The sequence below is a fragment of the Lissotriton vulgaris genome, chromosome 5, assembly GCF_964263255.1.
Source record: "Lissotriton vulgaris chromosome 5, aLisVul1.2, whole genome shotgun sequence".
Lineage (NCBI taxonomy): Eukaryota > Metazoa > Chordata > Amphibia > Caudata > Salamandridae > Lissotriton > Lissotriton vulgaris.
The window spans coordinates 629,992,808-630,136,986 of NC_141693.1; positions in this window are offsets into that span (position 1 = coordinate 629,992,808).

Genomic DNA, 144,179 nt, shown 5'->3' on the forward strand with positions numbered 1-144,179 from the left:
TCAATTCACAGTGCATTACATTAATCCACTATGAAGTCAAAAAGCACAGGGAGTCAATAACACATTACATCACTGTATCACACGTTGTTCTGACATTGACTATTTCAAATGATTCAAAAGTTGGCGGAGAAGACAGCCTACATGGAAGCATGCCACCTTGTAGGTTATGCCACTACTCATGAACCATTTAGCTTAGTTTGTCTGTGCAATGAGTGATGCAGCTGAAAATCACATTGGACACATATTGCAGTTTTCATGCACAACCATTTTTAAAATTGTGGCTCATGTCCCAACATTTACCCTGAGTAAGCATGAAGTTCAACAGACGTTACATGAAGCTACACTCATATCCCCTTGCATAATGCTTTTACCACATGTGCTGCATTGTGCAGCACATATAGCAAGATTACAATGAAAACACAGTTTTATCATGAGCTGGAGGGTGTACCTACACACACTCACACCAAGGTTGACTACAATGCAGACATCATTCCAACATTGTGCATGCTTGTAAGCATTGACACCGTAACGTGAAATTATTTTAAATTTAGTAAGCTCATGTGGACCTGTGGGAGAGTCACCATGTGTGACTGGTCAAGGTCAGAATATTTTTTGTGTTAATGGATGGAATTTATATGATCTGTATGTGAGAACATGTATGTAGCTTGGGCAAGGGCAGAAAGCTGTGTAAGTACCAAACCCAAACCTACTTTAAATTACCAAATGCTTCCATAGGGTCACCTGTAGCAGGGTGCTGAGCAGATTATTGTGAATCTTGCTGTCTGAGTGTAGACTGACTATCAAGGCAATGTCTGCTCAGTTAGAACGTCCACCAGAAAATGTAGTAAGATTTGGATTTGGAGCATTAGCTCTAATATCATGATGTTAGGAACAATCTGAACATTCATCCCTTGTCATGATCTGTCAGTGCACTGCCAGTGCACTGTATATGGGTTTCCAGGAAAGCTTTGTTACAAATTTTAGCAATATCACATGTGAGCAAGTGCAAATGGTGAGGATTATGATCTGGTACATCCTGCAAATCTCTAATGTTTGGGTGATGTGACATTGTACCAATTATTCATTCCCGACAGCAAAAAATATGCCAAATACGAATAGTACACCACACATATCTGTGAATGCCCATCAGTCGTGTAGCATGCCATGGTCTGATCATTGTGCATTTTTTAGTACAAATTCAAATTGTGTATTGCTGCCGTCAATGTACATCTGAGTTACCTACACTGCCTTCAGAGTCCTGCCTGGGTGTAAATGGAATTGTCAATAACAAGTGATTGGATGGTGCATTTGTCGTAATTTGACGATGGCTGGGTTAGCGCTTAGCTTTGCTACACGTTATTTTCCCTAACTTGGCCTTGTTCGAAAACGCCATTTTGTATGTTACGGCGGCCATTTTAGGGAATGAGCGGCCTTGTGGTCAGCATGCCCTTTAGTCCTTTGCCCGTGCCGCTGACCACTCGAGTTTGCCCAGCAACAGGCTATTTTTAGTAACGGTCAAGCCTGTACATGCGCAGTTCAACTGACAAGTCACCCCTTAGGAATGTTCTGCCAAACTGACCAGTGGAGTTGTAACCCCTCCCATGAGTTGGCTGTGCTCCAAAAATGACCATATATGTACCTAAACTCTGTAACCTGGTACCGCCTACCTTTTTATTGTCTGTAAATTATATAAAAGAAGGAACTCGCACCAACGTTTGGTGTGATACTTCTTGCATTGCCGAAGGGTGCTGTAGGAATGTACCACCACCCCATGGGGTCTTAATAAACTTGTCTTTTGTACTTTTCAGTTTCCGTGCCAACAGTTCTTTTGGTGTAAGTGGGTATTCTGCGGAGCATGTAGGCCTTGGGAACCCAATACCACAAATTGGCGACCACGAAGGGACTCATCGGCGACTCGGATGCCCGAAGGAGAGGTCGTGACGAAGGATTGGAAACTTGCCATGGACGCGTATGCTGCCACTGAGTGACCCGAGTCTTGGCACCCACGGTGTTTTCTTCCCTTCCTTCTGATCTGACCTTCCAGGTGGCGCCGGTCTCCGACTGAGATCCTGATCGTCTGCGTTGCTGTACAGTGCCCGTTTGGCTGATTCGATCAAAGACCTTGGCAGTTGGAATCGGGATATTTGAGATTGGGTAAGATTCGTGATCGGTAAGGTAGTCTACGGACGCTTACTGGAGTTCTATGATTGTGACTACGATTTGAGTTAGCTAACATTTTGATTTTGTGAACTTTGAATATATATGTGTAGTGCACTTCACATAGGCAGGCATGTAGAGATGTTTCTCTAACTTTGTTCTTGCTTTGAGCGGCACATTTGTGTGAAGTACTGTAAGTGCCATTTTTATGGTATCACGCTTTCGTGGTACTTTTTGAACATGCCTGTTTTAAGCACACTCCGAGGGATGTGCTGTCTTGGAAATGGTACCACGTATAGGTTAGCAGAATCCCAGCCGGCTCCCCCAGAGGGAACACCTAATCGTGAGATGTATGTGAAATTCGGCCTTCCCCCTATACCGTATAGTAAATTATGGCATAAATACACTAGAACTGATCCCGAGTTGCAATGGCCACTACATGGGTCGTTTGATTTGCGAAAGGTTCAGTTTGTGGAGCAATGTTTGTTTCAGCGCAGGTCTAGACAGGACATGTTTGATTGTGTGCGAATGTGGGAGAAAGCGGTGCGTGAACGAATGAAGCGTGAGGTTGCCTTGGCGGACAAAGAGCAGTGCAAGGCTGCTCGAGATAAAGCTTTACAGCTTGAGGAGAAGGAGGCGCAGAAGAAGAAAGAGAGGGAGGCACGGGAACGTAATCTGCAAACGACTGGTCAATTTCCTATTCGACGTCCGCTTTATCCTGTCCTTAATAATGAAATTGATGATTTTTCGTTATTAGATCGATCTCCGCCTCCGTACGTTCAGCCTACGGCCCCGACTGAGGATTCGGGCGATGAAGAACGGGATAAGTCGGATCAGACGGATAAGTCGAGTGTCAGGTTATCTGCTCAGAGAGCTGCGGATTTGCGTAGTTTTGCTAGAAAGCTAAATCTGAATCAGATAACTGTGTCAGAAGTTGTAACTGAAAAGAATAAGTGGACAGAACGAGAATTGATGTGTTTTTTGAATACTCGTGCAGAAGAAGTTATTACTCGATTTCGTAAACATTCACAGACACTAGAACCTAAGGATATGTCAGTCCATCGTGAGAATTTGGATAAAGGTGTATTTGTTCTAACAGATGCAGATGACTTTTTCACGCGACTGCTCCAGCTACGGGATGAGGCGTCCAGATTGCGGGAAGAAGGGAAAAAAGCTAAGGAGTCCGTGCCGGGGTCGACGGTGCAGTCCAAAGAGTGTTCTCTCCGGGGCTCAGATAAGAATTCTAAAGTGCATGTTATGCCTATGCGTGAAGCTGCACCTTTGTATGTTCCCCCTAAAGGGGACGGTACAGATGATGATAAAACATCGGCAAATTCAAAGGGGTATTTTGTATATAATTGGGTGTATACGCCTTGGAATAGAGCAGATGTTATGGCATTGAAAAACACTTTACCTGATCTCCGTAAGAATCCGGCCGCATTCTATGAAGGGGTGGAGGGGGCCATTTCCTCTTGTGTTATGACTCTTGTTGATATAGATCTTTTCTTTGGATTAATTCTTCCGCCCGATATGTGGAGGTCGATTCGTAAGACTAATGATCAAACGATGTTTGGGGCGACTTGGAAAGAGATAAGCCAGGCTGACTTAGACAGGGAACCAGCATGCAAACCATGTGATTTAATTTTAGAACTCCCAGCGGCTATTTTGACCAAACTAAAAACGCTTGTTCCTCCTAAAAAGATCGATTGGACTATGCTAGCTTCGTGCAAACAGAAGCCAGACGAATCGGTATCTGATTTCTTTACACGTTTCGAAGAAGCGTTTCATGATTACAGTGGTCAATCGTTAACAGATGATACAGGTAGGCATCTGTTTGTTGATAAGTATGTGGCTAATCTCCTACTGGAGATTGCGAAGCGGTTAAAAACTAGTGAAAGTTCCTGGACCATGGCGACCCCTGCATCTTTGTTAACTATGGCTCAGTATTACGAGCGGCAGGAGTTAGAGGCTAAAGAAAGTGTTGATAAGAAAACAAAGGAATTGAAAATGAAGGTGATGTTGGCACAGGTTCGCGGTGCGCAATTTAGAGGGAATGATAGAGGCAGGCGAGGAGGGGGTAATGCGTCGTACGGTCGTACCGACATTGCTGAGGACCAATGCGCATATTGTAACGAGTTTGGGCATTGGGCTGAAGATTGTCCGGTACTTCGTGAGCAACGTAGCCAGCGTGGTCGAGGAGGTGGAAGGTCGAGGAATAGTTATTCAGGAGCGAGAGGTGGCGGAAGTGATCGTGGTAGGTTTGAAGCGAGGGGTCGTGGTCAGGATGAACGAAATACCTTTGATAGACGGAATCAATATCAGATATCGGAGGGTGAGAATGGGGAGCATCAGGATTATGTGCATGCATAGGATTGCGTAGGATGGGGTACGGAATCAGTTGAAGTGCCAGTAGATCAAAGAGGTCCATATGTATCAGCGGGCATTTTGGGTTCTACTGATCAGTTTTTAGTTGACACAGGGGCTACTCGTAGTGCTTTGTCCAAAAACTTGGTTCCAAGGGCTCCCCTGTCTGGCGAAATGATAACATGTATAGGGTTTGATGGCACACCCTCTCCTAGCCCATTATCACAACCTCTTGCACTTTGTATTGACACATTTTTCAGCTTTTGCCCATTTTTGTTGTCACCTCACACTCCAGATAACATTATGGGCATTGATTTGCTCAAATATTTTCGAGCAACGATACGCTGCGCTCCTGAAGGAGTGCGGGTTATTTTGAATGACAATTACCCTGATTCAGACAGATTTTGTACAATGAAAGAAATTGAAGCGTTGGCCTCTCTCCCGCACACGTTATGGGCGACCTCGGATACGGATGTGGGACAGATGCTTATTCCACCTATTCGAATTACTGTCAAGGAGGGAGCACTTTTGCCACGAGTACCACAGTACAAGATTTCTAGGGAAGGTGAAATTGCCCTTGATCATGGCAGGAGTAGTGGAGGAGGTTCCTTACAATGTCTGTAACAGCCCTATTCTTCCGATCCTTAAGAAAGATACTGATGACAAAGTCTATCGCTTTATTATTGATTTGAGAGAAATTAACAAAATTGTCGTTCCCCAATACCCAGTGGTGTCTGACATCACGACATTGCTTGCATTGGTCCCCCCAACAGCAACGACCTTCTCTGTTGTTGACCTTAAAAACGCATTCTTTTCCATTCCCATTCATCCTGACAGCAGATACCTATTTGGCTTTACGTTAAATAATAAGTCGTATAGATTTTGTCGTGTTCCCCAAGGTTACACTGAGAGTCCCAGCATCTATAGCCAGGCTTTGAAAAGACAGCTTGGCTCTTTTGAATTACAATCCGGAGTAGCCCTTATACAGTATGTTGATGATCTTTTGTTGGCAGCGGACACCTATGCACAATGCGAGGAGAGTACACTTGCTTTGCTTTCCTTTCTGGCTCAGAACAATCATAAAGTCTCTAAGAAAAAGTTACAATACTGTAGACCCAAGGTGACCTACCTCGGTCATCTTTTGTCTAAGGAGGGGCGTGCATTAACATCAGATCGAATTCAAGCAATTTTAGATACGCCGGTCCCCCGCACTCAGAGAGATGTACGCGCCTTCATAGGACTAACGTCCTTCTGTAGACAGTGGATCATGGGGTTTTCACACATTATCAAGCCTTTGTTAGCGTTACTGTCCAAAATTACACCAATGCCCCATGAATGGACAGAAGAATGTCAAAATGCCTTTGAACAATTGAGACAGGCCCTTTGCTCTGCACCCGTGTTAGGTACACCGGATTACACAAAGATTTTCACATTGTACGTGCATGAGAAAGATGGGTGCACGTTATCAGTGTTAGTGCAGACACACGGGGATAAGCAGAGGCCATGTGCGTACTTCTCAGCCATTCTTGATCCTGTAGCACGAGGGTTGCCTGGGTGTTTCCGAGCAGTTGCAGCAACAGCAGTAGCTATACGGCAGAGTGAGGGAATAGTTTTATCGCATAAACTGTTGGTGCTAGTTCCCCATGCAGTAGATGCCCTGTTAAATCAAACAAAGACTCAGTATCTTACGAGCGCACGTTTAACAGGATATGAGCTCACACTCCTGGCGCCACATATCACACTGAAAAGATGTGCTACCCTGAACCCTGCCACTTTATTGCCTTATCCGGTTGAAAAGGGCCAGGAGGAAAAACACCATGATTGTGTTTTCCTGACCGAAGAACAAACAAAGGGTCGTGTCGACTTACAGGATATGCCACTTCCAGATGTGGATGGGGAACTGTGGGTTGATGGATCGTGTTTGAGGCTGCCAGATGGCACGACTTCTGCAGCATATGCGATCACGACGCTTAAGACAGTGGTAGAAACAGCACGAATACCCCAGAAATCAGCCCAAGCAGCGGAGCTGATAGCCTTGACAAGAGCCTGCGAACTGAGTGCTGGCTTATGTGTGAACATCTACACAGACAGCCGGTACGCCTTCGGAGTAGCGCATGACTTCGGCCTACTCTGGAGAGAGCGTGGGTTTTTGACCTCTCATGGAGTACACATTATGCACGGAGAACTAGTGCGTAATCTCCAAAACGCATTGCTTTGTCCAAAGAAAGTAGCGATAATGAAATGCAGTGCACATAAAAAGGTCACTGACAAAGTGGGACAAGGCAATGCCTTTGCAGACAGTATAGCAAGACAAACAGCTATGTCTTGAAATGACTCCCCCATGTATGTAGTGAAGTCGCAGGCCTAGGATTGGCATGATGCTAGAGCAGAGATACTGGACATCCAAAAATCAGCGACTGAAGCAGAACTTGTAGCATGGGCAGCAGAAGGGGTACTGGACGACGAGGGTTGTTGGAGGAGCAAGGACATGGAGAGATGGAAATTGCCTGCAGCTTACTTGCAAGCGATGGTCCAGATGACACATGGATTGGCACATGTGGGGGCTCTTGCAATCACTCGACTGTTAACACGAGTTTGGGAGCATCCCGAGATTGCCAATACTGCTAAGAGAGTAGTGCAGACCTGTTTGATATGTTTACAGCACAATCTTGCAAAAGGGACGCACATTCCGAAAGGAGGGTTCGTTCCACCTTCTGCACCATTCGAGGTACTACAAATGGATTACATCCAGCTTGAGCGTTGCAATAACCTTAAGTATGTCTTAGTGGTGGTGTGTGCTTTCAGCAAATGGGTTGAGGCCTTCCCCACGAAAGATAATACAGCTTTGACAACAGCTAAGGTTCTGCTCAAAGAGTACTTCCCTCGATTTGGAGTTTGCAAGTTTTTGTGGAGCGATAATGGTCCTCATTGTGTTGGGAAAATTGTGGAGTATGTGCTAAAGGGACTGGGGATCCAGCAAAAGTTTAATGCTGTGTTCCACCCTCAGTCAGCAGGTCTTGTCGAGCGGTACAATGCCACGTTGAAACTAAAACTGGCTAAGATTGTGGCGTCCACGTCATTGAAGTGGCCGGACGCCTTGCCGCTAGCATTACTCTCTCTTAGATCAGTGCCCCACTCTCGAACTGGCCTCACACCGTATGAAGTGGTGTTTGGAAGGCCTATGAATTTATGGGGAGTTCCGAAGCCGCGATTGTTACATGATGTGCCTTGTATAATGATGAACGATTATTTGGCACGATTAACAAATGATTTACTTTCTATTCACCAACAGGTTCGAGAAGCGCTCCCTGACAATTCCATTGGAGAGGCTCATAATCTTCGCCCTGGTGATTATGTCATGATTAAGTCGTTTGAGAGAGCGAACAGCTTGGAACCGAGGTGGCGTGGCCCCGAGCAAGTCCTGCTCGCAACTCGAACGGCTGTGCGAGTGACTAACAGGAAGCAGTGGGTGCATTCAACTCACTGCCGTCGCGTCTCTCCGGACCTGGTGAATCCTACTGTGCTGTCTGACTACAGAGATATCTTGGACGAAGATAAGAGCCCAGCTGTGACGTCGCCCGAATCTGAGGGAGCCTTCCCGGACCACACTGTTTCTGGACGACGGCGCTACGATCTGCGGCCACGATAGGAAGAAGATTTTTTTTGGGGCGCGAGACTGGTTGGTTACCGCTCTGGGGTTTGTGAAACGGAAGCCGGGAATCTCAAGGGGGGCGGGATCAGTTCTGCCAAGAGTAGCGACACCCGTCTTGACCCCGGAGAAGAAAACAACGGCTACCTCGGAGCTCAGCACTAACGTTTTTATTTTTTTTTAGTTGTGTATTTGAGACATTGTGAACTCTTTGAACTATGGCGTCCTCTGCTTCACGAGACAAGAGAATTCTTGGTGCTATTCTGTTCGTACTGACAATGGTGGTGATAGCAGTGATAGCCTGGGTAGTAGAACTTGTGGTGCCTGTACGAGAACATTTGCTACCAACTACCCGGCTCCATCAGAACATTTTCATTTCACCTTACCCTACCATGAAGAACGGCACTGACAGACTTATTTGAACAATAGCTTCATTCAAATCTTGCATCATACTCACAATATGGCGAACACGTCTAACTGTTGGGTGTGTGGGGCATCAGAAGAAAGGGGGCACACCGCTCATCCCACTTCCGTTTTCTCATAATGGTTCCTGCAATGCTTGGTATACTCTTCTATTCACTTTGCGCTGGCCAACAAAAGGGGGGGTGTTGTTCCGTTTAAATAAAATATGCTACCATGACCGGGATGGCTATCCACAAGCTGAAGGTACTCGGTTCGAATGGGAGGAGTACCGTCCCGATAATGTCTCTGCACCCCGGGTTTACAGTAACTAAAGGAACATTAATATGTCCAGTTCTCATGTTATAAATGTCATTGATACTAAGGCGGATCTGTGTATACGAAATAAAGGTACAATCCCGGTTGGGGAAAGTGAATGTAACACCACACTTACATTTGACAGTCCGAATGGCATATCATTTGTGGCATCTCGAAATACATATTTCATTTGTGGTAATAAAGGCTATCATCAGCTCCCGTTAGGATGGCTAGGTACATGTTATATCTCTTTTGTATTGCCCCCTGTATTCATTGCCCCACCAATGTACCATAATGACTATATTCTATGTCATGACTTCGTGTTAAATAGAGTCAAACGTGCTGTAGTCCTGGAAGACATTGACCAGACTGATACTGCACTACAACAATATGTAGATTTCAATTTGGGTTTGTTTTCCTTTGTGGGGGCTGCTCTGAATAGTCGGAAAATACGACGACTGACCCGTGTTGTTGAGGCTGTAGCTAATGATACCGCTTTTGCGTTGGGAAATATAATGGAAGAACTTCAAATATCCAGAATTGTTACGCTTCAGAATCGGATGGTTCTTGATGTAGTTCTAGCCGATCGGGGGGGGCATGTAGAATTATCGGAAGTAGTTGCTGTGTTTACGTGCCTGACAATTCACCATCTGTATATGATGCTATATCAAAACTCCACAAAATTGCTGCTGAAATACACCCGGACAATGGTACATGGACCCTTTCGGGGTGGTTCTGGTCAATGCTTAGTACATGGGGCTGGAAGCTACTGACGATTTTATGTATCATAGTTGGGATATTATTCTTCTTGTGTTTATGCATACAATGTGGCCCTGCATTATGTTCTATGTGTTTATCAGCCTGTATTCCATCTAGACGAGCTCTTGCCCAAAATGAATTGGGGCTTCATAAAGAAGTAGCTCAAATTATGTCAATTGATATCGAAGATGAGTATCCCGACTACGTCCACTATGAGGTAGCTTCAGCTAAACGCTAAAAGGGTCGTCTGTCGTAATTTGACGATGGCTGGGTTAGCGCTTAGCTTTGCTACACGTTATTTTCCCTAACTTGGCCTTGTTCGAAAACGCCATTTTGCATGTTACGGCGGCCATTTTAGGGAATGAGCGGCCTCGTGGTCAGCATGCCCTTTAGTCCTTTGCCCGTGCCGCTGACCACTCGAGTTTGCCCAGCAACAGGCTATTTTTAGTAACGGTCAAGCCTGTACATGCGCAGTTCCAACTGACCAGTCACCCCTTAGGAATGTTCTGCCAAACTGACCAGTGGAGTTGTAACCCCTCCCATGAGTTGGCTGTGCTCCAAAAATGACCATATATGTACCTAAACTCTGTAACCTGGTACCGCCTACCTTTTTATTGTCTGTAAATTATATAAAAGAAGGACTCGCACCAACGTTTGGTGTGATACTTCTTGCATTGCCGAAGGGTGCTGTAGGAATGTACCACCACCCCATGGGGTCTTAATAAACTTGTCTTTTGTACTTTTCAGTTTCTGTGCCAACAGTTCTTTTGGTGTAAGTGGGTATTCTGCGGAGTATGTAGGCCTTGGGAACCCAATACCACACATTAGCATGAGGCCTATTGTGCCTTCCCAAAATAAGGGTTTTCACAGAGGATGGGAGTGTATGGACTGAAGGATGCACTAGTCATAACAGTTGAAAAAATAAAATCTTTTGAAAGTGATCAGTGTACACAAAGCACAAGGATATTGTATCCCAGGTAGGGATTTATGTTACTGCATCCTTATTACAAAGGTTATTTACCCCTGCGGGTACATCCAGGCATGCTGCATTTTTTTCAACATTGAGGGCGGCATTTACAAAGATAGCCTCAGGATGGCACCTCAAAGCCATTTCGGCTGCGCCACGCTGTTGCGCTTTCAAAGCACAGCACACATTGCTTGTAAAGGATCCCCTGAGTACCTAGATGTAGCCTAGTGGAGCATAGTATGTACATGTTTGTGCAAAAGTTTAAGAAAAACAATTTAGGGATACTGGTTTATCATGGCTCAGTGTGAATTTAAAAAGTCCCTTCAAGGTCATCTTATCACTATCTTATATTTCTGATGTTCAGATGATGGCACAGGATGAGATCACCAACCTTGATGTGTACTGTCTTAGTGTGTTTCTTACACAGTGATCAGATACTTGTCACACGTTTAGCAGTCAGGATCTACAATGTACTCATGCATTGACCGGCATTGAGTGTCAGATGTGCACACAATGACTAACACGTGTCATTCTTCTCCAACAGGCAACATGACTGATGAGGAGAAACAAATGTGATTTTAGAACACGCAAAAACATGTTATAGCCACATCTGCCAAAATGCAAAGGGGTTCAGTAAAATGTCTTGTTTGTATGACATGGAGAAGGCTGAAAAGACCCTGGATATCCTCTGTTTCTGTTAAACAGAAAGCTGATGAAAAGGGACACCAGAGTCCTCCGGGGCATGGGCAATGTAGGTGGACATGATCACCAGGCAGGGCCTTCACCGCACCAACACTGGCCCAAGGACAAGCTATGCACTCCAGTGCAGGGCAATCTTATGTACAAGGGATGGCCACCCAAGATGTGAATTTTTTCAACCTGAAGATTGCTGGATTGGAACTGCAAATGACCATTATGCTGCACAAGATGGACACACTGCAGCAGTCAGTGGACCGCATCCTGCCCCAACTGTAGTGGCCATTTCTTTTAAATAGTTTTAGGACCTTCTAATTTATATTTAGTGATAGTTTTGGTATAAGTGTAGTGTAGGTTAAAATAGGTAGGTTGAGGTAGTTTAATTAGTAGTTTTATCAGGTATTTAGGCTTTTTGTGGGGCAAGTCAGGAAACTAAGATATATTATTGTGTATGCTGACTAGTTTACTTAATTTGTGTATAGTTTAAGTATGTGTATGTCCATTGTGAATTGATGTGTTAAAGGGAGATGAGGGTAAATGTTTTAGTGGTCTTACATGATAGTTGTGTAGCATAGGATGAGGTAAGTTCAGTTAAGTTAGGTAGGTAAATGGTAATTAGGATAGCATCATTTTTAGATAGATATTTAGGGTTCAGGTAATTTTATTTAGGCTAAGTAAGTTGTAAACATTTGTTAGTAACTTTATTTCCATATTGTTAGAAAAAGATAATTATTTCCATATATACTCTTATTCATTATTGGGCAGCATAACTGTTCACAAATATGCTTTAGGCTTATTGGGCTCATGCTAGGCAATTTTGATTATATGTATGTGTGAGTGTGTATAGTACATTTGGTATGAACCATCATCACTTGTCTGACATTAAACGTGTGATTTCAACACTTGTGATACAACAGTTTGGAACAGACACTGGTGGAAATTGTCTTAAATTATACTATCATTTGGCACCTTGCAATTCTAAGGGCATGTGTTGGCAAAAGATTTGTGACATCAATGTTGAGGGATATTCATTTTGTGTCATTAGGTATTAGTTCTTACACAGACGGACAGCATATACAAGACGGACAGCACATACACACTCCACATTTGCAGGTTAGGTGTTGTTTGACCTATTTTTGCAGCATGGTCAACCTGAAGGTGTACAACAAATGGTAAATGAATGCCACTGCTCAACACAATGGCTGCAAACAGAACATGTTGACTAGCAGGGATGGAACATGGTGTTCAAATGAACTACTTAGCATGCATCTTGGTTCATGATATGAATTCTTACTCTCGCTGTGGCTATGTTGATAAGTGAACATGGTAGGATCTCTGCTTCCAATAGCAATTGTTGTACATGGTCTCGCAACATGCACATTTGAGTCCTTTCAAGACACATGTCGAGTCATTCCACACACTAGCAGAGGGGTTCAGATTTATTTACACACTCAAAAAAATAAAAGGGTAAGTGGCATTACACAAAGGAATACAACATTAATCAGGGAGCAAGATTTTTTATGCTACAGTCATGTTTCCAGGGGTGAGATCAGTGACAAATCATGGGGTCAAGTAGTGGTCTAGTGAGGATGTGAACAACTGTGGCACAATGTGATTTTTATTGACTCAAAAGCACGGCAAAGGTGGTGTGTTAAATATGTGCAAAGGAAGAGGAGGGCAGTATCTCCTGGTTTCACACTGGAAATTTTGTGGAGAAAGTACTATTTGTGCACATCACATGTCACACAGTGATATGTCAGTGATCAGTCTTACGCTTGAATTGGGTCTCAGAGAATTCATCTTCCTCAGATGTGTCTGTTTGGTGCTCTGGGGTCTCTGTAGTTGGTGACTGGGTTGGACGAGTAACACCAACAGCAGGGCCTGAGGATACTGGAGCCATGGCTGCAGCAGCTTTTCTCTGTAACAACAAGTGAGGCATCAGGGTATTTATGATGTTCTGCTGGATGCTCAGGACAGCCACTACATTCCAGTTGAAGGGACCAATTTGTAGAAATGTAGATATCCTGATTCTGCAGCATTGTCCTTAGGATGTCTACAATTTACTCTAGAAGTTTCCCCACCTCCCTGATGCCACTTTGGGAGGACAATTGTTCATGGCTTTGTCTCATGACACCAGAGATGGTGACCAGGGATTGAACAAGGCCACAGTGTGGAGGGTAGTTGCCTTTTGCATCATCAATGTTGTCATCATTTGAGTTGAGGCATCTGAGGATAGCCTGTAGTGTACCTCCCATGCTATCCATCCCCACATGCACCTCTTTCACATGCCCGCACTGGATTCCAACAGCAGTCTGTTGAAAATGGAAGTTATGTATCCTCAGAGTCCTATAGGGGATGTGTGCTGACAGATACGTGGTTGCACTTGTTTGGGGTTCATCTTGAGAATCAACTACATTTCTGTCCTTCTGAGCAAGCAGAGAAGGTGACTGTAAGGAGGACAGGATGTGGTGGAGGGTATTCTGAGCAATGGTGGACATGCTCTCGTCCATGTCTTAAAAATCAAGTGTTTCACCAACCTGTTCAGATGTTGTAGGTGCATCCTCTGCAAAGAGATAGAAATGTGTTACTGCTGTTTGCATGTTAATTTAGGATGGAGATTGCTGTGGGCCAAGCCAGGAATCCGTATTGTTATGCTGACCTAGAGGCAGGACTAATGCCCCCCTGCACCACTTTTTATGATGTACCAGTGGTGGAGTGTGGTGGCCCATATTTTCAAGGACACGTAAAGCCACACTGCCTTGTTTTTCATTTCCTTGATGATATATACCCTTTACAGGCAACACTATGGGGCACATTTATTAGGAAGTGTTAGAGTGAGCCTCCTTGGTTTGACACCGTGCCACACCACTTCAGAGACGCAGTGCTGCAACATATTTACAACAATATGTTGCATCCCGAGTTTCACCCTGCACTGACACTAAATTTAGCTGCCGAGTGCCAACGCAGGCACCATAGTGCAAGGCTGTCTGCTTTGAGGGGAAGATTGTTTATGTGCATAAACAATCAATGGCATTTTACTATTTCTATGTGTGTTGCACAACATAGCACACATTGGCAACAGCAAAAAGCGATGCAAATTTAAAGATTTCTCCTCATTCCACCAAGGTAAGACCAGGTTTTCCCTGGTTTTAATTTTTGCTCTGCCTCATATTTCCACAACCTTTGTGAATATGGGGCAGTGTATCACCACAACAATGTCTTTAAACATTACTTGGTGGTGGTGATGGGGCTTGTAAATATGCCCTTTTGTGTGAATGGTCTGGCCCATGGGTCTTGCTGTTTGTTTTCACATGCAACTGATAAGGCTTCTGTGGCATTTACATATTTTCAATAATTTCTACAGCTGGTTGTACGTCATTGGCTTACGCTTCGCCAGGGGAGGCACAAGGATGCATGAAGAGGAGACTTTATAGATTTGCTACTATTACTTTTCATCTTTCAATGCGTGCTGCATTTCTGCAACACACATAGGGGGAGGGAAACAGCTCTTGTGAGTTATCCTGTGCAGGAAGGGGCACCTGCTTGCAAAAAAGCAATCAGTCCCACTACACAGATTCAGGGGAGAAGTCATGAATATGTCATATTGTTGTGAAGGTGACCTATCACTTTGCTTTTGCAGTGATATAGCACAGTGTTGCATTGCTTTCTTTGAAATGTAAGGGCTTATTTAAAAGTCCCTTGCCCAGCCGGTGAGTCACTTCTAACACAGGAAGAAGTGACATACCGGTGGCACAAGGGACTACTTTAGGAACCCCACTGTATTTTGAATTTAAACATAGTGGATCTGGTTAACAGGTTTTACATTTTATGCCAGGCGGTAGTTGGACAAGTTTGACGTGGACTGGTGCAGTACTTTGTACATGGCAGTTAGCCACATGACAGAGCTGTTTTGGCATGTGCAATGTGTAATTGGCCTATGTCATTTACTATCATTCTGGATACATGGAACTGGGGACTGAACTAAATACATCAAGATGCATGCAGCACACTGGGGCACAGGAACATATCTGGCTGTGATCAACACCCATTACTCACCAATGACCTATTACTCACATATGCACACTGGTTGTGACTTACCCAATGGCTCTTGTTGGTGTTCATGTGCTGCAGTGTCCTGTCCCAGGATTCCTGTCACGTACTCCTCTGGGATGACAACTGCCACCCGCTCCTCCAGGGCATCCAACACCTCCTGGTCCGCTGGGTTTCCTCCTCCAGTCTGCAATGCTGTCTTCAGGTTCTGCGCTAATTTGGCCTTTGTTCTGCACGCATAGTCATGCCAGTGCTTTTTGCTGTCCGCGATTGTCCTCTTTGCTTGTCCAACACAGTTTTGTTTATTTCCTGCACTATTGACTGTCATAGTGCCTCCTTTTTCCAAAGTGGCAACATTTAACTCACAAACAGCTGATGCTTATGATTCGTCACCTCAGTGATGAGTATCTTATTTTCCTCTTCACTGAAGTTAGATTTCCTCTTCCTCTTTGCCTGCCTGTTTGCATGTGCATCAGAACAGTTGTTGGGGTTGGTTGGTTGGTTCAGTCTCCTGACTACTGCACTGTGCTCCCTGCTCCATTGCAGACTCCTCTAGGGTCCACAAAAAGGTTATTTTAGTGAGATGCATTGTATTTTTTTAGATTTTTGACAGGATGATTGTACTAGCGTTACGTGACGGAATTCTGCCTTACGCCACTTTTTTGGCAGTTGCATCAGGTTGACTTGCAGCGCTCTTATGGCACATACTTCAGTTTTTAGCACGCAGGATGCCACGTTGCACCATGGTCCACCATGATGTAGATATGGCACAACCATGAATAATTGCCTTGTCGCACAGCAGCGCTTTGGTTTTTGATGCATCATTGCTTGGCGGCAGCAATGCATCACTTCTTGTATATCTGGTCCTAATGTTGTAAGCAGCTTTGAGTATTTAGAGAGAATCTTCTCTGCATGACAAATCCTACATAAGATAGAAGACTGTGTGCACCAGGTACTAACCTATGTACATGTGCTTGATTACCTTTAGAAGATCAGCTATCCATACAGTTTTCAGCACAGCATGAAGGCAGTAAATAGTAAAACCTTTAGCGCCTTCGGGTATTGGGTACTTTTAGTGAATTGTATCTCTTTGGACATGTTTTGTATATAGTGAACACTGTTCTTAGTAGATACTTGTGAAAGCTCTATGGTGTATTTTTTCATGAGAGTTTAACAGTCTGCCAACAGTTTGGTACAGAATGAACTCTCTCCATAGAGTATACACTGTTTAAGGTACCCACTTTTCTACTTATATCCACTACATTCCTCACTGTAGGTTTGGTAATTGTGAAGGCTGTCCATAGTAGGGCATTAGTTAAGTAACAGAAGTTGAGTATCTAGAGGACCTTGTTTCCTTCTGAACAGTTGAATATCAATCAATTAATCAACGAACGACTCACCTTCTACACCCTGAACTGCCAGCTTCATTCCACTGACCTCGCCACCGTCCCCCGCATCCGCCAAGCAATTGCAGCTGGCAGTTCATTCTCCCACCTCGCCGCTAAAACGCGGAACCCCCTCCCCATCCATCTACGACAGACCCAGGACCTGCTGGCCTTCAGGAGACTCCTCAAGACCTGGCTGTTCGAGCAGTAGCAGCATCCCTGCCCCCCAGTAATATGTGACATCATCAGCAGTGGAATGCGGGTGAGTGAAATATAGTTAGTACAACTAACTATATAGGAGCAATTTCAATGGCTTTGTATGAGGGAATTGTCCAGCTAACTATAACACCCCTAAAACGTATAGTTTTTTGAGTGAATTTCAAAGGTTTTTTAAATGCTAATTCCTAACTATATAAGGTATGAAACCTATGGTTTTTTCAGTGAATTTCAAAGGTTTATTAAATGCTAATTCCTAACTATATAAGGCCTGAGACCTATGTTTTTTTAAGTATATATATATATATATATATATATATATATATATATATATATATATATATATATATATATATATATATATATATATATATATTACCTACTGGCAATCATCAGTAGGTAGGTATAGTTATGACCTAGTTTGCATAGGAAAAGCGTTTTTTGAATTGGTGATATCTTTGGCGTCATTCGACGAACCTTCGCTCCAGTCAGCTCCAGTCTCAACTCTCAACTCTCCCTCTACCGTCCCTCCCTTACCCTCAAGTCAGTGTCCCCTGGAGCCCCATATGGTCTCCGGCCCTCCAGCTTGGGGGTAGAAATGGGGCACCACAGGATATCGTGGGCCTCCGCTAGGGCCGAAGCAGATCTCCCCAGTGACAGGCCTGAAAAGGTTAACAACGGGCTTAGGGTAAAAGTAACTCAAATCCACTGCTCTAACACCAGGACCAACCACCTCTTGGTTTTGGCCACAGATTATCTTTGCCACTCTGTTGTCCTGGAAATTAATGATAATACAGTCTCCCTACAATCGCTTTTTGCCCTGTCCCACCCAACCTACCCTGCGGACACTGAGGATTAATCCATCCACACCTATTGGAAGTGGTTTGTTTGTTTTTAACCAGTGGAGACTCTTATTTTTTAGGGTCTGGTGGTCTGGTGGGTCTCAATCTGGTTAGCCTTCAGTGGAGGAACGTTGACAAGCACTACAACGTAGGGATGGCAATCAGGGGGAAGATTAACCGGGGGGCTCCGAGGGGAGACCTTAGGGGGAGCAACTACAGTAGCGTCAGATGCCAAATTGCATCTGTCGACCTTGGCTGACGGTGCTGCCCCGACCCCCTTGGCATTGACACTCGGCTGGGCAGTTTGGCTGTTCTTAGCCAAACCCGCACCTGCCGGTGTCTTTACCTGAGGTGTTTTCTTAAGCTGATTTTTAGAGACCACGGGGGGCTTTGTTTTTGTATGGGAAGTATGAGGGGCAGGACCTGGCTTAGAAGTGGGAGGGACCAGGGGGACTAAAGATGGGTCCCTAGAGGGTGTTATCTCAGGAGAAGGGTTGGCATTGGAACAACCTGCGCTGGGACAGGAACTGCAGGCAATCCTTTTCCCATATTCCTACCCGCAGGATCCACGCTTGTTCTAGACTGATGTTTAATCAGAGTCTTGAGTGAGAAAAAATTATCAAAGGTGGCTTGTTCGAATTTGTCCACTCTCGCCCCCAAACCCTTAAGTTGATCCATCAACGGAGCCAATAGACTTTTAATCAGGTCCGTAATTATTTTGAGGGAGTCAGGTTTTAGGGGGACAGCTACCCTATCATGGGCATTAGGGTGTACAAGCAAAGTGTCAGAAGTTATTCCCGCAACAGGAGGCTCCCCTGCCCTACCATTGTGCGTTAGAGCTAAGCCGTTTTCTGCTTTTGACCCAAAATCCCCTGCTTTCTTGGACGCTTGTGGAGTGTGGTGTGACTACCTTTGCGGGAGCTCATAACCCTTTTCCTTTTCGCCTGTTTTGTAGTGCCTAGAGACTGGCTGGGCGATAACGGCTCCGTAGTGGGAGCCTGATCTAACGGTGGGGAAGTCTGACTGATGGCGGGGCACGGTGAAGTTTGAGAAGTCGATTCCCCCCCACCTCGATACCACCCACCACTGGCAGTAGGTCAGCTAGATTCTCTAGTCTATCTATACTTGCTCCTATTGCCGACAACCGGGGGTGCACTGGGGCATCTAAGGGGTGGGGAGATGGAACCTGTCCAGAAGTTGGAGACAAGGCCTGGGCCACAGCACCAAGGGAGGAACGTCTAGCTGGTAGGTAGACCTCAGAGAGGCGACGTTCGGTCATCACAATCTCCTTCTCAATGACCGCCGCTACTCTGGTTATGAAGCGGTCCATAGTACCTATTGTAGAACTTCCAGATGCTCCGCCCTCTCCCCCGCATCTGAGCAATTTCCCGGAGCGGGTAGACATATTGGGGTATACTCCCTCTGCCACAGTCACGCAACCTACCAGGACCACAGGCAAGATGTTAGGGACGTGGCCCAGCCCAGCCTCTGCCAGCCCCTGACTGCCACAGACTGCCCGCCCTTTGAACGGGCTTCGCTCGGCGTCCCGCTCGCGTCCCGCTGGGCGGCCGGCGTGATGTTAAGTGAGGAGCGTTGCAGGCGCGGTGGGCGTGTCTCGCTGGGGGCGTGGCCGTGCACACCTGTGCAGCGCAGGGACTCCTGGTCTTCCGAGTCCCTGCAGCGTGCTCCCTCAGCAGCCTCCGGTGGTTTACTTCTTCCCCCGGCGTCCAGTCAGCTCCTCCTGCCCCTCGCCTCTCAGCGCGAAGCGGCACCTGCAAAGCGGGTGCGGCGAGCAGCAGTGGGAAGATGCGGAACCCTCACGGGCAAGGACAGGCTGGTGCAGCTACTGCAATGGCTCCCAGGTAGGGTGTATCGTTTGGCGTTTCCCGCCGATGGAGGGGAGCACACGCCTTTTGATCTGGTCAGGCGCGGTGGGCGTGTCTCGCTGGGGGCGCGGCCGTGCACACCTGTGCAGCGCAGGGACTCCTGGTCTTCCGAGTCCCTGCAGCTCGCTCCCTCAGCAGCCTCCGGTGGTTTTCTCCTTCCCCCGGCGTCCAGTCAGCTCCTCCTGCCCCTCGCCTCTCACCGTGAAGCGGCACCCTCAAAGCGGGTGCGGCGAGCAGCAGCGGGAAGAGGCGGAATCCTCATGGGCAAGGACAGGCTGGTGCAGCTACTGCAATGGCTCCCAGGTAGATTTCAGGGGTGTTATAGTTAGCTGGACATTTCACTCGTATAAAACCATTGAAATTCCCACGTTATAGTTAGTTGTACTAACTATAACTCGCACGCCCGCAATCCACTGCTGATGATGTCACATATTACATCATTCATGACATGGTCAGTGACATCACTGATGAAATCATCCAGTGCAAGTGGTTTGGTTCGTTATTTAAATATGTATATATAGCAATCTGCCTTGAAGACAGAGTGGATGTATAAGTGTGTGAATGGAGGATTTAGTACCAATGTGATTGACTGTCTAAGTGAGGAATTTTAAGTGTCTCATTAAATATAAGGGATAGTGATTAAACTGTATGAATACCTGCATCACTCTATCTCTAGTTGGGTAAACTACTACATAAGTTGGTTACTACCTATGTGAAAGTCTACATTAGTTATTAATTAGTTAAATGAGTATTTGTATGGGATAGTGAATGAATGTATGTGTGTTTGGGTGGGACGTGTGTGACTGTGGAAAGATGTGTAAATAGTTGATTTAGTAAGTATATGAGGTTAAGACTGTATGTGGAAACAGTTGTTTGGGTGAGTGAATCTCTTCATGGGTGTGGTGATGAGTAAATATATTTCTCAATGATATATGTCCAACAAACTAAAAATATAAACGGCAGTGTATGTGACAGTTATTGTATATAAATAAGTATACATAATACTCAGTGATTGTATGAGTGATGTATGGATAACTGTATACTTGTAATACTGATTTTATAACACACTAAGTATGAGTTACTATCTATATGAATAAATAAAGTGGTCTTTGTATAAGTGTATAGCTAAGTAAATGTAAATATGATCAATTGTTTGCATAAGGAGTAGGATGTCTGCATAAAGGAATAGGATATGTGCTGGTGTGTAATGTTGATGTAGGTATATAAGTATATTTAATAGTGTTCTAATGATCTTTGTTAGCATGTATGAGTGAATCTATAGGTAAGTATTTAGATGTGTGTGTAGATGTAGGAATCACTGAGTGGGTTTTCAGAAACTTGTACTGGTGTGTCAATGTTTCAAATATAGTACTTCATATTTTATAATGTGTGTTAAAAGATTATGCTACTGTATGATCAGGTCTATCAGCATGTCACATGGATGATGTCATCAGTGATGTCATTTGAGATGTCATCAGTGATGTCATCAGTGATGGCACTGACCATGTCATGAATGATGTAATATGTGACGGTGCACAGTCATAATATCGACTCCAAAATATCGATTGGACATAATATCGAGTAGTAAATATAGACTGGACAAAATATCGACAGGACAGAATATAGATAACCAAAATATCGTTTTTAAGGTAAGTGATTTATTATCGACTGTTAAAAATATAGAAAGTAAAAATATCGAAGTATATAGCATAGATAGTTAAAAATATCGATTTTTTAATATCTAATTTTCTATAGTGTATTTTTATGTTATAATATGTGTGAAAAGTGTGTATTTATGTTATAATTAATTTTAATTAATGAATTTTGTTTTTATAATTATTGTGTAATTTAATTCTGTAGCAGGTTGTGGGTTTATAGGGGAATAGGGTGGGAAGTAATTTAATTATAATTAATTAAATATGTAAATATATTTAGTGATAGTAATTTTTAATTATTTGTTAATTAATTTATATTTGTTAATTAATTACATTTTAATTGGTAGTTAATTTTAATTAATTGATTAATTGGTAATTATGTAAATTTTACTAATTTATTTTCTGTAGCGGCTTGTGGGTTCATAAGGGAATTGGGTGGGAAGTAATTAAATTATAATTAATTAAATGTGTACAATTATTTATTGGTATTTATTTAGAATTAATTATTAATTAAGTATTTATGGGTAATTATAAAAAATGTATTTGCCAATTAATTTAATTTAATTGATTAATTGTTAATTATGTTAATTTTAATAATTTATTTTCTGTAGTGGGTTGTGGGTTTGTAGGGGAATAGGGTGGGAAGTAATTTATCAATAATTAATTAAATAATTAAATGTATTAAAATGTATTTAATTGGAAATATTTGTTTAACATGTTTTAATTATAAAATAATTAATTGTTAATTTTTAATTATGTTGTATTAATAGGTGATCAATAGAAATAATTATTGTTAATTAGTAATTGTAATATATTAATTATTATATTATATACATTTTTTAATTATGTTTAATTAGTAATTAATAGATATTCATTTTAAAATTTTTAAATAATATATGAAGTATTTACTTTCCCTAATGTTGTATTCTCTGGAGTGAAAATATTAATTTTAACCCTTACGCTATCCAACGTTTTCACTACTGTTGCACCCACTGGAGTGGGAATAGTAATTTTAACCCCTACGGTATCCAACGCTTTCCCTACTGTTGCACCCACTGGAGCTGGAATAGTAATTTTAACCCCTACGCTATCCAATGCTTTCCCTACTGTTGCACTCTTTGGAGTGGGAATAGTAATTTTAACCCCTACGCTATCCAACCCTTTCCCTACTGTTGCACTCTTTGCACTTGTAATTTTTAACCCTAGGCTAGCCAATGCTTTCCCTACTGTTGCACTCTTTGGAGTGGGAATAGTAATTTTTACCCTTACACTATCCAACCATTTCCCTACAGTTGCACTCTTTGGAGTGGGAATAGTAATTTTTACCCTTACGCTATCCAATGCTTTCCCTACTGTTGCACCCACTGGAGTGGGAATAGTAATTTTTACCCCTACGCATCCAACGCTTTCCCTACTGTTGCACCCACTGGAGTGGGAATAGTAAATTTTACCTCTACACTATCCAACGTTTTCCCTACTGTTGCACCCACTAGAGTGGAAATACTAATTTTTAACCCCTACGCTCTCCAATGCTTTCCCTACTGTTGCACTCACCGGAGTGGGAATAGTAATTTTTACCCCTACGCTATCCAATGCTTTCCCTACTGTGACACTCACTGGAGTGGGATTAGTAATTTTAACCCGTACTTTATCCAACGCTTTCCCTACGCTTGCACTGTTTGGAGTGGGAATAGTAATTTTTACACTTTTGTTATTGTAAGTTAATAATATTGGCTATTATTTAATTATATTTTGTTACTATATATATATGTTTTAACAAATATGAAATACATTTTTTTTTAACTTTCATTAATTATTTAATTATTATAAGTTAATTAAGTATTTTTAAGTATATTTTAGTATTTAATTTTTAATATTAATTTAATTTAACATTGTTTTTAGTAAAGTCGATATTTTTTAGAGCTATATTTTAGTAAACGATATTTTTAACTCGATATTTTTGTACTTACCTGTTTGTAGATAGAAACTCGATATTTTGACTGTCGATATTTTTTCAACGATATTCTTGATGGTCGATATTCTGTCCCTCAATATTATTTCAGTGATCCATATGTGACATCATCAGCAGTGGATTGAGCGCGCGCGAGTTATAGTTAGTACAACTAACTATAACGGGGGAATTTCAATGGTTTATACGAGTGAAATGTCCAGCTAACTATAACACCCCTGAAACCTATGGTTTTTTCAGTGAATGTCTAAGGTTTTTTAAATGCTAAGTCCTAACTATAAAATGTCTGAAACCTATGGTTTTTTCAGTGAATTTCAAAGGTTTTTTAAATGCTAACTCCTAACTATAAAATGTCTGAAACCTATGTTTTTTCCAGTGAATTTCAAAGGTTTCCTAAATGCTAATTCCCAACTATGACATGCCTGAAACCTATGGTTTTTTCATTGAATTTCAAAGATTTTTTAAATGCTAATTTGTAAATATTTTTATTGTTTTTTAATATTTTCTAACTAAATTTTTTTAATCTTTTTATTTTTAAATGTTATTTTTTAAATTACATTACACATTTTTTATAAAAAAAACTTTCCATAAATATTAATATTTTTTTCATTATTTTATATTGTTTATAATATACTTACAATATTTTTAGTATTTTTTCTTTTTTTTTGCAGTTGTGCACCCTACTAACACCCTACTCATTTACTGCACGAAACTTGTCTGCCATTTTAGGGTCGCTGTCTAGGATCCGCGAAGGGTGTGCGATGGGTACAACTTTTCCCACGCGGTTTCTATGTGACTTGTGCATGACGCCTTGCGCGTATGCGAGATGTCCGTATAACACGACGTGACGGACGCACGGTAGCGCGTGACATCATATACATATCAGACGCGGTGTGTGCGCGACTTCCGCGATTTTTTCAATGTTGAAAAACTTATTTATATATATTTAATATAAATATTAAGACAAGAGATTATCTGTGGTTATTATTTTAATCATTTTCGTTAACTTTCTTAAAAATTACATCACTGTTATCCTATGGGTAGAAATTCACTAAGCAGGTAAATACTGTTGTCGTTACCTTTTCTTACTCAGTAGTGGATCCTGGATACAGCACTGCCGCATCTCCTCTAAACAGTTGAAAGAATACAAATTACGCGCAGGAGCCCATGTCTTTTTTTAAAAATATCACTAGAATGCCCGGATTATACGGGCACCCCATGATTTTTCCCAAAAAAGGAAAAAAAAATAGGGTCCCTGGGAGACCTTGTGGGACCCCCTGAGGAGACCTAGAGGATCAGGGTGTGTCTACCCTCCCCCTTTTCACGTTTTAAACACACATTTCACATGCTTCTCCGAGACATAAAATGGCTGCCAACAGGTTCTAGTTTAGAATGTTGACAACCACTTGACAGTCAATTTGCCTTCAGCGCGTGATCGGAAGGGTGCGCTTGTGGTACGATGACAATAAGTGGAGTATAGGTATTCAATTTTTTTATGGGAAGTGGGCCGCGTGGCCCCCCTCCGGTTCCCAATTCCGGGCACCGGGGTGCCCAGCCCACGGGGCAAGGCTAACTATGTATTATTATTTTATGGAGGAGGGCTGCAAAACCTCCCGCCTGAAGCCACTTCAAGACCACTGGGACATCCAAACTCCATTTATGTATGTACCCCGTAAGAGTTTCCTTCACTTTGCGCATGCATGTTTGTGGTAGCGGATGCGTGTTAATGTTACGCATGAGCACAATACGTCCCACCGTCTGGCTATGTACTCCTAACGTATATCATTTTATTTGCGCATGCTCAATTACAACATGCCCAATCACAGCTCTCTCACCCAGTGACATCATGCTCAACCAATCATCCTTCTGCAAAGCATTTATAAGCATTTATAAGTTCTTGAACTTTTCCTATTCCGCAGTGACAGTCATTGAGAGTGTTCGTATCCACTTCTTCGTAGGTGAGCACTTTTTTAAGAGTAATTAATGAATTAATCTGAACAATCTTTAAATACAGCATAAATGCAAATGTATGTTCTATTTGGCAATGCTGTTTTTAAGCAAGCTTTCCAGCTTTTTCATATCGTTAAAGTTGACTTTGTAACTTTTGTTTCTGTGCAAATCACTTAATACTGGTGCGTTTGTTTAATTTGCCAAGCGCCACGTGGCCGCTCCTACAGCACTGTGCTACGTGCTGTTCAAGTGAATACGATGTAGTTTTTCTCGTGTAAGTAGTGTGTCACGTGGCCCATGCATTGCAAAAGTAATGATTTCAGCAAAAGTGTATTTTAGCACGGTTTCCAGCTCTTATAACTTAAATATTTTGCCTTGGTAGGCGATGTTTCTGAGCAAATCACTTAATCCTGCCGCATATAATTTTTTAAGTAGTGAGTCACATGCTGCATCCTCCCCATGCACTGCACATGTAATTGATTGGTCAATGTTGTATTTTAGCATGCTCTCTATGTCTTTAATAACCTTAAACTTCATTTGCCACCTGTTCTATCTCATTATACAGATATCTCAACCATGAGATGTACTGGTCGCAACAAGCTGTCCTGCCCATACACTATAACTTATCAATACCTCCTTATTACAAGGTATCATTCCCCCTGGCTGGAAATGGGCTATCGTAAAAGCTCTTTTAAAAAAAACCAACCTTGATCCCGCTGAACTGTGTAGCTTTCGCCCTATCTCACTACTGCCCGTAGTCAGTAAAGTTGCTGAAAAATTCGTCAACCAGCAGCTTTCAGCCTTGCTGGAAGCCAGTGGACTTTTACACCCCACCCAGACGGGCTTTCGCCCGGGTCAGGGCACAGAAACTGCCATGATTGCAGTAGTAGAAGAGGCGAGAAAGATCCTTGACTCAGGAGGATCAGTGGCAGTGATCCTCCTGGATCTAAGTGCAGCCTTTGACACCGTGAACCATCTCACTCTGATTCACCGGCTCAGGGGAATGGGAATCACTGGGTCCGCACTTTCCAGGTTGAAATCTTTTCTCCACAACCGATCCTTTCAAGTTCTTGAGGGAACCTCTAGATCTCGCGTAACTCCTGTACATTGTGGGATCCCTCAGGGCTCCTCCCTGAGTCCCACTCTTTTTAATGCCTACATGTCACCCTTGGAGAAAATAGTCACTCCCCATGGTGTCAAACTTGTGACTTATGCTGACGACACCCAGCTTGTTGTCTTTCTCAGCCAGCTGGACCGCCCCCTGATAATCTTCATTCTTGCCTCCAAGACATATCCAACTGGATGGATAGATCACACCTCAAACTCAACAGTGACAAAACTGAGATTTTGTTATTGGGCAACCAATCTCACTTCATACCAAAGACTCTGTGGCTTTCTTGTATGGGACCTGCTCCCACCCCAAAACATTCCATTAAGAGCCTGGACATGTTGCTTGATCAGGATCTCTTGTTCAACATCCAAGCCAGAAAGACAGTCGGGGCCTGCTATGGCATCCTCCGGACCACCCGCAAAATCCTTCCCCTCCTCCCCCAGGATTCCAGGAAGCTCATAATTCAGAGCCTTCTACTTTCAAGATTGGGTTATGGAAATGCCCTGTATCTTGGGGCTCCTAAGAAAGTCATTACCAAATTGCAAGTAGTCCAAAATTCCGCAGCGGGCTCCTAACAGGCACCAGCAGTAGGAGCTCTGCAAAACCAGCCCTATGATCGCTACACTGGCTGCCCATCCAGGAGAGAGTCTACTTCAAAACCCTTTGCACTACCCACAAAATCCTTCACGGCAAGGGGCCTCACATCTTAAAAAACTTGATTAGATCACATGAAGCCTCTAGAAATTTGCGATCGCCACACCTACACCTAGCCTACATACCTAGGATTAAAAAGGCCCGCACAGGAGGCTGCCTCTTTTCCAATAACTCCCCAAGCTTTGGAACTCCCTGCCCCTGACTTTGCTCGCTGAACCCAACCTTCTTGCGTTCCGCAGGCTCCTGAAAACTTGGCTCTTTCCATAATTCCTCACTTCTACAACTCGACACACCAGATCCACAGACTGCTCTCCATATGTTATCAGCCGAAAATTGCAATGGACCTAATGGAGTTATAAGGTTTGTCTTCAACATTTCATAATTGAAAACCATTCTGAGATAAGCACTTGTGTATTTCATGTGTTTGCAGATGGATAACTGTGTTATTGTCATGTTTTACTAGAATTTGTAGGCATTCTGAAATCAACCAAACGTAAAAAAGCATGTCTGTACGCTTTTATTGCCCATATATGTGATTTAAAATTGAACAATGTATGAGTTATAATTTTTCTTGCTTCTATAAATATTTTTATAAAATATAAATCGCATTGTGATAGTCTTATAGACGTTTCTTTCTGAAACCATTTCTTATGTTAATGCTCGTTACACGTTTTCAACCTGTACTTGAGACACAAAGTAACATTTTTTTTTTTGTGTAAACTTGTCTTTTAATTTTCCTTGCTATTTATTTCTGAATTTCTAGATCATGGAAGTCCAAAAAGGGTTCTATCAGATCAAGCCCAGGAGTTTGTGAATGAAGTGTGTGACCAATCTCGGTCTAACATTTGTATAATGCATTACTATTTCCGATTTTGCTGCCCAAACATAACCTCTGATGATTACTTTTCATCCCAAGTCCTATTGAGAAAAATTCTTTTTATGAACATTAAAATTAGTCTTGGACATATGTACAATATATACATTTAAACTCTTTTTTTCAGTTACCACAATGTTACATAAGTCAGCAGCAAGTTACCAACAATGAAGAAAGTATATCCTCCTGTCCCTGTTCATTTCACCAATGTCTCATATATGGCATGAAGTAATTGTATGAAGCCATAGATATTCACAAATTTTTAACGGACAACTTTAAGTAAATACTCACAATACAACTGCTCAACAAAGTTAAAAAGTAACGGATATAAGTACTTGAGGGGTTTTCAGTGGCAGATAATCTCAAATTCACACTGGTACGTATAGGTCTGATACAGGGTAGATCTGTGTATAACTAAAGGATGATTAGGTATTAGGATGGCATACAGAGCTCCCAACCTTCTTACTTTTTTCTTTAAGGGTTCCAAATTGGGGAGGAATATTAGGCTGTGCAGTAGAGGTTGACGGTGTTACTCCACTGGTACTTTGTCCTCCTCATGAAACAGGAGGAGCCTCTCTCAATTTCCTTAACTCTTACCTTGCAAAGTTGACCGGATTCTTAGTCTGCAAGTGCTTCTGCATACTTGCAATCCCACAGCAGTCCTCTTTACTGGGGTCTCCTCTTGAAAGCAGTCTTGCATATGCGGCAAGTAACTTTTCTTGCATTCACCTTTTTTAAGACTTGTGAAAATTAATTTCTAAACATTCAATAAATACGGTGTCACTATGCATTGTGTCAAATGCTTTATTAAAAATATGCAGAAAATGTTCCCGTTAATTGTTGTTAACGTCTTTATAAAAGAATTTGAAAGGAGAAAGTAGGAGATGAATAACAGAGGTAGGACGTTATATCTCAAACTGCAAAAATTGATAAAAAGGCTGGACCAAAGTCTACATCTACAATGCCAGTTGAAGTGTTTCCGGCACACTGCAAACATTTAAAAAATATAAATATTGTCAAGTGTTACTTTGACTTGTAATGTTTGACCTCATTTAGTCACATCAATCTAATTTTAAACACTAATTTTCTTTTTTGTTTTGCAGATTAACTACAATACTTCTTTTGGACTCCATATTATATGTTGTTTATTATATTGTTTTGTTAGTTATAGTTCAAGTTATTTATTGTATTGTTATCTTTTAGTTATAGTTCCAGTTATTGTTTTAATAATAGTTAAGTAAAAAGTACATACGTCTGTTTTTTTTGTGGTGGTAGCAGTCATCAATAGAAATTATATTTATAATTTGAAGTATAATTCTGAGGCTAACTCATTTGCAACATAGTGTGGTGAACTTTTAAACTCGGTGCTCATGTAAGTGTTCCATGAACTTTTAATATGGTAACAGGCAGAAAGTCATTTGGGGGTAGGGTTAAAAGTTACTGGCTATACAAAAACCGTTATATTTACCCAGGATCTTCTACATCACAGAAAGTAAAGCGAAGTAAAACAAAACACTGTGTACCAGATTTACAACCCCCTTGCACCACTTTTGTGTCCAACTCCTTCCCCTACAATATTACAAGTATGTGGGCTTCAAAGACCCCTCTCAAGCCCCGGGAACCACCACCCCCTGAAATGTGGATATTACGGGACGCAATCTACGTGGCCTATGTTTATATTTATTCACATGCCACCTTGCGTGATGCACCACTAGGATTCAGCATGCCTTCAGCCCCAGGAGCCGCAGCGTCAACCTGGCCTAGACCCGGGATAAAAGCTGAAAGATCAGAATCAGAGCCTAAATATCCCGAAGCCGCTGTTTGGAGTGAAAAACCCGAAACTGCGCAGAGTCCAGAACCGCTCCGATGAAGAGGAGCTTCTTAAAGGGGCACCGGTGCAACTTTGGAACGTTGATCGACAACCCCAGCAGGTGCAAGAGGTCGACCGTAGTCTGGAGGTGGGAGACGACTGTCTGGGACTGGCCCTCCTTCAACAACAAGTCGTCAAGATAGGGGAAGACTGGAATCCCTGATCTGTGCATATAAGTGAATAAACATGTGAATAAATCCTTCTACTTTTCTACGAGACTATAGAATATTGTACCACAACAATCCATGTTTCAATATGCATGGCATCTATTAAAGAGATAGTGTACATTTTACAGATGAAGGATACCGAGGCTTCCTCATGAACTTTATACTCTACATCGGTAATTAGTAAAATCTCTCAATAAACACAAGGGCTCTTTCTAGAACCACCCAACATCTATACACATAAGCTTGATATATATCTCAAAAACACATGCTTTGTTTTTTTCAGCGACCAAATGCTTGGATCCTACGTGCATCTCGTGACTTTTTTGGTAAAAAAATGTTCTTACTTTTTTTGCCCTGCTGGTCCTTATGTCACCCCCTGAGCAGGCCTAGGGGGTCAGGGCGTGTCTAACCTGCCCCTGTTCACATTTTGCCAATATATTTCATAGACTTCTTTACCCTTGCTTCTACCGAGGCACAAAATGGCTGCCAACAGTTCCTGGTTTCGAATGTTCACAACCGCTTGACGGACAATTACAATACACCAAGCGATCGGAATGGTGCGCTTATCCTACGAGGCCAATCCTAACACAGTCCGCGGATCCTCTGCGCCCATAGATATATAAATGACTTTAACCGTAATTTTCTCAAAAACTACTGAATAGATTGACACCAGATATGCCAAAGGCACAAGTCAGAACTGAGGACTACCTCCCTGCCAAATTTGGTGTAATTCCGTCCAGCCATTCGAGCTGTAGCCGTGGCTAAAGGTCCTATGAGAAATTGCAGGGGGAAAACGCATTTTGGGACCCCCTTTTGTCTCGACCCCCACTTCACCAATCACCCCCAAACTTTCAGGGAAGGAGCGGAACTGAGCTGACCAAATGTTTGGAAAATTTCAAGAAGATTCATCAATTGACGCCAAAGTTAATGGCAATAGAATGTTGCGGTTTTCCTATGGATAATTGGTCCTAACTATAACTACCTACTGGCAACCTCCAGTAGGTAATATATATATATATATATATATTCACTGAAAAAAACATAGATTTCACATATGTTATAGTTAGCTGCACATTTCACTCATACAAAACCATTGAAATTCCCCTGTTGTAGTTAGTACAGCTAACTATAACTCGAGCGCCCGCAACCACTGCTGATGACGTCACATATTATATCACTATAACATGGTCAGTGGCATCACTCATGACATCACTGATGACATCTCAAATGACATCACTGATGACATCACTGATGATATCATCCAGTGAATGTGTATCTGTCTGAAAAATAAATATTTTTTATATATGTATATCTAAAGGTCGATGGAAGAATAAATGGATGAATAAGTATCTAAATGGATGGTTTTAAAAAAAGAATGATTGTATAACTGACGTATTAAGTGTATCTTAGTAAATACATGTATTAGCGAGTAATGTTTAAATATTTAAATATCTGTATCAATGTCTCAATTTGTGTATAAGTGGCTGCATGGGTTGGTGAGTAGCTACATGAGTGTGTATATGGGTTATTATTTGAGTATCAGTACAAGTGTCTATATGGTTCGGGAGGGGATATTACTTAGCACAAAGATGCATGAATGACTGATTCACTGTTTTTATGTGTTTTGAAGACAGCATGTGTGCAGGACTGTATGGGTAGATGAGTGTGTGTATGTGTGTGTTAGTGAGTGAATGACTGTCTCAATAGTGTCTTTATAAGTAACTACATATGTTTTAAACTAGTATATGTGAGTATTGATGTATATAAGTGAGTATATGTGAGAGTGAGAGATTGGAAGAGCTCCTGTATGAATAAGTATCAGTTTCTATAAATGATTGTTTAAGAGAATAAGTATGTGTACTTTTCTGTAGAAGTAAGTGTAGTGGTGTGTGTAAAGCTGTATATGCAAGTAAATGGATGTTTGATTTTCATGTGTGAGTATGTGTGTGAGTAACTATATGGATGAGCATTACTGTGTAACAGGATGTATAGGTGTATGAGTACATATGATGAGTGAGTACATCTATGAGTGACTATATAGAACTGTTGGTAATTGAATGGATGTGTATGTAGATTTTGTAATAACTGAATAGGTTCTTCTAACTGGTATTGGTATCTCCATTGTTTTGAAAATGTTAGTTTTTATTTTTCAATGTGTTTGTCAAAGGTTATATTAAGGTGAGAGGAGGTCTGCCACTCTTTCACTATGATAATGTCATCAGTGATGTCATCAGTGATGTCATTTGAGATGTCATCAGTGATGTCATGAGCGATGTCACTGACCATGTCATGAGTGATGTAATATATGACATCATCAGCAGTGGATTCCGGGCACGCGAGTTATAGTTAGCTGAACTAACTATAACGGGGGAATTTCAATGGTTTTGTATGAGTGAAATGTCCAGCTAACTATAACATGTGTGAAACCTATGTTTTTTCAGTGAATTTCTAAGGTTTTTTAAATGATAATTTCTAACTTTAACGTAACTAAAACCTATGATTTTTTCAGCAAATGTCAAAGGTTTGTTAAATGTCAATATCTAACTACAATATCCCTATAACCTATAGTGTTTCTTGAGTAAAATTTACAAACACGTGTATAATTTTTATCGTAAAAAATACTTAACAGTAGTGTTTTTTACTTATAATTATACCTCCAGGTTTTATGGTATATATTTTCCTGTATTTAAAAAAAAATTGTATATCTATTTACACATATATATTTCGGATTTTGTAAAATAATTAATCTGAAATTAGTATATTTCCACATTTATTTTACTGATTAATATGCACTCATGGCTGAAAGACTGAACGTTTTCACTCATGTAAACACTCTTACATGATATCCTATACACAATCTTCATATTAAAATGTGGAACTCTTATTACACAAGGATATATATTGCTCTTTAACCCCTTCGGTGCTCATGACGAGCTCAGCTCGTCATGATGCACGGTAGAGCTGTGCTTATGATGAGCTGAGCTTGTCATGAACAATGGGGCTCAAAAAAAATCAGCACAGAAGGGGAAAAGCTATAGCAGCCAAGGTGTTAAGGATCTTTTCCTAAATTCTTTTATTATTTTGACCCTTTTACTTTTGGAACAACAGACCTATTGCCCTACTACTCATCATTGACAGCATTTACAAATGCTTAAAAAATAACCCATTTCCGTATCCATGCACAGCTGAAAATAAATACAAAGAGTAAAATGAATACTTTTCTGTTTTTATCTGTAAACATCAGTATAAACATAAATCAAGCAGCCTTACTTATAATTTAGGAATATTTTCAACTTAATTAGCAGTAATTAACATATAAGTGTGGTAAAACTATGACAGAGCACCTATATAATACCTGACTTTCAACAACACCGTTCACAGTTCGATTCAATAGTCCATCAGCATCTTAGCCCACCACTATCCCACTGTAAGTAATACCTTGCTTAATCTTCCCAACGCCCCAAGCGCCAGAACACCTTTCCGAGGTTAGGTTTACGATTTACAAATGCTAGCATTTTTTGAATTAAGAAGCATAATAATAACAAATATTAATCCTTTTTTTTCTTCTAATGTTAACAATATTTTTTTTATGTCTTCTATTTAGATTTTTTTAATCATGAAAATGCAAAGAACAGTTTACAGAGTAACACTTTTTAAACTCTCCAAAGTATGTAGATAATAATACCTTATGCGTGTTACTATCAAAATCAAAACCTTTACAGCTTCACAGTTTGTAACTTTTCCCAACACGTGCAGAAGTAAAACAGTTAAAACGTGAGCAGGTGTAAACTGCAAAACGTGCCATCTAAATAGGCGGAGCCACATCTACCTTCCAAAGACTACTGAACAACCAAATACTATATAAACCACACCTACCGTGCAATTAGTTTTGTTTTTGTGAGTTATTTCGGAGTCCTATTGCTACAGAAGAGGAATTGGAGATTTTTCAGCACCATCTGAAATATAACTTTCAAATATTAAAACATACTTGATCAGATATTTTTTTCAAGAAACATATTTTAAGAAACTGCAGAACAAAAAAATATAGCTATCATGCATACTTTAAATATTTAATAAACCCTTGTACTTGTTGTTGGCATACTTATTAAGCCCGGCTGTCACCCAAAGGGTATCCCGGCGCTGTGACCCAAAACAACACTACCAGTATGTATCCACCCTACGCCCCCCTTGGAAAAAGATGACTTTTAAGGTCCTTTTTAAAGGACAACAGATTTTGCCTACTCCTTAACGGTAGCGGTAAGGAATTCCAAAGTTTGGCAGCCTCAAAGCAGAACGAGCGGCCACCCATCCTCACCCTTTTAAACCTTGGAAAAGTCGCCAGGAAGGCCGAAGAAGGCCGAAGAAGACCTAATAGCTCTGGCAGTGGAGTACCAAGAAAATAGATCCTGCAACATCACTGGCACTTGACCGTGCAAAGCTCTAAAAACAAGGCAGGACGCTTTAAAACAGATCCGTTGCTGCACCGGCAACCAATGAAGATCAAAAAGTGCAAGAGATGAAGAGGCAGAGCCTGAGCGGGAGAGGGCCAGCTTAGCCGCCATGTTCTGAACCCGCTGCAGCTTCAGGATCAAGATGTTAGGAGACCCTAGAAGCAGTGCATTACAGTAGTCTAACCTACTGAGATGATACTACGCACTGCTTCAATCCTAGCTGCCGGGGGGAGAAACGGAAGAATTTTTCGTAGAGTCCGGAGCAGTAGCATGCATGTCGCAGTGGTTTTTTTGACAAATGCATCTAACTGAAGACTAGGGCCAAACAGGACCCCAAGATTGCGTGCAGAGTCGGCGGCCGCCACAGTACCAGGAATAGAAGTGGGCCAGAACTCTTCTGGTAGAGGACGAGGCAGCCGATCCAAAGAACAGTGAAGAACCTCAGTTTTTACACCATTGAACTGGAGCGAGTTCTGTCGCAACCAGTCCGCAGTAGAGGTCATACACCGGTGGAAAGTATCCCTAGAAACCACATCCTCGCCTTCGAAAGAAAAAATAAGTTGTGTGTCATCGGCATAATTGATGACTGATATGCCGAATTACCTAATTACCTAAAAACCCTACTGAATGTTATTTTCTCATTTCTATTCTTATTTGCGGTTCCGATTCACCTTCTCCGTAAAGAATAAATAGGACCTGTACTATAAATTATAAGAGTACCATCCTATATATTCTTTAGTGAGTATGTCATTTGTTAGCGGAACAGTCTGTAACCTCTAAGCACTACGTCAGCACGTTCCTGAATTGTACAGAATACAAATTTGAAAAATAATAATGCATACATTTCTATGTAATATGAAGTCACTTGTATTTAACTGTTTTTAACTTTTTCTCTTGATCTCAGATAATGTAGTGCGGGATTGTTTGTTGTAGCACTTTTCTTCTACTTTATCTAAAAGTAACTGATGCCCTCTTAGGTCATCAAGAATGTGGGGCAACACTTTTACAATTGTAGCAGAAAAAAGAAGGATATAGCCACACTTAACTGATATTTTATGAAATTCCTTTTTTAATTCTCACCACTTTCATATATACAGCGACAGTTTCTGAAGAAAGTTTATTTGTATTTGCCTAATAAAAACTGTTTCAAACCTAGACTGAAATTTTTGCTGAGCAACGACACCTCCCCATCAGGAAAGTAAACACCACATTATAAGTAAATAGTACGCTTAAGAAGTATGTCACCCACAAACTTGATTTAAAAAAACAGAGCAAGACACTGTCATTTTTCCGCCGTGATTTAAAAACCACACAGCAATTATATAAATGGCCCTTGAAACATATAAAAACAATGTTTTCCCTCATAATCCCTCTCCACCACCTTATGGGCACTGTACAGAGTTAATAGTGTCCCTCTACTACTTTATTTTCCCATACTCCTTTGGAAATGCGTCACAATATCACTGACAACACTGAACCGTTCCCACCCAATAAGGAGCAAACTTGTGCTCGGAACACTTTAGCCAATAAAATGTCCATGTTGTTCCGCACAGGAGGAACAAATGAATGCCAAAACTTATACTTTTAATACTTCACAGCCAATGAACATTAAGCTTCGTAAAGTCCCGCTTGGAGCACGTTACCCTAATAGTCCCCTAACAGTAAGGAATCATTTACAAAACTTTTCCACTGACTTCTTCTACGACTAACGGTTCCTATGAAAAAAAATATAAATCTCCAGCACAGTAAAAATTTCAATTAGGAACATATTGTGGTGAACTTCTAACCTCTGTGCTCATGCAAGTGTTTCATGAACTGTTACTATGGTATCAGGCAGAAAGCCGTTTGAGGATAGCGTTGAAAGGTACTGGCTGTACAAAAACCGTTATATTTACCCTGGATCCTCTACAAGACAGAAAGGAAAGCAAACTAAAACAAAACACTGTGTACCACATTTACAACCCCCTTGCGCCACTTGCGTGTCCAAACCCCCTACAAAATAGAAAGTGTGTGGACCTCAAACCCCAGGAACAATCAGCCCCGGAGATTTCTGTATTGTGTGACAGGGGCTCGGTGGCCCTCTGCCTGGTGCCCTCGAGAGCCCTGGAGACCACCACGGCCAGAGCCGGTTCCGGCAGTGTCCCGGGGTGCCTACCCCCGGGATACTGCTGTTTGGTATGAGAGGGCGGAAGTCATGCGCTCCCGGCCTCCCATAGCATAGCTAACTTAGTTTCAACTCTGAAAGACACAGCAGTGTAATCTGTTCTCACTTTCAAAATCCAAACAAGATTGCATTTCCACATGCAACTTAGCATCTCTCCATGTGTAAAAGCAATGCCAGCTCCAGAAGGACACGAGGAGTCGGCGGGACCGTTGGGGCATAGAACGCTCCGTCTTTTTTATAGATAGGGTCACGTGTGTATTGACGGATGTGCTGGATGGGGGGAGGTGTGGGTGTATACCAGCCATGAGGGACTGTGTGTGCCGATCTGATAACTAGACCTGGAACTAAGAAATCACTACAATGGAAATCTGGGCCATATAGTATTGTTGTGTTTTCCTGGTAACGTAAGCACAGTGGGCTGTACCAACGTATTTAGTCTTGATTAATTTACACCCCCCCCCCCAGGGCTTTTAAATGTTGGGAGGGGGGCCATGCAGCTCCGGGACACTGCAGAAGCTGGTCTTGGAGCGTGGCCGTCTCCAGGGCCTTTGAGGGCTCTGGACATAAGGTCGCGCAGTCTGCCACACACAATATACTAAAAAGAAGAGAAAAGTGATGAGAGATGATTTCTGACGTGTTTAGGCTTCAGAGCCTGGATAATCATTAAATGGGGTCATGCAGTGAAGTGTGTACTTATTCTGGAAGAAGCCTTTCGGGGTCTTGCGAAAGCAACTCATCTTTAATATTTGCCTCTCACTGCGTGCACAAGCAAACATATCTGATTTGATCATATGTTAAAAACAGAAACTTTCAACATCTCTTTTTGATTGGTTGTGAAGCATTGTGAGAAGACTATTCACCTGTGAGGATTTCCTGGCGCTGTGGGAGTATTTGGGGAGGATTTGTGCAGCTTTCGTCATTCGAAAAGGCAGGTGTTATGGCTATTTCTGAATGCTTTCAGTGTGGGGGTTCATCTGATACTGAGGGGGAGTGCTTTCCAGGTCTTGGCCATGATGTACGAGAAGGGTGTGCCTCTTGTCTGGTTATCTCATTACAGAGGATTTCGGCCAAGGCCTGGTCAGAGGAGAGGGCCCCCCTCTGGGCCACCCATTATAAATAAAAACATTTCCCCAGGGATTTGGCCCCCCGGGTTCTAATTAATATTAAAGCGGGCTTGTTTTTTTTTCTTCTTTTTCACAGCATACGCGTACCTTACGCATATACCGCAACTTTTTTTCTTTTTTTTAATGTTTTTTGCCTAGGGGGTCCTTGTGGGACCCCCTGAGCAGGCCTACGGGGTCATTGTGTTTCTATTCTGCCCTCTTTGCATGTTTTTTGTGTTTCTTTTGCTGCTTTCTTGTGCCTCGGTTCTACCGATTCAGAAAAGGGGGTGGTGATGAACAGAGTGTCGGAATTAAGCAGACCACTCTTACCCAGTCCAAAGATCAGGGCTTTATCCATCACCGTTTTTTAGCTCACTGCACCATCCCAGCTCAGAACTTGGCTATATACAAATTAGTCTGACCCTGGCCCAGTGCATCATGGGAACAGGGCAGACCAAACTACCAAGCCAATTCTTATACTGGGAAGGAAACAAGCTACCGGGGACCTGTTTCTGGTATTTCAGCCGTCTTTGGCCCGGCTTGCTTGAATCCTGATGGTGCAATGAGCTAGGGACTCACATCTGAGTATACCCTTCCACGCTTATGGTGGACAAAAATGATTCAGAAAAGGGGGTGGTGATGAACAGAGTGTCTGAATTAAGCAGACCACTCTTGCCCAGTCCAAAGATCAGGGCTTTATCCATCACCGTTTTTTAGCTCACTGCACCATCCCAGCTCAGAACTTGGCTATATGCAAATTAGTCTGACCCTGGCCCAGTGAATCATGGGAACAGGGCAGACCAAACTACCAAGCCAATTCTTATACTGGGAAGGAAACAAGCTACCGGGGACCGGTTTCTGGCATTTCAGCCGTCTTCGGCCTGGCTTGCTTGAATCCTGATGGTGCAGTGAGCAAGGGACTCACATCTGAGCATACCCTCCCACGCTTATGGTGGACAAAACGATTCAGAAAAGGGGGTGGTGATGGACAGAGTCTCTGAATTAAGCAGAACCACCCCCTTTTCTGAATCGTTTTTGGCCACTATAGGTGTGGCAGGGTATAATCAGACATGAGCCCCTTTCTCACTGCACCATCAGGATTCAAGCAAGCCGGGCCGAAGACGGCTGAAATGCCAGAAACCGGTCCCAGGTAGCTTGTCTTCTTTCTGGTGAAGAATTGGCTTGGTAGTTTGTCTGCCCTGTTCCCATGATGCACTGGGCCAGGGACAGACTAATTTGCATATAGCCAAGTTCTGAGCTGGGATGGTGCAGTGAGCTAAAAAACGGTGATGGATAAAGCCCTGATCTTTGGACTGGGTAAGAGTGGTCTGCTTAATTCAGACACTCTGTTCATCACCACCCCCCCCCTTTTCTGAATCGGTTCTACCGAGGCACAAGAGGGCTGCCAACACTTCCCCGTTTGGAGTGTTGACAGACATTCGACAGCCAATTAGCAAGCATCTTGTGCTCGTAATGGTACGCACACTATCCTCGGACAGTACTCGTACAATACTTTGTCTATAGATATATCTATGATTTCACTTTAGATTTTCTCAGAAGCTACTGAACAGATTTACACCATTTAACAAAAAGCGTAATCTGCAAACCAAACTCTTCCTTTTTGCCAAATTTGGTATGATTCCATTCAGCAGTTCGGGCTGTAGCCCGTCTTAAACGTCCCTATGAAAAATTGCATGGAGAAAACACATTTTGGGACCCCCCTTTTGTCTCGGCCCCCGCTTCACAAATCACCCGAAACTTTCAGGGAAGGAGTGGAGTGGAGCAGGCCATTTTCTTGGAGAATTTTGCGTGTATTCGTTGACCAGTCCAGCGCCAATGTTATTCCAAATAGAATGTTGCGGATTTCCTTTGGAAACTAGAGCCTAACTATAACTACCAACTGGTGACCGCCAGTAGGTAATATATATATATATATATATATATATATATATATATATATATATATCCCCCAGTTATTCATGCTTGCATGTTGGCTGATGGGAGGAGCATGTCCTCAATGTCACACATAGACACTGGCAGCCTTACAACGCTCACTACTGGTGTTACATCGATGATGTTTGCATAATCTGGAGGGGATCTACTGATGACGCAATAGCAGTTGTCAATGAAATCAACACCAATGAACTCAATCTTAGATTTGCTGCCAACATTAACACCAAGGTGGCTGAGTTCTTGGATGTACAGCTGTATATAGATGATGATGAGCTTAAGACCAGACTCCATCGTAAATCCACAGTAGGTAATTCAATCCTGCATGCCCGAAGTGCTCACCCTATCCATACGATCAATAGTATCCCATATGGGGAGTTTATCCGGATCAGCCGGATATGTAGTGATAGGGCAACAGCTGACACTTGCTTAGCTGAATCAGTTGAGCGATACCGGAATAGGGGTTACACCAAGAAAGTCCATCTGCCGTATTATTTGTGCGGAATGGCCCATTGTCTTGACTGAGAACATCTTGGGACCTATTCTGCCTAGCTTACCAGCTATTACATTTTGGAGGGCCCCATCTATGCGTGATGCCCTAGACAGACCTATGCCTGAGGTTCCATCCAAAAAGTCTTGGCTCAGTAAAAAGGGATTCTTTAAATGCACGTCTTGTCGTGCTTGCACATTTGCGAAGAACAGCACCCACTATGTAACAGCATTTAGTGAGGTTACAATTCCTATTCAAGAATATTTATCGTGCAGGTTGAAGTTTGTTATTTACAAACTTAAGTGCACCTGCAACCTTGAATACATAGGGAGTACTAAACTCCCTGAGCATAAATACATTCTGCAGCACATAAGGGCGATAGTGAATTCTGACTACAACTATCCGGTTGCGAGACATTTCAAGGCTATTCATAATAACCAACTTAAGGACCTTGAATACACTGTCTTAAGTTCTGTTCCATATCCCGGACGGGGTGGGAACCGAGCAAGATTGTTAAGACAGAAAGAATCCCACTTTATTCTATCTCTCGACACCAGAGCCCCCAATGGATTAAACTTAACCGAAGACTTATATAATTTCCTCTAAACTACATAATACATAGGTCCTTTGTATATCTTCCTTATCAAGCTTTAAGCAATTCTAAAATGCTGTATAAGAACTATCTGCATCATATTTTTCAGATGTATGACTTCTAGCTTGAACTGTAATGGCATCTCTTTCTGTATTTGTTAGTTTCTTCATCTGTTTTTGATGCATCGATATCAATTTTGTATAAAATTGCATATTTGCTCTCACTTTGTTTTTGTATATAATCAAACTGCCACAGATTAGAAAATGTTTTGTGTTCTCTTTTCAGTTATCTCCTTAGCTGTAAACACGTAACAAAGATATATACTTTTGTGTACATATTCATTTAACTCTTTGAATCACGTAATTAAGCTTTCTATTGTACATAGCACTTTAGCACTTTAACCTGTGTAATATTGACGCCGCTTGCATTTGTATATAGATGTGAATTAGGCTTTTCTTTGGCATGAAAAATTCCTTTTGACTATATGAAAAATCTATTTTCGATTTTTTTCAGGAATTGCATTATGGAGAATGAATTTATTTCTATTTTAGAATGATTAGTTTATGACACTTGTCACCATTCTATATATTTTTTAAGTTCTCTACTTTGCTATTTGACACTTGTCTTGGTGTTCTTGCCAAATGTATAACCATAACAATTTGATGGGGGGTTTTTATATTAATTAGCTTTTCTACATCAAATTGCTTATTTATCAGCGGTGTTTTCCTCGATAGTATGTCTTTTATGTTCTTTTACTTTAGAGGTGTGTCTTTAAAAGTCTTTTTGACCTACTTTTATGTTTACTATAAATTGGTTATGTATTCAGGGGCACATCATGTGACCAAGCTCCCTTGTGGAGCGAAACGCGTCATGGATTGACATTGAAGTCTCTATTCTTTTCGTGTGAATACATTTCTACTGTGCTATACACTTGAATACTGCCATCATGTCCTGATTGCTGTATATATATATATATATATATATATATATATATATATATATATATATATATATATATATATATATATATATAGATATAGATATAGATATAGATATAGATATATATATGCAGCAACAACTCCAAACAACCTCCGGTCCACAGAGACAGGCGAGGAAGGAGACGGACCACGGGATCTGGCAAGATGGTATTTTATATAAGCCCAGGTAGTTTCAGCAATGACGCATTTCTGGCCCACGAGCCCTTGTTCACATACGGGTCACAGTAACCATGTTTCAATTTTAATGTTTAAAGGTGCACACCCTCAACCATCACATTGCCGATCATGTGACCATAGAAAGAGAAAAAATACTGTCATTCAACAATCGGAGCATTACATTGATGGTAGTTTTGAAATGCAGAGATAAATCTCAGAATTCTGAATGCTCAAATATGCAATGTAAAGTTAAAATACCTAAATATATAAAATCATGTATAAAAACTATAAAAATACATTTCATAATAATATTAGAGTAGCAGCCTGAATTGCATTGCATGGGGTTCTGGAGATTATCCTATCTGTGTGAATTCATTTACTTGAACCCATTTGGTATCAAACGGAAAAATTCTTGGTTCTATTTATAGTAGGGATAAATCCAATAACTCTGGACGCTAACCCTATATAGGTTGAGTTAACAATTGCATGATTTTTTTATCAATCAATTCAGACAGTATCTTATGGTTGGCCTATCCCTTAATGTGCAAACATGTATAGCAAAGCAGCATTTGTAGTACTGTGCAAAACTGTGCAAAATAGTGCAAAACATTATTTAAAGTGCAAACCATATGATTAAATATACTGTATAAATATTATTAACAATAAAGTAGCCATTTACGGATCCTATTGTTAAAATCATATAAATAAGATTTTTTTTAATTCATCATAACCGTTAATAATGCAAAATCGAGGTGAAAATATATATATATATATATTTATATCCAACAAAAGAACACTCCCTTTAGGAAAAGCCTCACAGGTGGGTGACGGTTTCTTTCTGGAGGTGCAACAAGCAGCGCGGCTGCACCAATGTTGTGATGTTTTTACGGCTTGCACAGTCGTGGGATTTGCCTGCCGCGTACAAGCGGATCCAGAGACCATGACAGCGTGGTGTCTGGATGAATTAGGGGTGGTAGAGCAATTCTCCACCTTCACGCAGAGCTCCATGGAATTTGGTTGAGTTTTTGGGCAACTCTGTGGAATTCAGCAGAGTGAAACTCTGCGAGCTCCACCTCAGCCCAGCAGAAAGAGGTAAAATAAAGGTCAGCAATGAACTGAAGAAGGCAAAATAAAGGTCATGAGTGAGCAAAAAAAGCCATAAAATGAGCAGAATCCACTCAGGCACTCATGCATCCACTCTAAAAACAACTCAGACACTCACACACCCACTCAGACATTCACACACTCACTCACAGACCCACTCAAACACTCACACACCAACTCACACACCCAGTGAGACACTCATTGGGATGTTATAGATGGGAAATAGTATTTTTTTAAACTTAGAAATTCGCTAAAAAACAAAGGTTACAGGGGCATTATAGTTAGGAAATAGAATACAAAAAACCTTAGAAATTCACTGAAACAAAAAGGCTGCAGAAATGTTATAGTTAGGCTCATATTTCACTCATACAAAATCATAGAACCTCAGCAGTTATAGTTACCTGAGCTAACTATAACTTATGCCCCCGTAATGCACTGTGTATGACCTCATATATTACATCACTCTGATATTGCTAATGACATCTCAAATGACATCACTGATGACATCATCTACCAAACCTTTCACACACCCATTTACACCCATATATAATCTCAAATACCCCACACAAGCACTCACAAACCTATTCACACACCCAAACAAGCAATCACATACCCACTCACTAATTCATAGAGTCACTCACAACTCACTCATACAGTCACTCATGCACGCACTCACTCACCAATACAGCCATTCACACATCCAGTGAAACAGACATACAGACACTAAAACATGCACTCATTCACCCATACAACCACTTACACACTGAGTCATTCACCCATGCAGTCACTCACACATCCACTCACTTACTCATACAGATACTAACACATGTACTCCCTCACATATATCATCATTGACTCAAGCACACATTCACCCATACAGCTACTCTCACATTCACTCACTCACTCATAAAGCCACTCACACATCTCATCACTCCACTATACAGCTTTCACATACCCACTAACTCACCCACACAAAGACTCGCACACTCATAGAGCCACTCAGACCCCTACTCACACATGGATACAAACAGTCACACAGCCACTCACATAATAAATGTCACAAATAGTGTCACTCTTTAGTAGTATACATAAAATACTCTTTTAACTTTTGTTATACTTGGGTATACATATTCAACACTCATAAATGTTTAGAAAACACTCACGCTTAATGTATGATGTCATGAGTGATGTCATTCGAGATGTCATGAGTGATATCATTAGTGATGTCACTGACCATGTCATGAGTGATGTAATATGTGAGGTCATAAGCAGTGCATTGTGGGGGCTAAGGTTAAAGTTAGCTCAGGTAACTGGAACTGATTTATTTCTATGGTTTTGTATGAGTGAAATCTGAGCCTATCTATAAAGTCCCTTGAACTTTTGTTTTTTTCAATTAATTACCTACCGGCGGCCGCCAGTAGGTAGTCATAGTTGGGACCTAGTTTCCATAGGATTTTTTTTTTCATTTACCAATAACTTTGGTGTTGTTTGACAAATCTTCCCAAAACCTTCAAAACTAGTTTGATTCTTCATTCAGCTGCTTTCTTGAAAGATTCAGGGTGATCTGTCAAATGGGGACCAAGAAATATAGGGGCATCCAAAACGTGTTTTCCCCATGTCAAATTCCATAGGAACTTTAGATACGTCTACAGCCCGAATGGAAGGAAGGCAGATGTTGGTTCAGAGTTGTGTCTTTTTGCAATTTGGTATAAATCCATTCAGTGGTTGTGGAGTTATTTAAAGAAATTAACAGTTGTATATCTTGGGATGAGGAGGATTTTCTACCCCTGCCAATCTCGTGTTGAGATCTGAGTGGCTGCCAACACTTCAAACCAGGAAGTGTTGGTACCCATCTTGTGACTTGGTTGATCTGATACACAGAAAAAAACATTTAAAAAAAAAGAAAAGAGGGCAAAGTGGAAACGCCCTGACCCCCTAGGCTTCTTCCGAGGGTGGGTCTCACAGGGATCCTGCAGTGCCAAAAAAGCATTTTGTACAAAATGTAGGCAGGAGTCGTGCTGGATCCAAGGATCAAACTAAAGCTCTTTACTTTGTTAACAAAGCGTGGTCTCCCACACTTTGTTTCTAATTGCCCTTTGGTAGGCAAGGGGCTCATTGATGCCCCAGGGACCAGCACCTCCAGGTTGTCCTTGGGGGCCACCATACCCTCCTGTTACCTCCAGTAAGTTCCAGAGTCTGATAGCTGAAAGGTGTTCAGATGCCACATCTCATTTCTCCACCAGTCTGGAACAGTGCCTCTTGAGCACTGCTAGTTGGGGTATGATGTATTCTAAGATACTGAGGGCTCTTGGGGGCCAATACGCCCTCCTGTTGCCTCTACTAAGTCTGACATAGCAGGAATCCTGAGAGTTGGTTGGACACATGCCCCTTTTCTCCACCACTCTGCAAACGCGACTACTAGTTAAAAAACATAGAACTTCACTTAAAAAACAAAGGTTACAGGGACGATAAAGTTAAGAAATAGAATTTTATTTCCCAGCTATAATGTCCCTCTCTGTAAATTAAATTTTTTAAGTGAATATATATTCATATATATGTTAAAGAGGAATTATGCATAGGTGTTAGAATAAAAAACAAATGTTTAAAAATGTTTACAAAAACACTGAAATTCATCAATAACTTACGTAAAGATTGCGTCTCCATAGATTTCAGATGTCATAAACGATGGTGTGGTCATAGGCAGTGCATTATAGTTGTGGAATTTATACTTAAGACGGTTACATATGACTGATAAATGTCTGATTTTTTTTGTTGCTTTTTGCATTCATTTTTTATTATTAGAAGCCTTAAACTTAAATATAACTTTCACCTTTGTTTTTTTAAAATTAAATTCGTTGTGATTTCATAACATAAAGCAAAATCATATTACCATATGTCTGTGACCAACCCCTACTGCATCTAGCTGAAGACCATATGCGATGTGGGGTTCAACACCAGGTGACCCACCCACCCCATTAGGAGCCCAACACTCTTTTGCTGCAGTACAGGGGGTTCCTGCGGGCTCCCACCAGAGTCCTGCAAAACCAAACGGGGCCTCAATGGGTCCTGTGGGACTCATGTGGGACTAATGAAGTTGATATAAGCTCCAGCAAGAGTACGAGCCAAATTTAAATCCTTGTTCCTGTAATGGCAGTCTCAGCATTTTTCTTCATGTTGTGACCAGGCAGTCAAATTCCTCAGTACCCTGGAACTGCTGAGTCCCAAGGTACTGAGATGGCTGTGGAGAAAAAAGCCCTCAGAAACAATAGGATTACTCTATTTTTTTTTAAATTTGTGGTGAAAGTCCTGCCAGACCAACTTTCCAGATATCTCTATGTTTTAAACCTTAATTTCTCAAAAATGGCTGCACAGATTTACACCAAATCACAAAAAGCACTCCCCACTTTGCATACAAAATGTTAACTTTCTAGCTATTCATTAGTGATGAGGTTGCAGTTGACCTCCGGTTGTGTGCAGAGGAGAATGGATACTCAGTTTTATATGATGCGTTCTACAATTTGTAGATTTGTTTTGCTATTTTCTTTAAATTCGTTTTTTAACATTTTAAATGTTATTTTTAGCATTATGTGTTTCTCTTTGTTTTTCCAACAGCTCTTTGTGCTCCTTGTGAAAGTAATCTTCCATGGCCTTGAAAATATTATTTGGTTAGTTTCCCCCTGAGATCACAACTTTGGGCAATCCCAGCAGTATGTTGCAAAGTAATGTGACCCATATTTACTACCGTTCTTCATCGTCATTGCATCCCACAGGTGATGCAGGGCAACGCAGAGACTTTTTTTAGATTTACAAAACTACTCAAGGGGGCTTATTTACCCAAAAATAATACAGCGTGGCACTGCAAGCAATATTCAAAAATACGGCACACCCCTATGTTTTCCCTTGTGATGGTGCTGAAAAAGCTGCCTAGCACCAGCTCAGGCACCCTTGCAGCATGGTGCAAGGGTGCCTGCGCTGCAGGGATTAATGTTTTTGTGCAGGAAGGGACACCTTCCAGCAATTTGCTCCATCTATGTGTGCTGCATTCTGCAGTACACATAGAAAGAGCAAATAATGGAAGAAATAAACGTATTTCTCCTGGTTGTACCATTTTAACACCCCCTTTCAATGGCGTTAGTTTTTGGCGCTACCTCAGATTTCATCATCAAGGGTGATGGAATACACACCTCAATTTACATTCTGCATCCAATTTTGTCCATAACTGATCAAACAATGCTTGCTTACTGGACGTGTACCTTGCCCAAATGACACGAAGGTGGTGGTCTATCTGGATGTTGCACACGCCGGCCGAGCCTACCTCCTGTTCCTGAGGCTCCGCTGAGGCGTGCTGCCCGTGAGTTGTGGCTGTGGGGCGGCCGGGCTTAGCTCCGCTGCGTTCCATCGTCTGCTACTTCCGGCTGGCCGGGCTTGGCTCCGCCGGTCGGGAGGGTGAAAAACTACAGCCCCCAGCAGCCCTTGCTTCAGGACGCCTCCCCCACCATCACTGCACAGCGCCAGGAGGCGCATAAAGACCCACCCACTGCTGAGGACCGGGTGGTGGTCTATCTGGATGTTGCACACGCCGGCCGAGCCTACCTCCTGTTCCTGAGGCTCCGCTGAGGCGTGCTGCCCGTGAGTTGTGGCTGTGGGGTGGCCGGGCTTAGCTCCGCTGCGTTCCATCGTCTGCTACTTCCGGCTGGCCGGGCTTGGCTCCGCCGGTCGGGAGGGTGAAAAACTACAGCCCCCAGCAGCCCTTGCTTCAGGGCGCCTCCCCCACCATCACTGCACAGCGCCAGGAGGCGCATAAAGACCCACCCACTCCCTCGTCCTGCGGGGACACGCGCGGGACGCGCGCGGGACGCGCCGGGCTAAGCCCGGGCAAAGGGCAAGCCCTCTGAGGCCCTCAGAGACCGCAGGAGACCGGACTGGCCCACCCCCTTGACATTTGCCATTACCCGCATACCTAAGGTAATCATCCCATCTTGTGAACTTGTAAAGACAATAGTGGGTAACAGGCCTGATGGAGGTCAAAAGTAAAAGTAGGGTGGCGGTTAAAAAAACACCTATGCACACTCGCTCAACTACAAGGAAACAAACATTGGCACCAACCCCTTTACCCACCTTAACTGCAATTGATAGGATGCTGCAACAAACAATTGGTGTTGTTGTTAACGCTATTGAAAGTACGGAAAGAAGATTATCCTTACCAGCAAGTATGTGTTTAATTAGTCAAACTATCAATACACATGTTAGCGTTCCAAATGAAACAATAATGTCACATGATTCACTTCTATTGGAATCGTTTGCAGGTTTGCCAAGGTATGACTTAATTCAATCTGATGTACCACAGCCTTTAGGACCTACTGTTTCTTGTACTAGGGAAAGTAGACTGTCTATAACACCTGACCTGTCAGCTAGCATATTACCACAGCCCCTAATATCTAGTGTTGTGCCTGTAACTAATGGGGAATTGGATGGCTGTGTTACTAATGTTGTCATTCCAACTGTACAAATCAGTGATATCAGTTTGTCAAGTAGCGAAACTGACTGTGAGCCTGTACCCTCTAAAAGGAAACTAACCCAAAGTCGAAAAAGGTTAATAATTAACAAACAGGCTAAAAGATATAGAAGAAAAAAGAAGAGGGCCATACAAACTCTAGAAACCAACGAAAGAGAGGGTGAGATACAGCAGAACAGTGGAGGGAGACAGGTAAAAGATATACAATTACTGGAAATACAAACTCCAAATAATGTTGAGGCATTTAAAGAATGTCTCGAGAAAATGGTAAAAACCTACATCGCACCAGTGATGGAATCTCTAGAAATTCTAAGTAAAAAAATAGAAAACCTAGAGGAACTGGGCATAGCTAACTTGGATGTCCTAGAACACCTGGGTTCGCAAGTCAGACCTCATTCAACTAATGTAGATTCTGGGAACCAGAGTAATAATAAATAAAGTGCAGTAAATCGTACTCGTTGTGTGCCCATTGTGAAGGGAAACCCGGTACCTTCTACAAGTGGAAGGCAGAGGCCAACAACCATCACCCCCAAGATAGTAGGTGGGCAAAAAGTAGATGAGGGCCAAAAAACATCAATGAACCCACCTCCAACTACAAGAGCCTACCCGTACCGAGGCGCCATATTAATAATGTCATTCCAGCCACTATTAATTTGCCACCTGATTGCAGACCATTTGTAGCGATACTCGCGAATGTCCCTAAGTTGTTGCCCAACCAATTTGAAAATCAAGAAACCTTGAAAAATAAAACCCTGTATTGGTTGTTGTAAAATTGTGGGTTCCTAATATGAGGAGCAGAAGAGATTATAACTACACAGAGGGTAGGTTGGGTAGGGCCAAATAAAAAGGAGATAGATGGGGACTGCATAATTATAAATTTCAGGACTACAGAATGGGCGAGAGATTCGATCCTACATGCACCTATGCCATCGAATCACGAATATAACATCACACTGTTCCCACTTGATTACTTTTATAGGAACCAGTCAGGAAGACATATCACTACACATAACTTCCAGCATCCAAGAGCGGCCTTTATCAAATATCCTAATGTTGTACCTATTTGTCCCCCCTACTCCCTAATCTATTTGACAACTTCCTGGTCCCAACTTCTAATAGATTTCAGTTGCTCAACTCACTTGAGGAGAATGACTGACTGAATGTTTCATCCTTGACCCCGCGTTCTGAAAGTATTGTAACAGGTGATACAATAACCTTGGAGAAAGAGCTGGGTGATGAAAGCTGTGTAAATAATATAACTGAGTCACAGTTAATTTCATCAAATATTGTGCTATGTACAGGCAATGTTGTAGATAATGAGTCAACTGTAACAAATGTTAATGCTAATGTTACCCCGATTGCAAGCTTTGAAGCTTCACTCTTGTCTAACCACCCCGAAAGTATAGGAACTAGTTATGCTGACTCCCTTATAATTAATACTTGGAATATAGCCGGAATTGCCTCTAAATTATGTACCCCGTTTTGGGACAATTTCATCATATGTGGATTAAGGGTGGGCGTAAAATCCGTTTCGCGGGCGAATTTGGGGATTTTCCGCGATTTCGCGATCCGCGAATCTCGCGAAATCGCGGATACAATCCGCGAATCAGCGGGGACGAATTTTCAGCCAAGCAAGGGTTACAGCAGCAGGTGCAAAAGTTGAACCTAATTTCTTTGTAACCTTTTACAAAAGGGTTACAAACAAATTAACTTCAACTTGGACACCTGCTGCTAATTGCTTCCTGGCGCCTCGTTGCCTACTTGCAACTATTCTCTGACCCTGCTCTGACCCTTGAAGCAGGGTCAGAGAATAGTTACAAGTAGGCAACGAGGTACCTGTCCAAGGAATTAAACCTCATCAGGAAGCACTTACAGATATAAAAAACAGGAAGAAGGGAGAGGATGGCAAATACACCCATTTTGAGTTGTCAGGAGGGGTTAAACTAAAAGAGACCTTTACAGCACAATTTTCATATGCATTTTGCTAAAAATAAAAAGCTGTATGTTCTGTAGGGGCAACTCAGGAATCTGGCCCTTCAGAGATCCGGCCTCTCTTTCTTTCTCTCGTTCTCTCTCTCCCTCTCTCTTTCCCTCTCTTTCTCTCTGTATCTATCTATCTATCTATCTATCTATCTATCTATCTATCTATCTATCTATCTATCTATCTATCTATCTCTCTCTCCCTCTCCCATAAACGACTGCATGGGTAACTTCGCTATGCAAGCGGCTCGCGAAGACGCAAAAAACCCCGCGAACACGCAAAAAACAAAAACCCGCAAATTCGCACAAATTCACGAATTTTGCGGATCGCGAATTCGCAAATCCGCAAATTCGCGGATCGCGAATTCGCAAAATTTGCCCATGCTTAATGTGGATACGACATTATATGCTTACAAGAGACATGGCATACAGAACAAATAGAAGTTGAAGGTTACACCTCTTACAGTGTGGCAGCAGTAGCTTCCAAAGCTGGTAGAGCTAAGGGAGGCCTACTGACTTTGGTTTCAACTAAATTAACAGAATTTATTCTTGGGGAACACTCTGTAGCCTGTCAGCATGCGTCTATATTGCGCCTAACACACAGCCATGGTAGGGACCTAATTATTGTAAATTTTTCTAATAATATTGTGGGCCCTAAATGTGATATGATTGTTCCTGATGTTGAACGCACTATTGAAGCTGCAATTATTCTTTCTAAGAACAATTTTGTAATTTTGTGGGCAGGTGATTTTAACATCCAAGCCTGCAGACATGCTCGGAAAGGGGTTATGTGGTCACCACGAGGATTACGCAGGGGGTGACAGTGTTTATGTTAATCATTTCCCGCACAGTAATTATGGCAGCGCACTGAATAACTTAATAGGCAAGTTTAATTTGGAACTGCTTGATTGTACAAAAAACAAAAATAAGGAAATTTGCCCAACTTTTAGGGGGAGAGATGCCCATTCCAATATTGACCATATTTTGGTGTCTAGCGGCTCAATTTTCTCCAATGTTTGGGTAATAGAGCAGCCTGTGAGTGATCACAACAGCATCTCTGTGGATTTTTTGGGCTGGGATAAAAAAAACGTTGTGAATGGTAAAGCTGTCCACGGGATTTCCGCTGAGAGACCAAATTGCACGAGAATGAAATGGATTAAAATTGACCCTAACAAACTAACAAAGGAAATTGTTTGTAAATGTACCAGAGAGGTTGAATACTGCCTTGCACCTAATGTGATAGCGCCTGTTGTTCTCTCCAATTTTATGAAAATTACATGCACAGTTGAAAATTCCCTGTTAAAAAGAAACAGAAGGGTTAAAAGAAACAAAACTGTGTGGTTTGACAAACATTGTGCCGAGACTCTGAAAAGGTTAAAAAGTGTACTTAATGCTAAACCTAGAAAGAAAGAAAGAGTCAGAGAAGAACGTATTAATTATAAACTGGCCCTGTCAACTAGGAAAAGGGAGTTACAGGACGAGGCCTGGAATAAACTTAATATGGCCGCTGTAACTAAAAACCATAAACTCTTCTGGGAAACGATAAATGGCCCATTCTTAAAGAATGAAAATATTCCTGAGGTCAGTTCCCACATCAGCTGTCTTGCATGGATTGCACATTTCTCTGAGATTTTTAATTCTGATCTTAAACCTGATGGGTCTATCTTATGTTTTAATTGGAAGAAAATGCAGTTGTTTTTAACCTTTAATGAAGTGACAGATGCAATCAAAAATAGTAAGGGTGGTAAAGCACCCGGGCCCGATGGGGTACCCATGGACTTTTATAAACATGAAATATCATTATGGGCCCCAATCTTAACTCGTTACTTCAATGCTGCGGTGGAAGAAAATTTACCACTGACATGGGGCCAATCAATTATCATACCCCTTTGTAAAAAAGGATCCAGGTCAGAGGCAAGGAATTACCGTCCAATCTCTCTTTTGGACTCGACAGTTAAAATCCTTAGTCGAGCCCTATTAGCGAGACTGGAAGCCTGGGCCGAGGAGAATAACATCCTGTCCCCAGTGCAGTATGGGTTTCGTAGGGGATTAAGAACAATGGAGCAGTGCAAGAACCTGGAACTCATAGTTGGCAAGTATACCAAAGCAAAATCTGGTAATCTTTATTTATGCTTTGCCGACTTGAGTTCCGCGTTCGATCTGGTGGAACACGCACTACTCTGGCCCACACTACTGGCAATGGGCGCCCCCACTGAAATTATCCATCTGCTTGCTCGCTTGTATTGTAATTTATCAAGCAAACTAAGGTTTGGAACAGATGGAGAGTGTACCCCCTTCTTTGAAGTTAAGAGAGGCATCCGTCAAGGATGCGTACCTGCCCCTCTACTATTCTCGCTTTTTATTAACCATGTGGATACAACTCTAAGATTGATTAATGCAGATGCTCCAACTATAAATGGTAACCCCATCCCAGTCCTTTTATACGCGGACGACGCAGTCCTCCTCTCTAGGACACATAATGGACTGCAACAATTAATTGATCAATTCCATGTTTTTATTAAGAACAGGAAATTGAAAATCAACAAAGGGAAGACGGTTACCATGGTTTGTGGTAAGAAACCAAGAAAACACAAACCCTTTTTTTTAGAAGGAGAGAAATTAGAACCTGTTAATAGTTTCTGCTATCTAGGCATCACCTTTTCGGGAAATGGGACATGGATTAATGAACAAAACAGTGTCCTTTTTAAAATGGCCCAGAATACAAACTGTATATTTAGATTTGCTGCTAAATTAGGGGATCGCAGAATTTGTGAAATGCTAACCCTTTTTAATGCTAGATGCATTTCTTCAGCTATATATGGAGCCGGAGTATGGGGGTATGATGCACAGTGTGCCAAATCTATCCAGGTGAGGGAGAATGTGTTTTTAAAAAGATTAACCAGTGCCCCAGTTATGGCTTCAACTGAGCTAATACATAAGGAATTAGACATGTACTATGTCAATGATCTAATTGCCCTTCGTCCTCTATCCTTATGGCGCTCAATATGGGCAAAGGAGGAAACAAAGTTTACGCAGGACGTAATAACAGATTGTATTAAACTTGATCGTCGATCGAACATTCCTTGGCTGAATCATATACATCATTGGTATAAGACATTATATGGACTGGACATTTATAATGAACTAATAATGGACCCTATATTATCAAAGCGGGAGTTGAAGGTCTCGTTTATGAAATTTACAGAAGAGACTAGGTTGGAAATATATACTAAACAGAGTACATTCAATCTTTACCAACAATATAACATCAATGTAGGCTTCCAATCTTATTTTGTAACAGTTAGTATTCCCTCCCATCGATTTGTTTTAACCCGTCTCCGCTTAGGAATTGTGCATCACCTTGTGGCCTTCCCTGTGCCTAAAAAACCTGGAACTTGTTTGTGCCCATGTGATGGCAAATCAAAACAGAGCACGTGTCACTTTATGTTATCTTGTACTTTTTATACTTTTTTAAGGAAATATTACTTGAAACCCATCTTTTTAAAATATAATACGCATCATCTACAAACAGCAATGACACTAGTGTTTAACCTAGAGTCCCCAGATGTATGCTTTTATGTGGCCACTTATATTTTAAAATGTATTTCTGCAAGAAAATCAATTATTATATGAATCTTTCCAGCTGCTAAATGTACTATGCACTTTAAATTAGATACTGCTGATATCATGTATTTGCATTTTGCACACATATGTTTGTTGGATTAATTGCTGCTACTGTATTATATTCATCGTAGGATTGGCTTAGCACTTGCACTTTGTTTCATTTATCATTATTTCCTGTTAATAGCCAGTCTAGGTGCTGCTAATTGCATATTGCACTTTAGAATTGCCAATTTGCACATATACTAATATAGAGACAATATTTAGCACTTTAAATTGCATATTTGCACATAATTAAAGGTCGTAGGATTGTTAAAATTTTAGCCAAAAGCTTTGAATGGCCTAATGATTATGCACTATTAATGCAGCTAAGTGCCAGATGTAGGTAGCCCTTTACCGATCGGAAACGGCCGAAAATACCGATTTTCGGCCGTTTCCGATCGGTAAAGGGCTATCGAGATGTAGGGGCACATTTTCGGTAATTTTACCGAATCGGTATCATTACCGAATCGGTAAATTTACCGATTCGGTAATATGTACCGAATCGGTAAAATAATTACTGATTCGGTAATATTTACCGATTCGGTAAAATTACCGAAAATGCAATGTAGGTAGCCAATTTACCATTGGCACAGGGCTTACAGAATCGGTATTTTACCATGGAATACAAATCCATGGTAAAATACCGATTCCTGTGTACATGCACATCTGTGCATGTACACATGTGCCATGTGACAGACAGACGTGCCCTTAGGGCATGTCTGTGTGCCACATTGCACACATGCCCGTTTTGGGGGTGCTAGAGGGTGTCAAAGTGACACCCCCTGCACCCTTGCCAAATTCGGTATTTACCGATTCGGTAAATACCGATTCGGTATTTGACTTGAATCCTATGGGCTTCAAAGGCCCATAGGATTCAATAGCAAATACCGATTCGGTATTTACCGAATCGGTAAATACCGAATTTGTAAGGAATCGGTAACGATTCCAGATGTTGGGACCTACATCCCATTTACCGATTTTGAAATACCGAATCGGTAGCATTCGGTATTTCAAAATCGGTAAATGGGATTTACCTACATCGGGCCCCTGATGTTTCTATCATGAGCGCTATTGTGTTAGATTGTTTTTATGGTAGCTTAATTTAGTATTGTTTAAACATTTTTGTGTATGTTGCTATATGGTTGTATTTCTTTACAAACCGAATAAAGCATCTTTGAATTGAATTGACACGAAGGAAATAATCACATAAGTGTGGAGTGTGATTGCACCCCAACCCAGTCGCTTAGCAAAATCACTAATCAGCAAAGATGGTCAAACTCAATCTGTTCATCCATTGCTCACTGTTTATTCACATTTCTTCAATCTTTTAGAACTTATTTTTAATTTCATCTCCATATGCAAGATAGTCATGTTTTGCAATGCTTCAAAAGTTCTAGATATACCCAATCGGGCCTTTTTCACGAACACAACGAAAATGCATATTTCATCACAAGCAGTGTTTTTCCATAATATCCCAATGCTATTCGGGCTTAAAAAGCCCTTCTTCAGGGGTAACTGCATTTTTTTTTTAAAAGAACCACCTTTACTGTTTTGTTCTGAATAAAACTTGCAACATGATATGTAACATTGAGTATAATACATCAAGGAATCGTGTTAAGGAAACCTTATCTATACCTTACGTTAATCCTAGCAATTCAATCCACCCACCCTTTTTAAACAACCTTTAACTTTTTCCCTTTCATATCGTACTAGTCTATCAGCACCCCTCAGTTAACCCGTGTTTAGCATACCCTCTCCTACCCCCCTGCACACATCCATAACACTCACACCTTATACTCACCAAAATTCACTCTTCCCTTTTCAGAACAAACTTTCAATTCGCCCCACGAAAACATGCTTTCTCCGAATACCATCTAATCCTCTGATAAAATATATACATTGCACACTCAAGCACCTCAAATCTAATTATTCCCCTGCTCCATCAAACTCTTAACTCACCCTCGCACACATACTCTCTACACTTTCAACCGAATGCACTCACAACATCCACAAACCTATACCTCAACAGCAAATTCCCACAATACCTGCTAAAAAGCATCCCACTCTCTCTGTTCCAATTTACTCCGCCAATTCAAAAACCACCTCCGTGTAAGTGTTCCATTCCTTTCTCTCCTGTGACTTGCCCCATTTAAACCATGAACCAGAAGCACCTCCCTCCCGTGTACGTGCTAATTAACTTCTTAACAGTGCCCACCTTTTCTTTAGAAACTACTCTTGTGCCCAAAAATACTAATCCCAGAACCAACTGTTTTTCTACCCTCAAACAAGCTGCCTTTAACTAATACTGTGGTCACACTAAACAACAAAATACCATTATTTACCAGTGTGTGATACAGATCATTAATCACATGTTTGAAACAAACGGGGTATTCACAAAGCTCAATTAAAAATTGCTGTAACGATAACGTCAGCTTGCTTTATCTATGTGATGTTCCATCTTGCATATGGTACTGTTCACAATTCATCAGCATGGTCCGCCATTTAACTTGGGGTGCATAATCCATTCAATGCTCATCAAGGGTGATGGAATGTACACCTCCATTTACATTCTGCATCATATTTTGTCCATAACTGATCAAAGTATGCATGCTTACTGGGCGCGTGCCTTGCTCAAATGACACGAAGGAAATAATCACATAAGTGTGGAGTGTGTTTGAGCCCCAACCCAGCCCAAAATGCATTGGGATATTATGGAAAAACACTGCTTGTGATGAATTATGCATTTTCGTCGTGTTCGTGAAAAAGGCTCGAATGGGCATATCAAGAACATTTGAAGCATTACAAAAGCATGAATATCTTGCATATGGAGATGAAATTAAAAATTGGTTCTAAAACATTGAAGAAATGTGAATAAACAGTTAAACAATGGATGAACAGATTCAATTCGAGCATTTTTGCAGATTCGTAAATTTGCTGTGCAACAGGGTTGGGGTGCAACCACGCTCCACACTAATGTGGCTACCTCAGATTCACCATTTCTTGTAAATCTGGGGCAGTGTCAAAAGCAAAGGGTGTTGCATGGGTACGCCCTTTGACTGCATCAAAGGGTATGCTATTTAGAAAGCGTTGTTAAGCCATGAAAAGTGGCTTAGTACTGCCTTAAAAATATGGAGAAGGACTTTGAGGCCCTGGAGAGTCGTAAAAAGTGATGCTCCGGTGGCGCAATCCCTTTGTAAATATGCCCCAAGGTTTGATTTGCTGCAGTGCATTACATTTCTTAGTGGTCGGTGTTCCATGGGTTTAGCATGGGTGTTCTCACGCATCCAAATATGGATTTCACACAATTCCAGATTTAGTAAGGTTTGTAAAGCTTGATTTGCGTAAAATCAGTAGGCGTTCCACAGAGAGGTGCAGCAATGAGAAATATGTTTATTTCTCCTCTCTAGATCCTCTTTAGAAGGAAGAAAATGCATTTAAAGATTGTTTTTGTGCAGGAGGGTGTCCCATTCTTGCATAACAGCGTTCCTGCTTGTAATGCTGGCACCCTGCAGCATAGCACAAGGGTGCCTGCTAGGCAGCCACAAGGGTGTCAGCACTGGGAGAGAATTGAAGAGCACCATATCTTGGTAAATATGGAACTCTTCTACTCTCCCCCATTCACACAAGGTAGTGCCACAACTTTCCTTGCTACACTATGATGCGTGAATTCTTACTAAATCTTCGCCCTGGTGTCCAGTTATGTCTGAGGCCATGCTGGGCTGTGATACCATTGACACCAAACTGCCTCTCTACATCACCAATCTGATTATAGTGGTGAAGAAAATTGCTTGAGGCTATTTCTAAAGGCTGTAGGCCTATTTTTATGTAGTGTTCTCTAAGTGGCCATTCAAACAGCTGCTTTAATTTTTATGTATTTATTTTTCTGAAGTCTCATAGGTCCCGTAATACCCCTTTGGACAGGTAGAGCTAATGACGGAGTGCCATGTCACTCCTGTAGATCCTTTACTTCCTTTTCTGGGCCCAACAGACGTTCTGCGTTTTTTTTGTTGTGGTACTTAAAAATGGTACATCAGGACCTGTGACTCACACCAAAGCACATTTGATTGGCTGTTGTCATTGTATGCATGTGTTTTGAAGGAGATCCCATTCTATTATTGGTATTAGTGAGTGGCACTTGACTTTATTTGCATTCTCTGCTTTCATTGCTTAATTGTTTATGTACATTTCAACTTTTTGGGTGCATTCAACTAAAAAGTGTCATAAAATAGGATGTGGGAGTGACAGGAGATGAAATGTAGAATGCCAGAAAGAACAGGTGAAGGAGAGGACTTCTTTACAAACATTATTTGGGACTTCTTTTCAATTCCAACAGTTGAGAAGAAAGCAAAGTTGTTTACCTTCAACCTCTGCCACCCACACTTTTTTAGGGGTACTGGAAAAAGTACTTATCGGGATGTTGGGCATGGTCAAGCATCTAAATGCTCATCAGTACACTCAATACAAAGTCACTGAGAGAAGACAACACAAACACACAAGACGTCTTTACATCTTCTTCGCCAATCTAGACTCTCCCACCAGCAATACTCTTTCTGATAAAGGTATTCTTATCCTCACCCAAAACAGTATGCACATATTGCTTTATGTTGCACAAAATATGCAAAATATATTTCTGTCTGAGAACAGAGTGTTGCAGCTTGAGAACAACTGTTGGCTGCTCAAAAAGTTAACTAAAGAAAATCATTTTTTCTATTCTTAAACAAATATAAAATCTTTCCAAAAATGTTTCTTGGTAAAGAAAAATTCTTTGTTGAACAATAAATAAATAATTTACACTACACATCATGCCTGTATCTTAATGTTTAGTAATTTTGGTATATTTAAGACCAAATGTAATCTTGTGCAGCATACAAACAATGGCACAGATTTACTGCCACTTTACAAAGACTTTGTGTTACTGCACTTTGCACTAACTTTGTGTTACTTTTATAACACAAACGTGGCCCCACAAATTCTGATTGCATTTACCTTCCAACATAAATCAAGATTTATGCAACCCCTCCAACTGAGCTCCTAACCCCATCCCCGTGTGAACACCTAACATCCCCCCAAAGTGAGCACTCAACCCACACTCTGTGCAAGGTCTTGGCCTGCAGACAGGCCACGCACCCAACACCCCCATTTGAGTACCCAAACACCCCCCCCCCCCGAGTGAGCATCCAACTCACTCACAGACAGCCAACCCCTCTGGTTACTCTCTGCACTATCCCCCCTGTGGGCAGCCAATCCCCTGCTGTGTGCAAACTCTGATTATGCAAAGTGGTGCGTTTGCGAGGCCTTCAGCTGTGTGCAGCAGGGTCTTGGCTTGGCCATATGGCCTAGCCTATGGTCAGGCTCTGCATCCAACCTGACCGTGAGCATCCAACTGCCAGGTAATCATTGCCTTCAGCATACAAGTTTTTATTTTTTTTAATTTTTATTGAAGTACTTGACAATCTTCAGCATAACAAATGATACACAATGGACAAAAAAAGGCTTTGACACTATAACATTACCCATATAATGAAACTAATAATAATAATACAGGCATCAAAAGAAAAAAAAAAGTACTTGAACTTTTCTTTATCTACTAACAAGCGTATCCACTTATCAAAATATGATACCCATATTTTTGAAAAATTTCTCATCCCCCCAATCGTTTGTGCATATACATATTCACTTTTCCTGACTCTTTTCATTTTTTGAAACCACTCATCTGCAGTAGGAACCGTTTCTGACCTCCAATACTGAAGTAGCAATGATCTTGCCACTGCAATTACGATATAAACAAGTTTAGCTAGCAATTCAGACAATTTAAGTTCTGGATCAAAACCATATAATATTAAATTAACATAGCAGGGAACTAAAATCTTTAAATAATTTTGAAGCAAAGCAAACATTTTCTGCCAAAATATCCAAATTTTAGGACAGTGGACCATAATATGAGACCAGTTAGCAAGATCCTGTTGTCTACCTCTAAAACAGATAGATGGAGTGTTAGGATACATTTTTTAAATAACTGCTGGAGTGCGATATAAGAGACATTTACTGAAGAAAAGCATTCTTCGCCAATTGGCACCTCTCAAAACACTGAAATTAAATTTATTTATGGTTTTCCAAGTATTCGGAGTTGAATCCGAATTTTCGTGTTTCTGTAATTTCCTAATTACTTTAGAATTTAAGTCTCCCTCCCTACTTTGCGCTAAGCAGCGTCTCCACTCTCAGGAGTTCTGAGAGCATGAGTGCAAGAAGAGATCATTAGTCAGATGAGAAGATTGACTGATCTGTACTAGATCAATTAGTTCCAGGGAATTGTGAATCAATTTATACAAACCTATAAGCAAAAAATTCCCCGGGATTAAACTTGTCATCTCATTCAAAGATATCCATGATCCATTTTTCACAAAATTTATCAACGTAAAAACCCTGCTCTACCCCAGTTAGCAACAATTTCAGACCCAATTTTGATACCTATAAAGGAAAAAGCGCTACTTAGTGAAGATGTTAAATTCATGAGAGAAAGTGAATATATTTTAAGCATGGCACCACGTTTTAAAAAAAAACAAATCAGAACCTTATAACGCACGAATTTGGGTGATTTAAGGACCTGCAGTGGAGAGGGGATTTTAAATTTTTGACAAATTAGGTCACATTTTTTTTTTATAAATAATGGCTGGCCAATGACTGGTTGTTTAAATCTTGACAGATACTGTGCGAAGTATGCGTGATAGTAATCTTTAAGATTCGGTAAAGCAAGACCTCCTTGTTACGTATCTGCGTACAGTGTCTTGATTGCAATTCGGGTTTTTTTTTCCAAAGAAAAGCTGAAAATAAGGGCTCCACTTTTGAAAAAAAAGAACCAGGCAGAGAACAAGAAATCGTAGAAAACAGAAAATTAAATAGAGGAAGCACTGACATTTTAATTAGAGCCACCCTGCCCAGGATGGATAGTAGCAATACGTTCCAGCGTGCGCACATGTTGAGGACCTTTTGAATGAGGGCATCATAATTCAATGAGTACAGATCTCTTACTGAGGCAGAAAAAAAGACCCCCAAATATCCCTTCGGTCTATTGTTAATACAACTGTGTATGTCGGGATGAAGTTCGGGATCTATACCACCACTAACCAAGATCTCGGTTTTCTTTTAATTGATTCGATATCCCTCAAGAGCCTCAAATTCTTCGAAGATTAAAAGAGCCTGTATTTGAGAATGCCGCTCAGGTTTAATTAGTAGCATTATATCGTCCGCATATACTTTAATCTTGGCGATGGAAGTTATGGGAGGAGAAATATCTACGCAGTTCCGAATTGCCACAGCTAGTGCCTCTATGGACTACAATCGAGCCCACAATAACTGCATTAACAATAATATTAGCTTTTGCACCCCTATATGAATTCTGAATTAAATTAATAATTTGTGATGGAATCCCAAAACGCTGTAAAATAAAAAAAGTGTCTCCCAAACCACCAAACCAAAAGCTTTTTCCGCATCCAAAAGTAAAATTAAAGCAGGAATCTCTCGAGTTTCAAAATAATCGAAGGCTTCAATCAAATAATGTGTATTAGTGAAAAGTTGTCGACCTACAATAAACCCATTCTGGTCAGGATAAATCAATTCTGCTGAAACATTATTAAAACGAATTGAAAGTAATTTTGTAACAATTTTATAATCTGAATTCAGCAATTTGATGGGCCTATAAGAATTAGGATCCTTAGGTTCCTTCCCCCTCTTCAGAAAACTGACCACCGTTCCGTCTTGAAAGGAAACTGGGATTGGACCTCCCTCCAGCATAGAGTTTAATAATACCAAAAAAAGTTCCAAAGGGAATTAAAAAAAACAGGAAAAACTTGGCAGGGAGTCCATCCGGACCACAGGCCTTACCATGAGGAAGACTTTTTACCACCAGCTCTATTTCTTCCCTGGAGAATGGGGTGGTCATTGTCTGTTGGTCTACTTGAGAAAGAGTCGGAAGAGGATATTTATTTAAAAAGTCATTTAGCCTTGGTTGATCTATGTTATGTAACGTGCTATAAATATTCTCATAGTGGGAAAGCATTATTGACCCTATCTCTCCTGAGTCTGAAGTTTCCATGTGAGTGATTTGGGATTTTAAGGAGTGAATCATGTTGGCCTCAGCTTGTTCCTTAATCTGCCAAGCTAGATATTTTCCAGTAAAGTGACTATGTTCATAGATTTTTTGTGATTGCCTGCAAAACATGTCCTCACTTTTTGCGAAATAATGCGCGCTAAGCTCCCGTTTAGCAGCATTTAATTCGTTCTGAACGCTACCAGATAGATTATAGTGTCTTTGTTCTATTAACGCCTGTATTTTTTGCTGTAGCACATTCTTCGTATTCCTAGTAATGGAAGATTCCATTGCATCTTTTCCTATAATAACTAAGAATAAAGGCTTTCAAGGAGTCCCAAACGACATGAAGAGGAGCAGTGCCAATATTACGTGCTATAAATTCTTCTATCTCTAATTTAGGAGATGTTACCCATAATTTGTCGGAGAGATATGTCTTATTAAAAACCCGCCATTTAGAAGTTCTCTTACTTCCGCCCCCCAAAAAAAATCATTGATTAACATGGCATGATCGGAAAAACTATTGTGTAAAATCTTCTGGTGCAAAAAATGTAATTTTGTAGAGGCAAGAAAAAAATCGATGCGAGAAGATGATTTAAATCTTCCCGACCGGCAAGTAAACTCTTTTTTTAAGGGATTCTGTGTCCGCCATGGATCACAAAGATCGAGTATCTTTGCATTATTAACAATAGAACTAAACGACTTAGGTTTACACAGTCTTTTTATATCAGTAGTGGAGTCTAATTTTAGATTCATGAGAATGTTAAAATCACCTCCTATTACAATATCCCCTCCCACCATTAATAAGGACTGAAACAGACCTTCATAGATAAGAAAATTATTGTTTAGAGGAGCATACAGACTAACAAAAGTTAGAGGTATTTGTCTGTTTTTACAGTTTACATGTGGCCCAACACCAACGGCCTTGGCCTCCATCCTCTGTTTGAATTATTTCAGCGTGCAGATTTGTATTTAAAAAAAGTGCAACACCTCTCTGAGACTCAGAAAATAAGGAGAAACCGCGATATGAGGCACAAGCTTTAAACATGGTAAAATCACTCACTTTTGAGACTGGAATATGGATTTCCTGTAACAATATTACTGCAGGATTCTTAGTCATAATCCATGTTTCTATTGCGCACATTTTCTTATTATTATTTAAGCCATTCAAATTGAAAGAAACAATTTTCAACCCAATTCTAGAAGACATTTAACATTAACAAACCGCTTTTATTCCCCATTAAACTATTCAAAAAGCCCCCGCATTCTGCATCTGCCAAAAAAAAAACAATTCATTGTCCTATGTGCCTAGCAAAAGAGAAATGTATGACAACAAGGACTTCATTTTTTGTTCTTTCAACCGCCCAATACCCGTCAACCCAACCCCTTGACCTCCCCCCCCCGCTTGTGGCTTTTCTCCTACTCTATTTTCCCTCCCCCACACTAGCCACAAGGCTCTATCCTTTGGCATTGAGGTGTCGTGTCATTACACCCCTTCTGCCATTCCCTTGATTTCCCCCCCCCCCCCAGAACAAAAGAAAAAACATGATGATGATGATTAAGGGTAGAAGGATGGAATTTCCCAGCTTATCTAACCATCTTCCATCTCCTTAAGCAGCTCCTGGGCTTCCTCAACATCAGACAGCATATAGAATTTACCCTTAATCAAACCTCTTAGCTTTGACTGCTGACTTATCATAGCCTGAGCCCCCTTAGCCTTAAATAGATGTAAAATCTTTACGAACTCCTTCCTTCGTCTAGCTGCAGCGGCAGACATGTCCGAAAAAAATTCGACATTTCACCGTTGCATTTACTGGAAACTGCCTCTGTTTAATAGCTTTTGAAAGGATTTGTTCTTTAACCCTAACATCCGCAAAGTTTAACAAAATAGTGCGAGGAAGAGTAGAATTTGGGAGTGGGTGGGCCGGAACCCGGTGGGCTCTAGTAATGGTTAGATCACCTTTAAATTCGGGAATCATGCCCTGCTGAAGAAATGATACAACCCAAAGAAGCATATCAGATCCCTCGATTCCTTCTGGAAACCCCACTATTTGAAGATTCGATCTACGATTATATTTTTCTATATCATCAAGTTTAACCTCCATTCCCCTAGTTATCTTAAATACGCTTTTGGACTCCTTTTTGACCTCCGTCATTTGGTCCTCCAAATTAGAAATTCTCTCCTCGGCTTCTGATAGACGAGCGAGAAGAGTGCATACTAGTTCTTCAATTTTGTCCATTATATCCAGTCTCTGATGTATAGAGGCCAGTTCCATATTTTGAGACCTCTTCACCTCCCTTATCTCGTCTAAAATTAAATTTAACATGTCTTTAACGGACATCTTCATTTCGCCCACAGTCTCAGTGTCCATATCTATAATAGGGCTAAGAGAGTCCACATCATTTCCAGATTTTACATCCTGTATTACCGAAGTGCAAACTGTGCTCACTGGTTCTTCCGTATTTTGATCTATAGTGGCCGAACTTTTTACTTCAATTGCAAGGGTGCTTACAGAAATAGTATTAGGTACTAGTTTCGTCTTTGAGTTGTCTAAAGGGACAGTACCAGCCGGCATATCTGGAACCTGATTTGAATTGGAAAGCCGGGGAATCAAAGTAGTAGGAGACACAGTTAATTTCTTATCAAACAATAGGAATTGCTTTGAGGGCTGGGGAGACCCGGATGTCTAAGTCTTGTTTTCCATATTTAAATCGTGGTGAGAGAATTGATTAGGCGAGTCCTCTCAAGTGTTGAGTTTCCCAATTTCAATTTCAATTTTCCGAAAATTAACTCCTGGGCTGGATTGAACAGGACGTTCTCTCAATGATTCCTCCAGCTCATCTGAGCTTGCTAAGGAATGTACCGAATTTTCCTCCCTGGGGTCCCCTTTCTCTGCTAATGCTAATTTTGCAGCTGCTTCTTTAGCCTGCTGTCGCCGAGCCCACGCCTTACTTCGAGCAGTTAAATGCTTGCCCGTATTACACACAAAGTTTATATAGGTTATATAGGTTACAGGACCAAATTAATATTAGGGGGGCTTACCAGGCAACAAACGTAATTGTAGGCTAGAAGTCCTTTGTGTCCACGATGCAAAAACAGAGCCCAGATCCAGACAACTCTGACGGTGAAAATGTACTTTTTCCACAGCCGTCACTCCGACAGTTGTCACTCCTTTGACACGTTCAAATAGAAAAAACAAAATGATGCCGTAAATGTTTTTTCTGTTCCTTTACCTTCCCTGCAGCCGTAGCAGCCGTGTGCCCAGCAGCCGTTGCACATTTCACGTTTTGGATAATTGGCTTTATTGTCGCTTCATGCTTGAAAAGAAACCCGAGCTACGAGCAATACATTTCTTCAAACTCACGGCACACGGCCCTGTGAAGCCGTGTAATTGAGGATGAGATGAGTTAGCCTGTTATCTTCCGTAATGCACTTTCCTCTCTCTACCATGTAAGAAGAGAGCAATGGAAAGCACGCCAAAGTAAATTACTGCAAGGGGTTTCCTCCCTCGATTGCTGCCAGTTTTCTCATTCCACTGTCCCAGAGAAAGTAAGCGTGTAAGACAAACGGCAAGCCGCTCACACGGAGCCAAATCCGGAGCTGGAGCTTCCGAGATGCCAGCAGCTATCCGCCATAAACATCCTCGAGGAGGGGAGGAGGAGCTAGGAGCAACGTTCCCAGGTGCTAGGTGGAGGCGTGGAACTACACCATCCGGCAGCCCAAACCACTTCAGCATACAAGTTGATGTCTCAGAAACATAACAAACATACAAGATTTCTTTTTAGAGAATAACACAGGTTCTACACTAATTTTGTGTGATACATGTGAGGCCTAAATTTGATCTTCTAACCCCACACCTTCCTCCAAGAGTAAGCCTTGACTGGTGGACCACTCTACACCCTGAAACTATAATTCTAAAAAGGTAGCTCCTAGCATTTCATTGATCTTTAAGATGGCATCTGTATTTCCAGGTACAGCAGCAATACGTGGTACAAGAATTGCCTACCAACCTATGAGCTGCTCTGACCCAGAGAATTGACCTGGAAGTCTCATTCCTTAAGGAACTGAAAGAAAAGCTGGCTCTTTTGGTTTTTGTGACTTCATGAACCATATTGCTTTTTTTATTAGTGCTATAATACTTACTGTGAGACAGTGGTAATAGAATCGATGGATGCTAGTCCACCACAAGTAATAATGTCACTCCTCTTATTAGGTCCAGTAAAGGTTTCAGTAATTTAATCCTGAGCTCAAGTTCTAGTAGTGATAGAACAGAGCAGACAGGCTTGATTTAAGAAAATTTTTAAACTTTTCAGAAGTACTAAAACAGTAAAAAATATGCAAACACAGAAATATTATAAAATCCTATTCCGATTTACAAAAACAGAAATATTTTTATTAGCAAAATGACACCAAAACAACAAATATCCAATACATGTGAATTACATTTTAGTGCCAAAAATCAGAAAGCACCAACCACAGGCAACTGGTGACTACACTGGAACAATTGTAAGGATTGAGGCAGATCTCAATAGAGCGAGGATCGGATACGGGGCCCAGAGAGGTTCCAGTCAAAGAGTTACCTTTGGACATAGAAATGTTTCTGGAGAAAAGGTAATTGATGACTTATCGGCGGGGCAAGTTGCAGGCTTGATCTCAAGTCAAACTTGATGAGAGTATGTTGCTGAAGAGCAGGGTTCCGGTGCTGATGTTGTGCTGAGGGGGTGAAGTCCGGTATCCGTGCCCCAGAAGATCTCAAAGTCGATCTGCTTTGGCTTAGCACCACTCTTGGAGAGGCTCTCTACATTCGACTTAGAAACTTTTCTGGACTTGAGATCTACTTTAGTAGGAAACCAGCAAGTGTGATTTGAAGTTGATGTATTTGGCTTGATGATGGTCCCAGTCTCCAAGTGATTCTTCAGCGGGAAAGTTGGCCAAAAAATTTTAAATCCTAGCTTTTGCAACTTTAGACAGGAGAAGTACACTCTTGCACCAGCCAAGGGTTTCAGGGCCTCAGAAACAGCATTTTGTGGTCAAGATTCACTCCAATATAAGCCACCAGCAGGGTCCAGGGCAGGTAGAGTTAAAAAAATGGTCAGCTGGACATTTCATGGAAGTGGGCTTCTTGCAGCTTTTGTGTCCCTGTAGCTTAACAGGTGGTCAGCCAACTGATCCTTGCAGCTCACTCCCTTATCCTAAGTACCAGGGAGAGAACATTTGGCCCTAAGGGTTCTCCTCACAGGTCACAACAGCATGCACAGTGCTTCTTCTGTCTTCCATAGGACCAGCAGTATTCTGAAAAGAATTCTGGAGTAACACATTTATGCTCAGTGCCAGCCTTTGCCTGGGGGAAACTCCAGGCCATTCCATATCCAATGAGGTAAAAGTACCCGGGGTAATCCTGCCCACTTTCTGGGTGCTTTGTTGTAACCTAGCCCACAGACTGGCCATAGTGGGCACCAGGCATTTCCCCATGGGCCGCCAGGGTGGGGGACAGTTTTGGACGGTTTTGGAACCCTGGGGTCCGTTTTCATTGCCGGGGTTGGCAATATCAGCCCCCTGTAACAAAATCAGCCAACCTAGCAGACAGCTCAGCCGCACCCCCCCTTTCCTCCACAGGGGCCGGCCGAGCAGGTTGCTAGGGCCAGTTTCTGTTCCCAGTCCGGCCCTGCCCACAGCTCTGGACTCTTCCAAAAACTAACATGGCAGAACATGTCCTCTCCTGGGTGGAGCTCCCTGTGCCCACCCAGAAGTCTGACTATGATAATGGGCAAACCCTTTCTCTTGTGATTGTTGCGGGGATTCTACACACACAGACCTATGCACAGGAAAACAGGACCTCGGTGTGTAGAATCCCCGCAACATGGTGCCCGCATTGGGCGCCATCTTATGGGGTTTCTGGTCACACAGAATTATGTACAGGAAAACAGGACCTCGGTGTGTAGGGGCTAAGCCTTCCTACTGCCTCAATACTCAAAATCCCAGGACTGACTAGCTATAGTGCCTCATTTGTTCTCCTACATAATCACGATGCTGCAAATGATTAGACTACCCAGAACACAACACTCCCGACTTTCTCAGGAATGGCGGTAGCAAGACGTACCCTTTCGCTCAGTCACTCGTACTTGTCCACAAAAAGAACAGACAGAGTCACGGTTATAGTTCCAAATGTTTATTTTAACTATTGGGCTCTATAATGCAGTATACAATCCGCTGACAGCAGCAAAATGCATAAACCTAACACAGTTAGTATTTTAGCAAGTCCATAGACTATGAAAGGGGAAATCATTGTATACAGACAGGGGATAAAGGACTATGGGCCAGATGTAGGTAAAATAGATTTACCGATTCTGAATTACCGAAAATTACCGAATTTTACTGATTCGGTAATTGAGAATCAGTAAATCTGAGGGGTGGATATGTAGGTATTCCAATTGTGCTGGAATAACGATTCGGAAAAATTCGGTATTTACCGATTCGGTAAATACCGAATCGGTAATGCCCATTCATTCCTATGGGCTTTGAAGCCCATAGGAATAAATGGGCATTACCGATTCGGTATTTACCGAATCGGTAAATACCGATTTTCACAAGGGTGCAGGAGGTGTCTCTTTGATACCCTCTGGCACCCCCAAAACAGGCTCGGTGCCATGTGGCAGGCATACATGCCCTAAGGGCAGGTCTGCCTGTCACATGGAATAGGTGTGCATGCACACTGGAATCGGTATTTAACCATCAAATTGGATTTGATGGTAAAATACCAATTTGGTAAGGCCTCTGGGACTCAGAAGAGTCCCACCTACATCTGGGTGCCTCAGAATCGGTAAATTTACCGAATTTGTATTTTACTGATGCGGTAAAATTACCGAATCGGTAATTTTACTGATTCGGTAAAAAAAATGCCCCCTACATACCTGTCACCTATTTACCGATCGGTAACGGACAAAATCGGCCGTTACCAGTCGGTAAATAGCCTGAAACGGCCACCTACATCTGGCCCTATAAGGCCTAACCACCCTCCCATTGGAAATAAGAAGTTTTATTATATAAAAGAAGATATCTGGGCTTTGTAAGCAGACCCCATACCTTAGTGCCTAGACTGTAGATTTTACATCATAGGAACTGCAGAGCTCTTCTCCATGAAAAGGGCTCTCTCCAAGTGTGTGTTAAACCAACATGCAACCCCATAATATCAAAGCACGGGTTTCCAGGATCTGCAGCTGTGTAGAATGTTTTGTCTAAGTGCTATGGACTGATCAGAATAGAATAACTAGAGGCATTGTTTCTCGACCTTGCACAGTGTGTTCAGACTAAACTCCAGGAACAGGAAGAGAATGCAGAAAGCAGATAGTTCTCATGTGAAAGGCACAAATAGAGTCTTGCAAAATAAAGTCATGGAGTAACGTGTGCAAAAGCAGCATCATGGCTGCAGAGCTCATGCTAAATTAGCAATGTCGATAATGACCCTAACGACCAAACTACATGATCACTCCAAATTAGTTCTGGGGTAGCTTCCCCTCCTACTGGCTTTGGAAACAAGCTTGCTATGAAGACAAGATGGAGACAGGCCTAGTTGCTAGCTACATCAGCCAGTGACAAGGAAGATATCCTTTGAAGCTCAGGAAGGGGCTGGGCAAAGACCCTAGGCAATCCTGCTCAGTGAAGCAAAATATCTCCCCACACCTGTAGTCTTCGGCAACAAGACCACACCTGTTTGCCATTGCAGATAGGACCAACACTCACACCCACAGACCACGCATGAAATCTGGGGATCACCGTAGATGACAGCTCAAAATGATGACTAAAGTCAACACAGTGTGTCCTCCTGCTTTCACATCCTATGCATGCTGCGGAAGATCTTCAAATGGTTGGCTCATAAGACCAGCTGGACCGTCATGGAAGCACTCATCTCCAGCAGGCTGAACTAAAGCAACTCTCCCTACGCTGGAATCTCCAAACAATTTGTAGATAGACTCTAGACCATCCAGAATGCAGCCACATGATTAATTATCGATTTTTCATGCTGTACCAACATTACACCATACTTCAAGAAGCTTTCCTGGCACCCCCTTCAAAAACATAGCCAATTCAAACTTCTCATGCAGGCATACAAAGCCCTACGTAACACAGGGTCAGAATACCTGAACACACGCATATACTATCACCAACCCACCAGACACCTATGTTCTGTCTCACTCTCACGTTCACACACTCCCCACAACTGCAAAAGGAAAACTGGATGTCACTCATTCTCCTACATTGCACAGAAGACATGGAATGTAAATGTAAATGTTGTATACTTGTAAAGTGCACAGCTGCCCGCACCGCGGGTGTCCCGGTGCTGTATACCGCTGGGGAACCCGTCCTGGCTTTCCCTGTGAGATGGTCCCTTCTGGGCACCCCCAAGGTGAGACCAGGCATCCCCGGCGTTGAAGGGGCCGTTGTGAAGATTAAGCAAGCTATTGCCCAGAGTTGCAGAGTGGAACCCCAGGTTAGAGTAGGCGCCGAGGCGAGAATTATCAGGCCCGCGGACATTTTGACCCAAGACCCTGCCGCGTTGGGAATCGAACCCTGGTCCCGGGCCGATCTCAGCTTCCGGGTCTGCCGCCTCTAACCATTGAGGCACACTTCTCCACAATGGAAGAATCTCCCTCAATACATTCTGAGCCTCCTTTTCACTTTTTGAGTTCAGCAAGAAGATGAAGACCTGGCTCTTCATATAAGCAACTTGTGACTACACACCTACACACCTTGCCCAAGTCCCTGGATACCCTCTCAGGTTATTAGTGTGCTATACAAATCAACATAACATAACACCCAAAACATTTGTCCATGGTCTGTGAGAAATTACATCTCACCACAGAGCTATCAACAGTCAAATTACACTACTCCCTAGCAGAAATGCATATTTAACATAATCATAAAAGTTACAACTTTCTAAAAGTGCTCTTTCTCAACACTAATATAAAATCCAACTTGACCAATTGGCTGGAATTTACATTACTATTAACAAGAGTATTTGAATAATATTTCTAGCTAGTCCCAAATTGAAGTTAAGCATTAAAAGGTACAAAAGACATTTAACTTAGAGACCCTTGGTAAAGTTTGTACCACATACTACGGACTTTTAGGTAAATTAAATATGTTTGAGGGGTCAGGGAGCATGTACTGGAGCCTGGTTAGCAGTGTCCCAGTGCACAAAGTCAAAAGAACAGCAACATAAGTCCCAAAAATGCAGGTGATTATGCCAAAAAAGAGACATTTTCTTTTATCTACCATAAATGTCATGACATCAGTAGGTCATCTGTTGTCTTTAATGTGAGTTTGACTGTTGTGTGTCACCTTGTGATCTACTTACATTTAGCATCAGTGGTGGAGGACTCCCCTCTTTGGGTTAGATTTGACATGTGTTGAAAATAAACATTGATCGCAGTGTCTACTTTCTTTGTTCTCCAAAACGTGCGATAGTGAAACGCACTCTTAATTTGGATGCTGGACACAACAAAGAGGGCATTATTTAGCAGTGAGAAGAGTTAATCGCATCAGTTATTGTGGAAGGGGATATTGATCAAGTAGAAAACTTGATTGATAACTGAGACATCCCACGCTTAGATGAGGGATGTACTGGTTCACCTAAATAACAGTCTGAAGAGAAGAAACCTTTCAAAAGTGGTCTTTGCTTCATCACAAAATAAGTCGACCTAAAAACTAACAAGAGAGGATTGTTTCATTATATTTGCGGGAGCATGTGCTACAATGAGTCAGTTATAAAGTGAACATCCGCTTTTTTGAGGGTTGAATCGTCCCAATTAAGAAGCTTCCTTCAGTCAGCGCCTGAGAGCGAGTGAGATACATGTTAAAGACACCCCACTTTCCTAAAAACTGGAATGAGATAAATGCATGGATATTTTTTTACCTCTTTGCCTCCAATCCTTCGGATGATCATAAATTATAAAACCGCAGCACTTTTTCGCACAAATCACCTAAGGCCTTTGTCGCACCTCTTTTCGAGCACAGGAGTATTTTTCTTATGGTCATTCGAAGACAAAACGCAGATAATTGGTGATGTTGTCAACGCACATCCTGTAATCCATCAAACGACACCTGCCTGTAATTACGATTCCTGCAGTCAGACAGCAGCTGAACTGAGTAAATTGGTTGAAAGTTTGGAGGCTACTGCTGAAGTTCCAATTTGGGAAACGTTAGCAGGAACTCTGCGCTTGGTTAGGCAAGAGCTGCAATTCCAAAGAATTGTATAACTTCGAAGCCAATTTACATAGAACGAGGCGCCTACTTGCAAGTTCTCCTGTCCGCTGCACTCTGTAACCTGTAAGTGAAACCTATCACTGTGAAAGGCATTCGGCATCTATATTAATTAAAAAAGGACAGCCTTATTTGCACATGAAACAAATTTTCATTTGAGATGAGAAACTACACACCAAACTCTCTAGACAACATGACAGAATGGAAACCCTAAATACAAACATTAATTGGTAGGAGCAATTTTCTGGAGTAGCATTTCATTTTAGATCATAATCAAACATATTTACTATTTTTTTTAAGTGTCAATTTTAAAATTACGCCTAAGTACCAAAAAAATGCAGAAGCTTTAATTTTCATCAAGGAAAACCCACGAGAAGCAAACACTAAAAAGTGGTTTTCTTTAAAAGATATATGTAACCGTACAGCTTAGACTGTGAGCGTGCAGGTGCATGCCATACATGAAAATGCATTTTTGGAAGATGATTCAGCTAAAGCCTCATTCGTTAAATCAATTAAACTCACCCACTCTGCAATGGAATCAGCCAAATGTAAATAGCATCACTATTCTGTCATCCCTACATCACATAATTCACAATCTATGACCAGGAAATATGCCAGGGGGGCAGATTTACAAGACCCTTGCGTCACTTTTTCGTCTCTTGCATATGGGAAAAGTGACGCAAAAGCGGCGCAAGATGCTTGTAAATCTGCCCACAGGACTTCAGAAATTTTGGGGCAGATTTATGTTAACTGGCGCATCCCCAGGGATGCGCCAGTTAACACGCGCCACAGTGCGCCACAGCTCCGCCAGCCATGGTGCGCCGCATTTATAATGCGGCGCACCATGGTGCAAAAACGGCACAGATGCGTGACGCATCTGTGCCGGAAATGTGGCGCATTGCTAGAGCTGCGTCGCAAGCGCGACGCAGCTCCAGCAAGGCTCGGGGGTGCCCCATTTTAACAATGCTGCGTCAAGACCTACGCCTGCTTCAAGCAGGCGCAGGCTTTTTGACGCAGCATTGTCTTAAAAGTGACTGAGTGAAATCTCATAGATTTCACTCAGCCACTTTTGCAAGGCGCACCTGCCCCGGAACGCCCACCCTGCGCCGGAAGGCCCACAAGCGGCGCAGGGCTTTACAACGTGACGCATCTGCCTAGATGCGTCATGTTGTAAATCGTTCGTAGGGATGCGCCACGTTTACGCCGCCTTGCGTGACGCAACAGCGGCGTAAACGTGGCGCAAGGGCCTCATAAATCTGCCCCTAATTGCCTGAGACATCCCCCTTTGACTACAATTTCGGCATGAATATTAAAGGGAGTTCACATTTCGGCAATTTTGGTTTCCTTTTTGCAACCACTGGTTCTCTGTGTTTGAAACAGCATTTTGTTTAATTCATTATGGTTATTTTAGAAATGTATACATGTTCCATAAAACATCCAAGAAAACATTAAATTGCATTTAAAACAATCTTTTCGGACACCAGCAAAATATACACACAACTTCAAAAAATTATGGTTTTGAACTCAGGCTTATATTAAATCTAATTTTGAAGCAATTTTTACCGGAAATCATTACTAACAAACATTTTGCATGTTCCAAAAACTAGAGAATAATATACAATAAAAATGAATGCGAAGTTGAAGCGTGCCAGTGTCCCTAAAAATTAGAGTATAATTAGTAGCCAAAAAATAAAATGCATCTCATCTTCACATTGAACTTAACATCACAAGGAATATTGTGCGCTACAAGGGGACAATCCTGACATAAAGCCAAACAGTGTAATGTACTGAATCTGAATTGAATTTAGAGATTTTTCCTAAGCAAGGATGCCATCTGATCAAGATGCCGTTCTTCCTAGGAGAGTTTTACAATAAAGATAGATCTGTCCTACAGATGACTTGCAAATTAAATTCAGATTGTCTAATAACACCTTGTCCAAAAATTGAGTTTTAATAGTGACAAATGATCTATGTACTTGTTCTGGTATTTTGCTGCCTCTCTGAGTTTTCTGTTACTGCAACCATATTTATAACACGACTGACCTTTACCTAAATTCAACCAGGACTATTGGATTAGCTAGTCAATGGTTGATCCCTCTTTAAGATAAATGAGCACTAACAATACTTTTGTTGTAAATAATATCGAAATGTTTCAATTCTGAAATTATAAGACTGTGAATTAAACATTAGTAAGGTCTGTAGAACGACACTGGTATTCAGAGTGTCTGAACACTCCCAGTCTTCCCTTCATACTACTTTCCTCTGCAGTCTCCATGGTAGACCGTTTTGTCTTTCTTCTCCTCACATCTTTTAGAACCACTGAAAGGCCCTGTAAGGAACTCACACTGCCTTTGGCCTGAACTACAGCACTCTCAATTGTCGCCCCTTGTAATCACCCAGGGATAAATAGGTTCAAAGAATGCATTATACAAGAGTAATATGCAACACAGAAAAAAACAGAAATACAGCATCCTATACATAGCTATCACTCTTAGAGAATGCAAGATTAAGTAAAGCATGTGAAATTTAAACAGGAACTAAATCACTCACATCAGTTATCTTAACGTTTTTTAGATCTATTGTTCAGAAATTTATCATTATTTTGCCAGGATAGTTAAGGATAAGGACATGCATATAAGCGCCAATAGAGACCCATGTTAAGGACCACTTTTAATTACTACCAGATGTCAGTCCTGCAAGGACTCAGGCCACTTATTAGCTTGAGCTTTGCATTTCATAATTAGAATAGGCAGGTAAATTATCTGCTCAATGGTGCCAGGGCCAACTTGAAACCCTGCCTGACATGGTACCAGGAACATATTCTATTTCCTGTCCACATTCAGTGGCAGTGCACCTTCACTTTTTTGACGTTCCAATGGCGCAATGTGCCCCGGTATACTTACCAGACAACGTAAAGCCGCTTATGGCCTTCATGGTCTTGTGAATATGTGCTCCTTTCACACAGAAAACTGAAAGGGACGTTCCATGAGTGTTTCTGCGGGTGTTCCCACGCAACACCCATGGAATCTGAAGCATTCCCGGATTTTTGAGAAATCGCAACCCTGGGAATGAAACCCCAGGGGTGGTTTCAGGGAGGCGCCACAAGGAGAAAGGTCTTTGTTTTTTCCTTTTTCTATGTGTGTTGCCTTCAATAATTAGTAACCTGGTCCTGATGATGGCCTAGTACTCTGTAAAGGCAGAAATGCCGTCAATTTCTACAGCGTAAATCATGGCGCCTCCCTCGTGATTGTCCATGAAAACATTACTCTGTTCTAAACTTATTAAATGTATGAGCATCATTAAGAATACACTGTATATATTACTTGTTGTTATTTGCGCCTCTTTTAACGCTGAATATACCTCTTCAGGCGTCACCAGCGCTGTTCACCTTTTCATGAGCACTTGTGCACAGCATAGTACAGGTTACATGACATTTAGGGCTCGATTCCGATCCGGTAAAATGCGCACCGAATCGTCGTACAAAGCAATTTTCCCCCTATGAATCGTACCCGTACACGTCCCCGTAGGTATGACGAAGTACGATCCGTACCAGGAGCCAAAGACCGTACGAGTCGTACAGGACTCCGTACGACTAAAATATCCGTACGAGTCTCACTCAGAACCCGCTGTACGTGACATCGCTACGGTTCGCGGCTGGCTTTTACAACCCAGCAAGTACAATTTGTGTCGGGTACGCAACGTACAATCCTTTTTTTTACGGGAGCTGGAAACAGCCGTAAACGCATAGTTCGCGCCGAAACAAGTACAGAATGCCCCCCCCCCGGGGACGCCGCGTACCTCCATGATCGCCGGGGTACGCGCCGTACCCCAGCGATCATGTGGGGTACGCGGCGTACACCCAGCGTACATGGGGTACGCACCGTACCCATGTACGGTGGGAGTACGGTGCGCACCCAATGTACGCTGGGTGTATGCCGCGTACCCCACATGATCGCAGGGGTACGGCTCGTACCCCTGCGATCATGGGGGGTATGCGGCGACGGTGTGTATGTGATTGAGCGATTTTCCATACGAATCGCCCTTACCTGACGCGGACCGTACGAATAGCGTCCTGATCACCCGGTCCGGATCGTACTCGCCGGGTCGTACGGTGTGTTTACGAGTCGTACGGAAACGGCTACGAATACGAATCGTACGGGGGATTTTTTTTACCAGATCGGAATCGAGCCCTAAGTGTAACACAGTGTGTTTATAATTGTTAATTTGATCATATAACTAAATATATGAAAAAAATGCATTTCTTCAAGTAAATGTCTCCGGCTCTTATCTCCCTGCTCCCCTTTCCCTGATTGTTGCAATTTATTGTGCTTTCTTCTAAATTGTCTACTAAACTAAACAATTTGAGACAGTGTTGTATTTATTTATTTAAAAACTTTTATAAAGCGCAAGCAAGAGCCAAACAGGCATCAGAGCTCTGTACAGATTTGGCGAAAACATGGGTAACCTAAACACAATGGGTCAGTGGGAGAGGTTAAAAACAAGGGGAGTATACAGATCCGGTTGAGGGTTGGAGGGGTAGGCTTGACCAGAACAGTAGCAGAAGACAAGCATACAATAAATCCCACCAACGAAGTACAATAAGAATCAACATTATGACAGAGCAAGAGCTTGAGAACAAGTTAATACTGTTAAAGTTCGTTCAAGAATAGCCGTTGGACAAGTTTCTTGAACAATGCTGTGGAAGGATTGGATCTGATTTCGGTAGGCAGGGCATTCCAGATTCTTGGAGCAAGACCGGTGAAAGCAAGATTGTAGGATCTTTTCTTTTTGTGCCTGGACAGTTTTAAGAGTAGGGCAGACATACTTCTTAGATTCCGGCCCGAGACCGGAAGTTCAAGCTTATTTGCCAGGTAGATCGTAGTGTTGTAATGTAAGGCTTTATGGGTCAAGCACGCTATCTTGAAGCGGATCCTGGCTTCAATAGATAGGCAATTTAGTTGCAGAAGGTCAGGGGAGATGTGGTAATGCTTTCTAGATCCTGTGATGAGTCTGGCCGATGCGTTCAGGGTGGCTCTGAATGGGGCCAAGCTAGCTTTGGGAAGTCCAGCAGGGGTCACCATACCATATTCCAGTCTATAGATCACCGGCGATTGAACCGCCGCCCTGATGTCTTCTGGGGGAGGAGAGGCTTGATTTTTTTAAGGGTATTAAGTTGAATGTTGGCTCCCCTAATAACTGCACTGATGTGGGCTTGCATGTTTAAGTGTTTGTCCAAGGTGATGCCTAAGGATTTAGCAGAGTCTACCACATGAAGGGTGCAGTTAAGAGCAGTGAGTTGTTTTAGCCAGTCCAGGGTATGTGCCGAGTGATTGAAGGGGGGCAATCAGAAGAAATTCTATGTTGAGAGTATTTAACAGAATATGGTTCTGAGCTCACCATTGTTGGGCTTGTGCAAATGCAGCATTTAGCATTTTAATGACCTCTTGAGACGAGACCTTCAAGTAAAGTTGCGTATCATCTGCATACATGTGGTACTGAATGTTAGCAAGGTTCAGAATGACAGTAAGTGGTTCCATAAAAAGGTTGAAGAGAGTGGGCGAGAGCGCAGATCTTTGAGGCACTCCAAATATGACAGGGCTACTAGAGGCAAGGGAATGGTTAACTTTGATCCTTTGTGTGCGGTTATGTAGGAAGGAGGCAAAGTAGTTTAGGACGGGCCCAAGAGACCCATCCTATGCTGAAGAAAAGCAATCAGGTTTTCATGTTTGATGGTATCAAAGGCTGAGGACAGGTCCAGAGGATCAGGATACAAAGGACATTTTGGTTAAGGAATCTTAAGGTGTCATCTACAATGTACAATAGTGCCAATTCAGTACTTTGCCCTGTTCTGAAACCTGACCGATAGGGGTTAAGGAGTTGATCACTCTCTATGTGGCTGCATAGCTGCGAGTGGATGCATTTTTTGAGCAATTTATCTAGTGTCATGCTGCTGGTGATAGGTCGGAAGTTGTTAGGATACGAAAGATCCGAATTAGGCTTCTTAGGAATGGGAGTAGCTTGCCGCACATTGAGGCAATCAGGTATCTTCCCCTGTGAGAGGGATTCATGAATGATCCTGGACCAAAGAGGAAGAATGGCTGGATTGAGCTCTTTAAAAATCGTAGCAGGTAAAGGATCACTGAAAGGCAAAGCACAGTCCAGGGCACACATAATGAGCGTCAAAGTTGGTTCCCCACAATATGGTGAACTAAACAGGATGTTAGATCCACACCAGATAAGTAATTTCACATGTGTTTAATTACCCAAACTGAGCGAGAAACCAGCTGACATGTGTTTCGTCAGATGTGAAAGTGATCCCATGACTCTTCAGCGCTGGGGGATGATACAAAACATACAATAAACTTATTGCTAAAGAACATGAAGGTGGGGGATGCCTGGGATGTGCAACTGGCACAGTTCATCGTGTGGTGATGCGGCACCATCTAAGTGTGGAAACCCTAGGCAAGAAGTGCGGTGGATATTCCGTGGGTGGATTAAGACTAAAACATGAAATTGGTGACTGTGTGAAGTCGGTACGCCATGTTATGTGGAACACAAGTAGGCAAAGGGGAAAAAAAGATAAAGGGAAAGAAACAAGGATCACAACCTGAGTGACATGATCCTGGCACTTTGTGATGAACGTGTGGTGACAACCAGCAGTAATACACACAGATGTGAGCATGGACTGATATAAGTGGGCTGCCCAGATACTACAAACAATGCTTCATGCATGTAAACATTATTGTTTTTACTACTAATAGAGAACATCATAAGCTAAGCATTTGAAATATGTATGAAAAAGTCTCCACGAAGACTGGGGTGACCATTTTGGTGGCAGGCAGGGTCTATACGTGGTGGGCGAAAGCAATGGTACTACCTAGATGCTAGGTAAACAGTGAAAGACAGTATTATGTGCATGAAGTCTTATTGCCAAATAGTAATGGGAAAGCAGGATACCTGAAATGGCGTAGTTGAGATGATGGTCTGTGGGGACAAGCGAGAGGGAAATATTTAGGAAGTAACAAGCATTGGACGGGAATTCCAAAAGGAGAGCGAGATCAATACATGCAGCTGAAAACACAAGTGTTTCACGGTAGGCCCTCACATGACTTACCATGTAGCCAGTGGTAATTCCAACCCGGCTAGGTCATTTGCTCCAGGTACGGAGATAGGAGGAGGAGCGGGTTTGTGTCGAGCCAACCTAGCGATGGAGGAGAGAAAAGGTGGGTATTGGCACCAGTTGGTTTGCGGGTGGATAAAGCACTCACCTGGTGGCCAGTAAACATTCAAAACCCGGCTTCCTGAGGCGCTCCAGGAGAGCTGTGGCAACGGGTGAACAAAGAAGTGAAGACCTGGTAGGGGGTGGAAGCAGCAAGTTGTAGGCTGCTATCGGGCATGATGAGAGGAAAAGAAAGAATTTAAAAAGGCGCCATGCTGTCACTCCATCTTACCTGGAGATGCGTACGTCTAAAACTATATGCGGTACTAATGGATTCAGCTGGAAAAAGAGATGGGCATGTGTAGAGGGATGGTGGGGGGTCAGGGCTGTGGGATAAGGCAGGAAACAGTAATAATGTTCTTACCGAATTAACAGTAAAGGGGGGCAGTCAAGTGTACAGGCGTGGCTGGCGGGTACACCAAAGCCGCTGTCGATCTGTATGGAAGGACTGGATTACGGGATAAACCTACTAACACTGGGAACAGAGATAATGCTATCACTGGGGAGAAGGTGCTATCTGGACTTACCGTCCACACGAGGAGATGAGCTGCTGGAACACTGGTGCCATCTCGCTTGCTGAACCGGAAGCGGAAGAAGGTTGGTGTGGGGTTATATGGTCATGTGGCAACAACCACTAGAGCACGACCGTGTGGAAATGCCGACACGCCGGAAGTGAGGATTGATGTGCTCCTCCGTGACGGTAAATGCCCTATGCGTGTCTGCAGGCTGTAAAAATATTAATGATATGACCAGTATAGTGGATGCAGGAGTGTAGTTGGCAGGATATCTAGAGGCAAAATGGAACGTGGGGAGTGACAACCCAGCGAGGCCCTGGAGTGTGCGGTTGGAGGTGGAATGATAAAGTCAGATCGGGGGGCCGGCTCGATCTAGAGTGGAGAATGAATGGTGAGGGGATGAGGTGGGAATACTGCTGGGACCCATATGAGGGTACGAGAGACAGGCTGTATCTTCAAAACATGTGCATGTAGGGCGCCGTGTCATAGAGCTGGAGTGGGCAGCAGTGCATGCAAGGAATTATAAGAAGAAGGTAGCCAAGGCCGATCTGTTGCACCTGTGTACACAAGGCAGGAATGCTAATGAGGAGTGTGTATGTGGACAGGAGGCATGTATAAATATTAGGCAGGGCGCCAACATGTCAGTACAAATGCATAACATCAATTTCAGCAATTGGTTTGAAGCACATGTTACACACTATTGGTGGGCTTAGGTATGTCATTCTGTAACAAATTATCATGAGCATGGCAAGGGTTAGGTACAGTCAGGGGGTATTCAATCACCCAGAAAGTAGTGTAGTTCCTGGTCCGTGTTCAACCCATGTTGAACTGTATGGAAGCTCATGATCCAGGTGGCCTCCAGACACCTGAGTCTCAGTTCCCTGTTTCCTCCTCTGTAACTAAAGGTTGCCACATCCAGGCCAAACAAGGAGAAGCGTTTCTTGATGCTTTGAGTTGTACAAGTCATGATATGTATAGCCATGGGGTAACGGTTGTCTTGGTTCTGGAGTGCCCTCATGTGTTCCCCAATCTGGTCTTTTAATGGTCTGATGCTGCTGCCAATGTATCTTCATTTGCACGTACACTCAAGAGTGTATACCACGAATCTCGTGTTGCAACTGATGTTGTGTCTGATCGTGTATTCTTTTTTGTTACTTTCCATGAAGGTCTTGATGCCGTTTTTGGCTAGTCTGCAGACACCGCAGTAGCCACATTTGAAGTATCCCAATGTGTGAGTAGTAAGACATGTTTTCTTGACAGTGAGGTTCGGTATGCTGAGAGACAATCTGGTTCTCAATGTTCTGCCCCGTCTGTATGTGATTTGTGGTCTGGCTGTGATGACCGCTTTGAGCGATGTGTCAGCTGTGAGAATACCCCAGTATCTGTTGAGGCTTCTTTGGATTGCTAAGCCCATGTCGCTGTAGTCAGTAATTAGTCTCACTGTTTGGTCATTACTTGTGTTTTTCTGCTTGACACCTAGTGTATACTATCTTCCTACAGTGTTGATTCTTTTCTCTGCTTTGTTCAGGCTGTGTTTGTTGTAACGTCTTGCCTCAAACCTATGTTTCATGTTTGTCACACATTCTTGGAATTCTGTTTCTTCAGTACAGTTGCGCCGGGCCCTTACTAACTCTCCAAATGTATCTGGTGGGAATGATGAGAACTTTCAGCGTGTAAAATGGCATTACACGAAGTGGCTTTTCTGTGAAGTCAACTGTGTAGGGTGTTGGATTTGATATAGAGTTCTACATCAAGGAAAGTGATGCTGGATGTGCTCGATTCACTTGTGAACCTCATGTTCATATCATTGGTATTCAGAGATTTGCAAAATTCCTCCAGTTCGTTCTGGGACCCTGATCACAGTAGAAGGCATTTGTCAGTGTAACAACTCCAATAAATGATAGAGTCCACCCAAGGGGCCCCTTTGGTGCTCCAAATCCGGTTAGTTTCCAGGACTCCCATGTATAGATTGGCGAAAGACGAGGAGAATTTCGAACCCATGGCCACGCCCTTATTTTGTTTATACCAGCTGTTGTCGTACAAGAAGAAGTTATTATTTAAGATGATGTCCATCATCTTGTTGAACATTTGAGTGTGTTGCCAGAGGGTGAACGGTCTGTTGAGTTGTAAGTTTGTGACTGCTTTCAGTCCCAATTCAGGTTCATTTGTGGTGTACAAGGAGACGCCGTCTAACGGGGCAAGAATTATGCCCGTCTGCCATTGGACATCGGCTAAGATGCTGAGAATGTGCTTAGTATGGTAGATGTGAGAAGGTAGGTTTTTGACCATGGGGCCCAAAAAAAGGTCGACATACTGTGCAAGTCTCTCAGTGGGTCCACTGATCCCAGAGACTATGGGTCTGCCTGGTCGGAAGAGAGCTGGTTTGTGTATCTTGCGGAGAGTGTATAAGCAGGGGAAGGCGGTCTGTGCACTTTGAGATATAGTAGCTCCTGGTCATCAATCAGGCCTGCTGTTTGCCACTCTGTGAAGTGTTTATTTATCTTGATGACCAGTGCGTTTGTGCGGTTCTGGGTAACCACTCATAGCACGTGGTATCTTGCAGTGGAGACAAGATTTCTTGGTGGTAGTCTGTCCGGTTCATAACCACCACATTGCCTCCTTTGTCTGCCTCTTTTATAAAGAGGTCGGTGAGAGTCTTAAGGGCTACTCGTTCGTCTCTACATAGGTTGTCCTTGATTCTACGTCTGTTTTTGAGGATCTTTTTCTCGTGTTTATCTATGTCTGTCACAACTAGATTGTGGAAGGTGTCAATTCAGTTCCCCCCTGGGAGGGTGGGCATGCATCTGTACTTACTTTTGAGTCCACTGTTGAGAGGCAAGTCTGTCTCAATGTCTAGATCTTATAATAGTGTGTCCATATCCACGGGTGGGTCATCAGAATCCGTGAGGGACAGCAATAGCTGTGTCACCTTGATGTCTCTTATGCTTTGTGCCCCTAGTTCGATGTCGCTGCAGGTTTTTTTTAGAACTCTTGTGGGTGGTTTGTGTCTCCTGGAAATGTTTTTTTCATTTTTAAGGCCCTGGTGAATTTAAACAGGTCTACCTTGTGTCTAAAAGTGTCCCCTTGTTCGTGCGGGTGAAGCTGAGGTACTTACGAAACACCAAAACGAGATCAAGGACAGGAAAACCAGACAACTTAGAAGGGACGAGGTAGATTACAAGGAAGGACGTGTTTTCACCTTTGCGATAAAATACAAGTTACTACAAACAGGAGCAAAGGGAGACAAAACACCGAGAGTAGCCACACATTCACTGTCATCCAGCTCTTCCTCCCTGTACACCATCCAAACTAGTGACAGTGACTAATGACAGTGAAACCGAGAACCAATCAAACAACCTAACTGGTAATAGCTACACCAAATCCTCTTTTTTATGGGAGGTTCAGACAATACACAGAGAAAACAGGAAGCAACAAAGACAGGGACCCCAAGAAAGAAAACACGCAGAGGGAACAGGGTAGGACATAGAGGACTACAAAAGGAAATTGAGGTCAGGGGACTGGTGGAACAAATAAAACAACCAGATCTGGGAATACAAGTGGTATACCTCTTATCCCAAACCCTAAGCGGTAGGGTGATTTAATTGTTAGGCAAGGGCCTCAGCTTTAACCCGCACACAAGGTAGACCAGTTTAAATTCACCAGGGCCTTAAAAATAAAAAATAAATTTCCCGGGGACACAAACCACCCACAAGAGTTCTAAAAAAACCTGCAGCGACATCACACTAGGGGAACAAAGCATAAGAGACATCCAGGTGACACAGCTATTGCTGTCCCTCACGGATTCTGATGACTCACCCGTGGATAGGGACACATTATTACAAGATCTAGATATTGAGACAGACTTGACTCTCAACGGTGGGCTCAAAAGTAAGAACAAATAGATGCCCACCATCCGAGGGGGGAACCCAATTGACACCTTCCACAATCTAGTTATGACAGACATAGATAAACATGAGAAAAAGATCCTCAAAACAGACGAAGAATCAAGAACAACCTATGTAGAGAGGAATGAGTAGTCCATAAGACTCTAGGCTCGAAGACTGACCACGTTATAAAAGAGGCAGACAAAGGAGGCAATGTGGTGGTTATGAACTGGACAGACTACCACCAAGATATCTTGTCTCAACTGCAAGACACCACGTGCTATGAGCGGGGTACCCAGAACCCCACTAACGCACTGGTCATCAAGATCAATACATACTTAACAGAGTGGCACACAGCAGGCCTGATTGATGATCATGAGCTACTATATCTCAAAGGGCACAGACCAGCCTTCCCCTGCTTATACACTCTCCCCAAGACACACAGGCCAGCTCCCTTCCCACCAGGCAGACCCATAGTCTCTGGGATCGGTGGACCCACTGAGAGACTTGCACAGTATGTCAACCTTTTCCTGGGCCCCATGGTCAAAAACCTACCTTCTCACATCCAAGATACTAAGCACATTCTCAGCATCTTAGCCAATGTCCAATGGCAGCCGGGCATGATTCTTGCCACGTTAGACGTGGTCACCTTACACCACAATTGAACCTGAATTGGGACTAAAAGCAGTCACAAGCTTACTACTCAACAGGCCGGCCACCCTCTGGCAACACACTCAAATGCTCAACAAGATGATGGAGATCATCTTAAACAATAGCTTCTTCTTGTACGACAACAGCTGGTATAAACAAAATAAGGGCGTGGACATTGGTTCGAAATTCTCCCAGTCTTTCGACAATCTATACATGGGTGTCCAGGATACTAACTCAATATGAAGCACCAATGGGGCCCCTTGGGTGGGCTCTATAATCTATTGGGGTCGTTACATTGATGATTGCCTTCTACTGTGGTCAGGGTCCCAGAACGAACTGGAGGGATTTTGCAAATATCTGAATTCCAATGATATGAACATGAGGTTCACAAGTGAATCGAGCACATCCAGCATCACTTTCCTTGATATAGAACTCTATATCAAATCCAACACCCTACACAGTCGACTACAGAGAAAAGTGGCCTTGTGTAATGCCATTTTACATGCTGAAAGTTCTCATCCTTCCTACCAGATACAGGCCATATCATTTGGAGAGTTTGTCAGGGCCAGGTGCAACTGTACTGAAGAAACAGAATACCAAGAATGTGTGACAAACATGAAACATAGGTTTGAGGCAAGAGGTTACAACAAACACAGCCTGGACAAAGTACAGAAAAGAATAGACACCGTAGGAAGACAGGATACACTAGGTGTCAAGCAGAAAAACACAAGTAATGACCAAACAGTGAGACTAATTACTGACTACAGCGACATGGGCTTAGGAATCAAAAGAAGCCTCAACAGACACTGGGGTGTTCTCGCAGCTGACACATCGCTCAAAGGGGTCATCACAGCCAGACCACAAATCACGTACAGACCGGGCAGAACACTGAGAACCAGATTGTGTCCCAGCACACCGAACCCCCTGTCAAGGAAACATAGCTTACTACTCACACATTGGGATTCTTCAAATGTGGCTTCTGCGGTGTCTACAGACTATCCCAAAATGGCGTCAAGACCTTCATGGCCAGCAACAAAAAGGAATACACGATCAGACACAACATCTGTTGCAACACGAGATTCGTGGTATACGCTCTGGAGTGTACACGCAAACGAAGATACATTGGCAGCACCATCAGACAATTAAAAGACCGGACTAGGGAACACATGAGGGCACTCCAGAACCAAAACAACCGTTACCCCATGGCTATACATATCATGACCTGTACAACTCAAAGCATCAAGAAACGTTATTCATTCTTCAGCCTGGATGTGGCAACCAACAGTTCCAGAGGAGGAAACAGGGAACTGAGACTCAGGCTTCTGGAGGCCACCTGGATCATGTGCCTCGGGCGGTTCAACAAGGGTTTAACACGGACCACGAACTACACTACATTCTGGGTGATTGAATACCACCTGACTGTACCTAACCCTTGCCATACTCATGAAAATCTGTTACAGAATGACATACCTAAGCCCACCAATAGTGTGTAACATGTGCTCCAAACCAATTGCTGAAATTGATGGTGTGCATATGTACTGACATGTTGACACCCTGCCTAATAATTATACATGCCTCCTGTCCACATACATACTCCTCGTTAGCATTCCTGCCTTGTGTAGACAGGTGCACCAGATCGCCCTTGGCTAGCTTCTTCTTTTTAAATCCTTGGGCGCACCGCTGCCCACTCCAGCTTTTTGACACGGTGCACTACATATGCATGGCTCTCGTACCCTCATCTGGGTCCCCGCAGTATTTCCACCTCATCCCCTCACCATTCATTCTCCACACTAGATCAAGCCGACCCCCAGATCTAACTCTATTATTCCACCTCCTACCGCACACTCTGGGGCCTCGCTGGGTTGTCACTGCCAACGTTTCTTTTTGCCTCTAGATATCCCATCAACTACACCCCACATCCACTGTACTGGTCATATCATTATTATTTTTACGGCCTGCACACATGCATAGTGCATTTACCGTCACAGAGGATCACATCAATCCTCACTTTCGGTGTGTTGGCCTTTCCACACGGTTGCACTCTAGTGGTTGTTGCCATATGACCAATTAACCACACAACAGCCTTCTTCTGCTTCCGGTTCGGCAAGCGAGACGGCACCAGTGTTCCAGCAGCTCATCTCCTCATGTGGACGGTAAGTCCGGACGGCGCGCACTCCCCAGTGATAGGATTATCTCTGCTCCCTGCATTAGTAGGTTCATCCCGTAATCCAGTCCTTCCATACAGATCCACAGCGGCTTCGGTGTACCCGCCAGCCACGCCTGAACACTGGACTGCCCCCCCCCATTACTGTTATTCTGGTAAGAACATTATTGCTGTTCCCTGTCTCATCCCACAGCCCTGACCCCACACCATCCCTCTACACATGCCCATCTCTTTTTCCAGCGGAATCCGTTAGTACCGCATATATATTTTGACCTACGCATCTCCAGGTAAGATGGAGTGACAGCACAGTGCTTTTTCAAATTCTATCTTTTCCTCTCGCCATGCATGATAGCAGCCTACAACTTACCGCTTCCAACCCCCTACCAGGTCTGCACTTTTTCGTTCACCCATCGCCACAGCTCTCCTTGAGCGCCTCAGCAAGCCGGGTTTTGAATGTTTACTGGCCACCGGGTGAGTGCTTTATCCACCCCCACCTATACATGGCAAACCAACCGGTGCCCATACCGACCTTTTCTCTCCTCCATCGCTAGGTTGGCTCAACACAAACCTGCTCCTCCTCCTATCTCCGTACCCGGAGCACATGACCTAGCCGGGTTGGAATTATCACCGGCTACATGGTAAGTCATGTGAGGGCCTACCGTGACACACTTGTGTTTTCAGCTGCATGTATTGATCTTGCTCTCCTTTTGGTATTCCCATCCCTTTCTTGTTACCTCCTAAACATTTCCCTCTCGCTTCTCCCTACAGACCATCATCCTAACTACGCCATTTCAGGTATCCTGCTTTCCCATTACACTTTTTTAATAAGACTTCATGCACATAATCCTGTCTTTCACTGTTTACCTAGCATCTAGGTAGTACCATTGCTTTCTCACGTCCCGTATAGACCCCACCTGCCACCCAAACGGTCACCCCAGTCTTCGTGGAGACTTGTCCATACACATTTCAAATGCTTAGCTTATGATATTCTCTATTAGTAGTAAAAACAATAATGTTTACGTGCATGAAGTACTGTTAGTAGTATCTGGTCAGCCCACTTACATCAGTCCATGCTCACATCTGTGTGTATCACTGCTGGTTGTCACCATACGTTCATCACGAAGTGCCAGGATCATGTCACTCATGTTGTGTTCCTTGTTTTTTTCCCTTTCTCTTTTTTTCCCCTTTGCCTACTTGTGTTCCATATAACATGACTTAACCACTTCACACAGTCACCAATTTCATGTTTTAGTCTTAATCCATCCATGGAATATCCGCCTCACTTCTCACCTTGGATTTCTACACTAAGATAGTGCTGCATCACCACACGATGAGCTGTGCCAGTCCCATAACCCAGGCATCCCCCACCTTCATGTTCCTTAGCAATAAGTTAATTTTATGTTTTGTATCATCCCCCAGCCCTGAAGAGTCACAGGATCATTCCCACATGTGACGAAACACGTGTCTCCTGGTTTCTTACTCACCACCCCCTTTTGTACCGCATTTGGCTGCCATAAGTGTGGCAGGGTATGCTCAGACGGGAGTCCCTTGCTCACTTTGCCTATGGATTCAAGCAAGCCGGGCTGAAGACGGCTGGAATGCCAGAACCCGGTCCTTGGAAGCTTGTTTCCGGTCCAGGGAAGGCTTGGCCTGGCAGTTCGGACTGGACTGTTCCCATGAGGCACAGCGTCAGACTGATTTTCATATAGCCATGTCTGAACTGGGGTGGCAGAGTGGGCTAAAGAATGGTGATGGATCAAACCCAGATCGTTTGTCAGGGTGTGAGTGTTTGATTGGTTCAGATGCTCCGTCCATCACCATCCCCTTTTGTACCGCTTTTTGGCCGCCATAAGTGTGGCAGGGTATGCTCAGATGTGAGTCCCTTGCTCACTTTGCCACTGGATTCAAGCAAGCCGGGCTGAAGACGGCTGGAATGCCAGAAACCGGTCCTCGGAAGCTTGTTTCCGGTCCAGGGAAGGCATGACTTAGCAGTTTGGGCTGGACTGTTCCCATGAGGCACAGGGTCAGACTGATTTGCATATTCGAGTCGTAAAACTTGCCCTTAGACCCTCCGTTAAATAGTGTGTTTTGTGACTGAGTACAGCCCCGGCTGTGGGTCTTCTTTTGAAAACAACGGGCTTACACTGGCCTGTTATATAGCTCTGTTTTGACTCTTACTTTAGTCACTGGACGTTCCCTTTTTTTGTGGTAAACTTGGCAAACTCTCTATTATTACAAATGGCATCAAACAGTGGTTTGGCTTTTGAAGAGGCAGAAATCCAAAACATCTTAGATGACAATCCTAGTCTATTGGGGAACACCCCACCTGCAGCTAACACTTCAGACGAGGGTTGGAATAAGATCTTGATTCTAAAGAAATCTCACTCAAGAACTTTAGTACACGGGACAATCATGGCACAGTACCTCCATGGGAACTGTGCACCGTCAGGACTAATCGTGACCAATACACCAATATTATTCTTGGATGATAAGGAATTTCTAAAAGATTGGTCATTAATCGCCTGGCGATGCACAAGGGACTGGCTAGTCCTCATTATTAAAACAGCCAAACGTGTAGCTGATAAAATCCTAGTTGAGATCCAACTCTTAGAGGGTAAAATCAAGGCTACCCTAAAGAACCCTGCTTACAAAACGGGGCAGGACGATACCAACAAAAAGAATACTGAATTCAAAGAATCCATTCTCTTTACAAAAATGGAGAAATTTAAGAAAGACTTAGCCAAATTCTCCAGTGAGAAGGTGTACCCATACACCAGTGATTCCTATGTAGCACCTACCTTTAACCAGAATGGAGGTCGAAGAGGTTCTAGTTATGCGACCTCAAGCTCTGACGACAACTCCAGTGACTCGGATACATCACAACGAGGAAGTGGACGACCATACAAAGGACGTGGTAATAGAAGAGGCAACAGAGGCAACTTTAACAATTTTGGCCAAAACCAGTTCCAACCTTTTTGGCAACCGGGTCCATGGATGTATGGCCCTAATTTTCCCCAGATGGGACCCCCTTTCTTCCCTCCACAAATGCAGCAAACCCAAGGACAACCGCCTTTTTTAGGGTATGGCCAGAGGACCAACAGAGGGAGGAGAAGACAGGGACAAGGATCCCAAGTCCGATGGACGACGCCGTTGCAACAACCGACTATGGATCTGAGGAATGGGAAGAAGATCCCGCAGGACAGAGCGGGGACGAGCATAACCACAGATCAACCAGCCTCGTGATCAACCTGAGCTCCCATAACCTGTCCGAAGATGAAGAACAACTCCTGAACCGTGGACTTATTTTTGTGGCAACCAACGAAGGTGATCAATTTAACACTCAGATAGAGATCTCTAAATTGTTCAGGAAAGTCCGACTCCACTACCTCTTTGCCAAACAGAACCCTGGAGAGACCACAGACCCTGTCGTCAACACTGGTCTGAAAAAACCATCAACCTTCAATCCCACAACGATTGGATTACCAAGTAGGGTTCAAACTTTTGAAGAAGCTGTTGAAACAGACATTGAACGCCTCTACAAAACAAAGAAACCAAAGTCTTTTGTAAACCTACCAAATAGAGAAAAACTAGCACTACAGTCACTGTCATCCAATGAATCGATCATCATAAAGCCTGCAGATAAGGGCGGTGGCATCGTGATCCTCGATAAAGAAACCTATAGACAAGAATGTCTGAGACAATTACAAGATCGCAAGTCATATCTACCTCTGAAAGACGACCCCACTGAAAGGCTTAAAACCAAGATCAGCCATCTAGTGGAAGAGGCGACTTCTCAAGGGTGGATCACTCCACAAGAGGGCCAATTTCTCTGTACTTCTCACCCGTCGATCCCCTATTTTTATTGCCTACCAAAGGTGCACAAACAGAAGAGACCACCGCCCGGGAGACCAATCATCTCTGGCATAGGATCAGTCCTAGAGCCCCTCTCTACATTTGTGGATCACTTTCTCAATCCTATTGTCAAAGAAATGCCAACTTATCACAAGGACACAAAGGATATGTTACGTTTACTTTCGGACGTAAACTTTGACAGTTCCATGGATCTACTTGTGTCCTTTGACGTAGAGTCTCTGTACACGTCAATCCCTCAAACAGAGACCCTGGAAGTGGTGGGCAATATCCTTCAAGAAAGGGACCTACAGACAACAACTCCAGTCTCCTTCATTATGGAACTAGCTGAACTGGCAATGAAAGATAATTACTTCAAATTCGAGGATACCATCTACCTCCAGACCTCTGGCACCAGTATGGGCAGTGTTTTTGCGCCTAGTTTGGCGAATCTTTATGTTCATGTACTAGAACAAACAAAAATACTGCACCAAGACAACCCACACTATGTATCGCTTCGCCTTTGGAAGCGATACATAGACGATATCTTTGTCATATGGAGAGGATCTGAGGCCAGTCTGTTAGAGTTCCACAATTGGCTTAACAACTGTAATGAATTTCTGAACTTTACCCTAGAGTTCAGTAGAAAGGAACTACCGTTTTTAGATCTCTTGATAGTGGTCACAGAAGACAGCTTGAAAACAGAGTTGTACAGGAAACCCATGGCACGCAACGCTCTTCTGAGTTACGAAAGTTGCCATCCTCGGGCGCTCAGGGATAACTTGCCCTTTGGGCAATTCCTGAGACTCAGGAGAAATTGTTCGACCAAAGAGTCATTCGAAAAACACTCTGAGACACTCTCGGAATATCTACGAGAAAAGAAATATCCAGCCAAAATCATCCGCCAATCGAAGAAAAGGGCCTCCAACAATAACAGAGACGCCCTATTGGAGACTATTCCGAAAGAAAGATCTAACAGAATGACCTTTGTGAACACCTTTCACACAAGATCCAATGAGGTACGGAAAATAATAACTAAACACTGGTCCATTTTTAACTCCAGTGGAGAAACTCTGCCACCGCCACTTTTTGCCTTTAAACGTGGACCTAACACAAAAGACCACCTAGTCCACACTCGACCAAAAACCAAACAATCTAGACAGGTGGGGGCACTTTGGGACCTGCCGCCGGTACAAGGACATCACCCGTGTGGTAGCTGCTCGGCATGTCCACAAACCACTAAGTCCACCAGTGTGGACATCGGAACTATGCGCCCATGGCAACAGCGTAAGTTCACTAACTGTAATAGCGAGAACACAATTTACATGATCACTTGTCCATGTGGAAAGAGATATGTGGGGATGACAACCCGAAAAACCAAAATAAGAATTGGCGAGCACAAGAGCACAATTCGCTGTCGAAAACAAGCAACTCGCTTAACAGCTCACTTTCTGGAAAAAGGCCACGGTCCTAGTGAGTTCAAGTGGACAATACTCCAACAGCCGACGATACCTGATCATTGCCCTGATGTCGGAAAGTTTCTGTTTAAAATAGAGCAGAAATGGGTCTATAAACTAAACAGTGACAAGGATGGCCTGAATGAACCAATACCGTGGATGTCATTATAAGATCATTGAGCCATTTTCCATCTTTTCCATGTTTTCCTTGTCATCTGAAAAACTACGACTCCCAACATGCACCACACTGGCTTCAGTCATATACCCGCCCTTTTCTCTTGTTCGGTGCCTCCCCAGAACAGCCCAGAGGGACGCTTGGAGACACCGACGGAGAGGTAAGAGTGCGGTTATGTAATCTAGATAGGTAGCCCTGTCCGCTACGAGTCCGTAGCCTTATAGTGTTAGAAGCCCGTACTCATAAAACTTTTCCGGTACGGCACCAGTGATACTTTTAACGCATAAAGGTTGTCTCTCACGCTAACAGAGATACACATGATTGTTCTTTTGCCTTGTTTTAACGGAATCAGTTGAGTGTCCCTGTGATTATATTTTGTAAAACAGAGCGGTGCTCCTATTCTACCTGAGCTGCTGCCAGGTGAGGTGAGGCGCCATCCCCACAAGTTTTGGGTGAGTGTTATCACGTTTGTTTAGATGTTAATACGTGACCACTAGAATAGCACGATGTACTTAGTGCATTCTCTAATATGTGTAATGTTTTTCTCTTTTCTTTGTCTCCTATGTGACTTTTGTAGACTGTGGTGGAGATTCTACACCTGCTTTTCAGGTGAAATTTTTCCCTTTTATCTTCACTTATTTAAATGCAAGCAGTAGCACCATCTAGGTCCTGACGAATGCATAGGAAAATCTTCCGTTGGTATGCAGAAACATGTTGACCACTTGCCGGTAGATATTCTGTCAAATCTACTTTTCACTTGTTTTTAACCTTGGGGTCTGAGAGAAACTAATAAATCACTTTTCTACTCAGTCTCACCCAATTTTATTAACTTTTCACTTTACACTCACTGCACTGCTTCTCCTCAGGTGTACAACTATTTGTTCAAACACCATATTTGATACCATCACATACACAATTGACATCGGTCTCCCTACTTACCTAGTCCTCACACCTGTTAGAGTGTGATTGATCTTGTGTACTAACTCCTGGGTAAGGAGAACCCATATGATGTGATAATGGTGGTACAGAACGGCAACTGATGGGAAAAATTCCTACCCATGTTGCATGTCGTATATATGAGTAGTTGAATGTCTCTTCACATCTGAGCACACACAGTCTAACTTATATAGTCACTGGTTGAAAGGTCTCGAGTAAAAACATTGAATGTCGACTCCTGGACACCCTTTGTTGTTATAAGTTTTGTAGGGGCATGTGTCCAGTTTCGAGTCGTAAAACTTGCCCTTAGACCCTCCGTTAAATAGTGTGTTTTGTGATTTGCATATAGCCATGTCTGAACTGGGGTGGCAGAGTGGGCTAAAGAACGGTGATGGATCAAACCCAGATCTTTTGACTGGGTGTGAGTGTTTGATTGGTTCAGATGCTCCGTCCATCACCACCCCCTTTTGTACCGCAGTCCCACAACCCAGGCATCCCCCACCTTCATGTTCCTTAGCAATAAGTACATTTTATGTTTTGTATCATCTCCCAGCCCTGAAGAGTCACGAGATCACTCCCACATGTGACGAAACGCGTGTTGGCTGGTTTCTCACTCAGTTTGGTTGATTAAACACATGTGAAACTACTTATCTGGTGTGGATCTAACATCCTGTTTAGTTCACCATATCGTACGGAACCAATTTTGACACTCATTATGTCTGCCCTGGACTGTGTTTTGCTTTGAAAATGTGGGTTTCTGCACTCACATATATACAGGGGTTTCAAGGTGTTTTCCTTCGACCGGTAGGCACCGTACATATACGCAAATCACCACACAGACGCATAATTTAGCCTGAGCGCCATTCTTGCTGCACAAAAAACCTGACATTGACAAAGGATCCCTGAAAGGGTTGGAGGGTTTAAGGGACGCCATTTTATGTAGAAGCTCCATGACATCTGGGAGGATTAAGGAATTCCAAGAGGTGTTATTTTTGAGAGAACAGCCAAAGAGCGAGGATTTTGCTGAGGGTTTCACCAGCTCATCTGATAATGAGGAGAGGTTTGGAGGCCTCTGAGTTGAGGTGATAGGTAGTAGCTCCAACTCGATTTTTCTTGTTTTTTCAGAGACGTGAGCTGTGAAAACATCCCCACTAGGGAGCAAGGACACTGTAGTAGAGATAGGGTTGGAAGAATGGTTAGCATGTATCTTGATGATTTCAAATAGCTTCTTAGGTCTATTTTTGGGTCCATCAAGCTGAGCCCTGAAGTGGTCAGTTTTAGCCAAGCTGATGTGTTTGTTGTAAATACTTCTCACTTTCCTTAGTTGAGTGAGACTTATGGAGGAGGGGGTGTTTCTCCAGAGCCTCTCTGAGAGTCTAAGATTGCGCTGCTCATCATTCAGAGCACCATTAAACCAAGGTTTGGATTGTTTGACTGGAATCCTTTTGAGTTTCTTTGGTGCAATATTATCAAGAATGTTAGATACAGTGTTAATGTAGTGATCAGAGAGATTGTCAATATTGGTCATGTTGTGAGGTGGCTGAAGTCTATTTTTGGTTATTGAAGTTAGCAAATTGATTTTAAGGTCTCTCATACTGCACGTCAGTTGTTTAGCTTTAAGGGGATTGGCCCTGTCTACATAATACTTTTTCCAGGATGTGGAAAGAAATTATATGATGATCCAACCAGCCACAGGGTAGAATGTTGCCTAGTTGTATGCTATTGTCTTTTGCAAGGATTAGGTCGAGAGTGGCTCTCTTATTGTGGATAGGACCCTTACAGAGCTGTGAGAAGTTAAGGTCCGAGAGGAAAGCCTTAAAGGAACAGAGTAAATGATCCTTTGAGTCATTCCAATGTAGGTTAAAGTCTCTGAGGAAGATGTGGCAGAGTTGGTCCGAGCTCAAGCTAATGATTTCCATGATTTAATCCATGAAGACCATTTTGTCACCCGGAGGATGATAGATCGAGTGCAGCACACAAACCTTTTTGCCCTTATTCCAGATTTCGGTGATCAGCTGCTCACAGGAGGATAGCATAGATCAAAGCGATTGTTTCACAGTGAGTTTGGAGCGATGAATGCAAGCAGTGCCCCCCCCCAGTTTTAAGAAGTGGATCGCGTCTTGTATGTTATACACTATTTACCCTGGTCTCTACAGGGTTTACAGGTATCCTCCTGTAGTCTGTTACCGCGGTGGTGTCAGGGAGGCACAGCAAGGAGGAATGTCCTTGTTCTTTCCTTTTTCTATGTGTGCTGCCTTTTGCAGCACACATTGACAGTGGAAATCACCTGAAAGTATTGATTTTGTGCAGGAAGGTGCCCAAAGGTGCACGGATGACTGCATTGGCGCATGGCAGCCCATTGTGCGCCAGTGCAGGGGAAAAGGACAGGATTCCACTGTGTCTCATAGATACAGCACATTCCTACCCTTTTGTTTTGATGTAGGGCAACGCAACAAGATTCCTTGCAGCGCTGTCCTACGCCAAATCCTCATAAATGAGGCCCTCAATTACTAGTAGTAACCTTCCTTGCATAGTTAACTAGGCCATTTAACGAGGAGATGGGTCGAATATTTAAAGGCCACTTTTTATTTCCCTTTCTGAATATGGGCCAAATAGCTACTGATTTTTAAAATGAGGCACTAAAAAAAATGAAAATGGTGACTCAAATTGCAGTCATGTCACATAAGCCCATCAATTAAAATGATGGTAGCAATTCTGCTAAATATAGCTGAAATTATTATTTTGCATGTATAACAATATGTTTGCTTAACTCACATTCTTTGCTGCATTGGAAATATCACTCCCAGAACACACTTTCTAACCATGCATTATAAGGGTAAAAATATTTTATTTGAAGCAACAATTCAGTTGAATATTGGTAAGTGAGTGAAAACACTTGTAAAGTGCACCACCGTAATGTGAACTGCCTCGATTCTGTGTATAACTAAAAAATGACTTATTACTGAATTTAACGCCCACAATATTATGGCATACTAATATTAAGGACATCGAGTCAGCCTTTTTCTTTCGATTACTTAAAGCAGAGGAGTAGCTTCCATTGGTGCAGCATGTGCCCTGGCACTGGGACACAGAGCCCTGAAGGGTCCACTGAACTCTGACTATGGCTCTGTTTTACAGCTCAAACAGCTACAAGAGGCCCCCTTCCTTTCTTGAAGTGGGCCCATGACACAGTGATCAAACCCTCACTTAAGAGCAATACGTTGAGTCCTATTCTTCCTGTCACAATAGTTGTACTAGCAGAGTGAGTCCTTGTGGTGCTAGTGTGCTATAAAAATAAATAAATATGGATCCGGTTGCACCATAGAAACAAATCCAATACCAAAGGCTGAAAGAAGGACCCTAGAGTTTCCCAAACCTTATATTCATAAACATAAATTAGGGAGTAAGAATAATCTGCAGGTGCGATGATCCTCGAAGAAGGGTGAGGAAAAATAGGACAGTAAGTTCCTGATTACCTGCTTTTACAACACAAATCATATCTTCTGTGAATTATACCATGCACCAACACTACCAATGGACAGCTGAGAAAAACAGTGTCCAGTAGGAAACAAAGCTGCCAGATAAAACCAGCATAGTATTACAATGATAGGTATAATAAAGATGGCTACTCATACCAGCGAGAAAGCGGGTATATATATATATATTTTGCAGGTGCCCAAATGTTTTCTTATGATGCCACTGCACACATTCCCCACAGACTAGATGATCTTAGAAAGGCTGCGGGGCCTGATGGGTTAGGCAGTGGGGGTGGAGCAGCAGAGGAGGAAGGGCCCAGTGGTGAAAGCCACCAGGACCAGTACTCTGATGCTGACCAGGAAGGTGACAATGACCTTGACCTGGACCATGCAGCTCCTACTGGAGATGAGGAGGAAGTCCAAGGTGGCCCTATCTTTGTCCCCCCAGGAAGAGTTGGTGGGTTTGGGCCGACAAGCCCGTTCTCGTGCACAATGTATTGAACCGCCAGTTCCTTCTGGCCCCACGAGGCAGGAGAGGCATCCAAAGGTAAGCTGGTGCAGGTGCACTGCGCTTGCTGGAATAAATTGCACACAAAAAGAGCAGGAAGTAAGGAGGGGGGCATTTACAGCTTAAAGGATCATTGTGAAGGGAGGCAAGGGGCCTCACATAGTGATTCATCTCGGCGAGAGGGATAGGAGGTAATGGGAAATCTACTAGTATCTTTCTTTTCTTAGTTGTGCCTCTATATCCTAGGACAGAAGTGTTACTACTTTTTTTCTTATTAGCGTTCGCCTTTACTTCTATCAACATCAAGGGTGGTTTGTTAAAAGTTAATGAGAGACATTTTGTTCTTTCTGCCGGAGGATTTTCAAATAATAAATATTAGTGCGTCCATAACGCCACATGTTTCAGTCAAGAGAGGAGCAGCCCATTTGGGGAGCAGTCCTGTAGAAAAACAAAACTTGACAAAGAAGAGTGAGATCGTAAAGCTTCAGCCGCGGACAGTTTAACAAAATACATTCAATCCTCTTCCACACGGCTGTGCAGATGCCGTTCCAGGGGCATGGTTGGAGATCAACATGCAGTAAGCAGCACCAGAACCCAGCTCTGGGGAGCATTCTACAATGAGTATCAGTGGGTGTCTTGAAGTTAGCGTCCAGGGGGCGGATATACAAGAAACTGACGCATCCATAGAGATGCATCCGTTTCCCTGAGCCAGCCTGTGATACCATTGCGCCACCTTGGATGCACCATACTTACAATACTGCCCACCATGGAGCAAGGGTTGGCATATGCGTCAGAAATTCTAACACATCGGTTGGCCCAAAAGTCACGCATTGCTGGAGTCATGTTGAAAGCACAACGCAACTCCAGCAATGCATGGTGAGGCCAATTCTTATTGGACTGTGTTACTCCTTACGCCTGCTTCAAACAGGCGTAATGTTTTGACGCAGTGACGTCCTAGAAGTTGCGCAGTGAAATCTTATAGATTTCACTGCGTCACTCTTACAAGGCTTTCCCTCGTGTGAATGCCCACCCTGCATTCATTATTCCTGATGCAGGTATAATGTGACGCAGGGCTTTACAACGTGACACATCTCCCTAGATGAGACACTTTGTAAATTGAGTGCATTGTTTAAGCTGCCGCTGCGTCGCAAAAGTGACGCAACAGCGGAGCAAAATTGTCTCAAGGGGCTTGTACATCTGCCCCTTCGTTCTTTGGGCTCCTAACCCTAAAACTACTATTAATGTATCAACAGCATGTGCACTTTATTTTGCACTTTATCAGAGTACGTACTGTATATATATATATATATATATATATATATATATATATATATATATATATATATATATATTGTAATTCTAGTACATGCTTTTTCTCTTATGTTATTGAATGCATTTGTTGTATTTTAGAGAATAGTATGGGCTTTGTGAGTTTAGGCCTAAGCCTGTGAGTTTTAAGCATAATTTATCCATTATGCACTATAATGCACTTCACTATGCACACTACTAAAATGTAAGGTTTGGTAATGTCACGTAGCTGTATTTCTTATGCAGTATGGCTGTTACTAGGAAGGACTGCAGGTTTTACATTGGCTATTTATTGCAAAAACCAATATCCAAGTGCAAATCTGAACTTTTGCTAGCGGGAGTTGGGGTGCGGTCAAAGCCTACCCCCAAAAAAGGTTCCTTTGCGAATGATTAGACCTGTTCCTAGTCCTTTTCGATTGGACACAGGAGAGACCATTTGACCAGAGGAGGAATCGCGATACGAGTCGCGAGTCACGTGAGGTGCAGAGGAGAGGAGCGGGGGTGCGGTGTAACGGTCGCGGGCAGTGCGGCATGTGAGAAACCCGCAAGAGACATGTATCCTGTATCCCGCATCCCGCAAGAATTTTCAGCCCCTATCCCGCCCGTATTCCGCCTGTGGTCCGGCTGTAACCTGTTCAACGAGCGAAGCCGAGAAAGCTCTGGTTTGATAAGCCGGGGCCGTTGCGGATTAGAGGTTGAGGCGGGCAGCCCGCTATCAAGTTGCGATCAAGTAGAGGCGGACCGGACTGGCCTAGAGCTGGGGGCCTGAAACCCGTGCATGAGCCCGAGCCAGCAAAGAGGAGGTAGCGGGTGGCTGTGAGGCTGTGTGGCAGGTTCAGAGAAGGTACAGCTAAAGGTGTCTGAGTGAAGCTTTGCTGCTGCCGCACCCGTGAAAAGAAGGTGGAAGAAGGCTGAGGTGGTGAAAGAGGAGTGAGGTCCACTTGTTGGAGGAGGGGCGTGTTACTGTACAAATGACTGCAGAGCGAGCTGTGCATGTAACGCGGTAGGAGGCGGCCAGAGCAGTGTTGGAGCCCTGTCGAATGTAGCAGCGAGCAGACCCAGTGACCAGTGAGCATTGATCAATGAGCAGAAGGGGAGACAAGGAGACCCGGTGGCAACCAGGTGGCGATACCAGCGAACCCAGTGTGCTGCTCCGACTAGGCAGCCTCAGCCCGGAGTCCGGCACCCAGTACCCAGCATTGAGCACCAAGAGAGCGGTGAACGGTAAGCGGGGGTAAACGGGGAGAGACCCGCGGGTGCAGGACTCACGCGCATAGGAGTTGCGAACGTGAAAACCTGTGAGCTGCGAGAGCTACAGGCGGCACTGGTAGGAGTGCACAGGAGGGTTGAAGGAGCTGCTTTTGGGAGCTGCATGACGACGTTGCCGAGGATGTTTCCGCGGGTGTTGTAGACACAGTGCGAGGTACTATTGCTTTTAATTCAGAGCCCTGAGACTTTTGCCTGATAAAGAATTAAAATTGGCTAAAGAACTAACCCAAGAGTGGCTCAGAAAAGCTAATTAGCCAACAGGAAAAACCTAACAACCTCTAAGAATGCACAAGGACATATAAAAGGATAAAACCAGTATCACTGGATTATCGTTGCCGGGCCCTGGTTGGGGCTTGCTGACAGTGCCCTTTGAGAGAAATAGGATTTGTGTTTTTGTTGTGGAGAGTGATTACTGGAAAAAGAACTAAACCAGTAGCAAAGTAGCAAATACCAACGCTAACGCTACGCTACCAACACCAATAACCCAAAGAAAGGGTAAGCAACCAGAAATGCGCTCTGGTAAAGAGAGAACAGTGAGCTCACCTAAGAAACGAGCTCAAAGAAATCAAGCACTCAACTCCAAAAAAAAGTTCAGTGTTAAGGCGAAAGCAAAGGGGTCGACTCAGTTACTAATTTCACCTATAGCAAGAATGTTTGAGAGATCGACAAAAATCCCACAGAAATTTGACTTTATGAAAGATCCTACCACTTCACTTATGACTATGCAAATGGAGCAAGAATTAAATTCTTTACAGTCCCCACTCAAACCAATAATTAGTACGAAAGGGGGTTCGGATCTAAAAGTTGAAGTGGGAGCAGACCTGGACGTGAAACCTAATGAAAACTCAGAGGGATTAGATCTACGACTGGATCAACGACCAGAATATCCAATATATAAAATAATTGTGCAGGAGAAGAAAAGTGGAACAATGGAAAGTTCAGAGGCCCACAGTCACCCTAGTAATACACAGGCTGCTAATAATGAACCTGCTCCAATACCCGTAAAGGCCAATGTGGTCATAAAAAAGAATCAGGAGCAACTACAAAAAGAACCGTTACTTAACCCAGAGAGCCAAAATGCCCTGGATAAAAAAAAGTGTCATCAATTATTGAGAAACTATCAAAAAAATGAAAAAGGACGACCCATAATGGACAAACTATGATCCACAAGAGGCAACTGAGCAGGAAAATACTTTATATCTACAGACTGAAGATAATACAAATACAAATATTGAAACATCAGGTAAAACATACCCATCAGTTGTAAACGGTCTAGCAACCAAAAATAAACTATTACCAACAAATGGTCCTTCACCAATAAAGGAAAGAGCTCCTATTAAAAGGAGTCTTTTATCTCCAAATCATGCATTGTCAATTACACATAAGGATATTCTTGATACTAAAAGAAACGATGAAGATAACAACACCACTATAAATACCAATCAACTAAATTTCAATCGCAATGCAAACCAAACAAAAAAATGGATGCTGGATCAATATGGGATATACATTATCAAACTTCAGTACTAACTTTGGAAGTCTTAGCCGCACAATCAAATAAAATGTACATTCAAATAGACATTTTGGGTCTTATAGCCAACACAGTTGCAGGAATTGAGTTCAAAATATCTGACCTAAACAACTTAATAAAAAAAGCACAAAAGGAAAAAACGCCAACTTGCATTGAATGCACATGTGCACCAATAATAAATAAACTAGTACTCAAACCGGAAGTTGTAAACACAATACTGGAGGACGCTAAATAAGCTATTCAAAAAAAGAAAGCGGGTAATAGTAAGGAGGATGGATACCAAATTAATAAAAAACAACCTTGGAAAACAAGCAGGAGGAACTGACGAAATTGCCTATTGAACACAGTAAAATGACAAACGTGATTAAACAAGAGGAAACAACTTACAACATAATTGAAAACAAAGTAAGAAAAAAATCAAGAGATTCTTCATATAAACGGGATACAGAAGGTGAAGACTTGAGGACTTTTGAACTAACAAAAAGACAAAAAAAGAAATTGAGGAAAGCAAGAAACAAGGCAAATAAGGAAAGCTTTACATATCCAGAAACAGAATTAACCAAACCTCTTAAAGAAACAGAAAGAACCCCAGAACTCAAATATTGTGGAATTACAAATTCTTTTGATCAAAAGGGAATAAAGAATAAAATATCTAGCGGAGGGGTCAACGTGATGCCCAAATCAAAAGTGGCAAAAAATGCTGAAGGAGAGGAGAAATACTACGACATCTTCTCTAAACCAGCAACAACCAGTTCCAAACAAACAAACAAAGACAGACCGAAAGAAACATCACTAGTTTAACTGAAACCTGTGACTTAACCACCGGTTCAAGTGACGTCAGGCAAAATATAGAAAAGGCAGCACAAACAATAATCAAAAATAATGCTAACGGCTGTATAATAAATGAACTCACTCTTCAAGGAATTCAAAGCAACGAAATCCAGAGTATGACTGAGGGAAATAGAACAAGGCCGTCACAGGAGTTAGGAACCATATCGTCTAATGAAAATGACGCACAGAGTCACATGCGTCCAATTAAACAAATTCCGAATGACTGGCACGAAAAAAACTCGCCCAGTCAACCCATACCTTGTAACATACAAGATGTTCTCCCTGATTGGAAAGAAACTGGGAACACCGGATTAACACCAAACTGCCCCATAAGGAAAGAAATAACTGATGGTCTGACTTATGAAAAAACGCATGATAATTTAGTTATTGTAAAAAGAGGTCTGAGCAGGCAGATTACTTTCACAAAAAATGGAAGAAAAGGGAATATACAAGTGATGTAATGCCACATAAAAAAGGACTGTACAATTAGTCCTTAAACCACTATACGAATCAAGAGGACCTCATGACATTCTTAATAGAGGTAATATCCTCTGACTAATGAAAGATCTACCAACTCTTGCAAGAATAACAACAGAAGACATCGAAACAGTGGGCTTCTAGGCAAATCCCGACGGCACACTGCCATTAACACTGATAACAGTCCCCATCGGGCCAATAGCGGATTCTATCCTGAAAGAGCATGGATGCTAAATAAACATTGGATTATGGAATCCCTCCATGGAACAAAGGATAACTGACAAGAGCATGTGCAAGAAAAGACCACGGCCTTCACAAAATTGAAGATATGCTCATGGAATATAAACGGGATCTGTGGACAAAGGAAGGAAGCTAAAATCCAAGGATTTTCAACTGAAACTCAAATAATATTACTCCAGGAAACTTGGTCAATAGACCCATTTATGTTGAAACATCACACGGGATACTTTGAACCTGCTGTTAAACATCACAAATTTGGACGCCCTTGTGGAGGGTTAGCAATATTTGTATCAAACGACCTAGAAGCAAAACATGAGTTAATTCATACAAATAACTCAAACCTACTTGCATTAAAAATTCACTATAAAGCTTGTAAAAGTACCCCTTACAAAACATTGACTCTCGTAAATGTATACTTACCACCAAAAGGGTCCTCAAAGAAAGAGCTGATCGCTACTCTAAATGATCTTCTATTGGAGCAAATTTTGGAAGACCCCACGGCAGTCTATATTGTAACAGGGGACTTCAATACAAACTTGCTAATGCCTATGGTACGGAGCGACTTTGTTCAATCACAAAATCATCAATGGGCAATCCCTGACCCAATAATGGGACCTAAAACTGATACTCGTCAAAATAAATTAGGAATAAACTTGGTGAAGGATATGGAAGCGCTGGGACTTAAAATACTGAATGGAAGATTTCGAAAGGACTCTCCACCGGCTTGCACATTTCATTCCAAAAATGGTACTTCACGAATTGACTATACGCTGACGTCTTTATCTACCTTTAATAAGGTGACATCTTGTACCTTGAATAAAGTTATGGACAGTGATCTTAGCCAGCAAATGATTGTGATAAATATATTGTGCCCAAAATCTGAGACTTTCCAGACAACCCCCGGTGAGATCTGTACTATTAACTACAAGAAACTTATATGGAAACCCGAAAATACGGATGAGATCACCGGATGGGCAAAAACATTAGTGATAGAATCCATGGATGAAGAAACAAGTATAGACCTCATGGAACGATGGGAAAATTTCACCCACAAAGTAGTCACTGATAATGTTAAAACAACAGGAACACAAAGAAGGAAAGATGTGAATACCAATAAAAGAGAAGGCAGAGAAAATTACATCTTTCTTCCATATGCTGTAAGGAAACTCAGATGTACACGAAATCGGCTAAGAAGACAACTAATTAAGTCGCCAAATAACAATGAATTAGCTGCTTTACTGAGAAATACAAACTCCAGATTAAATAAATTGATTTGGAATGAAAAAAGCAAAGCCAGACAAGATCTGTGGACAAAAATATTCCATGCAAGTACATTGGCAAATTCAAGGGAATTCTGGAATCTAATTAACGGCCTAGCTCGACCAAATAAACACGGAATTGGAACCAGTCTATCAAAGAAGAATGGGTGACGTTTATTAAAGCACATCTAAATCCAAACCAACCTTCTTTGACACAAAGCATGGCCGACCTAAGTTCCAGAAAAATTGACAAAGAAGGGGATAGCGAGATCTTAATAACCAATAGTCAAGTGGCAACCCTGATAAAAAAGCAAAAAGATGGTGCCCCCGGACCAAATGGCATTCCTTTTGCACTTTTCAAAGAAGCGCCTGACTTCTGGTCAAGCTATCTAACAAATGTTTTTAATAAAGTGGTCCAGAGTGAACAAATCCCGAAATCATGGAAAGGATCACTCATAACCCCTATATATAAGAAAGGAAACTGGTAACAACCAGAAAATTATCGCTTAATTACATTACAGGATACAGACGCAAAGCTGTTTGCTGGAATTTTATTGGCGAATCTAACTGACTGGGTAAAAGAGAACCAGGTACTACCCCCAAATCAAACAGGTTTCGTCAAAGGCCTTGGCACAACCACAAATCTTTCAACATTAACAATATTAATTGAAAAATCAATTCTAGCCAAACAACCCTTATATTTGTGTTTCGTAGATTTTAAATCTGCCTTCGATTGTGTTGACAGAGAACTTTTATGGGTCAAACTAAAAAAACAAGGCATGTCAGAAAACCTACTAAAGATGATTAAACTTTTGCATTACGAGACTTGGGTTAGAGTTAGGACGGGTAACGGCTCAACATTGACCAAAATAATTCCAACATCGAGTGGCCTTAAACAGGGATGTGTGTTGGCTCCCTTACTTTTCAGTTTATTTTTAGCTGACCTTACTACAGAATTAAATACAACCAACGCCCATCCCCCAAGGTTAGCTCAAACACCGATATCGACCCTATTATACGCAGACAATGTCATACTTTTAAGTTGTACAAAGGTGGGGATGCAACGGCTGATTGATGGCATCTCTAAATACTCTGAGGCAAATGGAATGTACATAAACGAAGCCAAAACCAAGGTGATGGTAATTACAAAAAATAAACGAAAAATAACCGCCCATAAATGGATCCTGCAAGGAAAAATCTTGGAGCGAGTAGCTGACTATAAGTATTTGGGAGTAACTTTCAATGATAACGGCAAGTTCGAGACTCAAAAACTCGATATTAAAAGGAAAACAAACTCCCTAATTGGTGCACTTAGATCAATTCAAAGAACCATTGGAGACTTGTCTTATCGCCCCTTACTAAAAACAATTGCAGCACAATTATTGCCAACTCTAAAGTATGGCAGTGAGGTGCTCAACGGGAAAGACGCAGACATCATTAACACCTCAGTTGCTAAAACGTATAGAATTTTATTGTCTCTTCCAAAGAATGCCTCTCAAGCCCAAGTGAGATTGGAATTTGGGCTAAACAACCAATTTTATGCAAGGAAAGGGCACACAATGAAAGTGTGGAACAGAATAAGAAACGATAAGGACAATAAAATGTCTCACCTACTGTAGTTTGAAATAAAAAATAACCGGTCGCTAACTGCCAGCTCTTACTTAAATCTAGCAATCGAAGAGTTCGGTATAACACTAACGGTGGGCGGCCAGCTACGCTCCGTCTGCGGAGTGTGCGTAGTGCCGCCCACTCCGCATTTTGCGGAGTTGGCGGAGCCAGGCGGCACTACGCACGCTCCGCAGACGGAGCGTAGCTGGCCGCCACCCGCCTCCCTCCCGCCCTCCCTAAATACTTTAAAATAAAGGAACGCAATAATTTTAAAAGCACTTACCTTGCCGCCGCTGGCCGCCGCGTTCCCCGGGGCTCGTTATCTTCCGTCTTCCGTATTTTGCAGTAATGCGCATGCGCGGACGGCCGCGCATGCGCATTTTCACGAGAAAATGCGCATGCGCGGCCGCCCGCGCATGCGCATTATTGAAAAATACGGAAGACGGAAGATAACGAGCCCCGGGGAACGCGGCGGCCAGCGGCGGCAAGGTAAGTGCTTTTAAAATTATTGCGTTCCTTTATTTTAAAGTATTTAGGGAGGGCGGGAGGGAGGCGGGTGGCGGGGCTGGCGGCCAGTGGTTTTGCGGAGTGGGGCTACGCGGAGTGCGGAGGTGGGCGTAGTTTCTCGCCCACTTCGCGTAGCTCCGCGAAGCCCCACTCCGCGAACTCCGCCCAGGGTTATATAACACCTATCTGGAACACCACTGTTGTGCAGGAGAGTTTTAAAAAAGTGGTAAATAAACTAATTGATTATCTCTCCTTGATAAAAGACAAAGACATTTTTGTTAAACGAAATCATGCTTGGCCAATTGTGAATGGTTTAAAAAAAAAGAAGATTCAAACCTACCTGGAAACTTCATGGTAAAAAAAAAACAAGCAAGTTTTTATGAATGCTAGGTTCGGACACTTTCCAGGCTTATGCCACTTGGCACCATGGAAAAGATCAGATGAAAACTGCTTATGTAGGCTAAGTAAATCAGGCCAAGAAGCCATCTTACACCTATTATGTCTTTGTCCTGAAATGGAAGCGGAAAGAAAAAGCACACTTAAGAAAAAGTTTAATGAACGTGGCATAAGGACTTGTAGGCAGGCACTAGTGGCAAGTTTAAATCCAGACGACTTACCAATGAACTCAGCTTTTGTTAAATTTCTGATTATGGTCCCAAAAAAATTGGAAGCCTGTGCTTGATTAATTTATGAGTTGTATGAATAAGAACCTATTGAACCAACCCCAAAACCCAATTTTAAACAATTGATTTTTATATCAGATTGATTAAAAGTATTAGAACACATGGACAGTTTTTAGCATTTTATAACTAAACGTTTTAACCTGCTTTTTGTAAGATTTTAATTAATCAAACAAATACAAAATATATATATATTTTTTTAAAATAGCAGAGGAAGGGGTGGCCATAACGTGCATGTGCTGATGAACGTTTCGTACTGCACTGGGCCTGAGAATGCTCACTCCAAGGAGAACAAATGAGGACAGACAGACATCTGAAGCCAATTGCAGAAGGGGTTCTCCTTTGCAGCTTTAAAGGGAGGGAAGGAGGAAGGGGACCAAGCAGTTGTGACAATGTGTGGCCTAAGGCTCTCATGAAGGTCCTTCAATTGACCACTTGAAGACAAGATGTTGGAATGTCCCAAAATGCCGTGCACGAGAGTTGAGATAGTGAGACAGGGTTGGAGTGATGAAGTGTCGTAATAGAAAAGGGCACTGACAATGCTAGAACACTTCTATGCCACTGGCTTTCATCCAACTTTGTTTTATAGTTTTAGTAATTTTAACATGGGGTTCAATGATACATTTTATTGACTACACCCTTGACGTGCAGGTGTGGTAAATATTTAATTACCGTCCTAATTTCTATGCAGGTAAGTACTTATAAAAAAAATAACTCAATCGGAAAGAAAGACGCAGAGTCCGTGGTGTTAGAGTTCTTTAGGGGTTTTATTCCTTAAAAAGGAATGGTTCTTGAACCGGATATCGGGTTCCTGACACCACTGGGGTTCAGGAAGGGATAGAGCATACTTTATTGACAATACATAACTTTTATACTTAAAGCACATAATGGAAACCAATACAGAAGGCGTAACAGCTGAGAGAAACAAGATAAGAACACACACGTGTTAGCAATACGTAATCAGAAGGCGTGAACTAGGGCGTGCACAGAGGTGTGTGCTAGAAACGTCACATGAAAGTGTCACAAGTGGGTGTGTACATAGCAGAAATCTTGCAATGTCAGCAGAAATCTGAGGTCTGGATGCGCGCGCAGCTGCATGACGTGTGTTTGACGTGAAGCTGGAGGGTGCAGGGGACTTGACATTTACACTAGAGGAAAGAGACAGAAGTCTGGCATGTCAGATCAACTCGTTCCTATATCATATCTGATATCTGATGTTTGGGAACCACATTATCTAGAAGGAAAGGTCTCTTGGGCAGAGGCTATCCTATACTGACTATGAATGCGTGCATATGTGCCTACGTGTCTGTGTGTAAAGCGAGGGGGCCATGGGCCTACCATGGTAACGAGAGCTATGAATTACTTGCATGGAGACAGAAAGGCCGGGCCCTTTGCTCTGCAGCTGAGGGGTTGTTTATCTATCCTGCTAGACTGGAATGTGTTTTCGGGAAGCTGAGCTTGGCTATGCTGATAACGTGAAGGTAAAATACTGTCTTTGGCAGGTAAGCAGGCCGAGCCAGGCCCCGCTCGCCTCGCAAGGAGTAGGACAGAGTTCACGGGGGGGGCATCCCACGTTGCAGTTTCAGGAGGCAGAGATGACTTTGAAAAGAGGCTCGATGACAGAAAAACAGGGCCTAGCTCGCACAGAGCCAGGAATACGTGAAAGTGCACCATACAAAGACGGTGGCAAGGCATACTTAGGAACGGAATATCCGACCCATTCATGGTGGATCTGAAAGAGGACATGTTAACGTTGGACGCAAATGTATTTGCGTCTTCATAGCTGGCACAGGAGGGAAGTTACATGCACTTTAAGCTCGTACATGGAGACGGTGGGGTACACGTTAGGGAACATTTCTTGACCATAAAATTTATATTTCCTCATTCCCTCCTTGTTCCCTACGGACCCTTCATGATATATCAATCTTCATTAATCCATTTATCTGTGTAGTGAGCATCATCTGCTCATCCTTTTTCAAACGGGATTTAGAACGTTGACTTGAATGGGGAATGCAGGATGAGGCCAGGGCCTCTTTAATACTTTCAGGATCTTCCCCAGTCTGGATAAAATGATATATTCTATCTAGGTGTTCAGTCATTCCTGGAAATAACACTAAGTAATCTGTAACTTTTCGTAAGCGTAGTGATGCTAACAACATTCTATCGTCTTTACCGGGTACTGGATCGTATCTGCAAATTGAAAGGGGTTCTTTAAGCATGTCGTAACTTGGTGTTCGGGGTGTACGTTGCTTTGCTAGGTCCCTAGTGTTTAATCTGTGTGTTTGCGGCGGGGTCTGGTAACCTCCTGTCGCACCTCCTGAAGCGGAGGCTTGAGCATGGCTTGTCTGTGGAGTCTGTATGTGTAACTGAACTTGTCTTTTGCCAGGATCAGGCCCAAACGGATTCAGTGTATTAATCTTAGGTGTAGGAAGTGGTGGAGGAACAGGTGGTGCAGGATGTTGAACGGGGGAACTTTGTTGCGGTACGGGCTGGGCATTGTCTTGGAGTGGGTTGCCACCACCGTCACCGTCAGTAGGCGGTACGTGGGCACGTGGATTGGTGTAAGCGGGAGCTACATCATCTAGATAGGAAGCAAGGAATATGTCTTTGGTGGTCCTGTGACTTACTTTAGTTGGAACCAATGGTGGCGGCATATCTTTCGGTATTTCTGGAGTGGCCTTAGGCAAACCCTCGGCCACTAAATACATGCCATTTGCAAGAGTGTTTCGCATGCGGTCTACTTGTTCTGCTCTTACTCGGATACCTTCAGTAACCAATTCGTTTTCTCGGACTTCATCCGACTCTTCTCTATGTTTTTCGGCTTTTCAGAATGCTTTTTCCGTACGTTTACGCGATTCTTTACGCCACAATTCTATGGCATCTTTCTGGGATTGTCTGGCTTTCTTTTTCCATAGCGCTTCCTCTACTCTCATGATGCACTCGGCATCCCATGTCCCTGTAACAGGCCACCTGTGTCTCTCTTCTAGGTGCTTGGTATAATCAGCCCATAAGTCTAGGTACAGTATGGCATCTAGGCCATGCTTGTGGTACATAAAATTTCCAGGAGTGTCCCTAGGTGGGACAGGAATTTCTTCCTCTAGTATCCCTTTCCTAGTTCCTATCTGTCTTAATTTATTGAAAAACGGCATCTTGTTACTTGGTACTGGACACTTGATACTTGTTACTTACTCTGAACACAGCTAGTTATACAAAAACACAGTAATGTACATCAAACACTCACTCATACCACGACATTAATCACATGAAACATTTTGAACACATATGGACTACCCTTGAACTCCAGAAAACGAGAACAAAAAAAATTGAAACCTTGAATACTTTATATACTGCTAAACAGTACAGATACACTGTCTAAAACAGTGCAGACCGTGTTTGTGTACCCAAACCCGTCTTTACCGGATACATAATAATGCACCCGTCTAGATGCGTCCCCAGCAACGGTACTCACCGGGAAGCACGGAACAGAAGGCCTCGGAAAACTCGACTGGACTGGACCGGACTGGACTCGACTCGACTCGATACGTGAATACTTCGGAACTGGTGGGCCTCTTGACACCTCGGACCTTGCTTCTTTCAGCTAGGCTCTGGTTGGGATCCTCCGCACTCCTCACCGCCTCGTCTGGGTGCTGATCGCAGTCTCCGTCACCTCCGTAGGCCTGAGGGAGATACAGGAAATCCTGCGGGTACGCGTAGTTGTCCGTCTTGACTGTGGCAGGGGGCAAAGGCTGCAACGCACCAACCGGCGCGTGGGGTGGGGGAGGGGTACCTATTCGGGCGCCAAATTAATGTGGTAAATATTTAATTACCATCCAAATTTCTATGCAGGTAAGTACTTATAAAAAAAATAACTCAATCGGAAAGAAAGACGCAGAGTCCGTGGTGTTAGAGTTCTTTAGGGCTTTTATTCCTTAAAAAGGAATGGTTCTTGAACCGGATATCGGGTTCCTGACACCACTGGGGTTCAGGAAGGGATAGAGCATACTTTATTGACAATACATAACTTTTATACTTAAAGCACATAATGGAAACTAATACAGAAGGCGTAACAGCTGAGAGAAAAAAGATAATAACACACACGTGTTAGCAATACGTAATCAGAAGGCGTGAACTATGGCGTGCACAGAGGTGTGTGCTAGAAACGTCACATGAAAGTGTCACAAGTGGGTGTGTACATAGCAGAAATCTTGCAATGTCAGCAGAAATCTGAGGTCTGGATGCGCGCGCAGCTGCATGACGTGTGTTTGACGTGAAGCTGGAGGGTGCAGGGGACTTGACATTTACACTAGAGGAAAGAGACAGAAGTCTGGCATGTCAGATCAACTCGTTCCTATATCATATCTGATATCTGATGTTTGGGAACCACATTATCTAGAAGGAAAGGTCTCTTGGGCAGAGGCTATCCTATACTGACTATGAATGCGTGCATATGTGCCTACGTGTCTGTGTGTAAAGCGAGGGGGCCATGGGCCTAACATGGTAACGAGAGCTATGAATTACTTGCATGGAGACAGAAAGGCCGGGCCCTTTGCTCTGCAGCTGAGGGGTTGTTTATCTATCCTGCTAGACTGGAATGTGTTTTCGGGAAGCTGAGCTTGGCTATGCTGATAACGTGAAGGTAAAATACTGTCTTTGGCAGGCAAGCAGGCCGAGCCAGGCCCCGCTCGCCTCGCAAGGAGTAGGACAGAGTTCACGGGGGGGGGGGCATCCCACGTTGCAGTTTCAGGAGGCAGAGATGACTTTGAAAAGAGGCTCGATGACAGAAAAACAGGGCCTAGCTCGCACAGAGCCAGGAATACGTGAAAGTGCACCATACAAAGACGGTGGCAAGGCATACTTAGGAACGGAATATCCGACCCATTCATGGTGGATCTGAAAGAGGACATTTTAACGTTGGACGCAAATGTATTTGCGTCTTCATAGCTGGCACAGGAGGGAAGTTACATGCACTTTAAGCTCGTACATGGAGACGGTGGGGTACACGTTAGGGAACATTTCTTGACCATAAAATTTATATTTTCTCACAGGTCTGGGGAATTGCATGTATAATTGACCGATATGGGATAAGCATAAACGATATGATTTTGCATCTTTTATGGTATATTTTGAACCGAATAAAGAGTATTACTACAACTACTACTGTTGACGTGTGGCTCTGAGATCTCTCAGTCCCCTGTCATGAGTAGCTGACCAAGGCCCTGCTTTTATTCCTTGAGCCGTGGGGCCCATGTACTTTGTTTCTGGAACCGTGCATACAGGAGTGGACTGGGGTGTTATTTTCACATATTACATAGAACAATGGGGGTCTGTGAAGAGCAGGTAGAAGAAAACAACTCTGCTTGTAATAAGTGCAGGTATGAGTACTAGTTACCAATGCCTGTGTACACGTTGCCCTTTCCTGCTCATGGAGTTTTGCTGTCTCAGTTATAACTTCGAAGCTGCGAGTACCAGAATGTAACGGAACAAACAATACCATGTGACCTAGTTGTTTTTGATTGGTGCCTTAAATTGCAATGCTGTTTTTAAATGCACATTGATCCATAAGTCGCCGTCTGTTCAGGGACATACATTGCACCTGAGATTTATAAGCAAACGCAGTTGCTGTGCTGGTTTTTTTTTTAATAAGTTCCCTTTTGATTGTTCAATGCGTATGTTTCCGGAAACATCCTATGAATCATTTGCTGCACCAGATTAAGTGGGCTCATCTGGTTTGAAAGGCAGTGGAAGCCTCAGACTACCTCTACTTTGAAAAACGACATTATCATAGTGCAAAAGAGCAAAGAAACAATATTGATTCTTAGCCTTGAATGGAAGGTCAGTGCACTAATCTCACCGGAACAGGATCATTAATATTGGCGGGAAGCTAGTTTAAACCGTCTTATAAATAAAGGTCACAAAATGGAGACCAAAGGGAAACAACCATAATGCTTGGAGTGCAAATCCAAGGCGCCTCAAAATCAATAAAGATCTGAAACAAGAACTGAAGCCGAACAAAAAAAGTTTTTGGATGTTTTATTACTTTATTTTGGTTATTGAAGAGTATAAAAAAATACTATTTATTTGAATCCAAAGCACCTGAATCAGCATGTGATAATAAGATAATCAAGGTGTTTAAGTATTGGCTCCCACAATACGACAATCCACCGGATTTTGTTGTTGAAGGGTATGGCAAGAACACCTAGCACCCTTAATAAAAGTCACGTACGGGTTGGTAACGACACGTAGCTTTATTTCTTATGCAGTATGCCTGTTTCTAGGAAGGACTAATGGTTTTACATGGGCTATTTATTGCAAATACCAATATCCAAGTGCAAATCTGAACTTTTGCAAGCGGGAGTGGGGGTGCGGTCAAAGCCTTCCCCAAAAAAGGTCTATTTGCCAATGATTCGACCTGCTCCTAGTAGAGGAAGGGGTGGTCACAACGTGCATGTGCTGATGAACTTTTCGTACTGCACTGGGCCTGAGAGGGCTTCCTCCAAGGATAACAAATGAGTACAAACAGACATCTGAAGCCAATTGCAGAAGGGGCTCTCATTTGAAGCTTTAAAGAAAGGGAGGGAGGGGACCAAGCAGTTGTGACAATGTGTGGTTTAAGGCTCTCATGAAGGTATTTCAATAGACCACTTGAAGTCAACATGTTGGAACGTCCCTAAATGCTGTGCAGGAGAGTTGAGAGAGTGAAACAGGGGTGGAGTGATGAAGTGTCGCAATAGAAATAGGCACTCACATCTTTCCCAACTACCTTGTGGAACTGTACATACCCTCTTAAATCCTCGACATGTAGGAGGAAGGAAGAAGACCAGACACCAGTATGGACTGCTGAGACACTCTGGACATGGACGAGGAAGACAAATACATGGCCATAGCACATCAATGGCAGTGCTGCTGGTTGAAAAGCTAAGCAAATGTTCAGACCATGGGGAAGTCAACTAAAATGTACATATTTGGTTTGTCGTGCTGGGGTTATAACCCCAGGGCCCAGTTAGAGCTTCTGGACCCAGACAAGCAGGGGAGGTCTCCCCAGGCCCACGCAGCTCTGCCCCGGGTGCTCTGACATGCAGGGAGCCCGTGAACTGGGCCCATGATAGAGATGGGCTGGTCCTAGGCCATCTGGTCACTGGCTGAGAACCACCAGACCCCAAGGGGGTCCGAAGTAACCTGCCCCTAGTAATCAAGAGGAAGGCTACCCCCCCTTTCTTGTAACCCATGCACACAGAGTGAGAGAAGGGACCAAAGGAGCGAATGTACCCAGCCTCCTGGAGCAGTGGCTGGGTTTGTGGAAGCAAATGACTCCCCATTGGGACTTTCACTGCGGCTCGGCCATCTGGTAACAGCATTGGGAAGCATTCTACGTGACCAGATGGCCGGGCTCAAAGGACGGCCACCTGGTCACACTGTGCCCTAACAATCAGGGCTTCTGCTATCTTTGGAGGGAATGGGGGCTTTGCGGCCCGGAGGCTCTGCCCCACCTGGGCCTTAGGCACGGGCTGTGAGGGAGACCCCGACAGGCCACCAACCCGAGCCCCAGAGGTACCTAAAAATTGCGGTGGAAAAGCAGGGTGTGACCTCCCCGGGCACGGTGGACCCCAACACAGGACCTTTGCCATGGGGCAGGCTACAGGATGGAGACCAGGCCAGAGCCCAAGCTCCGGGGCCCGGGTAAAGCTGCTGGATCCAGACACACAGGGGTGGCCTCCCCGGGCCTGCGGAACCCCGTCCTAGGTACTCTGGCACACGGGGCCCAAGGACGGAGACCAGGACAGAGGTGGACCGGTCCTGGACCATCTGCTCACTGGCTGAGAACCACCAGACCACAAGGGGTTCCAGAGAGTCCTGTCCCTAGTAATCCAGAGGAACGCTACCCCCTTTCTTGTAATCTTTGCACACCAAGTGAGAGAGGAGACCAAAGGTGCAAATACACCTGGCCTTCTGGAGCCCTGGCTGGGGAAGCAAATCATCCCCCAATAGGACTTCCATAGTTGCTCAGCCATCTGGTAGTGCCATTGGAAATCATTGAGTGTGACCAGATCGCTGGGCTCGAAGGGCTGCCATCTGGTCGCTGTGCCTTAACAAACAGGGCTTCCACTTGTGGATGGAGGCTCTACGTCCCAGGGGCTCACAGCCCCATCTCGGCCTTAGGCACAGGGCTGCAAGGGGGGTCCCTGAAGGACTTCCGACCCGGGCCTCCAGGAACCTTAACAGGAAGGCAAAGCTGGGGAGTCCTCTTCAGGCCTGATGGACCTTTGTCCTGGGCCCCTGAAGGTGCTGCAGGCCGGAGGACGGAGCCCCTGACCTGGCCGAGCAGGGTAGGCCTCCCCAGGGCCACAGGACCCATCCGAGGTACTTTGCAATGCGGCTGGCCCGAGGACGGAGCCCAGGATGGGTGGCCCCGGCAGAGCTTCTAAACACAGCCAAACAGGGAAAGATTTCCCCGGCCTGTTGGACCCACGCCCTGGACCCTTGGCAGTGGGGCAGGCCGAAGGACAGAGCACAGGGCAGGGGTAATTGCCCCGGGGCCCGGGCGGGCTCTGGTGCCCGGTCAGAGCTCCTGGGCCTGGCCATGCTGGGGAGGTCTCCCTGAGCCCACTGGAGCCTGTCCCAGGTGCTTGGCCATGCAGTGGGCCTGAAAATGGAGCCCAGAATTTGTGCCCTCTGGTTAGAGCTTCTGAACTCAGCCAAGCAAGGGGAAGCCTCCCTGGGCCTGATGGGCCCCCATCATGGGCCCTCGCCAGTGCGGTAGGTTGGTGTATAGAGCTAAGGACACAGGTATCTTTCCCAGGACCCTGCAGGACATCGGCATCTGGTTAGAGCTCCTGGGCGAGACCATGCCAGGGAGGCCTCCGTGGGCCCATGGGAGCCCGTCCCAAGGACTAGGCATGTGCTGGACTGAAAGACAGAGCCCAGGATGGGGAGATCTCTGGGGGGCTCCCACCCCTGGGCCCGCCATGGCCCGGGTCAGAGGTGCTGGACCCAGTTGTACAGGGAAGGCCTCCCCACTCTGCCATGCGGACTGTGGTTAGGATAGGGGGCCCCACCCCAGAGCCCACCAGGGCCCCAATCCTGGGCATCTGATCGCTGGCTGAGAACCACCAGACCACAAGGGGGTCTAAGGTACCCTGTCTCTAGTAATAAGGAGGAAGGCTACCCCTTAGTCTTGTAATCAGTGCGCACCCAGTGACAGAGGGGACCGAAGGTGCATATGCACCCAGCCTCCCGGAGCCCTGGCTGGGCTCACAGAAGCAAATGTGCCAGTGTAAAGCAAGGTGTGAGACCAAATGGCCTAGCTCAGGAGACCCTGTGGCCTGGGTGCTCAGAGCCCCAGCTGGGCTTCAGGCACAGGCCCGCAAGGAGGTCCCTGATTCGGCTCTGACCCAGGGCCCGCAGGCACCTTATCACACAGGCAAAGCAGGGGAGGCCTCCGAGGCCTGATGCAACCCCATCCCGGGTCCTTGTTGGTGTCGCAGGCTAGAGGATGGAACACAGGGCGGGGAGTCCCTCTCCAGGGCCTGACTGGGCCCTTGGGCCAGGTCTTAGCTCCTGGACCTGGCTATGCACAATGTTTGTTCCCCTAGATTTTGGACCCTAGCTCATCCAGCACCCAGGGAAACCTAGCCAACCTAGGCCAATTTAGGGAGGGCTGACTTGTGTTTAGGTTTTATTACCCAGAATCCCTTGCAAACCTCAAACTTTGACTATAAAGAAACAAAGCTTTCTTACATTTCTGTGATGGAAAGTTCTGGAATCTGCAGGAAGCCACAAACTTACTTCCACTCGGCATTCCCCCAGGTCTCCTGATACAAATGTGAGGGGATTCTCTTTTCCTGCTCAGAGGCTGAAAAATAAAATAAAAAAATGAAATCCCACTGCTGTAAACAGCAGAGGGATTTCCTGGACTTGTGCAGTGGACGTAACGGTTATGTACTCCTCACACGGCCACTGTGACGGAAACATAACCATTATGTCAGTGGCACAGATGGGGCTAACACAGAGCATAGATAAACTAACGGTTCATAACACATTCCAAACACATGAGTAAAATGCAAGGAAATTGAGCTGGAACACACAGTCAGTCAATTGACTTTGCCAGCATGGAAGTCCAAGTCATTTTAGAAGAGTCTCAGCCGAATGACTTGCAAATCCCAAACATAACTCAGTAGCAGGTACTCAACCTAACAAGCTACATACAGTGCATGTAACTGCGAACAAGAACATCACAGAGAAGATAGAAAACAATTGCTATAGAAAAGTACGATTCTCAGGTGAAACATGCTGCACTTGACCCAATGACATAAGTGACCAATACTCCCTGTAAGTTAGAATATATAAAAACATGTTATTCAATCATAAAAGTATCCAAAGAACAGTTGCGATCTTCAGGAGATGTATTTGCTCATCACCAGACTATTCAGTGAATCATTTCACGCATTTGACAGTTCCAACTCAGTGAATGTTCAAAGGAGCAAGGAAGAGGAAAGGTACCGCTGGGAACTAGCCTGGGAACAAAACAGGGAGGCACATGTATTAATATTTCACAAAACAATGTGCAACATGTAAAGTTGAGAGAGCAGAAATGCTCCATATTTACAAAAGATATGAATCCTTTCTGCTCTCTACTTGCACTGGTGCACTATGTGCTGCTTAGCGCCAATGTTGGCACACTTGAACCTTAGTGCAAGGGTGCCTGTGTTACAGACAGGACTGTTTTTGCACAGAAAGGAGTACCTTCCTGCACAAACACAATCCTTAGAGGCATTTTCTCTCTCTGTATGTTGTATAATGCAGCATGCATAGACAAAGGCAAGGTTGTAGCCACCAGGGGGCATTTGAGGGCTGGGCAGCCCATACTATTCTGTGCCCCCCCCCCCCAAAAAAAAAACAATCCAGGCAGCTAGCAAAGCACGTATGGAAAATAGCTTTATCTAAACAAACTGTATTCAAAATTGAATGCAAATAATCTAGTCAAAAAGAAAACTAGAGGCACTGGGAGTAGAGGTGCTTGGGTGAGGTGCTGTAACACCACTAAAATAACAATGCTGGAGGTCAGAAGGTGATGAATGAGCAATAAAAAGGTCTTTACTTTTTGTTTTTATCTTATCACATTTCCTTTGTGTTCAAAGACAGAGGTCAAATGCCAGGCTATGTTTTCTGACAAATTTCTGCTTATTCTTTTTAATATGGGGATGATGTTTGCTTTTCTTTCTCAGACTGCAAAGCGGGATAATTTTGTAAAGTTAACTATGTCTCAATCTTGCTTGGGTACAGAGAGTACGAAAACAAAGAGGGTTAGATGTCAATTTAATTTTAATTTACAACAAAATGTAATTACTTGTAAATGAACTGAGTAAACACTTCAACATATATCAGCAGTTGTGAAAATACAAATGAAGCACATTTTGTTTTGTTATTCTATAGTCAGATGGGAACATATATTTTAACAGGAGCAAAACAAATCTTGGTGATGCACAGATAATGAATATTGAATTGTACTGTATAGCAGCATTTGTAAAGCGCTTACTTTTTCTGTGTGGAGCACTGAAGTGCTTACCTACTTGGGCAGAAAGATACGCATAGAGGGTGTGTGGTTGGAAAGGTGTGGTCTTTGTTTGGTAGTCCTATGTGGGAAGTGTTTTCGTGTTGTGCACGATTACCACAGAGGTGGGATTATGGTGTTACTGGGAGCACCTCATAGCAGTGTCGTGAATGATAAGGTGTGATAGACACCAATATGTTGTTTTTTCAGTACACTGGCAGATTTGAACGGCTCTACAAGTACCTTTATTTTATTTCTCATGATTATAGTCTGCCGAGCTGGTTACTGTTCTAGGTTGTCTAATCAGAAAATGTGTTTCTAGTTGTGAGCCTGCATGATTAGAGGGAGAGAGAAGTGGTGTATCTGGTGGAATGGGCATTGCTACTTTCATCCCATATCTGAATGTCATTGAGAGGTGTGCAGAAGCAGGCATAGTCATGGCCACTGGAATTATATGTCAGGAGATCACCAAATTATGTAACAGGGCTGACTAAATTATGTGGCTAGAAAAGGCAAAGTATGTAACTTATTGCAGCACACTTTGTGATTGTATTATTTCATGATTTTGTCATTTTTTTTACACATTAACACTGTCCGGGGATAGGTTACACATCATTAGTAGAAGTTAAACTTCCATATAGGGTAATATTTTGTACAAAGCTTCCGACTGTGCAGCAAAATAGGGGTCACTGCAATTTTTGTAACTTTTGAGCCATTGACTAGAAACACATTTTTTTGTTAAAATCTGCAGATTATATAGCAGATGGTGGATTTCGAGGCAAATGCAACCAATCCATAATTATGTGGGGAACATCACAGTAACAGATTTGCATAATTCCAGTGGCCCTGGCCACAGTGTAGAGATATGTGGGAGCTGCAATGGTGGATTAGATTAAAGTCCTCTGATTGAGTTTGAGGGTGCAACCGTCTTTCTGAGTTCTGTTGTTGGGATTTGGAGTGGTGTAGTTGGCAAATAGCCATGTTTGCAGCTGCCTTTTAAAGTGTATATGCTCCTGACTAAATGCCCTTTCTGTCCCTAAACTCAACCCATCCCAGAAAGCTAGAAAACCCTCACTAAAGCCATCCATGACCCCAAAGGTACACCCATGATGGCCATCCCTGAACTCTAAAATCCCTTTCTATCGCTACACCACACCCATCCCTAAATTCTTAAACCCCATGCTACCTCTAACCTCCACCCATTCTTGAGCCCCAAACCCCTTTTACACCTAGAAACACACCCTCCTGATCTCCTAAAATCCTTATCCCCAAACTTCACCTATCTCTGAACACAAAAAGCATCACCTCCCTTAAACACCACCCATCCATGACCCCTAAAAATCTCTCACCACCCCTAAACTCTGCCCATCTCTGAAACCTAAAACCTCCTTTCAACATCAAGACTCCACACATCACTGAATCCTTAAAACTCTTTCACCATCCTAAATCCCACCGTATTCTAAACCCTAAAAACTCTTCACCACCTCTAACCTCTACCCATCACAGACCTGAGAAATCCTCACCAGCCCTAAACTCCACCCATCCATGAAACAAAAACCCCTCAGCAACCCTACAGTCCGTCCACCCATCACTTAACCTTAAAAACACATTGCCACCCCTAAACTCCGCTCATCCATAAACCCTAAAACCTCTCATAACCCCAAAACTTAACCGATTCCTGATACCCAAAAAACCCTCACCACCAAGAAACTCCACCCATCCCTGAACCCTAAAAAACCCTTTCTATGTCTGAACACTACCCATTTCTTGGCCCTTAAAAGGCCCTCATTGCTGCTAAACATTGCCCAACCCTGAACCCAAAAAAACATCACTAGTTCTAAACTCCATTAAAGTTTAATTCATTTTGTATTTCCTTTAAAATGATCTTCCCTTTAAAATGTTTCCTTTAATCTTCAATTCATTTATATTTCCTTCAAATCATATTTCTTTAAAATTGTTTTTTCATGACTTGTTATCAGAAAAATGGGAGGTACCATGCAAGCAGCATCAAATAGAGGTTATCACAGAGCAGGATCCTAGATGCAAACTGTGAAACCACCACTCAGAGCCTTGGCAGCAGTGCTGCTGCCTGCCATCTACGGCTCCTCTAACTGGAGATGAAGCTGCTGTCCTCAGCCAAGCCACAGGCCTCAAATGGCCCATTCAAGGCTAACCCAATCACCTATCCTTTACCATAATAGCCTGTCTTCCTAGTCGATGTCTGACGAAGGTCTCCTTTTGTACAGTAATTTTAGCACAAGCAGCCTGTATCCTTAAGGGGTACATGGATTTTGGAAAAGGGGGTGGTGATGGACAGAGTTTCTGAATGATGCAGAATACTCTTACCCAGTCAAGAGATCAGGGCTTGATCCATCACCGTTTTTTAGCTCACTGCACCATCCCAGCTCAGAACCTGGCTACATGCAAATTAGTCTGTTCCTGTCCCAGTGCATGATGGGATCAGGGCAAACCAAACTACCAAGCCAATTCTTATACTGGGAAAAAAACAAGCTTCAGGGGACCGGTTTCTGGCATTTCAGCCGTCGTCGGCCCGGCTTGCTTGAATCCTGATGGTGCAATGAGCAAGGGACTCACGTCTGAGTATACCCTCCCACACATAGTATGGACAAAATCGATTTTGGAAAAGGGGGTGGTGATGGACAAGGTTTCTGAATGATGCAGAATACTCTTACCCAGTCAAGAGATCAGGGCTTGATCCATCATCGTTTTTTAGCTCACTGCACCATCCCAGCTCAGAACCAGGCTACATGCAAATTAGTCTGTTCCTGTCCCAGTGCATGATGGGATCAGGGCAAATCAAACTACCAAGCCAATTCTTATACTGGGAAGGAAACAAGCTTCCGGGGACCGGTTTCTGGCATTTCAGCCGTCGTCGGCCCGGCTTGCTTGAATCCTGATGGTGCAATGAGCAAGTGACTCACGTCTGAGTATACCCTCCCACACATAGTGTGGACAAAATCGATTTTGGAAAAGGGGGTGGTGATGGACAGAGTTTCAGAATGATGCAGAATACTCTTACCCAGTCAAGATATCAGGGCTTGATCCATCACCGTTTTTTAGCTCACTGCACCATCCCAGCTCAGAACCTGGCTACATGCAAATTAGTCTGTTCCTGTCCCAGTGCATGATGGGATCAGGCCAAACCAAACTACCAAGCCAATTCTTATACTGGGAAGGAAACAAGCTTCCGGGGACCGGTTTCTGGCATTTCAGCCGTCGTCGGCCCGGCTTGCTTGAATCCTGATGGTGCAATGAGCAAGGGACTCACGTCTGAGTATACCCTCCCACACATAGTGTGGACAAAATCGATTTTGGGAAAGGGGGTGGTGATGGACAGAGTTTCTGAATGATGCAGAATACTCTTACCCAGTCAAGAGATCAGGGCTTGATCCATCACCGTTTTTTAGCTCACTGCACCATCCCAGCTCAGAACCTGGCTACATGCAAATTAGTCTGTTCCTGTCCCAGTGCATGATGGGATCAGGGTAAACCAAACTACCAAGCCAATTCTTATACTGGGAAGGAAACAAGCTTCCGGGGACCGGTTTCTGGCATTTCAGCCGTCATCGGCCCGGCTTGCTTGAATCCTGATGGTGCAATGAGCAAGGGACTCACGTCTGAGTATACCCTCCCACACATAGTGTGGACAAAATCGATTTTGGAAAAGGGGGTGGTGATGGACAAAGTTTCAGAATGATGCAGAATACTCTTACCCAGTCAAGAGATCAGGGCTTGATCCATCACCATTTTTTAGCTCACTGCACCATCCCAGCTCAGAACCTGGCTACATGCAAATTAGTCTGTTCCTGTCCCAGTGCATGATGGGATCAGGGCAAACCAAACTACCAAGCCAATTCTTATACTGGGAAGGAAACAAGCTTCTGGGGACCGGTTTCTGGCATTTCAGCCGTCGTCGGCCCGGCTTGCTTGAATCCTGATGGTGCAATGAGCAAGGGACTCACGTCTGAGTATACCCTCCCACACATAGTGTGGACAAAATCGATTTTGGAAAAGGGGGTGGTGATGGACAGAGTTTCTGAATGATGCAGAATACTCTTACCCAGTCAAGAGATCAGGGCTTGATCCATCAACGTTTTTTAGCTCACTGCACCATCCCAGCTCAGAACCTGGCTACATGCAAATTAGTCTGTTCCTGTCCCAGTGCATGATGGGATCAGGGCAAACCAAACTACCAAGCCAATTCTTATACTGGGAAGGAAACAAGCTTCCGGGGACCGGTTTCTGGCATTTCAGCCGTCGTCGGCCCGGCTTGCTTGAATCCTGATGGTGCAATGAGCAAGGGACTCACGTCTGAGTATACCCTCCCACACATAGTGTGGACAAAATCGATTTTGGAAAAGGGGGTGGTGATGGACAGAGTTTCTGAATGATGCAGAATACTCTTACCCAGTCAAGAGATCAGGGCTTGATCCATCACCGTTTTTTAGCTCACTGCACCATCCCAGCTCAGAACCAGGCTACATGCAAATTAGTCTGTTCCTGTCCCAGTGCATGATGGGATCAGGGCAAACCAAACTACCAAGCCAATTCTTATACTGGGAAGGAAACAAGCTTCAGGGGACCGGTTTCTGGCATTTCAGCCATCGTCGGCCCGGCTTGCTTGAATCCTGATGGTGCAATGAGCAAGTGACTCACGTCTGAGTATACCCTCCCACACATAGTGTGGACAAAATCGATTTTGGAAAAGGGGGTGGTGATGGACAGAGTTTCAGAATGATGCAGAATACTCTTACCCAGTCAAGAGATCAGGGCTTGATCCATCACCGTTTTTTAGCTCACTGCACCATCCCAGCTCAGAACCTGGCTACATGCAAATTAGTCTGTTCCTGTCCCAGTGCATGATGGGATCAGGCCAAACCAAACTACCAAGCCAATTCTTATACTGGGAAGGAAACAAGCTTCCGGGGACCGGTTTCTGGCATTTCAGCCGTCGTCGGCCCGGCTTGCTTGAATCCTGATGGTGCAATGAGCAAGGGACTCACGTCTGAGTATACCCTCCCACACATAGTGTGGACAAAATCGATTTTGGGAAAGGGGGTGGTGATGGACAGAGTTTCTGAATGATGCAGAATACTCTTACCCAGTCAAGAGATCAGGGCTTGATCCATCACCGTTTTTTAGCTCACTGCACCATCCCAGCTCAGAACCTGGCTACATGCAAATTAGTCTGTTCCTGTCCCAGTGCATGATGGGATCAGGGTAAACCAAACTACCAAGCCAATTCTTATACTGGGAAGGAAACAAGCTTCCGGGGACCGGTTTCTGGCATTTCAGCCGTCATCGGCCCGGCTTGCTTGAATCCTGATGGTGCAATGAGCAAGGGACTCACGTCTGAGTATACCCTCCCACACATAGTGTGGACAAAATCGATTTTGGAAAAGGGGGTGGTGATGGACAGAGTTTCAGATTGATGCAGAATACTCTTACCCAGTCAAGAGATCAGGGCTTGATCCATCACCGTTTTTTAGCTCACTGCACCATCTCGGCTCAGAACCTGGCTACATGCAAATTAGTCTGTTCCTGTCCCAGTGCATGATGGGATCAGGGCAAACCAAACTACCAAGCCAATTCTTATACTGGGAAGGAAACAAGCTTCTGGGGACCGGTTTCTGGCATTTCAGCCGTCGTCGGCCCGGCTTGCTTGAATCCTGATGGTGCAATGAGCAAGGAACTCACGTCTGAGTATACCCTCCCACACATAGTGTGGACAAAATCGATTTTGGAAAAGGGGGTGGTGATGGACAGAGTTTCTGAATGATGCAGAATACTCTTACCCAGTCAAGAGATCAGGGCTTGATCCATCAACGTTTTTTAGCTCACTGCACCATCCCAGCTCAGAACCTGGCTACATGCAAATTAGTCTGTTCCTGTCCCAGTGCATGATGGGATCAGGGCAAACCAAACTACCAAGCCAATTCTTATACTGGGAAGGAAACAAGATTCCGGGGACCGGTTTCTGGCATTTCAGCCGTCGTCGGCCCGGCTTGCTTGAATCCTGATGATGCAATGAGCAAGGGACTCATTGGGGGTAAGGGGTACATGCCAGTGTTGAAGCCTGATTCAAGTCCATGCAGTTTTGACTGGTGCTTTTGATAAAATGTAATTGAACTGTCAATCTCTTGTCACAACTTTAGAGTGAAATTCATTGTGGGACCTTCCCGACTTTCCCTGTAAAATGAAATCCAAATTCTATTTAGTAGTGAAATAGAGAATAGTTTGCCAACCTCAGATTCACACACATGTTTAGCACCTGAGAGCAACTGCAAGCGCCAAAAACATCGGAGGAGCTCGAAGGGGTCTAGGGGCCATACGGACCCTCAGAAAAATAGGGGGAGACTCAATGCCGGCAACAGGCTGAAGTGGGATTATTCCCACACTAGGATACTGGGATCACTGGAGGAAGGCACATACTCAGGCAGAAGCTCCTCTGTGTGGTCAACAAGCTGAAGGGGGAGCCAAGGCAGACCCTGCTTTGGGCATGATCCTAGAGTCGATCAAGGAACATCGTGCAGAGACTTGGGCGGATGGAAAAAAACCTAGACAGGTTACAAAATAACTGGAAGGAGCAGTACGGAAAGTAGGGCTGGCATGTGTGGAAATCGGCAAATGACTTAATAGCATGAAAGAGATAAGAAATGTTGTGGAGACTGAGTTGACTTTTGTGAGGTTGCAGAAAAGATCTCATGATGCTCAAATAAATGATGTCATGTGGAAGCTGGAGAATCTGGAAAATTGCCAGAGAAGAAACAACCCCTGTTTCCTTGGGATCGAGGATGGCTTGGAAGGGAATAACATTGTCTTTTATACTGGATCTTCTTAAGGAAGCTGTTCCAGATCTTACAAGGTGAGATTGGGAACGTAAAGTCCAGTGAGCACATCGGTCCCCATTCACTCACAACAAAAATACACAGCCTAGCAGAAACCAAAAGCAGTCGAGGACCATCTTAGTTTATTTGGGCAACTTCATGCTGCGGCAGGCTATATTTGAGAAAGCTCGCCCAGATGTTAGAAGGCAATATAGGGGGACCTCATTTTTTGTACACCCTAATTTTTGCCATATAACAGTGGAACTCAGGTGGCATCTACAGCAAATAATCAAGCCTTATAAATAGGTTGGATTTGAGGCTTATCTGCTCATGCCATTTAGGCTGAAAACAATAGTCAGAGGGTCTGTAAAGTTTTTTACCTCTGAAATACAAACCAGAGAGTATCTGGATCAGGCTCTGGCTGAAAAAAGAAATGTTTAGGGGGAGTTTCTTCCTCTTTTTCTGGGTGCCGTAATGCTTTAGTGAAGTAGGGGGGACCAGACTTTATAATAGTGGGTTTCTTCTCTTGAGTAATACACCTTATCGTCTTCCTCTAATTTTCTCTGTTCTCCCTTTTTTCTCTTTGCTTTGAAGTGTACATTTTTTGGGTTAATTTTTTTCATTTTTAACTGATAGTCACTAGTCTTTTACATTGGGGCTGAGGAGTGTGAAAAGGGGTTTAAGGGTGGGAGCTGGCGGTGGCCTTTGCCATCTCTATCACACAGACCTGGTTGGTCCGACTGCTTTCAATGGTAGAAGGGGGAGGGGGAGGGGAAGGTGGGGGCTCAGTGGAGTTGGGAGGAGTGGGCAAATGTAGAAAAGCTGGTATTTAAATTGCAGCAAAAGTTTGTTTTATTTTGTGATTTGTAGGCAGCATCAAAGTATAGAGAACAGTGTTTATCTGATAATGGATGGGGGAGCTCCTCTTTGCAGCCTATAGCCTTTAATAACTATGGCAGGGCATTCTGGATGGCCAAAGCAATGATTTGTGGAGTAATGGCTAAGCTTCGTATTACTACTATTAACATTTGTGGGCTCAAGGAGAAAGGTCGCAGAGGATTTAAAAATCTTAAAAGCAGATATGTATTTTCTTTAGGAAACCCACATAGCACGGAATGATAGTAATACGCTGAATTCTCTTAGGCTAAAGGTTGTTTGCCACACAACACAGGATGTAAGTACCAAGAGGGTTGTGATACTACTGAAAGGGAATATTATTACACTAGGGAGAAACTCAGTGGATATGAATGGCATATGGTCAATAATGGAGTACAGAATAGGAAGCAGCTCTTTTACATTATGTTCAGTCCATGCTCCTGTTTTATATGATCCTGGCCTATTGAATTACCCTCCTGGCCAGCACATTATGTAGTCTGCAGGAACCTAAATATTATCGGATCCAGAGGAATCTCTGGGAAAAATAGAGCAGCTGCAAAATGTGAGGTCCCTGAAGAATCTATTAAGAGCTATAGGATTGGTGGATGTCTGGCCCAGCTTTAAAGCTTAGGATCCTGGACATACTTATTACTCCGCCCCCATGGCAAGTTTGCCAGACTGGATTATTTTTTTGTTTCACCACCCTTACTTAGGGAGGCTCAGGTGGAACTTTTTTCCTAGGGTCATGTAGACCACTACCCTTTTGGGTTGGTATTTCCTCTTATAGGATCAGTAAAGGGATATAGCAGATGAATGTTTGAGAGGGTACTATTATCTGACCAAGAATATGTTACACATATGAAGGGCTGGATTTTGGACTTTATCAATATTACTAGGGATAGTGCTCCCCTGAAATGATCTGGGATGCCTTCAAGGCATCAATGAGTGGGGAAACCCTGCAATATAGCCTAGCAAAACAAAAGAGGGGGGCAGGACAGATGAAAGAACTCTACCAAAACCTCGGCCTTCTAGAGACAAAATGAATCAGTACGTGGTTGGGAGGGACGATATGTCCCCAATATTGAACTCAATTGCCATTACCGAAGCATGTCTGAATGATTTTAATGCTGAGAAGACTGTGTGGAGGTTTCTGCCAAAAAGCCAGGAATGGTATGAACATAGCGAAAGTGTGGGTCGATATCTGGCTGTTAAGGCAAGAGAGCAAGTGTCTACAGGGTTTATAGGGTAGGTCAGGAATATGCAATGTATAGTAGTCTAGGATCCTGCTGAGGTTAGGGAGGCTTTTAGGGAATTTTACGAGGGTTTATATAAAGCCAGATGTTAAGTAAACAGTTGGATTACGTACCCAGGGTGAGGGTCCCCCAGGATTAGAGTCTGCTTTTGGGGTCGAACATCTCCCTGGAAGAGTTTCAGGTGGCTTTACAGGCCTTCCCTTCAAGCAAAGCTACAGTAACAGATGATATACCTCTAGCGGTCTATAAAGTTTTTTATAAAGAGGTTGGTCAGGAGATGCTGGGGATATTTAAGGAAGTTAGGGATGGGTGAGGTTCCGTGACGATTTGAACCCGTGTTTTCAACATTGTCGTAAATACATAATTTTGGTATCAGTGAACCGCAAATGATCCATTTAGCATATCCTGGTGTTTTCGCTATGCTACGAGCAAGAGTACTCCTGTTACAAACACATTTCTGATCTACCCATGGCATCCATCTTAGATTATGGCAGCCATTTTGTGTTTCTTGCCCTCACATAGACAATGGACACGCAATGACCTCTGATTACTTCATTTCGATTAAGGACACGTAGGCTTTGGCCGGCGATTCACCTCTCTAGTGACACGTGTACCTTTAGACAGAAAACGCCATGGTTGCATGACTCAACAGAAACTGCCTCCTCTGCCTGAGGCCAGTCCTGCTATACTGGTTCTTGTGTTCGTTGGCCTGATCATGATTAGGCGGCCGAAGTCGGTAGCCTTGCCCATTTACGACCCACAAACATCTCTTATCCTGCTTTTCTATCTTCTGCACCAGGCTCTGCTCTTTTCCTTCTGGGCCTTTATGTAATGTAATGTAATGTAATGTAATGTAAGGTGTTTTGTAGCGCGCTCAATTACTACCGGAGTATCCTGGCGCGAATGACCACTGGGGAACCCGTCCTGGCTTTCCCTGTGAGATGGTCCCATGCTGGGTATCTCCAAGGTGAAGCCAGGCATCCCCGGCGTCTGTGGGGGGCCGTTGTAGAGATGAGGCAAGCTTAATGCCCAGAGTTACCGAGTGTGATCACTGCCCAAAGTGGGCACCGAGGCGAGAATTATCAGTCCGCTGACCCTGGTCCTCGACCCTGCCGCGTCGGGAATCGAACCCTGGTCCCGGGCCGTTCTCAACCTCCGGGTCTGCCGCCTCTAACCAGTGAGCCACACCTCTCTATAGGGGGAGGTAACGAAATTTACGATGAGGCGGTCCGGCTCTTGAATGAAAAGTTGACATGGGATTATGATGGAACAGTGGGAACCCCTCGTTCGTAATGTTTTGACATCAGATATTGTTGACGATTCCTGTGCAACGCCAAATATTTATTGTTTAGGATGCAAAGGTTTAGGAATGTACTAACATGTAAAGAATTTGCCTGAAGCCTAATATTTAGTATATAAGGAGCAACCCTCTTTGTACAAATCGAACAGGCTCCTAGATACTGCCCGTGTGTAGTTTCTGTGACTTCTGTGTCCCTGCAGTAATAAACCTTTGGTCTTTGACGGCACCATCGAGAAGCCCGTGTTTCTGTTTATTTGTGCACCGAGACAGGTAGAACTCCGGGGTCTTCGGGTGTTATCCCTGACACCTCTGGACGGAACCAAAAAGTCCAGAACTCCATGGGGCCGCACCACCAGACTCTTGGGGCACCGCCAACATTGTTATTCTTTTAAAGAAAGGTAAGGACCCAACCACTCTGGGCTCCTATAGACCTATTACACTCTTAAATAGCAAAGTCAAAGTATATTCCAAACTTTTGCAACTCGAATGAACAAAGTGATGAGGCATCTTGTTTCAGCTTGGCAGCATGGTTTTATTCAGAGGAGGGGAATGGTAGATCAAGTTGGGCGGGTAATCTCATTATTTGATGCCACAGAGGCCCTTGCAAAGCCCATGGGGGTGACGTTATCGATGCCGAGAAGGCTTTTGACACAGTATCATGAAGCTATCTCTGGAAGATCTTAGAGGATATTGTCCTTGGGGCATCTTTTATCAGGGCAGTGCAGGTTATGTACATCAAACCTACTGCTCATTTGCAAATAATGGGAGAAGAATCTGAGCCATTTTCAATCGAAAGATGAACAATATTTAGACCCCCTCATTAGATGGTTGGAAGCCTCCAACAACATTATACCTGTCATCCTGCAAGGCTAGGACTGTAAAATATTGGCTTATGCCGACGAAGTCGCTATAATCACTACTGATCCTGATAGAGCGCTGTGTGCTGTGAAAACCATAGCTGAAAATGTTGGTAATCAATCAGGTTTGTTATTGAATAGGGCTAAAATGCAGGTTTTGATAAACAGGTTCACCCCTTCCTCTGACAGCAGGATTGTTAATGAAGCAGTTTATCTTGGAATTTTCATCACAGCAAAGACCGAAAAAATAGTAGATCTAAACCTTGCCCCCATAATGGGGAAAATTAAAAAGGATCTCTGCCGATGGGACAATCTAAGACTCTCAATAATGGGGAGGTACAACTTAGTTAAGATGATGATCTTTCCAAAACTACTGAATATCTTTGGAACAATTCCCCTCGAGATACACAATGATTGGTTTAAGCTAATTGAGAGGGCGGATCGCTAGTTTTGTCTGGTCTTATGGAAGAATAAGAAGAGTCAATGCATTCTTGTGCCTTTCTGAAGATAGAGGGGGGTGGGGCTCCCTAATTCCAGGCTAGATTACTTAGTAGCAGCACTGCTGTATTATGGACCTGTATTCAGTAACAAGACCAGGGTAGGCTATGATCATAGTTATGTCTCCTAAATATTTGAGATCTTGATAGCGCAAGGGCTAATGGCTGTCTGGTGAAATTTTATGAGGCGATCTATTTAAAAAAAAATGCGGTTTAGGACCTTAATTACAGCGTTTTGGAACTGGGCAGGTGTCCGTAAAAGGCTTGGAGTGGGCAGATTCAGTAGGTATACTTCCTTGCTTAGGAATGATCAGCTACCAAGGATCCTGCAAAATGACTGTTTGGCAAGGTGAGAAAGGGGTGGCTTTGGCAGGATAGGGGATCTTTTGGCCAGAGACCATATTGCGTCTTTTAAGGTAGTAAGGGAGAGATTTAATATTGGCCCCTGGACTTTTTTTTTTTTTTTTACAGCTGAGGGATTTTCTTCTTTAAAAAGCTGGAGGACATGTTCACCATCAAATCCAACATTAATTGCATGACAAAATTTGTGGTCTACATCATAGAATGCAATTGTGGGAAACAGTATGTAGGCAGCACCATCCGACCCCTAAAAGAAAGGATATCAGAACATATGAGAGCCATACTTAACCAGGACCCTAAATATCCTGTGGCACTACATGTAGCAAGTTGTTAAAAGGCAGAAATTGATAGAACAGTGTGTTTCTTTGGCATTGACACAGTTGCTATGGGTGTCAGAGGTGGCACCAGAGATTATCTGAAACTCAGACGTGCTGAAGCAATGTGGGTCATGCGTCTGTACGTGGTGGGAAAGGGACTTAACTATGACAGAATTGCAATTTTTCTAGGAGATTAACTGTAACCCAAGTGTCTGACCGTCTATTTACTTGTTAAACTATGATTTTGATAACTAAGAGATCAAGGTCACTGACATATGGATACTTATCAGATGGGGTTGTTAAGTTTCGAGCCACCTTTATCTAGACTGTATCATGTGTGAGAATATCATCTTATGACATAACTAACTTACTGTACCACGTATTGATTGATATTTAAAGTTTTAACCTACATAACTACTGTATGAAGCCAAATGTATGTGTTTATGGTGACACAATATCTGTAAAATGATTCATCTTTAGCAATCTCTAAAGTATATATCATGATAGATCAGCTACATAAGGAGAAATTACTAAGTTTCATGTAATGGAAATTGATTCGAATGAGTAAAGATATGATCTATAGGAACACATGTTTTTTTGGAGAAATATACGGCTCTAGAGTAATACGTTTCATGTATATATTTTAAGTATATATCGTGTTCTAGTGGAGACTGGAAATATTGGTTCTCTAACACAGCAAGAGTTAACTATAAGTGAGACACTATAATGCGCATATTATACACTTCACAAAGTCGTGCATGCTCTCACTTTAAGCACTGAAACTCACGTAGGAGCATCATGTTGTTTGTTTTGGGGATATTAAATAGGTTTTTGTTGAAGAAAGAGGTCGGGTACACTTTGTGCCTCTTTATGAACCTTGACATTCCTATAGGTATTGTTTAGTTGGAACTCCGAATATGTAACATTTCACTTACGATTCTACTACTATCATTGGCCCACATGTAACATCCTTAAAACGCAAAGGGTTTTTTTCTTCAGGATTTACGGTCTTAATTATTGCTGCTTAATATCAGCATTGTTTTATATATCAACATACTACGTACGCGAACACATTCTATAAATACTAATTTCCTGGTCACGTGATCACGGAGAGAAACATTAATGTCTTAGACACAGGTAGAGCTCTAGTCTTTATTCGACTCGCGAGCAGGGCGGGTGCATTTAACTAGAACTTACTTCCGGGTCACGTGTTCACAACCAGGAACACGTGACCCGGGAGCTACACGAACAGCGCACACATCGCGTCGTTGATGTAAGTTTTAAACCTCATCGAGAACGCTATCATATTTTGACCCAACTATCGTTTTCGCCATAGAACGTGCGGCATGCATAATGCGCATACTGAGTGAACCGCCACCTTTCTGCTTCTTTTTCAGCATACGAAACCAATAGGGAGAGGGAGCCACCTAACTCTCTCTACCCTCCCCGTTGATACAACTTACTTACCAAGGCAAGCTATATATGAATTTAGATGTAGTGTACACTCCTTTATAAACTTGCAAACACGCATGAGAGAGAACAAGAGTTATTACCTCTTGTGTCATTTAAATTCTTTCTTGACAGAGAATAGACTTGGAGTTACTTGCTCCAATCCTTGTTTTAACGAGAACAGCTCCTGGTATTCCTGTCGATTTATACAAACACGACAGGTAGGGTGTGACTACGGCATACATAGATACTTTCTAATTACAAACGATACTGGAAGGTTACATAAGGAGGCCCCTTGAGAGTGAATTGTGTGTGCATTCGCTGCAGAGATTTACCCGGAGACTGGTACATGGACTTTTTCGTGTATGTGAAAAAACTCCTAGGCAGTAACAATTAATTTTGGTACCCCCCACCAAAGCGCGCTTACCTATCTATAGGTTTCATAATGCTTATTACATCTGTTGTGAGTACTGAGTAATGTAGACGGTGGATGCTTTACCATTACAAGATGGAGCCCGCAATTGTTGGGAGGGTTGGAATCCTCTGCCGATGCTCATTAAGAGGTGTAACCCATGCACGATGTCAATGTTGATTGTGATAAATGTACCGGGTTGTGCGTGTGGACACACACACTGACGAAGGCAAATCGCCGAAACACGTCTGTGGTATAGCCTGTAGTCAATAAACTACTCTGTGAGAAGGAACCTCCCGAGTGCTGTCTTTCATTCCTGGGGATTTGCCTGGATTTGATGAGCGCAGTAACAAATTGTTCTCCATATTGTTACTGCCTAGGAGTTTTTTCATATACATTATTATCCCTGTCCTAGGAGTAGAGTTTCACTCTAATTTTCAAGGGGTCCTTGCTTTGCACAATCCACATGGACTTTTTTGACCTGGCTCTGGACACTTTTTATTACTTGGGGCTGGAAATTACTGACTATCTTATGTATAATAGTGGTGATCCTATTTACATGCTGTGCATGTATACAATGTGGTCCCATGATTTGCTCTATGTGCATCACTGCTTGTACACCTGCTAAGAAAAATATTGCAGAAAAGAAATCTCAACAATTGTTAAATAAAGAAGTCACTGAGATGATGTACATTGACATACAGGATATGAACCTAGATTACCCCAAATGAACAAATGTCTTCAGCTAATGCTAAAAGGGTCGTCTGTTGAGATTTGGCAACAAACTGGGTTAGCTTTTAGCTGAAGCCATCTTGGATTCAGCAGCCATTTTGTATGCCATGTGGTACCTCGTGCTCACCATGTGCTCTGTCCTACCTTTCTGTCGTCTGCTCTTGTATTCTGCCTAGTGACAAAGTATATTTAGCTTCTTCTGCTTTGCACATGCTCAGTTGAGCTTGCAGTTGTCTTTGCAGCTGTTATAGTTTGTAACTGTCAGGATGTGTTTACTAGAATTAGCAACTGTTTGCTCCTCCTACTTGTTGATTTTCTGTATGTCCTTATATGTACCTAAAACCTTCTGCTTGTACGTGTACTGCCTTCTCTTGAGCCCTGTGTGGGTATAAAAGGACCATGCTCCTTCAGTTAAATGTGCTACTTCATACACTACCGAAGGGTGTTGTGTGAATGTAGTTCCACCTCATGAGGTTAATAAAATACTTTGTTTCATATTCCAGTTTCCATGCCAACTGCTTTCCTATTGGTCTGAGGACGTTGTGCAGAGAAGGGCGCCCCCCTAGCACTGGTAGGCCTTGTTGAGGCTCACCACGCTAGACCTTCCAGCAATGGAAGGGGCATTTCCTGCACATTTATAACTTAGAGATGGCACGGAGAGGTAGGAAATAAATTATCAAAGGAAAAAGGATCTGGGGTCCACTCTCAGCCTGGCCTCTTTGTATACTCAGAATGAGTGAGTTTTATTCCTTAATGGATGTTGATTTATTATGGCCGTGCATCTATGATTAACTTAATCTAATAATATTAGCTTTTTGGGTTATTTATTCATGCCTATTAGCTTCTCTGCTTCTGCTTTTCATGAATTTTGTTACGGTTTAGTATTTATTATGAATTTGATCAAATGTAATTAGCCATTTTTTTCAACTGTATTTATAACCTTTTAGCTGCTGCTTTCTATTGGATGATGAATCATTATGGCTTTATTTTTATGGCTAATTTAGCCAAAGGAAATCTGTTTCTCTGAAATGTATTTATGTCTATTATAATCTTTTGCTGCAATTTATGCTTATATTAAAAAAAAAAAAAAATATTGGGAAAAACATAAAACAAATTCTATTTCGTTTTCCCGATTGCTGCAGCCCTAAAGTTGTTAAAACACACCATTCGACACTAATTTAAAAAAATTAAATCACTTAATGGATATGCTCCAAGCTCTCTGTTAAGTTATTTTAAATTAGTGGCAAGTTAAATTAAATCTTCACTTATGAAGCTGGGAGGAGTTTGGAAACTCGATTCTTTATGAAGCAGACTACATTCCTGAGCTTTACTTGAGGCAAGTTTTGTAACAGCTACACCATTCGCCAGCTGCAAAATGCTGAGTATGAAGGCTGGACATTCACCACCTAAGGTAAGAGGTGTTGGAGGGATGGCTCTGAACTAAAGACAGCTTTAAAAAATGTTTTAAAAAGAACTTTAGAAGCTTTGCATTTCAAAAAGCTTATGCAAAGTTGCAAGTCAGCAGACTTTACAGTTTTACACCGCTGTACTTTAATTTCTATCTAATTGATAGAAATTAGCTGCTGAACAACATGGCTGAAAGTTGAAATAAAAAGAGCTATGAAGCGACCAGCGTTAACTGCATCATAGCTCTTTCATTTTCTTTACTTTCAGTCATGTTGCACAGCGGCTCCACTACTGTGCAATTTAGCTAAAAAACATTCACAAAGCCATTAGATTTCAAATAGGCAAGACCTATCAGCTTTGAAAATGCTTTTCTTTTTTGATACAATAACTTGCCAAGCAGGCTGAACCTAAATAAGTGATTGAACTTCAAGTGGTCTCTATATTTTTAAATGTATGTATTTGTTTCATTGCACATCAAGGGGTGAGTGATGTATTCCGCTCTGCCATCAGAATTGGTGGAATTTTGTCTACACTGAGTTACTCTTGTAACGGGGAGTTCTGGCAAAATTCTGCCGGGTGCTGTCTAATTTTTTCATGGGCACGGCTCAAAAACAGTAAGTTGCTGAGTGATCACAAATGTTTACAGTCAGAAAGCTGGAGCTCATGTAATAAATCTACTTGAGTGGCCGCAAAGTCAGCTCAAAAGATGCTGCCTCTGGCGCACCACGTGGTGCCATTTGCACTGATTTTTTAGGGTGGAATGAACTCCCGGTGCTAAATCCCAGTCCAAGCAGTGTGATGTGCCTATTTCCGACCATTGGCAGAACTCTGCAGAATCTCACTGAGTTGCGTTGAGTGAGACTCTGTGAGTTCACCCAAGCCTATTTTAAAAAAAATATCTATAGTGCCTGCAGTGTACTTATATTAAAAGCACAACGATAGCCACTGTAATAGTTATGCAAGTGATGATCACACCCAGGTGCAGTGTGCAGTTACACTCTGGACCAGCAGCAACTCAAAGGTTTGGACTCTGCTTGCCTTGTGATGTCCCATACATGCCTTTCATACTGCTCTTCAAAGGCACTTTTAGGAACATTCCATTGTGAACATAGAAGAAATTGTTTTATGTTTCAGCTTTACAATGTAAACTAGAAATTCTGATACATAACCCGAATAGTGATGATACCGCATCAATCGAAAGCTGGTAATTTTTCAGATGGAGGAGACATAGGAATAAAAGTGTAATGTGTAAAGTAACTGTGTCATGTAAAGTACTCCTATACCTTTGGGTTAGGTCCAGTTCTTGATATATAAAAACACAAAAATAAAGATGAAATTGAACCCCAAACAGTGCAAGTAGCGAATGGACGCTAATTAAGCCTAGTCAATCTGTACCTGGTCCATGTGCTACATAAAGAAATGGAAGATGCGCAGTAAGTGACACCTCACACGTGCTGTTGAAAGAGAAGGCATCAAAGAAGAGTGATAATGATGCCAACAAATGGTAAGTAATGTGGGGCACTAAAAAACCCATTTAAGAGCTTTTTGTTTTTTTTAGATACAGTAGGTCGCCAAGTGACGGTGTATGCTCACTATCTGCAGGTTCCACCTAAAAATACTTATTTGAAGGCGACAGGCTCAGGAATATCCACCACCCGTCCACAACAGGCTCCATCACTTCTATACTGGTAATGATATTATACGAACTGTTATAAATGGGATTTCTGGTTGGCTTGGGCATGTGCCTAAGCCAGGCAGAAACTCCCACTCTAGTTAGGGCAAGGGAGTTACAAGCTGAAGATCACCCCTGCTCACCCCCTTGGTAGCTTGGCAGAGCAGTCAGACCTATACCAGAGGCAATGCGTAAAGCGTTTGTGCAACACACTCACACAGCAGCGACACACTTGGCACACCACAAATGAAACTCCACACAAGGTCATATCAAAAATAGCCTTTGTATTATCCATAAAACACATTAGAACGTAATGGCATATATACACTGTGCCACTTGGCATGACTTTACATGGATTATATACACTACAGGGCCAATCGGGCCACTGTCATAACCATCATAATTCACAGTTGGTGAAGACAACCAGTAACGACTGGTAAGGGTGCACTTAGCACCACACTTAAGGCATAAAACTTCACAGAATGGCACATGTGCCACATATTATGCATACATCATATAGTGGTACTCAGCATAGCAAATTATACCTACACAGATTTAGTAACAGTGCACCAAAGCATCATACTTGCCACAATATGCCTGAGAGCCCACTGGCCCCCACTGGCCTCTGCGCTCACCACCTGGACTGCGCGGTAGTCCGGGGTAGTTCCTTCCCACTTGGGGACTACTAGTACGCCTTCTCTTCCTTAGTGAGATGTGGGGGTGCCTCCATCAAGGTTTACCCCAGATGTCTCGAAACACCACAATGCAAGGGGGCGGGGGTGCAACTCAACCTGTCTCCTGTACTTGAGAATGCCACTAATGTTGTAGCTGCCCGCAACTCAGCAGCGCAGCTGGGATAATGCCAGCAAAACAATAAGGCCAGTCAGGGGCCTCCCACCCTGGCTCTTCAACCCGTGGCTGCCCCCAACCATGCGATGCAGCTGCTCTGCAGGGAACAGAGTAAAACGGGCAGCAGGGCAATGAGCGAAGCCTAAGTCGGCCCCTCCCACAACCAGGCATCCTTCTCCAGACTAAGTATGGGCAAATTTTGCGGATCTGTGGTCCGCAAATTCGCGTGAATTCTCAAACAAATCCGCTAATTCGCAGATTTTCCTGCAAACTCGTGGATTTTTTTGCGATTTGCACTCTACTCAACTGGAGTACTTTCTACTGGATAATCAGTAAGTGCTATCTCGTTGGGTAAATGTATAGTGCCTTTCCTACACTGCAGCTGTGTAAAGGGCCAGAAGATTTGTCTCCACTGACCATGTGTGCCTGTAACTTTGCCACCGTGCCAAAAGGCGCCAAGGTCCCTTGAGTGAGCTGTCCATCATAGTTGGGAAAGGGCGGGAAGATGTTTGATACCGCTAGTGTGTGCTACGGGGCACCATGCGTGTCAACATGCCTCTTGTGTATAAGGTTCAGAAAAGGGGGTGGTGATGAACAGAGTGTCTGAATTAAGCAGACCACTCTTACCCAGTCCAAAGATCAGGGCTTGATCCATCACCGTTATTTATCTCACTGCACCATCCCAGCTCAGAACCTGGCTATATGCAAATCAGGCTGTCCCTGGCCCAGTGCATCATGGGAACAGGGCAGACTAAACTACCAAGCCAATTCTTCACCAGAAAGGAGACAAGCTACCGGGGACCGGTTTCTGGCAATTCAGCCGTCTTCGGCCCGGCTTGCTTGAATCCTGATGGTGCAGTGAGAAAGGGACTCATGTCTGAGTATACCCTGCCACACCTATAGTGGCCAAAAACGATTCAGAAAAGGGGGTGGTGATGAACAGAGTGTCTGAATTAAGCAGACCACTCTTACCCAGTCCAAAGATCAGGGCTTGATCCATCACCGTTATTTATCTCACTGCACCATCCCAGCTCAGAACCTGGCTATATGCAAATCAGGCTGTCCCTGGCCCAGTGCATCATAGGAACAGGGCAGACTAAACTACCAAGCCAATTCTTCACCAGAAAGGAGACAAGCTACCGGGGACCGGTTTCTGGCATTTCAGCCGTCTTCGGCCCGGCTTGCTTGAATCCTGATGGTGCAGTGAGAAAGGGACTCATGTCTGAGTATACCCTGCCACACCTATAGTGGCCAAAAACGATTCAGAAAAGGGGGTGGTGATGAACGGCTGTAATGCCAGAAACCGGTCCCCGGGAGCTTGTTTCCTTCCCAGTGTAAGAATTGGCTTTTGTAGTTTGGTTTGCCCTGTTCCCATCATGCACTGGGACAGGAACAGACTAATTTGCATACAGCCAGGTTCTGAAACTGGGATGGTGCAGTGAGCTAAAAAACGGTGTTGGATCTAGCCCTGATCTCTTGACTGGGTGAGAGCTTTCTGCTTAATTCAGAGACTCTGTCCCTCACCACCCCTTGTTGTAAATATTCTTGTGTATAAGGGTCAGAGAGCGAGCAGGGCATCAGGTGAGGAGGAAGCAGCCTCCTTCTCACAGCAACTACACGGGGGTTGCGCTCGAGAAACTAAGGGATTCAAAGACCTCCCTCAAATATTACAGCTAATTTTCAATGGCAGATATGGGGTTAAAGCACACTTGCCCAGCCTCGACCGTACTCACTAATGTTTTGGGCTGATTAAAACATTAATGAATTTGAGCTTCAACTCGGGCACCTGCTTTATTTATATCTGTAAGTGCTTTCTGTTAAGGTTTAATTTTTGTGACAGGATCCTCGTGCCACAATGAATCCTGCCCTGCATAGTTATCCACGAAGATGCCACCGTTTTGTGCAATACCTCTACTCAAATGGAGTACTTTTACTGGCTAATCAGTAAGTGCTACCTTGTTGGGTAAATGTATAGTGCTTTTCCTACACTGCAGCTGCGTACAGGGCCAGAAGATTTGTCTCCACTGACCATGTGTGCCTGTAACTTTGCCAAAAGGCGCTGAGGTCCCTTGAGTGAGCTGTCCATCATAGTTGGGAAAGGCCGGGAAGACATTTGATACCGCTAGTGTGTGGTGCGGGGCTTCTATGTGTGTCAACATGCCTCCTGTGTATAAGGGTCAGAGAGCGAGGGATTCAAAGACCTCCCTTGAGTATTACAACTAATTTTCGACGGCAGGTATGGGGTTAAAGCACACTTGCCCAGCCTCGACCGTGCTCACTAATGTTTTGGGCTGATTAAAACATTACAAAATTTTAGCTTCAACCCGGGCACCTGCTTTATTTATATCTGTAAGTGCTTCCTGTTGAGGTTTAATTTTTGGCCCACAAGAAGCACTTACAGAGTTAAGGCAGGTGCCCGAGTTGAAGCTAACTTTGTAACCATTTTAGAATGGCGCCGGCAAGCTGCCAGAGTTGCTTACTTGCAAGTTGCAACTCTGACAGCTTGCCGGCGCGATTCTAAAATGGTTACAAAGTTAGCTTTCTTCAACTCGAGCACCTGCCCTAACTGAAATCTGCCCGCGAGCGGATTTGCAGATTTTTAGGCAATTTCAAGAGATTCGCATATCGCAAAATTGCCAAAAATCCGCAAATTCTGCAAGCGGAACGGATTTTCCGCCCATAGTTACGCCAGAATTCCTATTTCCTCTTCTGGTCACGGAGCAGAGTCTCCATCGGCTTGACCTCTATTGCAGGCTTGGCCTCCACCAACAGTCAGGCAGAGATGCCACCTGATTTCCGGCCAAAACAACCCCCTAGCCCGCTGTAGGCGGTGGCCTGAGCCCACTCCTCGGGCTAAGGAAGACAACACACCCTCCACTCTTCCTTTGTTATACTTCGGTGGCCCTCAGCTTAAGGTAGGCTGCGAGGCTCGATTCCCTCTTGCTAGTTGGCCCCGCCCACAACCAGGCAACAACACGCCTGGCTTCTGGTAGGGAACTGGCTGCTGGACAGAGCGCTTCTGAGCGCAACAAAAAACAACAAAGGGCTCCACATGCTTTGCCAGGAAATCACAGGAGCAATAAACACAAAGTCCTAGGGCTCTTTCAAAAGTGGATCGTCCCACCAGTGTCCAGAGCTTTTCTTCATGCGCTGTGGGTAGAGTCTCCTTGCAGTTCAATTAGCCCAGGCAAGCTACCAAGCCATGATGGATCTTTAGGAAGGCAGGGACTAGGCAGGCCAGCACACAGGGGTTCTTAAGCAGGGCAGCAGCTTCACCCCCACGAGAAGGGAGCCCCAGATGGCAGTTCCTCCCAGCACACTGCAGTACACGCAGTGTCTTAGTCCCAAGCAGGTTCAGTTCATAGGGTCACAGCCCCAACATTTATATGCCAAGTGTCTTTGTTCTTCCTCCGGCACAGGCTTCTGTGCCCAGTCAAACTGGTTCTGGGGGGCACTTACACACATCTTTTCAAGTGCACCACAACCTTCATTGTCAGTGTAGAATCTGGCCCCAGACTAAACACAGGTTGGGCGGAGCCATCCTTGTGGGCGGCAGGCACAGCCAAATTCAGGTTTAGGTGCTACTCCTCCCACCACTCCAAATGTAGATCAGGCCTATTCAGCCTCGAGCAGTCTCACCCACACTACTTGGAGCCACTGCACCTCCCCAGCCCCTGTCACTCCAAGGCCAGACAGTCCATACACAACAGGCAGGCACAAAGACATATAGCACACAGAAATATCTACTTCTAAAAGTAAAAGGAACAATTGATGGACAGGATGCAGAACAATGTTATACATTCACCCCAGTTCAGAGATCTGGGCCTAAATCCAGCGTTTTTTTGCTCACCGTGCCATTCCAGTTTGAGCCCAACCATATGCAAATCAATCTTGACCCTGTGCCTAATGGGAACAGTCCAGCCGAACTGCCAGGCCAGGTCCTCCCAGGACTGGAACCAAGCATTCTAGGATCGGTTTCAGGGCTTCACCCCCTCATCAGCCAGGATAGCTTGACTCCAGTGGCATGGAGAGCACGGACCCACATCTGGGCATACCTGTCTCACTCGGGGTGACAAATGCAAAAGGAACAATCGATGGACAGAATGCAGAACAATGCCATACATTCACCCCAGTACAGAGATCTAGTCCTAAATCCATCATTTGTTTGCTCACCATGGCATTCCAGTTTGAACCGAGCCATATGCAAATCGGTCTTGACCCCTTGCCCAATAGGAACAGTCCAGCCCGAACTGCCAGGCCAGGTCCGCCCTGGTCTGTAACCAAGCATCCTAGGACCAGGCTTGGCAGTCGATCTGGACTGTTCCCATGAGGCACAGGGTCAAGGCTGATTTGCATATGGCTGGGTCCAAACTGGGGTAGCGTAGTGTGCAAAAGATCAGTGTATTTAACTCAGATCTCTTGACGGGGGGGAATGTTTGAAATGTTCAGCATTCTGTCCATCATTTGTTGCAGTTACACTTCTAAAAGTGACATTTTCAAAATAGTGATAATAAATCTGTGAACACGATTATGCAGCATTTATCACCATTATTCCAAACATACCGAACTTGATCACGCTACTCCTCTCATGCCAGGAGTTACCACTCAAATACATATCAGGGAATTCCCAATAGACCAAATAGGTTGTTTATCACTAACAAGACATGATACACTTTTAAGGCCATGTCCTACCTTTTACCTACACCCCACCCTGCCCATAGGGCTAGCTAGGGCCTACCTTGGGGTGACTGATATGTAGAGAAAGGGCAGTCACGGATGTGGCAACCACTTTATGTGCCACGTCACAGCGGCAGTAAACTGTGGATGCAGGCCCTGCAATGGCAGAGGCCTGAAATAGGTTTGAAAGGCTACTTTGGTGGGTGGTGCAAGCAGCACTGCAACCCACCAGTAGCATTTAATTTACTGGCCCTGGATATATGAGATACAACTTTACAAGGGACTGATAGGTAAGTTAAATATGTCAAACAGGTATAGACCAATCTTACCAAGATACCATAGAGAGCACATGCACTTTAACACTGAACAGCAGTGATAAAGTGCCCGGAGTCCTAAAACCCTCAACACCTGGTCAGAAAAAATGCCAGGAGGAAAGCAAAAGGTTCTGGGGTGACCCTGCAAAAAGGGCCAAGTATAACACTAACAATGATGCCAAAAGGAAAAAGAAAGTCAGTAAAGCGTGACCATTGTCATGATGCATTCAGTGTCCTATGCTAAAGTCCCACCTGGTTGGTAGAACCAGGAATGCGTTTATTAACTAGACCACTGGATATGGACAGACTACTCTTTGCACAATCCCCAAGAGCACCTAGGGATTGTCAGGATAGAAACCCGCACTGTTTTAGCATAAGATGACACCAATAATGAAGCATGCCACCCGGGGTGTGTGAGAGCTTCTGTTCTTTAAGAAAACATTCACAGTGCTACCACCCAGGTGGCACCTTTTTTTGGCACAGGACATTGGCGGTGTTGTGACAGTGGTCATGCTTTTCGTTGTTCCTTTTCTCTTTGGGCATCTTTGTTATTGTAGCTCGATTGGAGGACATGCCCTAAGACAAAGACAATTTAAGGCATGGACAAAAAGGGCAATTACCCAGGGCCCCCCCATCAAAGAGGCCCCGTAGTAAAGTAATTTGTCTCTCACTCTATTGTACCTTTGTCCATTTTTCAATCAGAGCCCTCTTACCATTACCTTTGACCCTCTCTTTCTCTTTCAAAGGGACCCCAGTATTTATATGAATGTGTGCGCGTGTTTGTGTGGGGGTGGTGGTGAATGGGTGTATAGCATTTTATTTTTAAGCAGGGTTGGATAAGCGGAACATAGGCAACAAACGACAAAGTTGTTCAGAACAGAATTCCTCCAAATTTGTCTGGCCTGGGGCCATACAAAGAGGCATATTATCAAGAACGTCGTTAGCATTATCGCCGGATTAGCGGCAGAAAACTGCGGCTAAAACGGCAATAGTGGGCTTGATAATATGCCCTGGAGAATTCCAATCGAAGCCCATGTTCACACCAGAACATGGACTTCTATTGAAATTCTCAAAGGCATATAATCCAGCCCATCATCGCCGCTTTAGCTGCAGTTTTCTGCTGCTGAACCGGCGATAACATGCCCCAAAGTCTTAAAATGGCAGTCCCTGAGATTTCCAACCATTCTCCATTTGTTGTTCGTTTGCTGAGAATTATAGTCTGTTGGATATCGGAATTTTGTACCCCCATTAATTGAATTGGTCAGAGCACGTTTTAAAGAGCACTTACAATTGCCTTCTTACCCCCAACTTCCTGAAGGGCCAACAGCTAAAGAAGAAAAGCTGGGCTGACCTTCTACATAGGCCAGACCTTTAGCAACAACGCCTAATGGGTGAGAAAACAACTGTAGTTTCTTTCAACTCTTGACATTCTGGGGGGCTGTGAGAAGGGGGCTGGCACAGCAAGGTCTCAAATGAACGCCCCAGAGCCTTGAAGAAAGTCGATTAATCAAAAGTCAGACTAGGGGTAAGATTGAGTTCAAAAATGTCATTTTGTTTAAAACAAAAAGACAAACCCCTTGCAGTGGACATGGTATGAGAGAATTGACGTACAGCACTCATTATACTGCACCACTCTCCATGACCCCAAAAAGCAAAAAACCTCTATGAATGCTGAGATGAAATAGGCGATTAAGAGGAGCATCCATCACAGACTGCCTAAAAAAACAATAGGACTTCCTAGTGAAAGGCCAATTCTTTCTGTTCTCATTGCAAGGGGCTAAACTGTTATGGCAAATTTAAAGGGTACAGTTGCCTC